Genomic DNA, 139,159 nt, shown 5'->3' with positions numbered 1-139,159 from the left:
GAATTTTACTTGCTTGTAAGTAAGCAGCAGCGAAATCGCGAATGAAAAAAAAAGGGGGGGGGGGCTAATGAGCATAATTAAATCGCTAATGATATCATTTAGTTATAAAATCCTCATGAAAAACTTTCAACAGAATGAAAGTTTTTCGTTACACGTTATTACATACAGGTGAAGACAAAAACTGTAGTTATGCTACTGGCAGAGCTCTTTATTGATTTGTATATAATTTGCTCTTCTTTTAATTTAAGCATGAATCAATCATTTCACAATGTTAACTATACTTTTGAAATAAGAAAAATGCTTTGGATAAGTGAGCCAACAGTCAGCAGACTTGTGAACAATATACTGATATTATTCACGATATACTTCTGCGTTTACTATATAAAGAATTAGTAGTCTTATTCATTCCTTCTAAATTATTTCAGAATTGAATGATATACTGTATATATGTATATATATTGTGTATGCCTTTAGGTGGTAGACGATTTTCGTCTCGCATTGTCAGAACACTCTTCCCATGCTTATTAAAGGCTTAAAGTGGCTTATAAAAAGTACCATGTTTTGTTCCCTAGAGTAGTGTTTTCACATTATTTAACTCGTAGCTACTCCTGGTACTAAATGTGCTATACATATAGCGTTACCAACGTTTTTTGGTGATCACATTAAAAAAGAAAGAAAAAAGTGTTCTCGTATTCCTTATTCAAAGTGGGAGAAGTCAAATTATGAATTTGTTTGATTTTTATTTCAGCGATAAAATGTATAAAGAAAAAAAAGATTGAATTTTTTACTCATTTTACTGAAGAATTAAATAAATGTACATTAGTATGATTATATGATTTTAACCGTTACCAAAGTTTAGATATTTTTATATTTTGCCGGTCTGCAGGAGAATACGCTATTTACAAGCCAGAACACAACAAGAGTCCTTTGCAAGCTGACCCGGGCAACAAAAGCTTATGCTTCTTGTGCAAATTAAACATTCGAGCCCATCACTGCAAAATTTTGCAGCATGATAAATTCCAAAAACTATAATAATAATAATAATAATAATAATAACTGATATTTTAAAATGTTGATTTATTGCCGAAGCCAATTAAGTTCCTTCATGCTGACAAATTGCTACTTGCAGAGCATACCATCTCCATTAGACACGAAGTCAAATTACACGCATATTACTTGACATATCACTGCTATTTTGTCAAACGTCTTAAGCACTTAATTATCACGTGTTCGTTTAGAATCTAGAAGTGCGTTCCTCGGTTCATGCAGACTGCAGCTGAGTTTTTAGCTACAAACACCCTACATTTAAAGAGTAATTCAAATATATCGAATATGTTCAGTCATATTCTCTCTGAGAAAGATATCCAAATAACAGTGAACGAAATATTAGAGTTATAACATTCAATAAACATATTTCAATTGAGTAATTAACTTTTAAAAAGATGTATGTCCTAATTAAACTTTATAATTAATTATAGACTGCATAGCATAACTCATTTCCAAAAAATATTTTAATTTCAATTTGGTTTAATTTCTACAATAGGACATGTGTAAATTAGTTTTAAATCATTAAAATTGAAAATAATAATAATAATAAAGAAGCAGTACTAAGGTAGCTTAAAAGTTATACACTCGAAAGTATCGAAGTAAATAAATGAATAAATTTGTGTGTGTGTGTGTGTGTGTGTGTGTGTGTGTGTGTGTGTGTGTGTGTGTGTGTGTGTGTGTGTGTGTGTGTGTGTGTGTGTCGGAAGTCTAATATTATGACGAATCCATTTGGGTGTCTTTCTGTTAACTTTAAGAGTTTGTGGTATACAGAAGTTGGTTGACAGGCTGAGACGAGGGGATATGATAGAAACATTCAAGTTACTAAAAGGTTTTTATAAGATTGATGCAGGAGAAATATTTCATCAGTGGGATAGTGTCGGAAGAACAAGAGGTCATCCCTGGAAATTAAGAGTGTGGTTAAGAAGGGTGTGAGGACTAGATTTTTCCTTGGAGAATGGTGAATGCATGGAATGCGTTGCCTGACTCAGTTGTGAGTGCTTCGTCTGTCAATGAGTTCAAGAAGAGGTATGATAGATATTGTTTTGATAGTTTGGGTCTCCCACGATGAGTCTTCTGACTCCATGGAGATACCAGTAATAATAATAACAATAACTTTTCTTGGATGTCGTGAACACCATGTCATATCGTACATCTTAAAAATCATTTCACATTAAAAAAAAAAGAAGAAGAAGAAGCGAGTATTTAAAAAATAGAAAACTTGCTGAAATTTTAAGTTAGTAGTACTGCTGCAAGGAGGATCCTGTTTCTGAAAAAAAAAAAGTTGGAATTTTTTGGGAAAAGTAAAAATTAAACTAAAATAATATAAAGAATCGCCATTTTTAATGATAAAATTTGAATCTACTTACATTACAACTGAACCTTTTTGTACACTTGTTATAACATCTTTAGGACTTAATTTAACTTATTCTAGAAAAGATGAAGCAAACATTTTCTGTTATCATAAGATGTTTGAGTAATATTTAAATTAAACATTTTATAATTCATAAAAGGCCAGAAGTAAAATTATGAAGACGCCAAAAATTGATTATATATAAATTTATTACATCAAGGTTCACAGCTTTTTTATATTATCTTTCCAGTAATAATAATAATAAAATAATATTTTTATTTAAACACTTTGTCTCATATAAATTACATACATATAATGTAAAATTTAAGCAATAATAATGCTGCATTTTCTTTTATGTGACTAAAGAACGGATTCTAATTAATATTATTATAATATGCGTAATGTGCAATTGATATAACAAGATAATTCATGTATAATAATAATACCACAATAATAATTTACTATTGTAGTTCACAGTGAGACAAGGAAATATGGTAGCATGTTAAAGTTGACATTTTTTTTTATCAAAGATTGACAAAATATGATCATGCAGAGTATATACAATATGTACAATTAACACATCGTATTTTCTGTTTAGTACAAACTGTAAATAATTGTTTTTATATATATATATATTTATTTTTCTCCAAAGAAATTACATGTACACAAAAATATATAAACAAAATTAACACTGTAATACAAACGTTTATTACAATAGATATAAGTGATATGTAAAAGAATAACAATACTATTTTTTAATAACGATATCAATAATAATCTTATTGGTCTTCCAAAATAGGTACACTTTTTTTAACTTCATGATACAACGTTTCAATGCTGAGTACTTTTTTGTTACAGTAAATAGAATTAATACATGTAATTAATAATAATAATATTTACAATGACAAGGTTTATTAATAATAATTTATATATGTATGTATATATTTATATATATACAATGAAACATGTCATTATATTTTCTGTACAGTACAAAGACTCAGAATGCAGAGTACACTATTTTTTTTATAAATATGAATATATATTTTTAACTAGCTAAATATTTATACACTATTACAATACAGTAATACACCACACAATTCACTATACAATTCAATAATATTAATAATAATAATAATGGAATAATTTTATATAATTATTCATAATTTTTTCTGCATATTGTCATTTGTATTTATATTTCAATAGTGTTTTTTATATATTAAGTATTCATAAACCATCGTAGCGCAATTGGAAGAACATCGGAATATTGCGCCTTTTAATTGGAAAAGAGCTGGGTTCGATTCTCGTAGTGATTGTGAAAGCCCATGTAAGGATTCTCCTCGTCACGAGGAGAATCCTTACATGGGCTAATATAGAAATAAAAGACACAACATAAATATGAATTTTAATTAGGGAAATTTTTCTAGCGTTTTTTTCCTTTTTCTTTTTTCGGGGACCAGGGCCCCTTGTTCCCCTGGGTGCCCCACTGGCTATATAGGCTGTATAGCACTAGTTTCAGCTCTGTGTAGGTCAATAGGTTTCTCTCATCGAATAGCACTTTGTTGATGATGTCAGGTATGTAAAAGCTTCGGATGGCTTTTCCATAGTGCTTATTATACTTATAAGTTATGTAGTTTGTTGACGATGTTGTTTTGGTTACTCTGTAGGTTGGAATGAAGTAATGTTTCAGCACAGCGATTCTCAACCTTCCTAAGCCCGAGGACCAGTAAAATGCCTAAAACAATTCTACGGACCACTAAGTTATGTAATTTTTTTTAAATGTATGTGAGGATTACCAACATTTTGGAAAAACTGTGCATTTTATAACATAACAAATCTAAAAGCATGTTTTGAATACATATGGAAACATAGGGAGGTAACCGAATCAGTTCATATATAGTGGAATTACTGAGCGAGCACTTTGCAAGAGTATATCATCCAGGTGGATGATATACTCTTGCAAAGTGCTCGCAAAGAACCAACAGCTTATACGGGAATTCTGGTGAATGAAGTGGAGGTGAACAGTCTATTACAAAACCTTAATGTCAATAGATCTGTGGGATTGGATGGTATACCAGCTCGTGTCGTACGTGAAGCGGCTAAAGAATTGTCAGTGCCCTTGACCATTTTGTTTAATTTGAGTCACGGGTCTGGGTTAGTCCCGAGGGGGTGGAAAGAGGGGAAAATAGTTCCACTGCATAAAGGAGGTTCCAAGAATGCTGTTGTAAATTACCGACCGATCAGCATATCAGGAATCGCTGTCAAGGTCTTGGAGAAATTAGTCAAGAGAAAAATACAGGATTGGATAGATGAAAATGGGATACTGTATAGGGTACAGCATAGTTTTGTGAAGGGTAGATCATGCCTCAGTAACTTGCTCACGTTTTATAACACAGCGGCGGCTGAACTGGATAAGGGTAATGGGTTTACAGTGATTCTACTGGACCTTGCTAAGGCCTTTGACAGGCTACCACATGGAATTCTAATCAGTAAACTGCAGCATATGGGGATGGATATAGGGTTGGTGAGTGGATAGGAAGGTGGTTGATGGAGAGATATCAGAGAGTGGTTTATTTTGGAGTAGAGTCCAAAAGATGGCCTGTGACTAGTTGTGTGCTACAGGATTCTGTTCTTGGACCACTACTTTTCAATTTGTTCATTAACGATATAGGAAAGGATCTGAGAGGAAGTGTTCATTTGTTTGCTGATGATGCAAAGTTGGGTAGAGCAATAGTGAGTGCATAGGATGTCAAAATTTTGCAAGATGATTTGGATAGTTTGGAGGACTGGACTAAAGAGAATGGATGTCAATTTAATGTGGCAAAATGTAAGGTTATGCATTTTGTGGTGAAAAGATTAGCAGCAGTATATCACATTGGTGGAACTGGACTCCAGGAGATTGACGAGGCCAGGGATTTGGGAGTGTTGGTGGATAGGGAGTTGAAGTTTAGGGAGAACATTGCAAAAGTGGCTAAATCAGCTCATCAAATCACTTTAGTTACTGAAGAATACTTTGACGAGCAGAGACAAGCAAGTTATTGTTCCTCTGTATCGAGCCTTGATAGGACCTCATCTTGACTACAATGCCCAGATATGGGCACTAGGGTTCCTTATGGATGGGGAGGAGGTGAAGAGGATCCAGAGAAGAGTGACCAAGATGATAGCAGGTCTATGGAATGAACCTTATGAGAACAAGTTGAAGATTTGTGGGTTGCAGAAATTGGTTGTTAGGCGGAGAAGGGGTGATATGATTGAAGCATTCAAATTACTGAAGGGTTTCTATAAGATTAATTCAGAAGATATTTTTGAGAATAGGACTGGTGGTGGGAGGACTAGGGGCCATACATGGAAGCTGGGCAAGAGCAAGGTTAGCAGGGGTTTTAGAGCTAGGTTTTTTACTTGGAAAGTGGTGAATGAGTGGAATAAGCTGCCAGAGTCTGTTTTGGGTGCCATGACTGTAAATGAGTTCAAGGCGAGGTATGATAGATACTGTGTGAATGTCGAGTAGTTGTTCTTGACATGATGTTAGGGCCTTCCTCGATGAGTCTGTCGACTCCTTGGAGTTGCTAGTAATAATAATAATAATAATAATAATAATAATTAAATTGGAAGTAAACGATTAAAAGTGTATCATCGCTGAACAAAGTTTTAATTTTTATTAAAGAAATAAAGGTATCAGTTTCCGATTTGCTGTGAGCAAACGAATGCGTATATCAGCGCCATCCCGCTGATATCCCCATTTATCTGCCCATAGCAACTTTTATATTTTATATGTTATCCCCATTCATCTGCCCACACTCATTAAGGTCGCCCCACAACACCGTTTATAGCGCTATTGGTACCATGGGGAAATGAATGGGGAATGTCAGCACCGTCCCGCTGATACCTTCATTCAACTGCCCACAACTACGTTTATTTTTAATCCCCATTCATCTGCTCATACTTTTGAAGCTAGCCTAGCAACAACTTTTATCTTCAGACACACTCTCTGATTCGACCTGCGACATGTAAACTGTTCCATTCGCTAAGTGCGTTGTGAGATGAGGGGGAAAATGTTGTTCTTATGTTACTCCATTCATAATAATACTGAATACGAACTTGACATCCATGGATTCCATCATGGATGACATCCCTTGTCCTGTCCAAACCATCCCCTGCATATACCCAAACATTTCACTCAGAACATCCCAAAGCCATTAATGCCTTCCCACCATCCATCTACACACACACTTCCGACGATATGAATCGCTTATTTCCCTGATGAGTTTTCCATGACCAGCCAAAAAAATTTAAGACATCCTGTTATGCAAGGGCCTTCACGATATCTATAAACAGTCCAACCCACGATGTCAGTTGCAAAGTGCCATCCACGTGGTCGGGCACATTTTCCCACCAGCGACCGTATGCCGTATATACCGTATGCATGTGATTTGTACTAATCGTGTTATGATGGTGATTTTAATATCTGTCCTGGTTTATCATCGTAAATCTGGCGTATTCATTAATCGTGTGGTGGTTTGATTTATATCCGTCCTGTGTGCTGCTTGTATTTGTTACATTGTGATGTGTGTTTCTGTACAATCCATGACCGTACGGATGTTGTTGTCTGCATCGTTTCATCCCCGATTTTGTCCGATTCTGGAAATGGATTAATTCCAAACCAGTAACGATAATAATCGGAAACTGTAGTCCAAATAAATAATATGATATAATTATGTTGCTACTTACTTTTAATCAGATAGTTGAGCTTCTCGGCTCTTGCAGAGTTGCTGGATATCTGGCTCAATATTAGTCAACTTCAGTCGAAGATCGGCACACACACCAAGCGATTTCTGTATTTTGTTTTTATTTGAAGGAGCGATGAAAATCCTTTCTCACAAAGATAGGTTGTAGAAAACGATTTTCAGTGCTTCTTCAGATAATTCTGGAAATTCACTTCTCACTGAAAGCGAAATCCAGAATCGAGCCAAACCAAGATCACGGATTGCATTTTAAGCCCACTGGCACTTGAAAGCTCAATTAATTGTTATTTTTTTCGATAACGAAAGGTCGTTCTCGTGACTATTAGCCTGAAATAGATCTCGAACCCACAGAAATTTCTTATAAAAGTTATTCGGAAAATATGTTGCAAAATTCCGTTTCAGGGTTTTGAGGTGGTCACAAACCCTTTCCAGAAACACAGAATCAACAAAAAAATCATTTTCCACTAAAAAGGATTCCAATGTTGGAAAATGTGCAAATTTTCTGTCTTTTACATAACTAATGCACAACACCAGTTTTTTTTTTTTTTTCGAATGCCTTTATTTTGTCGTAGGCATCAAGAACAGTTAAAGAATTTCCCTGAAGGGAGAGGATTTAGTTCATTTAATTTCGAAAAAATGTCTGAAAGATAGGATAGTGTTGATAATCATGCTTTGTCAACAAGGAGTGATGCAAAATTAGAATTATGTTCATTTACAAACAATAAAACTTCGTGCCTTAATTGAAATGACCTTGTTAGTACTTTTCCCCTGGAAAGCCAGCAAATTTCAGAATGAAGCAAAAGTTGTATATATTCGCTGCCCATTTCATCGCAGAGTACTGAAAATAACTTATTTAACGGTCGAGCCTTAATAAAATGAACTAGCTTTACAGCGTTGTATAGCACGGTTGCATTCCTTTGGAGGCCAATCTTTCCCTTATGTATGAAACAATATACTCGATTCATATCCGGAGTCACTTCCTTGACCATAGAAACAAACCCCAACTATGCCTGTAAGGGCGCGAGCTCCATCCGAACAGAAGCCCATGCATTTTTCCCACTGGATCCCTTTGTGTATTATTTAATTATTGAGAGTGTGAAATATTTTTTCTCCAGTTGTTTGGGATGACAAAATTCTACAAAACAGAATATCTTTATAAATGTTGTTATCATGCGCATATCTTACGTAGCATATTAACTGCACATCATCTGTAACATTTGTAACGCATAATAAGGGCTCTTAACTCTTTCGTTTAACTGAGATTCTACGTCACCTGCCATATCATTCATTCTGCGAGGTACAGTGTCATTGCAAGAGGAGTCAAATCAACATATTTTAGTAACTTGTTGCCAAAAGTAGTTTTTACCACATCTTTTATAGCTGGAAGTAGTAAATTTTCCCGATAGAATGAGGTTTCCTTGTTTTCACCATGCGCAAACTTAAGAGATAGATGTTTCCAGTGCCTTGCTATTAATAGAACCCATGGCCAAAACTACATCTTTCCCATGATTTAATGTCGCTAAGAGTCGCTGAAATTGGCTTTTTTTTTCTTTTTTTTTTTCACATCACAATGTTTAGTTTCTAAATGTCGGAGTTTCGCAGGTTTCATGCACTCGTTTGACAACACTTCATAATACAAAACACATTTTGGTTTCTGTTCACTTTCATCTCCACCAAGTAAACCCGAATTCCAAATACGAACTGTTATATTTCTTACTGTATTTTGCTTTGAACTACTTTAATATTATCAGATTTACTCCCTGTTACAACAGGTGTATCACAATTAAGGTTAGCATCACCTGTTTCACTTGCTTTGCTTTTCAAAGTCTTAGTTCTAAGCCACTTTTCCATTATTAAAAAATGTTTCCGAAAAATGATATAAATACTGGGGTTAACTCACGACACACTTTGTCCAAGTATCATTTAGCACTTCTGAAGGTATACTGAGCCTTGGTTGAAGGAGGAAAACCTCCAGTAATAAAAATCAATAAACAACAAGCAATTAGTTGAAATGTGGATAACACATGTTCACTTAAAATCTGAGAAAACAGCAAGGGAAGACGAAAGCAATAAAACTATATTGTTTTTCATTTCACCCCTCTTATTATTCGTCATTCTGCACTACAAATTATTGTACTGCCAGAATGACGAGTAATAAAAGAGGGGTGAGGTGAACAACGATATAGTTTTTTCGCTTCCGCCTTTGAACATTCTGACCCTATTTCTTGTTGTTTTTTTAAGTCTCCATTTGATTTCAATAATTTTTATTTACTTATTCAATTTTAATTTGTTTGGATAACTAAAAAATATATATTTATTTAATTAATTTAAGTCTACCTGCAGACTACCTGTGGTCTGCGGACCACAGGTAGTCTGCAGATTCCAACCAGATTCCAACTAGAAATCTGGTTGGAAATCAACCACTGTTTCTCAACCACTTAAAACAGTGGTTGAGAAACACTGTTTTAGCATACCTGTTTAGAGGCATAAGTATTTTACCTTAAATATTTTGTGCTCTGCCATTGCTGCCCATATGAGTCTGAGCTCGTTTCTTTGTTCCCAGAGATGATAATAATAATATATAACATATATTAATATTATTATTATTTTTATCCATATCAATATCATAATTTTTTATCATTTTTATTACTACAAAAACTCAGTATACAAATTATTGAGTGCATTCATTTTTGATAAATAATAGGATGAGTCCTTTGACTCCTTAGAGGTTTGATAATAATAATAGTATTAATCGTGTAATGTTCGTGCATATGTACTATTTGCAATGTATACATGCGCACTACGCTAATAATAGGGTAATGTGACGTAAGGAAAGGAAATGATATATTTATGAAAATGAATTAGGTGCTAACATTTGCAGTAAAATGATAATGAGGCTGAGTAATCCACTGACTTCGGAGCTAGCATTAGCTTTTCTGAAGCCAGTGGGATTACCGATTAATTAAACTTTTTTCCTGTTTTTTGTTGGCGTTTGTTGCTGTGGTTATTATGTTTAATGTGAAAAGTATGGCAACTGTTGCAGTTCTAAGTGTGCTGATACAAATTCCATAGTTCTGCTTTTAATGTTCTGTAACTCTTCAGATGTTTTACATTATGTGGCAAGTTGTTGAGTAATGCAGGTATAAGATGCTCCTCACGGTGGCTCCAAACAAATTGTTGTAACACCTGGTTGTATAGAGGATTGTGTTGGTCTGGTTATGCGATATGTTTCTCTGTTACGGTAAGGGTTTTTGAAATAGTGTCTTAGATTCTTTATACTGAAGATTATGAGTTTGTCATTAGAAGTTTCGGTTATTTCCTAGTGCGTTATTGGGTCTCCAAAGCACCTTTAAAACGATTCTTCGGCGAAATTTTTCTAAATTTGATAAGCGGCCGTTTGCTGTGTTTGCGTAGACAATTATATCGTAGCTTAGTATTGTGTCACAAATTCCATGATGTATGAGTTTTTTTACGTTGGTTGGTATCATATCTTTTGCTTGGAAGAGTTTTACAGTGGTAGTGCATAGTTTGTTATGAAGGTATTCTCAGTGCCGTCGACAGGGTATAGCATACAGGCAGTCTACCTCACAGCGCGGCTTAATAAGGGCGCTCGTTCAGCCATATTTCGGTAGGCGCCGTCACTACGCTAACAATTCCTGTTAGCTACGCTACGCTAACAATTCGCTACGCTAACAATTCCTGTTAGCGTAGCAAGTGCGGAAAGAGGTTCTTCCAAGATTAAACTGATTAAAAATTATTTGCGAACAGCAATGACTCAAGAAAGATTGGTGGTCTAGCAACTATATCGATAGAGGCTGACATAGCTTATAATTTAAATTTAGAAGAGCTTATAAACAGTTTCATTGTGCGACATCCCCGTAGAGCAAACATCTAATTAATATTATTATGTAATCGTTTTGCATTAATGTTTCTCTTGTAATAAGAACAAAAGAGCAATTGGAGATTTTCTTATATTTTTGTCTTATAATCCATCAGAGGTGATATTTAATTGTTTGCCTCAAGGCGCGATCTAATCTGGCGACGGCCCTGGGTATTCTATGTGGTTAGTTCATTTAAGATGGCTTCCAATGTATAAACCGAGGTATTTAGCGTATGTTACGGATGTAATTTCGGAACAGTAGCAGCTGCCATGATTAATGCAATGGTATGTGTGACTACAGTATATATTGTTACTGGTGCAGGGTGCATAATTCTTGAGTTCTTTAAGACTAGCATTTCAGTTTTAGTATTGTTTACTATAATTGAATTGTGGTAGAAGTAGGCAGTTATTTTGTTTAGGTCATGTTGTGCTTTGGAAAGTGCTGTGTTTTTATGTCTGTGTGGACTGTTAATAGTGCTGTGTCATCTGCGTATTGATATATTTGACTTTGTAAAGCCAAATTTTGAATGTCATTTATGTATATGTTGAATAGTGTGGGTGATAATATTGCTCCTTGAGGGACTCCATGCTCTATTTGTATTTCCCGGGGTGTGATATGTGCCTGTTTTTGTTGCTTGCGTTCTGTCTGTGAGATAATTCTTAAACTAGGTATGCAATGTCCTTCTTATTACGGCTGAGTATAGTTTGGTTAGCAGTTTGTGGTCAAGTGTGTCAAAAGGTTTGGTAAGATCAAGAAGTATGAGGATAGCAAATTTGTTGTTATAAAGAGCATTATTTAATTCGTTTTTAATGTCTGTCCTCTAATAACATGATTGTGTTCTTCATTTTCTGGAAACCATACTGCTCTTGTGAGATGATGTTATATTTCTGTAAGTAATTTTGTAGTTCTGTGTGTATTACTCTTTCAAGACGATTACAGATATCAGGCAACTTAGCTATAGGTCTGTAGTTGTGAACGTCATTTCTTTTTCCGTGTTTTTAGATAGGTGTAACTATCGCGGTTTTTATTTGTTTGCGAATAGTGCCAGCGTCGAATATCATGTTCACAAGTTTCAGAAGTATAGGATTTAGTTGTTCTAAATGTGTTAGGAGGTCAGTGAGCCTGGATTTTGTCAATTCCTGGACTAGTCTTTCTCTTTAACCCCTTAACATACAAAGACGTCTGTGACACGTCTTTTGTTTATTGCACCAAAATTGATTTTGAATTTTGGTTTCACATATAAATACAACCGAATATAGACGCTAGACAATCTTGTGCCTATTTCCTTTCAGCCGAGAAAAGTTGCCAACGGCGTGTATCGGCTATTTCGTTTGCACACATTCACCATTATTTTTCAAATAATAATGAATTTGATCCAGCAAATCATCCTTGCCCAAAACTCGCCCAAAAAATTGGCAGAAAAACGACCGCTTTCTGATTTTTTAATTGGTACGTTAAGGGGTTAATTGCGAGAGAGCATCTTTCAGTTCCAATTTGGATACAGGAGGAAAGTACTCGTACATGGTTTGCTGTTGACCTTGGGTTAATAGTTTTGTGTTTGGCCTAATGGGGAGAGTATCTTTTTTTAAGTTGTGTAATGTTTTTTGTGAAGGCGTTGATAAATGATTCTACGAGTTCCTTCTGATTCTTCTCTTCATTGGAATTTTTGGTGATAAAATCATGTGGGAAGGTGTTTCTTTTTCGGCTTAATAGTTCATTAAGTGTAGACTGTATTTCTTTTACATCGGCACTCTATTCTGCGAATTTCTGAACGCAATAGTGTCTTTTTGCACTCCTAATTTTAGTTGTTTGTTGGTTTTTTGTGTTTTTGTCTAATGTTTGTAACGAATGTTGTTCGGTGGCTTTTTTACTCTCTTCCATAGAATGTCTTTCATTGCAGTGCTATTAAGAATATCGTCATTTATCCATGGATTATTTAGTGCATATCTGCTGTTTCTTGGGTGTTTTGTTGCCTTTCTGTATATTTCTTTAAACAGAAATTTGAGGTTGCCGTATAAAGTTATTGGATCATTTATATCAAGTAGTTTGTTCCAGTTTGTGTCTTTTATCAGGTTATCAGCGATGCTTTTTACTATGATAGTAGAGTGCGGTTTATCTGGTGGGGTTTTGTAGGGAATCTAACTGCGGTACTGTGAAATGACGTTGCGATAAAGTAGTGGTCAGCTATTTTAGTGGCGATTAGTGATGACTGTATATGCTTCTATATGTGTTAATAGGAGCTCATATGTTTATGTGGTCGATGAATGATTGTGTTAATGAGTCGTTTAGAATTTTTTCTCTTGTTGGGGAGTTTATAGTCGGGTTTATATTGTACTGGCTTAACATGTCAAGATATGTGTTAGTGGTTGGAGAGCGACAGTCAAGGCTGTTAATATTAATGTCAGCTATTAAGATAAGTCCATCTGTTGTGTGATCGCTGATGATGTCATTTAGTTATGTTCGTAATTCTTGTAGGAATCTGAGCAGGCTTCTATGTGGGGTCTGTATAATTGTGTTTATCATATATTTGTGATTTGTGGTTGTGTCTGTAATTAGTCCTGATTTCCAAAAGTAATGTTTCTGCATGTTCGAAAGTAGTTATGGTTTCGGTCATGCTGTGCTTTTCATTTACAAACGCGATCATGCCCCTCCTATTTTTTTGTGGTCTACATAACGTGTTGGACTGATGATTGCTAATGTTATGGGCAGACGCTTCTGCATCACATTATAGAAACTTCGGTCAAGATGAGAACATCGATATATGTCAGAAGGTTGTTGAACAGTCTTAATTGCGTAAGTCAGTATTTCTTTATGCTTCTTATGTTAGTGTGTAGTATGGTGAGTTAAGAATTTGTATACAAATTGTCCATCCAATTACTTAAAGATTCAAATGCAATACAGTTAACGTTTTCCTGTTGAATATGTTCGGTGGGATTTATTGCAGCCATTAGTGTGAGAAAATGGTGTAAAACTTGCTCTCTATAGTATTGCAGAGGGGATTAAGCACTACAATATAATAATAATAATAATAATAATAATAATAATAATAATAATAATAATAATAATAATAATAATAATAATAATTTTTATTTATCTACAAATATTTACATATGTATAATAATCATCCTTAGTTATGGGCAGACGTTTCTGCATCACATTATAGAAACTTCGGTCAAGATGAGAACAACGTGTCCTTTTACCAGGTTCAACTCTGAAGTGATGTATGAGATACGGTGGAGAAGTAACTTTTTTTTTCTGTTATTTAATCGTCATCGTATGGTACGCTTTCTCGCAAGCCTACACATTTTACCGCGTAGGCTTCCGTAACCGATAATCGCGCGGAATAGGCTGGTTGCTCCTTATTCCCGGTTGTATCCCATGTCTGTCAAAGTGTGTGTTCACGGGGCCGGTTTGCCTGCTTTGCGGGAGGAAAACCCCCAGGATAAACTGTGGGGATAACCCTGCTGTTCACGCCCAATACCGGCTAACTTGGTTATGGCTGAGGAAGATTCTTAAGCTCCTCACGTCACCGACAGTGAATCGCGCCTAGGACACTCCTTCCCCAGGCATATGATTGAAGCACGTAACCACTAGGCTAACCGAGCGGACTTCTGTTACATAGAAAGCAATATCTTACTATGATAGCAGAGTAAGATTCTGTGTAGACAGAAGTGCTATTTGATAACAGCAACTCTATTGCTTCAAATAGAGTTGCTTTTACTTCTGATACCCATTGCTTATTTTGCAGTGCACTTACTCCTTTCATTAAATACTATAATGCAGAACCATTGCAAAGTATTATTATTATTAGTTGGATGATTTTTTTATTCAACTCATTCAGCTAATCCTCATAAGCATAGACTGCAAATTATTGTACAGTATATGCCAATACCGTGTATAATAATAAATCATGATACTGGTGTGAAAAAAAAAATTATGTTGATTTATATTTAAAGAAAAAAATATTAAAAAGAAATAAGGTACTTTAAAATGTGTATAGAATTTTGTACAGATCAGAAAATGCAATATGTCTTAATTGTAAATACTCTGTATGATGATAATGGAAAAAATTATTATTATTACAAAAATTATTATATAGAGAAATTATATCTATTGTTATTGTGTGTGTGTCTGTGTGTGTGTGTGTATATATATATATATATATATACAGTGCATAGTGTAAAAATGCAAAAAAAAATCTCTAATAATCATCATTGTTAATATTATAATAATATAGGTTGTAAACAATTATTATTTAAAAAACATTATGTACGTGCAAGTATCTGTTATGCACAGTTGTATTCATGTATTATATATATATAAAAATTATTATTGGACATCAGCAGGATAATTCTCAGTCTCAATCTCTTATTCAGTCTCCCATTTGCTGAGGACTTGTGACTGATGTATTAGTCTTCTCTATTTGCTGAATGGGCTTCTGCACAGGTGGTTTACAAACTACCTTCAAAACAGAAAGTGCAGAATGGCCATAAAATAACTTTCCCTCTTTGGAGGCTTCTATAGCTAAAACCAATAAACGGAATCAGACCAAATTTTATATTGAGACTTTTGAAGGCATGTGAAGATGATTTCCGCAAAAAAAAAGATTTAGTACCGAAAGTCACCGACAGGGAAAATTTTGGCGCTGGCGGAGCCGAAAGCAGTCATATATTTGCAGTAAACGCAGGTAAAAGGATTATGTAACTTTTACTGTGCGTACGTGACAGCAGCGCCACCAATTCCACTTAAAAAGTGATTGGGAACGTTCAGGCAGTTCGAATTTCTGACGAATTGTGCTCAATATGCGTCCTACCTTGCCTCAGCATGCTTTACTTGTTAACTTCTTTTACTTTAAACAGTGCAATGGCGTAGCAGCTCTTCGGGAATTTAGAAGGCTTCATAACCTGCGTACAGGTCCTATGTCAGCAGTAGCACTGAGAGCTATGATTAAGAAGTTTGAAAAACCTGGATCACTAGGAGTTAAACCTGGCAGAGGACGGAAAGCAGTGTAAGAAGAGACAGTAACAGACGTTACTGGTCAGTAATCAACAGACGCTCAAGATCAGCACTTTGAAAATCGTGTATGTGGTCCAGAGGACCCTGATTCTGATTAATAAAACATTATTTCCTGTGAGTTCAATCACTACATTAATTTCTGTCTCTCACAAGTTGTTGTTTTAGTTTAATTATTATTATTATTATTATCATCATTGTAACGTGCCACATATCCAGCTGGAATGAGTGACGCGGCTGTCGCTTACACCGTCGAAATATTGTTATTCCATTTTATCTGCCTTTAAAGTAATTAGCCGCTTGTTTTCTGCTCTGCCAGTGCCAAAATTTCCCCTATCGGCGAATTTTGATACTAACTTTTTTTTTTCGAGAAAATCATCTCCCCATGCCTTCAAAAGTCGCAATATAAAATTTCGTCTCATTCCGTTTATTGGTTTTAGCTACAGATGCCTCCAAAGAGGGGAAGTTATTTTATGGCCACCCTGTATAACACACGTATCGGGTCAAACCGAAGTAGGGAGCTACAAGTAACCTGTGCAGTGCCACAGGGAGCTGTACTCTCCCCCAACTCTATTCAACATTTACACATGCACGATAATAATCAGCTACCTCTCAAAGATAAGATCTTCCAATATGCAGACGATCAGGGGCGAATGCTGATTTTGAAATCCAGGCTTGCTCTTGTTATCATTCAGGAAGTGAGAGGTGTGATTGAAGTATGATTAGCGGAACAATGAATTACCGACCATTTAAAACTATATATTTAGAAATTTATGTACATTTAATCATACAAATACAACATTTATTTTACAAACGATATTCTATCTTTTTCAATTTAGCTACTTGAATACAAATTATACCCTACGGTTCTTCTTTATGAACTGGTCAATTACATCGTCATAAAAAGTTGGTTGTAACTTACTTTTCCCAAGCAACACGCACACTTGTAAAGGTTGGCTGAAGCTCACTGGATAGAGCTACTTTGACTGCATATGGCCTGTGTTTAAGCAACACAGTGAGACGACGTCAAGAGAGCAGAAATGGCTATGCATGTGCATGAAATCACAGCGCTGCAGCGAGCACCTGGAAGCTCCCACAACCGAGCAAGCCAAGGTAGCTTTGACTAGATGAGCAAGTATCGAAGACCAATTCTTGCTCGTCTAGTCAAAGCTACCTTTGCTCAGTTATTGCCGTGCAAGCTTAAAATTAAAAGCCTAAATGGAATGCTTATAAATGCATGCATTTATTAACAAATAAATATTACTTCTTTCTCAAGTAATGAGCTTGCGCAGCAAGCATGGAGAATTCGCCCCTGCAGACGATACAGCAATAATATCCATCCATAATAACGCAAGCATAGCCCAAACAAATATGTAACATGATATAAATCTGCTCATAGACTGGCTCATCAAAAACTCCATACACCTAAACTCAGATAAGACAAAATTAACGATATTCAGAAATCAACTGACTCGACCAGTTGATAACAAATATATAACCATCCAACACCCACTCTCCAACATAAAAAACACACAGAACAGTAAAACCACTACAATCACTGAGGTTGAAACAATACCTTGGAATTTACTTCGATGCAGATATGAACTGGAATAGCCACATAAACCAACTACACAACAAACTCCAAACAATAACTGGCAAACTCTACAGGTTAAAAGATATAGTTCCTACACACCTAAAAACACTAATATACAAAGCACTATGCCAAAATATACTAAGATACGCTATAATAACATATGCTTTCTGTGCACCCTACAAACTAAATAGATTAAGGTCGTTGCAGTACAAAATGATAAAACTGATCTTTTGGGAACAAAGAAACAATTACGACTTTATATACACTGCAATGTCAGAACACAAAATACTGACAGCAAGACACTTATGTCAGTATGCAGCTTTGCTAAAACATTATTTCGATGCCAGCTACAGGACAGTCAGAAATACATACTGTATAACAAGACCTCAGACAACATTAACATTTCTGGCTAGATGGGTAAAGCAAAATTGCTTTTCATATTCCCCTTTGTCTTGTAATGAAAGAACTTCGAATGGAGTGTTAGTGAGCTATATGTTCGCCCTTTGAGGGCAGTGAAGTTAGTTGTGTTCAGCTGAACTTAAGATAGACTTTGGTCTTTTATATTTGTTAATTTCTGCTTCATTATATTCCGAGGCTTCCTTGATTAACGGGTTTGGATGGTTACTTGTCTTGATAAAGAACTTCTCAGCTAGATTTATGAGAAAGGAAGAGATATAAGGGATATTAACTTCTCTATGGATCTGGGTGTTTCTTATAAACCAAGGGGCATCCAGAATCATCCTCAGGCACTTATTCTGTAATCTCTGAAGTTGTATAATGTTTGAATTAGCGGTGTGGCTCCATGCTGGGTATGCGTAAGTGATAACCGGTCGAATTACCATCTTGTAAATTGTTAATTTTGTTTGCGTGTCCAGTTTACTTTGTCTGTTGATCATAGGGTAGAGCTGTGCTAAGACGTTGGATGTCTTTGATGTAATGTAACTAATATGTTTGCTGAATAGGAGTTTACAATCAAAAATCACTCCAAGATATTATCTTCAGTCTGCCATGGAATCTTTACTCCCAATAAATAAATATCCTCCATGGTATGGATTTTCTTTCTAGTAAACAATATAGCTGAGCTTTTCTGGGGGTTAACTTGTATCCTCCAGTCTGCCATCCACTTTAGAAAAGTGGATGGCAGACTGGATATATATAAAGTGTGTATGCTAGTTTGTAGTCTTTTAGTTGCCAGTTTTGGGCTGAGTGATCTTGCCATCAGTGCAGTATTATCTGCATATAATGCAGTGAATGTTGTTCTTGGGTTCAGAGGGATGTCTGCTACATAGATTGAAAACAGGAGAGGAGCCAGAAGAGATCCCTGAGGTACGCCTGCCGAGATCCTGCGTCTGGCCGAAACCGTTTCGCCGACCCTGACCTGCATATATCTGTCTTTCAGGTAAGAATGTATTATTTTTATTAACTTGACTGGAAAATTAAATTTTATCAGTTTGTGGTGAAGGCCTTGATGCCATACTTTGTCAAACGCCTTCTCTGCGTCGATGAAGATGGCAGCTGTATTGAGTTTCCAGTTGAAGCCCCTTTAGTAATGATTTCTACCAGCCGGTTCACTTGTTGAGCTGTACTATGGGCCTTATGGAAACCGAACTATTCATTAGGCAAAATTCCAAACTTATCGGTTTCTGCTTGGAATCTTGAGAGGATCACTTTCTCTGTCACCTTTCTGAGGCTGGACAATAGGCTTATGGGTCTGTAGCTTTCAGGAAGGTGAGCATTTTTTCCTGGCTTCTTCAGTGGTATGATTGTGGCTGTTTTCCATATAGTAGGGAAATGCCCGAATCTAAATATGCCATTTGTAATGTTGACGAGATGGTCTATGGCCTTTCTTGGAAGTAGTTTTACTATTCTGTTAGTTATGCCATCCTGTTCTGGAGCTTCTTTATTGTTTAGATGGGAGATGATATTTATCATTTCTACCGGATTTGTAGGAGTGATATGTTCGGAGTTAACAGTGTTCTGTCTTAAGGTTGTCCTAACATGACGATGAATCTTGTACATAAGGTTGATATTTAGATTTGTATAAGATGGATTGCACTGAGATTCTAGATTATCTACTAGTGCTTCGGCTTTCTCTTCATCTTTGTGAACTGTCCATTTCTTGGTTTGTATAGGGGGGGGTATGAGTTGCTTTTTGGTGCGGATTGCTCTTAAGAATTTCCATACAGAATGATCTTCAGTATTGATGTTAGCCAATTTGGTTTCCCATTGATGGTTTCTGTGCTTTTGAAGAGCTTCTCGGACTTGCCTGTTTAAATTGTTCAATACTGTTTTATCTTGTGGGGCTCTGGTATTGTGGTATCTCTTCCTGGCTCTATTTTTTGCTCTGATTAGATCCATTATTTCTTCAGGGATACGGTTGGTTGGGTGGAAGACAGTGGATTGTCTGACTGATTCTATTGCTTTCTGAATTTGTATGGTTAAGTTATTTATTGCTGTGTCAATCTCTTCCTTTTTGCTGATATTGGGCACCAGACCAATATGATCGGGAAGAACCTTGGCTAACTTGTCCCATGGTATGAATGTGTGCACAGGAGAGAATTCATCTGATGAACCTAGATTAAACACTACGGGACTGTGGTCAGAAGATAATTCATTGAGTGATTCCAATTTGAATTGGTATCTTAAATTTTTAAAGATGACAATGTCCAGCACATCCAAGCCACCCGAAGGGCTGAAGTGGGTGGGCTCGGTAGGGCCAGCCACAACAACAGAGTTGAGCATTGCATAGTTGAAAAGTGTGTGGCGTTTGGTGTTAGTTGATGAGTTGTACCAAGCTGTGTGTTTTGAGTTGAAATCTCGTGCTATTATTATGGAGTCATTTGGACCAAGTATGGAGTCCAGATCTGTTGTCAGTAGAGGAATGCTTGGAGGGTTATAAGCAGCATAGATCTTAAGACTCCCAGCATTGAAGGTATGTACCTCCACACTGGTCACCTCCAGTTTTACTGTTTACTGTTTTGTTTATTGTATTATGATTCAAATAACTCTTAATATATATGGCTGTGCCTCCACCTCTTGTGGAGGTAGAGGCACAGCCATATATATATTAAGCACAGCCGATTCTGTACATAGTGTATCCACGGATTTGTGGGTTATTAGCTGGTCTTATATGTGTTTCACCAATCAAGATGATATGAGCACTGAGACGACTTGAAAATTCTTGAAGTTCCAAAATCTTGTTCATCAATCCATTTGCATTCAATGCGATTATCTTAAGAGCTTTTGGTTTGAATTTATTACTCATGACAGATGGCTGTTATAATGTTTTGATTGCCTTGCAGGAATCTCTTTCTAGAAGATGTTGAGGGGCATGTCTTGCTGAATTCCTGCAGCATAGTGGCAAGTGAGGCTGTTAAAACGGATGTTATGTTGAAGCTTTCTAGCTCGAGAGATGTAGGCGGCATAGTTCTTGCAGCCTCAGCATATGTTTTGGTCATGGTTGTTCCTTCCTGTGAGGTAGAAGGCAAGGAGTTTCGGACTGGAGGACGATTTGTTTGGTTGCATAAAACGTTGTTACGTGGAGGAGCAAGATTGACTTTTGTTGATCCTCGATTTTTTGGATTGGAAAGGCATCCTTTGTAGTTGGCAGGGTGAGGTCTGCAGTTTGCACAGCATGCTGGAGTTGTGCGTAGTTTGGTGCATGTGATGGTCTTGTCCCTCGCCGCACTTCAAGCACCTGTGGGCTGCCTTACATAATTTTTGGGCATGTACAAACCTTTGGCATCTATGACACTGATCTGCAGATGCTCTTTTCCTAAGAGGCTCAGTTGAAATCTTGAGACCGCATACTACAGTCAGTTCATAGATCTGCTTTTGTTGTTTATTTCCACCAGCACCAAAGGCATTGGTCTTTTATCTGATCTGAGTATTCTGCTCACTTTAACTGGGGACAGGCCCTTTCTGGAGAGATCAGTGGTCACATCTTCAGGAGTGATACCTTCAGCTGTCCCACGTAGAACTACCTTCAGGTTCTTTTCGCTGGGTAAAGTGAAGGTGTGAACACGGGACGTTAGTATTGTCCATAAATATGGTCATCTGTCTGTAATCCGAGACAGTAGTGGGTTGTATTTTAACTCCCTCATCTGAATTTTTAGCCCATGAGAATGAGATGTTTTGTTCTCTGAGGGCTGATGAGATAGGGATCCATTTTTCCTTATCCATTAATATGACTGGTGGTATCTTTTCTTTAGGACCATTGAGTGCTTCCATCCCTGTTGTTTTGGGTTCTTCCACATTAGTGCAGAATTTCCTCTTCTTTTTGACCAATTGGAACTCTGTATCTGTTTCCAAGTTATGATAACTGCTGTCTTGGGATGTAGCATCTTCCATACTTGGGGAGTGTGCAAAATCTGATTGCGTCATGGTTATGGGCTCTTCACTTATGTCATCAATATTGTCCTCTTTGACTGCTGTGTGTGGGGGGGGGGGGATGTGTCAAAGAGATTGACTTTTCCTGGCCAATTATCACTGAGCAGCTTTCCTGGTCTGAGGAATTCCATGTATACTTCCTCGAATTTGGCCTCATTCAGAAGTTTTACCATGACAATAATTTAGAAATGTGTTAAGATGGAGAAAGAGTAGAGTGTTCCGAGCAGGTAAAGATAATCCTGTGGCCTTTTGAGGGTCCACTAGCAAATCCCGTAGACACACTAAGGTGTCTACCAGCAATAAGATGTCACGATATAAAAAAAAAACAATGGCGATACTAGCGGCAGTAGGCCTAGCGTATCGCCCTTGTAAATTCAATTGACTTACCTGGATAAACCAGTATGGAAAATAAAGTGTCTGTTTATGGCAGCAAGCAATTAACTACTATTACTAATGAATAAGCATAAATCTCTAAAAACATATCAGTCAAATTCACAATTCACCATCAATAATACACGACACGAAACACTAACATGCGAGCCGCCATACTTCATCATAATCCTATCGACCTCAGTCACGAAACTTCTACATCCCAGACATGATAAACAAATTTCCTTTTGAATATAGAAACCTTACAAACTACAATAGACTGAAAAGAGCTCTAAGGACATACTATGAACAAGAAACACTCACCAAAATACCATACAAACTTAATGAAACACAATATATTCGTTCAGCGACGCATGTAAACTTTCCAAGTTATCGTGTGTGGCGTGCGCGAATTTCTCAATCAACGGCCGAAATCAAAATACGAAATCAAACCTATTAAACATAGATTTGATTTCGTAACTTCCCAACACAGCAAAGCAATAAATAATAACTAACTGGTGTCATCCTCAGATAAGCTTACAAATAAGCTCCGAGGATGAAAGCTGAGAAATTACATCTCATCCAAGATTTTAAAAAAATATATCCAAATCCATATATCACATTTCGGTGCTGTAGTTACAGTGCTTAAATATACTAAAAAAATCAAAATTGTAAATATATATAACTCATTATTAAATTAATAAATGCTGTATTATTATTATTATTATTATTATTATTATTATTATTATTATTATTATTATTATTATTATTATTATTATTATTATTATTATTATTATTATTATTATTATTATTATTGCCACCCTTCCAACAACACAAACACTGCAGACAAACAAAACGAGGCGGTGGTATAATAATATTTACCAAACATAAACTAGAAGTAACTGAAATAAACTATAAATTAGAATACGCAGAAAACATATGCATCGAAATTAAAAACATCAAACAAGAAAACTCCCTGATATTAAACGCAATATACAGACCACCCAACTTAAGCACCACAAAATTCCTAGAAGAACTAAACAGATGGCTTTCAGCCACGAAAGTAGGCACCTCAAAATACTTGATAAGAATAGGAGACATTAATATAAACATTAGGAACATAAATAACAACACAGAACAATACCTAGACCTATTATCGGCATATAACATAACCCCATCCATACAGTCGTATACACGAGAAGAGATAGTCGGAAACACAACAATCTCAACCTGCATTGATCATATAAATATAAGGGCCCCTCCAAACAGCTACATAGCAGCCATCATAACATGCAAACTGGCAGACCATTATTTCACCGCATTACAGTTACACACTGAACCAGAACCCATAAAAATCACTGAGACTACAAAACAGTATTATAGCATTCTAAACGAAACAATAGTAAACGATGCAATCAGAAAAACAGACTGGATGCAGATAGCACCTTTAGATGCTGCTGAAGCTGTATATAATAATCTTAAACTTGCATTTAACAAAATATATAACAAAGCATTAACAAAAATAAAAATACGCCCCCAAACGAAACAAAATCCATGGATAACAGACAACATACTAACAGACATACAAAGAAAAGATGCCCTATGGAAACAACTTAAGAAATCGCCGAACAATATCGCTTTAAAAGCTGAATACAAAAGAAAACGAAATCTCCTAACAACACAGATTAGAATGGCAAAAAGAAACTATTACAGCAACACATTAACAACAGCTCAGAATGACATAAAGGAAACCTGGCACCTGATTAATGAAATGCTGGACAATATACACAGAACCACTGCCTCAGAAACAATAAAATAGAGCTTTGCCTGCGACCACAAATCCCTCAAACAACTGGCAAACAAATTTAATCAGCACTTCGTGAACTCTGTCCAAAAGCTACAAGAAACAACCTTTCCTCACACAAACGAACATTCTCCACTAGGTCCATGAGCAACCCCGTCGATGTGGTTCTCCACAGTAACAAAAGAAGAACTATCACTGGCAATTCAACAAATTAACCCTAACAAAAGACCGGGGATAGACGGAATCAGACCAAAAGACATCAAGAACCACTCAACCAACCTACTTCCAGTTATACAAAAACTGTTAAATAAAATCTTCGAAACGGGATATATAGCTGAAACACTGAAGACTGCATTAATTACACCCATACACAAACAGGGAAAAAAGAAACATAAGTAATTACAGACCCATCGCCAAGCTGTTTGTAATCAACCAAATCATGGAGCGAATCGTGAATCAGAAACTCTCCACATACGTTGAAAAATTTCAAATCATACCGAAAACACAGTATGGCTTTCAAAAAAATAAAGGAACAGCAACACTCCTGGAAGATTTCACAGATCTAATAAATGCTGCATTGGATAAAAACAGAATAACATTAGTGGTATTCATTGACCTAACAAAATCATTTGACACACTAACACACAAAACCTTGTTAACGAAACTAACCCATATCGGAATTGGAGGTCGTCTACTCCAGTGGTTTAAAGTATACACGAAAAACAGAAAGCACATCACACGTATAGGATCAGCGTGCAGCAAAGAGTTACATGTAACCTGTGGAGTACCACAAGGAGCTGTCCTATCTCCCATCCTATTTAACATATACACACACGACATAAGCCAACTCCCCCTAAAAAGTAAAATCTTCCAGTACGCAGACGACACGGCCATAGTATCCATTCACAACAATGCAAATATCTCTTACACAAATATGCAACACGACATCAATCAAATCACTAACTGGTTAACCGAAAACGGCATATATATAAACCCTGGAAAAACAAAGCTAATGGTATTCAAAAACCCCCAAACCCTGCTCACTATCCAACATTCATCCTCCTATACACAAAGCGCAGAACCTAAAATTACAACCATCACACAGGTGAAAACAACATGCTATCTCGGACTTCACTTCGAGCTGATCAAAGTTGGAATAGTCATACAAATTACCTACATAAAAAGCTTAGGATAATAGCAAGCAAACTACACAGATTAAAAGACATTGCCCCAACCCACATAAAAATACTAATCTATAAAGCATTATATGAAAACATTTTAAGATATGCAATCACATCATACGCATTCTGCGCAGACTACAGACTTAGCAGGCTACAATGGTTGCAAGATAAAATGGTAAAACTGATATTCTGGGAACAACCCACTCTTATGCAGGAAGCATGGACAAAACACAAAAGATTTAAGGTGAAACACTTATGCCACTACACAGTCATGTTAAAACATTACTACAGCCCAACATATAGAGTAACCAGAACAACATATCAAATAGCAAGACCACAGTCAACAAACTACATAACATATAAGTACAACAATCACAACGGCAAAGCCACCCGAAGCTTCTATGTACCTGACATGATAAACAAACTGCCGTTTGACAACAGAAACCTAGGAACATACAGAGAACTGAAACAGGCGCTATATAAACATTATAGCGAGAATGAAAGTTAGAGCAATTCCTGTTTCTCTCTCACCCACACACACGCACACACACACAAACCTATGACAAAGCCCCTCTCAAAAAACCATCACTACAAGAACACAAAGAAACAAATATGCTATGTCTAAATCCAACCCTATCTGCACAAAAAAAAAAGTAAAACTACAATAGCAGTTGGAGTCTTCCAAGCATGTACCAACTAACAGTAAAATCAACACCTGGCTTGTGACCAGTATAGGAACATAACCAAGAAACCACCACCATCTATCTTCCTCAGATAAGCTCCGCTAAGCTTCGAGGAAGAAAATTATTAACTTGCAAGTATCTGTTATTCACAATTGTAATGTGTTATAAATATAATATATATATATATAATTATTACAGCATCTATGTATGCAATTTATCTGACACATAAAAAAAATAAATAAATAAAATAAATTATTATTATAAAAAAAAAAAAAAATCAGCTAACGCCTTTTTATTCCCGTATATACGGGAGTAGGCGAGGCCATTTAGCCCTATCTAACTTTTGGAGACTGAGTGGGCAGTTCAATCTCCGCTGGTACCCAATCAGAGACAGATGGCCCAAGCCTATCACTAATTAAGCGGTACGCAGTGAAGAGAGACGGCTCAAATGTGCCGCCATCTCGTGGTGACTAACCCTAACACAATATATTTAATGTCTGAAATAATGTGGGTTCTACGGTCGATTTTCTTGAGTTTACAGGACGAAAAACCCGAGTTTCCGGGAGGAAAAACCTGCTTGCCCGTGCCAGAGATCGACTATCTCGGGAACCGGTCGAAAAAAGGCTTAGAAAAATTTCCTCTAGTCGCCGACTAGACTCGAAACCAAGACTTCCTTCGTGCGGCCTAGCGCGATGGTGTGCAAACGCCACATCCACTGAGCTACACAGGCTGTTATTATTATTATTATTATTATTATTATTATTATTATTATTATTATTATTATTATTATTATTATTATTATTATTATTATTATTATTATTATTATTATTATTATTATTATTATTATTATTATTATTATTATTATTATTATTATGTATATTCTATATTCAAAAATTCTGTATAATCTTTATTGTAAATATTAGAAGAACATGTGTTGTAAATACATAATACAGAGGCAAAAAGTATTTTTAAAAATTTTAATTGAAATCCAATGTAGAAAATGTAGCACTTTGTGCTGAATTCTGTAAAACTATAAGTTGCAATGTCATTCAAGATGTTTATTGTACGTGTAAATTGAAAAAAATTGGAAAAAATATATATATATATATATATTTTAACAGATCAATAAAAAAATTATTATTATTATTATTATTATTATTATTATTATTATTATTATTATTATTATTATTACATTATACAGGTAAAAAAAAAGAAAAGAAAAGAAAAAAAAATCTGTACGAATTTCATTGTTATAAAAAAAACAGAATTAAACCTGTTGTAAATAGGTAATGTTATGTGTTGTAAATATGTAATCACAATATTAATCATAACTGTAATAATAAAAAAAGGGATTGATTTTTTTTAAAAGAAAAATATGTAATCAAGTATGTATCATATGTAATCAAATGCATGTAATGTATGTATCATATGTAATAAAAAATGCATGTATGCAATTTATCTGAGATAATAAAATGTTTAAAAAACTATTATTATTATTTATCTATTTATTATTTATTTATTAAATATATATTTATTTATTTATATAAACATTTATTATGTTTATATAATAAATGTTTATATAAATAAAAAGAAAAGCTGAGACATGTTGGGATAGATGGGTCTCTCTGTACAGGTAGTTTATAAACTACCTTCAAAATAGAAAGCATATCACACGTATTGGTTCAAACCGAAGTAGAGAGCCACCAGTAACGTGTGGAGTGCCACAGGGAGCTGTTCTCTCTCCAACTCTATTCAACACTCTCCAATAAAAAACACACAGAACAGTAAAACCATTACCATCACACAGGATGAAATAGTACGATACCTTGGAATTTACTTCGGTGCAGATATGAACTGGAATAGCCACATGAACCATCTACAAAAACAAACTCCGAAATAAAAAAAAAACTGGCAAACTCTACAGGTTAAAAAACTGTTCCCAAATGCCTAAAATCACAAATATAGACAGCACTATGCCACAATATACTAATATACGCTATAACATAGGTTGTTATAGCTTAATAGGTTAGTGACATTACATTTCAAAATAATCTTTTGCGAATAAAGAGACAATACTGGCTTTATATACACTGCGATGTCAGAACACAAAATACTAACAACAAAACACTTATGTCACTATGCAGCTATGCTGAAACATTATTTCGATGACAACTACAGGACTGCCAAAATACCTACCGTATAACAAGACTTCAGACAACTAATTATATCACTTATAAATACAATAATCACTAAGAAAAGGCCACTTGAAGCTTCTATATCCCAGATATGCTAAATAAACTACCTTTTGAATACAGGAACCTTACAAACTCAATAGCCTGAAAAGAGCCCTGTGGACATGTGAATGAATTTCTAAACCTAAGGCTGTAGTGGATATCAGGAAGCATATGTTGGAAGCAGGCTGATGCAAACATCAGCCTGCTTCCAACACAGCAATCAAACCAATAAACAATAACTAACTGGTGTCGTCTTCAGATAAGCTTAACAAAAAACCTTCGAGGATGCAAGCCGAGAAATTACATCTCAACCGAGATATCAACAAAAAAGAAAAAAGGGAAAAAATCCATAGTTTATATTTAAGTGCTGTAGTTACAGCGCTTAAATACATTAAATCGAAAAATGTAAATATATATAACTCATTGTTATTGTATAAATGCTCTAAAAATGAAATGTTATCCAGCCGTAACTATAAATTACCAACTACAATTACTATTATTAATACATTATACAAGAAGAAAAAAAAAACTTCATTATTACAAAAAAAAAAAAAAAACAGAACTATGTGTTGTAAATATGTAATCACAATATGTAATCATAATTTTAATAATAAAAAAATGATTGAATTTAAAAAAATATTATTATTATTAGTAGTAGTAGTAGTATTACATGAACCCTTTAAGTGTGATAGTCGAATATGGTCTCAGATTGAGATTTATAGAAAAATTTCCTAGTATACTGCAGTGATATGTCTTTGTGAGTAATACAGGTTATTTTATATAGGAATAATACGAATACTCGCCGTATATTGTATTCAAAGCGCAGATCGAAATACTTGAGGTTGGTTACTTCCTGGACTGTCGGTCACGAGTATATTTTTGTTTTCAAAAATACTCGTGACCGACAATATGGGGTTATGACATTTAACTGAAATACGTGACAGAGCTGTTATCACCCAGTAGTTTCTAAAGATGATGAGTTGAGATTTACTACTGTTTCATGTAAATAGAGTTATTCAAGAGAATATTTGTAAATAAGGTTAAAGTATGTCTGTAAATGATCTCAGGCTGTTGATGGTTAATAGATATTGAGCAGTGTGTCATCTTCGTATACTGATATTTTCATACTGATATATTTACTAATCATATAATGCAAATACTTTAGGCTGTTTATGAAAATGTTGAATAAGCTCGGTGATAACACTGTGGAATGCTGCAAATCTTATATTTGTTGCCATATGTGCCATTTATTTTTATAACGTGAGTTTTGTTTTTTCACGAAGTCTGTGATTCAACAAGCTGGACAGTTTTCTACTTTACGTCAACTGTTTCAAAGTTTGTATGTTCTTTGGTATCAAAGCTTTCGAAAAGTCATTAATTCAAATACTAAGTAGTTTTATACCGAACTGATTATGCCACAGAGAGCATCCAACAAGTTGGGGTTCCTTCAGTTTTACGAAATCGGTATTTTGTGCGTGTATTACAATGAATTTTTCTAGATATGTGATATTTGATGATTAAAACTTTTCTCCATAATTTTTATTGTTATCAACAGTGTAGTTTGTTTTAATATTTACTGATTTTATAGAGCAGCGATTCTCAACCTATGGGGATCCTCCCCTTTGGGGGGGGGGGAGGAAATACCTAAAGGAGACCCAAAGAAAGTGGAAATCAAAGGAAAAACTGAAAAACTACTTTATTGAAACAGAGGCATTTAATGAAACTATTTATTGACACAAAAACAATATAAAAACAAAAAACACTCTGAAAATGCAATAAAAAATGTATAAAATCTACTGTATTGAATAAACTAGTTACGTTTAGGAGAACATATCAATATTGCAAAATATACCGACAACTAATTAAAACTAAACAATAACAATGAATCTAAAAAATAATGGCTTCCTTGGGCCTCTGTTGCGAGCAAAGCTTTTCATATGACCGTGATACATTGAAACTGACACTCTTAATTCTCTTTCTATATTTAACTGAGATCTATATTTTGTCTTTAAGGCAGCCACTGCAGAAAACCAGATTTCACAAAGATAAGATGTTGGAAATCGCAAAAGTGCACGAAAAGCTCGTGACTATAGTGCAGAAAATTCATCATCAACCCCAGCCCAAAATTATATTTAGATTTAGTCTTTTGATTTCGCCGCTTGACGTCTATAAATTGTTCCTCTTCTTCCATTGAGAAACCTTCAGGGTAATTTGAAATTGGTTTCTAACCGATTCGTTTGCCATTATGTTGTCGTCGGTTAGAAAATAGTTTCTGAAATTATTCGTCGACATTTTTAAATGATTTTCAATAGTTGCAAATAAAACTTTGATGTGTTGCTCTTCTGCCTTGTAGGTTTTGATAAATTCATCCACATTTGCAAACATTTCTAATTTTTGTTGCTTCATCTTATTCCATAACTAGGTTTTTTTTTTTTCGCATTATCTTTGTCACTCATCTTTAAGATCTATGTATTTTTTCCTTGGAGTTGCAGGTTTAATATATTTAGTTTCTCGAATATGTCCACCAAGTAGCTCAATTTCATCACAAATAAGTAATCTCTAAACTTCTCTGCTTCTTCGTGATTTTCCTCTTCCAAGAAGATTGCTATTTCGCCTCTTAGTTCGTTAAACGTTGTAAACATTTTCCCTGTGATAACCATCTTGTCTTGTAGTAAAATAGTAACGCTGAATGTTCCGCTCTAGCCATGTCTGCAAAGTTCAGAAAACAGTCTTGATTTTAAGGGTCTCATTTTTACATAATTCACCAATTTTAACTGTTGCACAATTTTTAAACCAAGACTCGTTTCCTTTACAGCAAGAACTTCTCTGTTAATCATGTAATGTGTCCAAATACATTGTGGAGATTTTTCCCTTACAAGGGTTTGTAAACTTTTAAACCCTCCAGACATTTGCTTTTTGCTTGGCGGCATGATCTATGTTGTTGGAAACCTGGAATTTGGAAAGCAGTCGCTTCGTCATTAGTTATGGATACTTCTGTAAGAATCAATATATCAATAATATCAGTGTAATTCCTCAGATAAGCCTGTAACAATAACCAATGTTTTCGGATGCTTCCGATGTTAATATGCATCAAGCGATTCGAAAGTACAATTACTGATGTCTTCTGGTGTAATTACATCTATCTGATAGTTCACATTCATTTTTGTTGTGTTGAGATCTTATTGAACTAAGTTGGAGTCTTTTGTTTCACTCTCTGGCAACCTATCTATATCTTCCGAGCTTTTTATTTGTATATACTTTGAAGTCTGTGACTTTCTCAAGAATATTTTGCCGTCTTCGATCCATAAAAATTGATACTTTTTTTATGTTTTTTTCTTTTCTTGCTTGGTTCAAAAGATTCTGATTGAAAGGTGTTAAATACTCAGATAGAAAGATTGGCGTATTGTCTTGCGATGCCTTTAAATCCTTGACTACTGGTTTTTTCAGTCTGCTGGCTTTTATGAGATTGTCTCTTGTAGTGCTTGTCAGACGAACTATGACTGGTGCGGGTCGTGGCGAGCCTTGTTTTTTTGTTCTTCCTGAGAAACCCATTTATGGTCTGAATATCATTATGCTCTAGGGGGATGTCAATTACATGGCCTAACTTTAAAACTACGTCTCTGAGATTTTCTGTGGATTCGGTTTCTGGAAGACCGTTTATGACAAGGTCTTCTTTATGTTGTTGTTTGTTTAAAACTTCGTATTATAGTTTCAGGGAATTAAATTCTTGACGGAGTTCCAATGTGTCTTTTATCAATTTGTGCTGCCTGTCAGTTAATGCGTTAATGCTGGTTTTAATGCCTTTTACCGTTTGTAAGACTTCTTCGACTTTTGAATTATTAAATTGAACAAACTCTTCATATTCGTTCATTCTTTTTTGTTATTTCTTTATTCTGTTTATCAAATAGTTCTTGGACAAAATCTACCAAGCTGGCTTTTATATTTTCTAAACCTTTTTCTAGTAATAAATTTACGGAACTCAAATTATAAGACTCACCAGTATTTTTTTGTCTGTTCAGTTCATCGTCCGCTTCTGCCTCCGGCGTAATGAGTTGCGTCGTGGGTGGCGGCGTTTCTTTGTCCTCTCTGCAGTATAGGCATTTCCATTCCTCTCGCTTGGCATTGGATTTGAGTTGGCATGTTGTTTTTGAGATTCCAGAACATGTAAAGTGAAGATTCCTAAGGCATTTCCTGCAGATTATATGACTTCCGTCGGACGATAATTCCTTCAGGCACTTGTTGCACTTCATGGCTCACCTTTCTTCCCTTGGACAAATGTAAAGATGGCGACGTCCTTTGTTCTATGCTAGTTAGTGACCACGGTGAACTCTGCTCAATTTTCAGCACACTCAAAATTTGGGTTTCACTTGGCCGATTTCAATGAATTATATATCACTGTCTTCAGCGTGACACAGCAACTGCACAGAATAAGTTATTATAGTATTTGGTTGTGTAAAGCGGCGTTTCTTAAACTTTGACACTGCAGAACCCTATCTGAAAATGTTTCTTATAATTAAGAATATATCATCGACGTACCGTTTCCATAATTTTTGATAGTATTCTTCTATGGCCTTGTTTTCAAATGTTTCCATATAAAAATTTGCTAAAACTGGCGAAAGAGGACTGCCCATGGCTAGACCAGAGTTCTATTTGTATACTGTATTTTATTATTTGAAGTCTCCAGATGAAATGAAGTGTTTGAGGGGTACCATAACCTTCTTAGAGAATTTATCTTGTAGCAGTGCAAGTAGATCATCAGTAGGAACATTCGTAAACAAACTGACTACATTAAAGCTTGCTACAATGCCATGTTCATCAGGAATAATATTAGTGATGCTTGAAACAAAATACTTGGAGTTTTTAACAAAGGGTGGTGATTGTTTTGTAAGGCCCGTTAGTAGTTTGGCTATTGGCAAGAAGATGTCGGAGATTCTATCCCTTCTACTATTGGACGTAGAGGTGTGTCTACTTTATGAATTTTGGATGTCCCATATAGACGGGGAGGAAGAGGATGAGGACAACCAACGCAGAGAGCTAGTCTGGTTTATATATATATATATATATATATATATATATATATATATATATATATATATATATATATATATATATATATATATATATATATATAAAGAAGTACAACATCAGGACGTTATTCACTACACTTCCAAAAATCCGATCTCTTATAAGCCATCCTAAGCCTAAGCATCACAATCTGAAATATCCTGGCGTATATAAACTATGGTGTGACTGTAATGTTCCTTATTATGGTCAGACTAATAAGTCTATTGAACTTCTTATGGAGGAGCATAAAGAGACATCTCCTATAAAAGATCACATGCCAGTGCCTTATCCAGCCATATTCTCTTCTCTAACAATCCTCATGATGATTTTCAAGGTCACTCAATTTCCTGGGATAGATCTGAAAACATTTTCCGCAGTCATGATGAATTTGAAAGAAAGATAGTGGAATCCAGGGAGATCGTCCTTAAACCTGAACATTTAAACAACAATTTAAGCTATAACTTCCCTGATAGCCAGACTGCTGTTATTCGGTACTGGTGTTCTCGAGATTCTGCTACCACACATACAACAAACAATGGCACGTAAAATAGAACAACTTGAATGTTAATACAACGTTTTTTATTTCAATTATGTACTGCAATTTATCTGTGCTTCTCAGTTTTTTTTAGAATCTTCAGTTTTTATAATCGTTTCCTCTTCCTAAAAAGATACCTGATGATGGCTATAAAAAGCCGAACTAGTTGTGTTTTTTATCATTAAAGCTTTTAATTAATTGTCCGTTTTTTTTAGCAATTAAATATCTTTCTACATATATGTTCAAGATACTAAGTAATTTTATATAAACTTGGTTTTTAATCCTATTTCCAAAGTGAGCAAACAGCCAAGTAAATCAAGTTTTTGCCTGCACCTAGTGCAAGTCTGAGGCAACTCATGGTAGAAAGAGAAAGAAAATGGCACTACCACTCTAGGTGGTGCCACTCTTAGTTGAAGTAATGCAGAGCTTATATTAATTTTACCTAATCTTGCTACAATGCCATGTTCATCAAGGATAATATTATTATTATTATTATTATTATTATTATTATTATTATTATTATTATTATTATTATTATTATTATTATAGTATTTGTGTTAGCATTCTCTGATCTGGCTCCCACTGACGAGACCTCAATAAAGGTCGAAACTGGTATGGATAATGACCATAGCCTTTAATGCATAGCATCATACATCTCCGCAAGGGGATGTGCTTTACATTAAGGGAAAAATACCAAGGAAAGTGATCAGAGCTTAAACCACCTTTACCACGAGTTTCCTAGAGCTAGAGTTGCCTCAGACTTGCACTATCTGTAGGCGCAAACTTGACTTATTTGTCTGGTTGCTCACTTGGGAAATAGGATTAAAAACAAAGTTTATATAAAATTCCTTGGTATCTTGAATACATAATATACCCGAGTTAAAAAACTTTTGTGTAGCTCAGTGGATATGACGTTTGCACACCACGGCGCTTAACCGCATGAAGGAAGACTTTGTTTCGAATCTAGTCGGCTACTAGAGGAAATTTTTCTAAGCCTTTTTTCCGACCGGTTCCCGAGTTAGTCGATCTCTGGCACGGGCAAGCGGGTTTTTTCTACCGGAAACTAGGTTTTTCGTTCCGTAAATTCAAGAAAATCGACTGTAGAACCCACATTATTTCAGACATTAAATATATTGTGTTAGGGACCACGAGATGGCGGTACTTGTTGAGCCGTCTCACTTCACTGTATGCTGCTTAATTAGTGATAGCCTTGGGCCAGCTATCTCTGATTGGCTGCCAGGGGAGACTGAACTTCCAGTTTCTCCCCATCTGCTTCAAAATCATTAAGTTCACGTGTTGCTATCACTTTTGTCTTTTTGAGGTTAAGTTTAAAACCATATTTAGCACTTTCTTCTTTAACTTTCTTAATAAGTTTCTTCAAATCTTCTTTGCATTGTGCTAGCAAGGTGGTATGATCTGCATACCTCAAATTATTAATATTTTTTCCTCTCATTTTAATTCCAACTGAAGACTCCTCCAGCCTTGCCATTCTTAAAATGTATTCTCTGTACAAGTTAAACAGGTACGGAGATAAAATACATACTTGTCGTACCCCTTTACCTATTGTGAAATACTCAATTTCTCCAAGATCTGTTCGGACAGTAGCTTTTTGTTAATAATAACGATTCCTCTGAAGGATAATGAAATGCTCTGGGACTCCCATTGTTCTTAACACATTCCACAGTTTCACATGATCTACAGATTCAAAAGCCTTTCTATAGTCAAGGAAACAACGGTAGACATTCTTGTGATATTCCTGTGTTCTTTCTATTATCCATCTCACATTGCCGATCTGATCTCTTGTTCTTCTGCCTTTTCGAAATCCTGCCTGTTCATCTGGCATTTCTCTTCATGAATTGTTCCAGTATTTTCTGAATAATCTTAAGTAAGACTTTACTTGCATGAGAAATCAATTCTATAGTTCTGTAATTTTTACACTCTCTTGCATCACCTTTCTTCAATAAAGGTATATAAACTGATTTTTTCCATTCCCTAAGCCATGTAGTTGTGATCCAAATTCGCTGACATAGAGCTGTTAAAATTTTAACTGCCTATTCTCCCAGGGCTTTGAGCATCTCAATGGGTTTTCCATCTCCTCCTGCTGCTTTCTTACAGGATAGCTGTTGCAGTTCCCACCTCACTTCACTCTCCAGTGGTACTGGCTCAGTAATTTTGGAGTCCTTTCTGTAAAGGACTTCTGTATACTCTTTCCATCTTTCTTTGATGTCTGCAGCTTCTGTAAGATATCCTTTGTGTTTATTTTTCAGTATTGTCACCTTAGCACTAAACTTGCCTGTTAGTTATTATTATTATTACTATTATTATTATTATTATTATTATTATTATTATTATTATTATTATTATTTTACACCTCCAGGGAGTACAAAGACTCATCGAGGGAGAGTGTGCCAACAGCATCGAACGATTGGTTCCCTTCCAACTACTAACCGCGCTCAAACTTACTTAACTGAGCCATTAGTAGCAGAGGCTCTACCAATCGACCAACCTTTGCCGGCACTGATCGTTTTGGAAAGATCTCTCGTTTTTTCTTTCTTGTTTTGGTCTTCTATTTGTTGGCATTCCTGGTTAAAGTATTTTTCCTTGTCTCTTCTGGCTTGTCGTTGAAACTCTGCATTCGAATGCTGTACTTCCTGCAAATTTCCTGTGGCCTTCATTTTCCTCATTTCCTGAGCAGTTTTGATGGCATCTTCTGACAGCCATTTGGACTTCTTCTTACAAACTGTTGGAATATTCCTCTTTGCTTCTGTTTTAGTTATATCTTTAATCTCTTCCCATAGTTCATCTGGTTCTTTTTCACACAAATTAAATGTGTTGAATTTGTTCTGTATGCTAATATTGTGTTCAGCTGGTATGGTTTGTTTCAAGATCATATCCGATAGACATTTGTGTTGTTTTCAGTTTTCGTAGTTTCGCATGTATCGTAGCAACTAATAACTCATGGTCTGTTCCACAGTCTGCACCTGGAAAAGTCTTGACAGACTGAATTGCACTTCTCCATCTTCTTTGTCCAAGTATATAGTCAATTTGATTTCTGTGTTGTCCATCAGGTGATGCCCATGTGTACAATCTTCTTTTGTGCTGTTTAAAGCAGGTGTTAGCAACAAACAAAGAATTCTCTGCACAAAGAACTAGTCTCTTCCCTGCAGTGTTACGAATACCTAAACCAAAACGACCTGTTATTCCTTGTTCCTCAGTCTCTTCCACTTCTGCATTCCAATCTCCAATAAGTTGCCATAAATCTCGCTTTAGTGCTGCATCTATCACTTCTTTTAACTTGCCATAAAATTCTTAATGTCTCCTTCTGATGCCTCTGTAGTAGGTGCATAAACCTGAATGATGGTCATATTCATTGGGATGTCCACTCACTCTAAGAGAAATGATTCTGTCACTCACTGGATTATAACCCAATACATACCTAGCCATCTTTTTTCTGAGTAAGAAAGATACACCATTTTTTCGACTTGTCTCATGTCCTGAGTAATACACTATAGTCCCGTGACTGAAAATAACCCATTCCTGTCCATTTAAGTTCACTTATTCCCAATATATCCAGCTTTCTTGCGCTCCATTTCCATCTTTATTATTTCCAGCTTACCTTGGTTCATACTTCTGGCATTCCAACTTCCAATCCTGTGTTTTTTTGTGAAACAGGGAGCCTCCCTTTTCCATCCAGCAACATCCGTGACCAAGCTTCCTTCCGGGTTTAACCTGGACACATCATAAAAACTAGTTCTACTTGTGGAAGCCCTCTGTTCTTCCCCAGTTGCACGTTGGATGCCTTCTGGCCCGGGGGGGGGGGGTCTTACCATCCAGCACCATATCGTACTTTCTCATTTTTGGCATGTTCATGGAATGTTCTTGGCAAGGTACAGAGGTGGTTTGCAATTGCCTTCCTCGGGAATATTTTTCGAATTTCCAGTTTAGATCCGCACTGTTCTGTGAAAACGGAAGATATTATATACTGTGAAGAAATTATGTTCTGTGAAGAAATTATATACTTGGTTTTAATCCTTTTCCCAAGGAAACAAAGCAATGTTTTGTGCATCAAACATATTCACGTCTGAGCTAATTATCGAAAAAGGCTAATGACTTCATATCACTTGCCTTGGTATGTATCCAATAGCAGCGGCGCACTCAGGATTTAATCCTATGTGTGTGTGTGGGGGGGGGGGGGGGACCGTGCACTCAAGATTTAATCTTGGGGGACCGAGTTGAGTAGACGATTTGAGAATAGACACTACGCATTGCATACAACCTATGACTAAGCATCTGCAGTGATCGCAATACATGAAACCCGTGATCTCCTCTGGTCCGGCTCGGGAAAACGAAGTAGTGCTCGGTTCTTCCTTGTTCACCTTGAGTTCACAGCGGCCACGATTCCCGAGAGTTATAGGGTATTCCCGCCTTATCTGACCGCTAATTCATAAGTAGTATAGAAAGAGAAGACACGACACAACATAAATTAAAAAAAATTAATTTTAATTAAGAAAAGATTTTTGGAAAATTTTCTAGTGTTTTTTTTTTTTTAAGGGGGGTCCCTTGTCTTCCATGGGTGCGCCACTGTCCCATACCATAATGCAAAGCACATCTCCTTTCGGACGTGTATGATGCTAATCATAATGGGAAGGACCACTACCCACTACCCAGACTGGTTTCGACCTTTCATTGAGGTCTCGTCACTGGGAGCCAGACCTGGGAGAGATACCAAGTTTCAAGTAATGTAAAAGTCATATATATATATATATATATATATATATATATATATATATATATATATATATATATATATATATATATATATATATATATTTAACGTTATAACGTTAGTTGGCATTACTTTTCTACTTTTCCTTGGAAAAATTTTTTGCAGCAATGGTATGCAGAGGTTGGTATTTTGATATTCTAAATGTCTAGTCCATTTAAGGTAGCAGTCTCAGCAAGGCATTTAGCATGGTAATGGGTGTGATTTTTATTCATTAACAGCCTATGTTTGTATTGTGACTGTAGCTGTATTCTTTATAATAAGCATCTTGGGCTTTAGTATTGTTTATTATGATTGAATAGCAGTAGATGTAGATTGTTATTTGTTTTAGGCCCTATTGAACCTAGGAGAGAGTGGTGTTGGCGTCTGTATGGATTGTTATGTTTGTATCACTAAGCTGGGAATGCCATTTATGTATGTGTTGAACAGAATAGGCGATGATATTGCGCCTTTAGCGACTCCAATAGTGTATTATTATTATTATTATTATTATTTACGTGACACTTCCAAGTAGTTCAAAGACTCACCGCAGAAGGGTACTCTGCTCCACTCCGCCACCCACACACACCTCACCGTCTCCTCTACCACTTAATTCTTCTACTATATACAACTACCACAACGCCATCTACCGCCCCTCATCATCACCACCACCACCACAAGTATTTATTGTCTGTAAATTGTGTGTGTTCTGATGACCGATTTGCCTGTACGCGGATGAAAATCCCGTGTTTCCGGGATAAAAAACACCCTACTACCTCGACTTAATTTTGTTTCGTGAAAGTATGATTAAATCTATCTGCCAATTACTTGTTCCTAAAACCATGTTTCACGAAATATGAAAGTATTGTTGATGCAGGAAAGGTGGTGTTTTATCAAGTGCTTCATTTATTATTATTATTAGACAATTATCTTCAATTTCTTCTTTATATGTATTTTACTTTAGTGTTGTAATAACAATTATATTTATTTCTGCGATTTTCTTTTTCGTTCTTTCTTTGTGTGTGTGTGTGTGTGTGTGATTGAAGTTTGTTCGTATGCCGTGTTCCGTATTTATTTTACGGTTTCGTTACATGGTGTATAATTTTGAGCAACCATTACAGTTGGCACAAAAAATAAAATAAAATAAATAAAAATAAAATAAATAAATAAATAAAAAGAAAAAGAAACAGCCCTTGAATGCTTGACTAGAAGATATATTTTATAACTGAGTAGGCCCACAAAAATTCGATCTTCGGAAAACTGACTCTGTTTTTTAAACGAATATAATGTAGCTAAGCTTAATGTTTAAACCGTTATTTAAAAAAATAATAAATAAGCGAGAAAGTCAAAAGGATAGCGAATACATCTCTTTGAGAGAAGGAGGATTCAGAAACGTTCTGCCAGATATATGCAGAATCCGTTGCAGTAACAGATATTTCAATCTGAGGTAGGTAGCGGAAGGTTCTGGTTTTTTTCTCACAAAAACTTCAGTTTTACCTTTCTCAGGGGCATTAAATCACTGGCTTCATCTCTGCAGTCGTAATTCTAAACCTAATACCAGTCTAACAGTATATTATTATTATTATTATTATTATTATTATTATTATTATTATCTACCAAATAAAATCCGTCGAAGACCTCAACAGGCTGCCACATTAAAAGGAATATTGACTGCTCGTAAAGAAGGGAACAGCACACCAATCTACATGAATAAAGACCATCAAGCAGATGTAATCACTGTACTTTAATCTTCCAATAATCAGGGTAAACATTTTGCAGGGAAGGTAATAAAAATCGTCTGCTACTTAAATGCATTTAGAAACATTTAGGAGAAAGCTAGTTTTTATTTTATTTTTTGTGTGACTCCCACTCACGAAAAGTTTTCATGAACCTATAGCATATCTTACTAAAAGTTTATATATATATATATATATATATATATATATATATATATATATATATATTTTTTTTTTTTAAATAGATTTAATGACTTAAAAACCAAGATTACTTATAAAGATTTAATAAGATTAATACAACTAGTTTCGGCTTATAATAGCCTTCATCAGGTATTCTTAAAGGAAGAGAATAGTAATAAACATTGAAGTATCTAAAAACTTGAAAATACAGGTAAAATATCGCCACACATAATTGATACATAAAAAACGTTGTATTTTTTCAAGTTATTCTAACAGACGTGCCATTGTTTATTGCAAGTATGCATGCAGATTCACGTGAACGCCAATATTGAATAACTGCAGCATGGCTATCTGGGATGTTATAACTCAAATTGTTGTTTAAGTGGACAGGATTCAGAAGGATTTCCCTTGATTCTATAATTTTTCTCTCAAACTCATCATCAGAGCGAAAAATATTTTCTGATCTATCCCAGCAAACGGAGTGGCTTTGTTGATCATCATTAGGATTATTTGAAAAAAGAACATGACTGGATAACGCAGTTGCATGTGACCTTTTGTAAGAGATGTCTCTTTTATGCTCTTCTATACGTTGCTCAACAGATTTGTTAGTTTTTCCGAAATAAGGGATATTGCAATCGCACCATAATTTATATACACTTGGATATTTTAGGTTGTGATGAGGAGGCTTTGGATGACTGATTAGAGAACGGATTTTTGGAAGGGTGGTGAAGAACGTCTTGATGTTATATAAGGACTTTTGCTAATTTGTTAGAGACTAATATATATATATATATATATATATATGTGTGTGTGTGTGTGTGTGTGTGTGTGTGTGTGTGTGTGTGTGTGTGGGCGGGGGGGTTTCCGGACGCCCTGCTTTAGACACAAGGAAAATTTTAAAGTCACTCGTTATTTTCAATAAGGAGAGGCTTTAATCTCATAGTGGTCAATAAAATTCATCTCTCACCAAAAGATGTTCACGAACATCCACGCCTACGTTGGATCCGAACCCAAAGCCCCATGGAGAGAGAGAGAGAAGAAAGCTAAATGTTGGAAATATAACAAATAGAAACATGCATTTTGTTTAGGAGTTGAAACGTTTGGTCTTAGACCAAATGCCTTACTATTAGAAAAACAATCTCATACAGCTTTCGGCAAGATTATTTTCACCCTAGCTTTTGGTGCAGGATATTTTGTTCGGGTCATTAATGATCAATAAGTTGATATATATAAGTTGTGGTATAAGTTGATAAAAAAAATTAATAAATTGATTGAAATAAAAATGTAACTCTAATTTAAAACTGTAGCGGCTATGAAAGTACGATGAATCTGCACCTCCAAGTCCTGTCGCCTCAGGTGCTACGTGAGCTTATGACCACACTTCCTAGCAGCAGGTGCGCCACCTCATGGAAATGAATTCCCATTTTCAATTGCAAGTATAAAAATGTATCGTCTGTTTATCCATGTCTGAATTTTTTTTAATTCCGTATTTCCTGAATGGGCCCCATTTCCTGACAGTGGGAAGGAATAACTGTTGCCTTGAAAGCTGTATTCAACAATTTTTAAATTACAAAGCTTTGACTGGCAATAATAACTATTTAGCGGAATCCAGTCAGGACATCTATAAAACAATACAATTTCCTGAAGATTTTACAACATCTATCTGCATACAAATTCCAAAGAAAATAATGCACAAAATTGCGAGGATTACAGAATTGTGAGCCTAATATTCCATGAATCTAAAATTATTTTAACCACTGTTAACAAACAAATTGAAAGAGCCATAAGCGGTGAATTGAGTGAACAACAGAAAGGTTTCAGAATAGGAATGGAACCATTAATGCTATCCTGGAACTAAAAATACTAATAGAAAGATTACTTGAAACAAATAGGAACATTTACATATGCTTCATAGACTTTCAGAAGACTTTTGACCGGGTAAAACATAATAAAATGTTCAATATATTAGATAAATTAGACATAGAATATCAAGTACTTAAGATTATAAAAATGATTTACACCAAATAGAAAATGCAGCCCTTTAATGATGAGACTTCTGTAGTGAAAATAAAAAAAGGAGTCAGACAAGATTGTATCCTTTCACCAAATCTATTTAATATCTATAGTAAGACAGTGATGAAAAAGATTGAAAAACAAAAAATAGGAATTAGTATCAATAGTATAAAATACAACAATCTTAGATATGCTGATGATACCATTCTAATAGCAGAAAACAAACAAAATAATCAAATTACTGCAGCTACTAATTGAAGAACGTAAAGAATTTGGTTAGATATAAATGCAAAAAAAAAAAGACCAAATTTATGAAAATCTCAAAAGAAAGCAGATCCGAGCCAGAAATATTCATAAACAATATGAAAATTGAACATACAACAGAATACAAATATTTAGGCACCTACTTTACTGCAGATGGAAAGCAAGATAAAGAAATAAAAATAAGAACAGCCATAGCTCAAGATGTATTCTGGAAAAATAAAGATCTGCTCAGAAGTTCTGTGAGTATCGAGACAAAGAAAAGAATGATAAAAACATTAGTGTGGCCAATTTTCACATATGGAAGTGAGACCTAGATATTCAAGTAGAGAGTAAGACAACATATACTGGCCTTTGAATTGTGGTGCTATAGGAGAGCTTTGAAAATCCCATGGACAGAACATGTGACAAATACAGATGTCATACAGAGAATGAGAACACAGAGATCTTTATTACAGGAAATTATGCAGAGAAAGATGAGATTGGCAGTACATGTACTGCGAGGTTCAGCAGGACAGAGGATACTAATATTTTTAGAAGAAAAAATTATGGGAAAAGGATTAAGAAGCAAAAAACGAAGGACATGGCTTGAAGATATAAGATCATGGATAGGATTAGATGGCTATGTAGAAACAAAAATGAAAGCTACCAACAGAGAGAACTGCAGCAAAGACATGGTGCTGCACCCTCTCACTGAGGAAGCTACATGAAGAAGAAGAAGAAGAACTTACAAAGCAGTATAACTTAATGTTCGATGAAAATCCTTCTGTAAAATCATAGTCAGAAACTCTGTGAAACGTTCCCTGCCATCTGTTGATTAGAAAATGATTATTTCGAAATGTTTGTAATCGGGTTTTTCGGAAAGCAGTATATGAAAGCGAATAGATTTCCATTTTTAAAAGGAAGTTTTTTTTTCTCACTACGTTTGTGTTTCTCAATACCCGCATACTCCTTTTAAAATTTTAGTAATGCCAATGTACTCTCCTCTCTGGAAAAGACAATTTTGCAGAAGTTATAATATTTTATTCAAACAGGAATAATTATAAAGCTATTTTTTTAGTATTTGCGTTATAATGAATTAGAAACATGTGAGATAATGTTTTAATGATATTAAATACAATACTTCCTCCAATATACATACAGTGCTTATAAGTATTTCCTCTCCTTTTATGAGTGCCTTCACTGTAACCTCTTTGAAGAAACCAAAAGTAGTCCCTCTAATCAATCTGGAGCTAGCCTTCTATTTTCCCTGTACAGCATCGATGTTTCATTACGATGATGTTCTGACGGATGTATTCACCTTGCTCGCCACTTATTCTGCCAATATTGTCAAGAAATTACTCTTTAGTGACATTCTAGCCAGTAGTACTGTCTTGTGGTATTTTGTTGTAAGTTGATCAAAATTACTTCCTTGTAAGTTTAAGCTGTATTACCGTCCCAAAATTCTTCAGCAGTCTCTGAGTGATTTCTATACTTCTAGTCTCTTTTAGTGAGAATATTTTTTAAATCTTCCTCATTTAATACTTTCTGTTTGATTACCATTAAATATGCCTTCTTAAGTTTGGCTTCTGAAATTTTTTTAAAATCCTGAGGCTAGATTTTGGCAATGCACGTAGAATTTTTTATTAATTTCTTGGACAAATGTTTCGTGAAAGCCAGTATGATATGCAGTAATAGCAGAAATCGGTTGACGATGAAATTGCATTTTATGTTCTCTTTCATTATTGCGAAAATTCTTCTCAGAAATATCATATTTTCTCGGCATAATATTCTGTCGTGGTTCTCCCTTTCATAAGCCCAAAAAGACAGAAATATTTCATTAGTCTTCCTTGCATTCTAAGCAGTAATGCAATTCATTTTCGATCATGATATATTCCACTGTAGTCCTTGTGTCTAATCATATCCATCAATAGCCACATTTTCATATCAACTGTACATATGTATGTGTGCACGCAAGATATGCAATGCTTTTTGTTAGTATGCAACAAAACAGCTTTTTAACTTGTTTTGAAGTGTCCATGAATAAGCTAATCTTTTGGTCAAACATCATTCCTTTCTCTACAAACAAATCATCTACTTCACGGCAATAAAAAAAATTCCATTCTCGAAATGTGTAAGTAGGATTTTGTGTCTTTTTTAAACTCAAGAAAAATGTCCGTGGAACTTACACTATTTCAGGCAATAATATACTGATTTAGGGTTGTGGCATTTGTCTACACCGCGAGATTGTGGCATTTATCTACACCTCTTCACCCTGATGCCGCTTATGAGTAGTGATAGTCTTAGACTAGCAATCTCTAGCTACCATTAGAGATTAAACTGATCCTCAGTCTCTAAAAACTAGACAGAGCTAAAATGTCCTCACCTATTCTTCTGAAAACATGAATTTTATGGTTCAAGATAATAAGCTCCACTACTCAAACGAGATTCAGTTACTTCAGACTATCATATAACTAAAATTTCTAACAAGCTTTCTTATTTCCTTCTGTTTAATCACATAGCATTGTTGAAAATAAAATAAAATAAATCCTCTAATGCTTTTTGATTTTCTGAATAAAGTAGAAAGAAATATTTAATCCTCATAAAAAATAAATCCTGTTACCTTTTCATCTTCGAAAAGGAGTAAAGAGACCTCTTTTAGCCTTTACATTTGAAAAATCAGTACCCTTAGTGATCTTCGATTAGGCAAGTTGACCTCTAGAGACAATTTATACACTTAAACAGGTTATGAGAGTGCAGAAACAACTGCCATCTCATATGTACTTCTAACTAGTGTTATTTTCTGAAATAGCCTGAGTCAGTGGTAGCAGTTTTATGATTTGTAGTGTTAAAATCCAAATTTCTGGGAGGGAAAAAAACTTACCTTTTCCAAAAACTGACTAACTCAGGAAAATGCTGAAAAACAAATGCCTCAAATTCGTGCCGATAATCTGACCTACCTTCTCCAAAAACTGACTAACTCAGGAAAATTCTGAAAAACAAATGCCTCAAATTCGTGCTGATAATCTGACCTGTGCCTTTTTAATGAAAGTTAACATGAGTCTATGACTGTATAGGCATCTTGAGTTATGTTGGCAACTTCGTGAACGCTTTCATATGTAAAAAGCTAATATTCACAGTAGAAACCAAAGCATCATCTGTCCGTACTGCAGTAACTTGTAATGATGCTGAAGCAGATACTGAAAGATCTCAAAGAGTATAGCTCTAGTCATAGTTCAGATTCTAAGTCTGAATATCAATATCAAGAATTTGATTTTTATAGAAAATCCATATAAAATAATGAGATATTCGTGACTAATAATTAATCAAACAGTAGTTAGCCAACATGGTTGATGGAGTGGATAAAGTTTCTACTCTTCAACAAAAGTCTATTGTTTCCAAAACGCACTATAGCATGGAGCTTTGTAAATTTCTTTTAAGTGATAGACAATTATCGTTGCCTGATATGATATCCCCCCTCGTCCTCACTGAATATTGGAAGCTGAAGTGACTTAAAAAAATACCAAGTTTGAATTCCAGAGTAGGATAACTAGATTATCAGTTTTTAAGTTCGCCCACACGATCACATACAATGGTAGGGTTAGAAACCACGAGATTGCAGCACTTGTTTGCCAGTTTCTTCATCGGTTTCCGCTTATAATTAGTGATAATCTTTGCACAACTACTGTGATTGGCTACTGGTGAAGATTGAATTGCACACTCAGTCTCCAATAGGGCTAAAAGCTTCTTCAAACTACTCTCTATAAGGGAGTAAAATGCATTAGCTGATTTTTTTTTTTTTTTTTTTTTTTTTGAGATCTTGAAACCTTTCTTGTGGAAGAAAGCAGGGGGAAATTCACATGCAGTGCTGGTTACATTCTACTTGAAACTTCTCCTATTTGAGATTACAACCAGCAAAACGGTTCCACAAATCCTCCAGTAGGAGGCCTCGTGAGTAGCAAGCAAATAATTCAGCAACTACTATAGAGTTTTCTTATATTTTGTTTGGAGGGATCAGAGAGTTTTCTTTGTAGGAGTAATTTATCATCATCATCATCATCATGAACCACGGGCTCACTGCCCGTTGGTGCCCGATTCCACCTTTACTATCTTCTTCCACCTTTCTTTGTCCAGTGCACAGTGTCGTAGTTTCTGTACACCCATTCCACACCAGTCCTTTATGTCGTCTATCCATTCTCTGTATGGTCTACCACTTCTGTTTACACCATCCATAATACCAAACATGAATGTTTTTATCTTCCAGTCCTCACTCATTCTGAAAATGTGTACAAATAATTGCACCGTCCGTTTTATAATCTGCTGCATTAGATTCTCCTTTGGTTGTATCATCCGATTGGGCTCTTTTTGTTGCTTCCTTATTTATTAACCACGTTTCAGCTCCATACAGTACACCGCTCAAGATGCACGTTTCCAGTACTCTTAGTTTTGTTTGCAGGCTGATCACTTTACTTTTCCAGATGTCATCCATAGCATTCAGATTTGTTCCTCCCTTGCAATCCTGATCTTTATTTCTTTTTTACAGTCCAAATCATGTCATTTTACTTCCTAAATATGTGAATTATTCTACATTTTCTATATCAGTTTCATCCACTTGTATCATTTGTTTCATATTCTTCTCACCAAATACCATTGTCTATCATAATGAATGATTATTTTCTTGATCACCTCTAACTAGAGTAATTATTTGGACAATAGATCAAGTGTTAACTAATAAATATTTATTAAACCTACTAGTCTCACCAAACTTTAGTTGTTGGCATCTTCAGGGTACAAGCACTTAGGATAAAAAACATTACACAAATATGAATAACTGTAAAATTCTAACGATTATAGTTAGAAACTAAAATAGCATTGAATGTGAATGATACACATATCGCGAGTACATGATTAACTAGTTGTTGCTAAGGAACGTTTTGTAGTTTGCATTGAAGTTCATTTCCTGTGTGTTAAGAGATCTAATTAGGGTTTTCCATTTCTCTGGGAGTATTAAACCCTGGTTCCTGTTAAGGTTATTAACAGAGCGAGTGACTGTAGCTGCTTCTTTAAACATTCAGGAGTGGTAGTCTTCTTCTATGTAAGGGGAACAGCTTTTATCCCACTCAATGACATGGGTAGTTATAGAAAAAGGAAATGACAGGCCTGATATGTCTTGTCTGTTGTTTTGACGTAACCAATGTGCTCCTTCTGTCTAATTTCGAGGCTTCTTGGTGTCTGCCCGATTAACTTGAACCACATGAGCATGGAATATTGTAAACTCCAGCATATTTATAGAAATGATGGTTAACTTTTGGAGATCTTAGTAGTTTACGAATTGTTTCTATAGGTTTGAATGTCATTCTTATTTTGTGTGGTTTGAGGAGACTAGCAAGCTTGTTGGAGATGCCACTCACATACAGAATTGCAATAGTTTTGATATATTGAGTATCCTCTCGCTCTCTTTGTGATGGTTCACAGAAAAGGATTTTGTTGAGACGGGCCAGAAATATTTATTTCAAGACATTGATGTTACTCCTTCGTGAAAGGGTACAACATACAAGACTCTTGATTACTTACTTAAATAGACTCAGAATGTTACGATTACTTCATGGATCTCTCCAGCTCGCTAGATAAGGAAGTTTGGCAAGTCTTAGACAGAATGATCAACACTAGCTACGCAAAAGTTTTAATAAAAGCAAACAGACCCAGATCAAGAAATTCAACTACCTTTATATAACTCATAATAGGTCTAAACTTTCTCTATCAAATAACCAAGTTATTTTTAATTTCTCAGTTCACATCTTAAAGAAACCTGAAATCGCTATTCTTAAGAAAGGTTTCAACTATGTTATAACTCCTCAACAGATACCTAAAGTGGAATTCACCTGCAGTTTAGACAAAGCAATCTCATTATTACCACTACACATAGCAAATGATCTCAGACTAAAAAGTTGCATAATACTCTCCTCTCCTAGAACCACAAAACAAAACTTCACCTCTTCAGATAGAAGAACTATTCATAATCTAAAAAGGAATAAAGACATCATAAGACTTAAGGCAGATAAACGCAACAGTACTGTAACACTGAACAGCAAGGACTACGAGGATAAAGTAACCAATCTATTATCGGACTTCTCTGTTTACGGTATTTTAACGAAAGATCCTACATTAAAAAAACCACCATGAAAATCGGGTTTTTCATCCCGCATACAGACAAATCGGCCCTTCAGAACACACGCAATTTACATACAAAAAATACTAGTTGTGATGGTGGAGGTGGGCGGTAGATGGCGTTGATGAAGATGATTCGTAGTAGAGGTTCGGTGTAGTGGTTGAGACAGTTGTAGGTGTCCTCCCACGATGAGTCTTTGGACTCCTTGGAGGTATCAGGAATAATAATAATAATAATAATAATAATAATAATAATAATAATAATAATAATAACAACAGGTCCATATCTTTTCCTTTCCTCATTTAACAGTTTCAATGATTTTTGTAGTTCTCTTTCGCCTTCTTCAATGATAATAATGTCATCTGCAAATCTCAGATTGTTAATTATCATCCCATGCACTGATATTCCTCTTGCATCTTCCTTCATGTTTCCATTGCTCTTTCTAAATGTGCGATGAAAATGCTTGGTGATATTGGGTGGCCCTGTCTAGTACCTCTGCTTGTTTTAAACCATTTTCCCAAATAATCACCTATTCTAACTGCTGCAACTGCATTCTTATAAGCATCTTTTAATACATCTATTAGTTTTTTGTCAATTCGATAGGATTCTAGCACTGCTAATGTCACTTTCTGATCGATATTTTCAAATGCCTTCTGAAAATCAACAAAGCAAGCATATATGTTTTTGTTTTTTCTCATAGCTTTCTCTGCTATTAACCGCATTGTCAAAATCTGTTGAATTGTAGTTCTATCTTTCCTAAAGAAAATTTATACTAGGTTTACGTCCACACTGTATGACCCCTAATCTTTAATTAATCCCTCACCAACACTGATCGATGCAAGTTATTATTATTAATATTATTATTATTATGAAACATCTCCAGTGATTCCAAAGACTCATCGAGGGAGCAGAGTACCAACAGCATCCAACGATTGAATTCCTTCCAACTACTAACCGCGCTCAAACTTGCTTAACTTTTTGCCTGAGCCGTTAGTAGCAGAGGCTCTACCAATCGACCTACCTTTGCTGGCATGCAAGTTATATTAATTTATTTCAGTAAGATTGAAGATCAAAATCTCCTTAAGAAAAAATTCAATAAATATCTAATTCCCCTCCCAAAAAAAACAAGTATAAAACACTTCCCTTCCACTTCATCAGCATCTGTGTTCTTCATTCTAACATAAATGATGTGCACTACCATATCTTGACATTGAAACACGCTCTATTATTTCTAACAGAACCTGAACTATGACCATCACTATAGCGCGCTTGCCAAACGACACTTTGCATAACTACGTCTGTCACAAGGGTAGAACATGTGCATGTGTCATTAAGGCATCCATGAGTCTCTGAGATGAAGGATATGTCGGATATAAAGTTTTATATATGTTGAACCAATACTGATGAACCGGTTTCACCATTTTCATTATTTACCTTTCAAGTACATTTTTGTTCTGTCCAAACACTCCAAAATAGTGAGATCGCATTCCTTTGGAACTACAATGTTTACAATGTTCATAAAGTTAAGGTTACAGTAAACTTGCTTCCCTTCATCGTTTTCGCTGATTAAGCCAAAAGAAATGACGAGGTGATTGCAGCCAACAGTCACAAATTGTCCAGCTATCAGAATACGAGATCTCCTGTGTACTAGGAAGCTGCATATTATTATTATTATTATTATTATTATTATTATTACGCGACACCTCCAAGGAGTCCAAAGACTCATCGAGGGAGGGCACGATGGGATTACCTGGAGCTCTCGATGGGATTACCAACGTGATTTCCATTTGCATTTATTATCTTTTTTGTTCTTCTTTTCCAAATGCTTGCTCCAACACAATAACTGAAATAATTCTTAAAAGAATAAAGGCCTTTATCTCCACTCCACTCCACTTTGCTCAAAACCTCAGGTCCACCATCCAAGCCTTGATTTTACCAAAAATTTAAGAAAGAAATCCAAAAACAACATTCCCCTTTCAAGCGACTTGAAATCAAAATTTCATCTTTCGCTCGGCCTGCACAACAGGCAACCGATGCAGAAAAGACCATCACTCAATTCAAATCTGAATAAAAATGACAAAGCATGGAAAACTCATATCCTACTCAAATATAAGTAAAAGAATTTAAGCTTGAAAGTGCGAGAAACCTTACAAATTAGAGCGCCGTAAAAAGGACTCTATGGGTATGTTACTAAAGCGAAAGACGATTTGGTAATACGAAAGACGCATCATCGGCGAAAGCTATGACATTTGTGTCACTACTGAAACGAAGTTTTAATAGCGAGTCGTATCTGATGTTTCAGACACCTGGTCAATAGCAGGAACATTGCCGACAGCCTCGTTTAACTTCTTTTGTTACAACTGTGGTTTTTAATGTCATGGTTGTTCTTCTATCTGTAAAATATTTTTTGTAAGGTGTAGGTTTTTTTGGACATTTAATATTTAATTGATTAATTGTGGCTGCTGCGTGGTGGCCAGCCACAATTAATCAATTAAATATGAAACAAAGGATCCTTGTTCATCTAGTGAGACCAGTAGTTCTTATTTTGCTGTAGACTGTCTTCTGTGAACTATTTAACCTTCACAATTGTGTCTGCTGTGCTTGACTGAGGTCTAAATGCATATTGATTGCTGCTTAATAACTCTCTTGAGTGGACAATGTGTATTATTCGGTTTATCGGAAGTTTTTCTAGTACCTAACCAGTAACATTTATGAGACTGATTGGCATGTATTTGTTAATTTCGTCGAATATTTCTTTTCCTGGTTTGATTATGAGTATAATTTTAGAGCGTTTCCATAATAAAGGAAATCGCCCTCTTTTTCGGCATTCGTTGTTAACATTCGGGTTAACAACGGCAATTCGTTGTTAACCCGAATTCGTTAACAACGGCATTCCTTGTTAACGAATTCGGGTCCTGTAATAATAAATAATTACAGCACCCGAATTATTTATTTTTTTTATTATTATTATCCCATGGTATTATTACACCAGATCATAGAGATCAAGTTCATGTATTTTATACAGCACCTTTTCTGGGTTGTTATAGAGTTCACATTTGGAAATATTCATACAGTTTAGCAAATGCATTGGTGATGCTTCCTGGATGTTACAGATTTTGCAGGTGGGGAAGACTTTTATGCCATTGATAAACTTGATTGGTCTTGTGTGGCCGGTCTTGAGGCGGGAGATCATGGTAGTGGCACTGCGATTAAACTTGGAGTTGATGGTAGCTCTTGGATTTTCTGCTAAGTACCAGTGGTGAGTCATGTCCTGAAGAATTGTTCTTTTTATGTTTTCTTTTTGGGTGGTTTTAAAAAGATCGAAATCTGTGGTATCATGTGATGTTGCGGCCATTTTTGCTACTTTATCTGCAGTTTCGTTTCCCTTTAATCCCACGTGGAATGGGATCCATTGGAAGATTATTTCGGAATCCTTATGTAGTTTGTTTGTTTTTTACTATGTCTCTAAGTATTTCTTGATGGCTAGTGTAGCAGTTCTTAATAGCTTGAAGGGCTACTAAGGAATATGTGAAAAACATAAACTCCTTTGGGTTTTGTTTGTGCTGTGATTGCAGTGCTGTGATTCTGCATGGTATGAGTTGCATCCAATACTGTTACTTGTTTTTAGTTCTATATTATGAGAGCCATTGATGAGTGTGCCACTCCCAGAATTGCCATTTGGATTTTTGGAGCCATCTGTGTAGTTCTTTATTGAGTCAGGTCCATATTCCATTATTTTTGAAAGGGCTAATGATCTCAAGATTTCAGGGTTTTCTAGGCTTTTTTTCATGTCTCCTTATTACAGAGTTGATAACTATATTTTTCCTGTCTTGATTTGAGGAAATACTGGGTAGTCGGCTATTTTATTTGGACATTCCAAGGGAATTTTATTTTCTATGATTTCAAGCATTGTTGATTTTTTCTTTATTCTATTTGTTGGTTTCCAGTTTTTAAAAAGTTCACTTGTCTATGATGTGCAAGGTTGGCTCTTTTTTCTACAAATTTGGTAAGATTTTCTTGCCACCTAATTTTTAAAGGAACAAGGTTGGATTCGAATTCAGCTATTTTTCTAGGAATTGTATTCCTTAGTCCACATATGATTTTAGCTGAATTTTTCTGAATTTTTATAAGCTTGTCTAAACTGGTTTGTTATGTTAGCATCCAGATAGGTGAAGCATATTCCATTATGGAACGTATAATGGAGGTATATGTGACTTTTAAGGTTTTCACATCGGCTCCCCACTCTTTACCTGAGATACATTTCATGATATTTAGTCTTCTTTTTGCTTTGACTGCAACATTGTTGATATGTTTATTGAAGCTTAGCAATGGATCAGAGTAACTCCAAGGTATTTGGGGTTTTCATTAAATGTAATTAGTTAACTGTTTAGCTTAATCTTTGGTCTCCACTTTCTGAGGTGGTTATTAATAGCAAAAACACAGCTTTCTGAATTAGTAGGTTAATTTTGATTTTTTGGTTTTCACAGTATGTAGCTAAACTTTCAATGGCTTTGTTTAAGTGATCTTCTGCTGTTTCTAGGTTGTTGTGAGCTGAGAATAGAACCAAATCATCAGCAAACATAGCTATCTTTGTATCGTTATTTATATCTTTATCTAAGTCATTTAAGTAGATAGAAAAAAGGAGTGAACTCAAAATGCTACCTTGAGGAAGTCCCTGTCTTATTTTCACTTTCTTTGAAAAAGTATTATTTATTTTAACTCGAATTGTTCTATTTCTTAGAAAGTCAAAGATCTAGTTAAGAACTTTCCCTTCTATTCCAATCTGACAAAGTTTGGAAAAGAGTTTTTGCCTCCACACCTTGTCAAAGGCATTGCTAAAATCTATAAAAGCTGCAATGCTGGTTTTGGTAGGTTTGGTCTAGAGGATATCTTGAATTGTCTGGGTTAAGTAGAAAAGTTGATAAGTTGTTGAGTGATTTCTTCTAAAGGCAGCCTGAAAATGTGGTAGTATACTATTTTTGTTTAGATAGTAATTCGAACATTGGTGTATAATTTTTTTCCATTAATTTGCCTGGAATTGAAGTCAGTGAAATTGGTCTATAACTTCCTGGTTGGTCTTGCGGTTTGTTAGGCTTTAAGATTGGTATGATTGTGGCTGTCTTCCAGTCTTTTTGGAACTTTTCCTTGTTTTAGGCTATTGCTGTAGAGGCGAAGTAGCAAATCTAGGGCTAGGGAAGGAAGATGTTTGATCATAATTCATTATATGTTATCTGATCTACATGATTTATTTATATCTAGTCTCTCCAAGTCGTCTCCCAATTCAGAGATTGTATATGGATCCCAAAATAGTTTGTTTTGATATTTTGGGGAGTTTGCAGCATTTTTCTGCTGTCGAGCCTTTCGATATTTGATGGTCTTTCCTAGTATTCATCTCTAGTTTGCTTATATTTTGAAAATGAAAGGCCAAGGTATTTGCAGTCTCCCTATCTCCAATTTTGATATTTCCATCTGGATCTTTTAGCATGTTAGTCTCACTTGCCTTTGGTAGGTCTCTTTGTAAATTAGCAGTCAGTTTCCAAATTTTGGTATCTGACGTGTTTGGATTTAAGTTGTGGCAAAATTCTTGCGACCTAGTTCTTTGTAATATATTATATTTTTGTTTTTAATTTCAGCATTTATCTTGTTGAACTCGATCCTGGTTTCTGGAGAGCTTCCAATTTTTAAGATGTTAAATAATTCATTTCGTTTAGTTATTTTACTAGCAAGTTCCTGGTGAACCTTTGTGTAGTTTGAAATAACTTTTTTCCTGTAGCCCCTTTGGGATACTTTTCTTTGCTGCATTTAGGATAGTATTCTTTCAAGTTATATAGTCTTTGTCTAAGCCATCATGGTATGTGTGATCTTTCAGCATTTTACTTACTTCATCCTTGTATTTCTCCCAATTTGCCTTCTGGAAGTTCCAATGATATTTTCTTTTTTGGGTGGATCTGGTCATTTTTGGGTTCAGATTGATTAAAATTGGAGTATGGTCGCTTCCTACTGGTTCCAAACAGACCAAATAGCTTTGTCGTGAAGATCAGGAGACACCTCACTGATATCTAGGGCATCTTTTGTACTATAAGAATGAGACAGATAAGTAGGTTCTCCACTGTTGAAAGTTATTAGTCCTGTTTCATCTAAGAAATTACTCAAGTTTTCTCCTCTTGGCTTTTTTTTCCTCAGAACCCCATAACAGGTGTTTGCTATTCATGTCTCCTAAGATAATGGAGTTTTCTTCAATAAGATGGAATAGGTTGAAAAGATTTGGTACAGGTTTGTTAGGAGGATGATAACAATTGAATATGTTTAATGACTTTTTACTTGGTTCCATAATTTGGATTCCTTGTATTTCAGTTCCTTCTGATACTATGTCTAACTCAACAACTTTATATGACGAGTTTCGGATTAGTGTCAGAAGCTGCCTCCATTTTGGTCCGTAGGCCTATCTTGTCTTATGATTTCATAGTTTTTAATGTTTAGTCTGTTGGTTTGTCGAAGTTTGGTTTCTGGATGCAGATATGTAAATGAATGTCCGCTCGGGCATTTTTTTTTCCGAAATAAGGACGTCTCATCCATATTAAATTTTTCTTCGTAATAATTTTATCAAATTTTCCCACCTCCTTGGCAGCTTTCTCAGCACATGCAGATTCCCATACATTTTTACATATGCAGCGCAAAATGCTGCTTGAATCTCATGAACCAACCGGAAGAAACGTTGAATTAGTAGTCATAATCGGGTTCTGCTTTCTCCTTCAACATGTTGAAGAGACTTTGTGCCTTAGAGGTTATAGTCACAGTGCTAAGGGAGTATGCGCTTTTGGTTCAGGTCTCCCTATCAATGATGCAAGTAGCCTTTCCATATCACCGATAGGACTTTGTCGTTGCTTCGTCACTATCGTCGATTTAATGGAAGCAGATCCTTTCACAGCGTCTACGATTTTATCCTTATTTTTCAAAATGGTCGTCACTGTGGAATGAGACCATCCGATGCCATGTGCGATCACACTGACAGGCTTACCAGCTTCATGTTGCTTTATAACTTGTGACTTCGTTTCAAGATCAATTGCTCACCTCTTTTTCTGTGATTCTTCACTAGGTTTTTTGATTGTGCGTGTAGGGCCATGTTGCACAAAACATCAAGAAATATTTAACGATAAATACACAAATAACCCATTTCTCAAACACAAAATCAACATAGGAACTGTTGAAGACACGTACCGACTGCCGAAGGAGATTGCCGCTGAAAGCGCTGTTGCCACTGTGCGTGCATTATCTTACGCTCGCTTGCGTCTTGTTCGAAAGTATAGCCGAAAATGTTATTTATTACTTATGGGATCACGGACGTATCTTCGAAAGGACATAACTCGAATAATTCGAGGGATGACTGTATATCTATTTGTGCATATCTTTCAATCTCTTTGTGTAATGAATTAGTCATTGGCAAGTACTTATTTAATGGTATCATCAATTTATCTATTACATTTTCCCATTTCCCTTCATGTACCAATATTATTATAATAGAGGTGATGTAGGGCTTACATCTCTATTATAATAATATTATATGGTTTTCCCTTTGGTTCACACGTTTTATTCTACTACTTATTGGCTCAAAATCGGCAATTCTATTTCTTATGTGTCAGACAAGCAACATTACTTTCGACGAAATGAAACTTAAATAGAATTTTAAGAAAATTTAATTCGGCAAAAGGTTTACATTGAAAAAGTTACTCTCATAAAATGTTTGCAAAAAAGTCAAGATTATCTTTACTGTGCATTCAAAAATTAAAAGAACTTACAAGACCAGCAAAAGAAGAAATGACTACGGTCGAATTTTCTTGCTAGAATAGATTGTTGAGTGGCTAAGCCACATGATATAACAGAGCTGTCTGATGAATATTTTATTAAAATATTTCATTCGGGAGAAGCTAGTGTTACTCTAAAAATAATGAAATGGTTGAAGGATTAGATGTAAGTGTATCTATTTACAATACTAAGTACTCTGGACGGTAGCAAGGCGGTAGGAATGTATGCAATTTCGCCACATGTATTAAGCGAATGTGGTAAAGAACTGATATCTTCATTAACTTGGCTGTTTAATGAAAGATTTGCAACTAGAAAAGCAGAGTGGAAGGAGGATAAGATAGTGCTGTTGAATATGGGTGATGGACGAATAGAGCCATCAAACATTAAACCACTTTGTATTGCTTTGTTTCTATGGTTGTTAAGGCATTGCAGAAATTAGTATAAGACTTAGCCAGTACAAATTTGGCCAAGTGAAAATAATATTATATGTGAAGTTTAGTACGAATTTGTTAAAGGAAAGCCATTTTTTTTAGTAATCTGGTTAACTTTTATGATAAAGTAACAAGAGTGGCTGAAGAGGGAAAAGTAAACACACTAATATTTTTTTTTAGATTTTGTAAAAGCATTACAAAATCTAAAAAAACTTACCAGTAGGGTTCCACAATACTGTGTAGAACCACTACATTTGGACCTTTATATCAATGATATTGTCACTAGAAGTTAGGAAGATATTCAGTTCTTTGTAGATGACTTAAGCTCGGGAACGTTATATAGTGCAGTTCATGTGGGGGCTGGTCAGAATATAAAATAATAAATCAGCTAACGCCTTTTATTCCCTTATAGGGAGTAGGCGAGGACTTTTAACCCTATCTAGCTTTTGGAGACTGAGTGGGCAGTTCAATCTCCACCGGTAGCCAATCAGAGATAGCTGGCCCATGTCTATCACTAATTATAGCAGCCACCGATGAAGAGGCTGGCAAACAAGTGCTGCCATCTCTTGGTACCTAACCCTAACAAGATATGTTACTGTCTGACATAATGTGGGTACTACGGTCGATTTTCTTGAGTTTACGGGATGAAAAACCCGAGTTTCCGGGAGGAAAAACCCGTTTGCCCGTGCCAGAGATCGACTAACTCGGGAATCGGTCGAAGAAAGGCTTAGATAAAGTTCCTCCAGTCGGCGACTAGACTTGAACTTAAGTCTGACTTCAAGCGACCAAGCGCAGAGGACGCAAGTGCCACTTCCACTGAGCTACACAGGCCAGCTGGTCAGAGGGATATGAAAAAAGCTAGAAATCAAGCCCATTGATCGGGATGACAGTTTAACGTTGCTAAGGTTGAATTTGGGGATATGTAAATGGGACAATGCATACTCCATATGGAAAGTATTGGAGGAAGTGAAGGAAGAACTGTCCTTAAATTTATGGTAAATCGAAATTTCAAATTTAAGTGGCATGTTGCAAAGATAGTAAAGATAACACAGGGGATTGCTGCATTATTAAGAACATTAATAAATAAAGATTAAACTCTTATCTGGTCACATCTGGACTATTATGCTCAAATCTGGTATTGAGGGTTTGGTGGGGATGAACACACTTTGGAGAAGGTGAAGAGATGGTTGACAAAAATGATTTCAGGACTGTGGAAATGCTTTAGGGATATACTGAAGTCATATAATCTGCAAAGCTTGGAAGATTGAAGGCGAAGGGGTGATATAATTGAAATTTAAGCTGTTGAGAGGTATTTATATTTATAGTCCAATATAGGTATTTATATTAACACATACAAACAACATGGATTTTTCAGATAGTCGAACAAAAGGATAGAACAAGAACTAGAGATTATGTTTGGAAATTCCACAAGTGATGGCTAAAATTAGGGTGAGAAGTATTATTTTTTACCTAGAGAATATATTAGCTGAATATGTTCTGAATGAAGAATAAAGTAAGGCAGCACAGCTCAAATTGGTTTAAAATCCTAATGATGTTTTTATTCTATAATAATTCCACTTACTCCTTTTACTCCCTGTAGTGAGTATGCAAGGCTATTTTATCCCTGTCTTACTTTTGGAGATTGCAGGGAAGTCACTATCAACCATAGTCAATCAGAGAAAGCTAGCCCAACACTATCACTAAGTTTACATGGCATCTGGAGAAGAGAGAGAGACAGACACGTGCTACTCCATCTCATGGTCCCTAACCCCAGCGGGCGAGCCGGCCATATGTGCAATGTGCGCAACGCACACAGGCGCTAGAATAGTAAAGGTGCCAAAGAGGAGGGAACAAATACTTAAAAATAAACGTTTTTTAAGTGATTTTTTATTGGAGGGGGGGATAGGGGTGCCAATTAAAGTTTTGCACACAGGCGCCGGGCACTACTGGCATGCCCCTTCCTAACCCTGATGCAATATATTACTGTCTGAAATAGTGTGGATTCTACAGTCATTTTTATAGAATCTATAGGAAGAAAAACTTCTTTTCTCTATGGGAAGAGAAAAACCTGCTTTCTTCTTCCAGAGTCCGACTAAAACAGGTAAAAGAAAGGGCTAGAAGTGGTTCCTCTGGCGGCCACTTAGAGTCGAACTTAGAGCGTCTTTCTTCGGACAGCGTGGCTCTATGGGTACAAACGTCATTTCTACAGGGCTATAAAAGCCTTGACTTTTTTATGTATGACACAAAAAATGAAGTAGGGTGAGCTGTGAGAACAGGAAAATTTTCCATAAGGGGTTGAGCCAATGGTATTTATTCAGATTAGGGCGATATAGCAAGGTTTCTAAGCTCTCTTTATATTATCACTCCATAAGAAAATTGAGGAATTTAGGCTTTTGATGTTAAAAATGTATTTACCGACTTAATCAGAAATTTTCGTCATGCAAAAAAAGCATTATGTTACCAAATCGTTACGTTAGCTTATGGATGCATTATATACAGGAGTGTTACATACGCACATAGCAAGGGAACTTACGGCGATGACATTTTTAACGCCTGTCGAGACAGAAAAATTAACTTATTAGTATATTCAAAAATAATTTTATAAAACAAAATTAAAAGATAATAAAATTTTTTTAAAAATTTAACTAAAAAACAACTACAAAAAAAAAACTGTGGTAGAGATGCTAGTTAGCAATATAAATAACGGCGTGCTGGCAGTTTGGTAGCATGAAATTCTTATGTTTAAGAATATTCTAAATATTGGTACATTCCTTTTCACTTTTGTAAAAGAGGTCGCAAAATAATTTTCCGCTATTGCGAGTTAAAAAAAAAAAACTAGTGCACAAACATAATAAGGTAATAGGGGGCAGCATTAGTTTGCGATTGAGAGGCGTGTAGTACATGTGTGATTTTGTGTTGGTTTTTGAAACTGAAATTAAATCGTTGTGATTTAAATGTGTTGAGTTTTTTTTTTTTTTTCTCTTTAGTGTTTCTACTTCATTTTATGAAAGAATGTTATTTAGTATGATAGTAACACTAAGATATTAAATGAAGATTGAAATAATTTGCGAGTTGTTTTTAATTATATTCATTACTCTTGTGGTTCCTTTTCATGGATTAGAACCAACATCAGTTCTTGCTGCACTTGGAGCTTCCGCTATTTATGCTGGCTGGAGTTTCGGGAAGTGTCTTGTTTATGAGTGCTGTGATGAAAAATGGATTTCGCTAAATGCTACAGGTAAATAATTATATATATATATATATATATATATATATATATATATATATATATATACATACACACACACACACACATACTATGTGATAAATGATTATTTTGTTAAGATGTGGATCTTTTCATTATTATTACAATTATTATTACAGTGAACTCCTTGGAGTCCTTAGACTCATCCAGGGAGGCCCTAAACGTTAGTCATGTCAAGAACTATTCAGCATTCGCACAGTATCTATCATACTATGCTTTGAACTCATTCACAGTTGTATTTGTACCATTCTCCAACTAAAAAAAACCTAGTTCTAACACCCTTGCGAACTGCACATTTGCTCAGGTTCTGGATGGATAGTTTTCCCAACACCAGATGTGTTCTGAAAAATTTCCTCTGAATTAATCTTGTAAAAACCCCTCAGTAATTTGAATGGCCTCAATTATATCACTCCTTTTCTGCCTATCAACCATTTTCTGTAACCCACAGATCTTCAACTTTTTCTCATAAGGTTCATTCCATAAACCAGCTACTATCTTGGCCATGCACCTCTGGATCCTCTCTACCTCCGCCTCATCACCAAGAAAGTTTGGCACCATAGGCGTAGCTAGGGAGGGGCGGTCCACCTTGGGCAGCAATTTGAACCTTTTTGAACTTTTGCAGTTAATTCTATAATACAGTCTGGAGAACTCATTTCCAATTATTGTAATACTACTGCGAATTTTCCTCACAATTGCTGTAGGTGTTGCTAGTTGTGAGAGGAGTTTTTCTAAATAAAATAGATTAAGAATTACCTCCATTATTTTGAAATAGACTTTGCCAATGTCATCGACGATTTTGCTAACAGAAAAGCAAGAAAAATAACATTGTAGAATGTTGGGAATGTCAGGGACTGCCCTGGGTGGCAAAAGCTCTATCTACACCACTATTTGACACCCAGATCTGCATGCAGTAGTCAAGATGGGGTTTTATCAAGGCTCGATTAAAAGGAACAATAACCTGCTCGTCAATGTATTCTTCAGTAACCAAGTGATCTGATTTAGCCACTTTTGCTATGTGCTCCCTAAACTTCAACTCCCTATCCACCAACACTCTCAAATCTCAGGCTTCGTCCTTTTCCTGGAGTACATTTCCACCAATGTGGTATACTGCTGATAATCTTTTCACCCCAAAATGCATAACCTTACACTTTGCCATATTAAACTAATACCCATTCTCCTTAGCCCAGTCTGCCAATCTATCCAAATCAGCCTGCAAAATTTGACATCATGTGTATTTACTATTGCTCTACTCAACTTTGTATCATCAGCAAATAAATGAGCAGTTCCTTTCATATCCTTTCCTATATCATTAATGAACAAATTAAATAGCAGTGGTCCAAGAACAGAACCCTGTGGCACACCACTAGTCACAGGCCTTCTTTTGGACTCTTCTACTCCTGAATAAACTACCCTCTGATATCTCTCCATCAACCATCCTCTTATCCATCTAAAAAACCCTATGTCCATCCCCCATGTGCTGCAGTTTACTGATTAGAATTCCATGCGGTATCTTGTCAAGGGCCTTAGCAAACTCCAGCAGTATCACTGTAAACCCATTACCCTTATCCGGTTCAGCCGTCACTGTATTATAAAATGTGATCAAGTTACTGAGGCATGATCTACCCTTCACAAAACCATGCTGCCCACCATACACTATCCCTTTGGGTGTTTTATTTTTATTTTCATAACACATTACCACATACACACAAACATTGTATTGCATACCTTCTGACAGAAAGACAAAGAATCTTGAACACCCTAGATCATTGGCATTGCTAGAGCTTTTGCTGCCCCTCTCAATACGCACCAAATATGCTACAAAAAGTCAAAACGACGTATAGGATAAGGTTCAAAGTGCCACCCGGGGTGGACTTCCCCCTCTGCATTCTCCCTAGCTACGCCACTGCCCTAGATAACTAAAAGACTTCTGGTCCTTATGTGCTCAAGAGAGATGTGATAATAAACTACCACCTGCTATCTTCTCTACGTCATCGTCATTCGGTAGCATCCTCTAGCAAGAGGGTTGCACCAGATGAACTGCTCTTCTCCATTTCTCTCGGTCTGTTGCTTCCGTCATTCTTAAACCAGTCCATTCCACGATGTCATTGAACCACTCTCTAGTTGGTCTTCCACATCTTCTTTTCCCCTCAACTTTCCCTTGTAATATAGTTCTTGTCACTTGTCCCAAAGAACCTCTCAGAAGATGTCCTGCAAATCTGGTCTTTCTTTGCATAATATTCTTGAGCAGTGTTCTTTCCATCCCAACTCTTCTCTACACAATATATATTTTACTTATCATCTATCCTACAGTATGGAAGCAAGGGCATAGCCAGCCATATCTGGAAGAAAAAAAAAAAAGGTGATAAATACCTATCATCAAACTAGTGGATAAAGTTGAAGGGGAATATTTTCTCTTTAGATTTTCTGTGTAATGTAGGTGCTCCTGAGGACTGTTATTTCACCCACCATCTTCCTCATATACATAAATGAATTAAACTTGGTAAGAAATTATATTCTTGTTTAATCCTTTATCCAAATGTAAGCAAAGAAATTTTGTACCTAAATGAACTTCTCAAGGTGACCTTAAATACTATCCACAGTTTTGCTGATCTACTTTTCCACTCATCCTATTCATATCACGCACCTTGCAGTGCTCAAACGTCCCAAGCTTCAAGATCATTTTCATTAGGTGTCATTTTTCGTGGAGTGATAATAACCTGGATATCTTTGGTGCTTCCAAAACATAGTTTTGTCCTTTTCTTTAAAATGACTTTAGTTCTTCTCCTCTCCCTTTTGTTAATGTTTGAATTAACAGTCAAGACCACATCTCTCTATTCAGACTGAACTCTTGCTCTCATCCTTTCCTAGCATAATCACATCATTTCTGTAGCATCCTTGTCTTCTAAAAAAAAAAAAAAAACAGCATTTTTTTATCTTTTTTTCACTTGATTTTATCTTCATCTTTCCAGCTACTTACTCAGTACAAATCCTGAATCTTGCTAACCTGGAGCACTGCTTTCACATTTATATTGGTGCACCTAAATATCTTAAAATTTGTTGATATTCAAAAATCAGTTTAGTTGATTGATGACACCTATCATAGATGGCTAGTTTCTGCATGGTGTATCTCTTCTACAGATATTTTCCGTGGGTGCTGTTCAGTAGAACTAACATTTATTCCACTTCTCATTTCTGCTAAACCTAAAGCAGCATGAAGAAAACTTTCCAGCACCTTTATAGTTGAACAGCTGACTCACCAAACCTACTATTCCCATTCATCTTTTGTTCAATCTGCCTCAGTCCTGTGGAAGTACCTTTCACATGAAGTATTTCCCAAAAATTCACCTTCAGTCCTTGAAAAAGAATATCAGCAGATTAGTTTGACTCTTGATCTCAACCCACATAGAGTACCTGCAACAGGCCTTGCAGTCTCTTGTGTGTGGGAGTTCTATATGTAAAAGATGGCTTTAAGTCTTCTGGTGGAAAGATTGGATTTGTTTAGAATTATGGCTGACTGTGAGGCCATTGTACTATGTCTGCTAGTTGCATATATTGTATCTGGTTTGCATGTTTTGATGGATTCAAAAACTGGGATTTCTGATAAGAAAAATCCTGCCATCTCTCTTTGAATCGCTTAATACACATTCATTTGAAAAGCCAAGATGAAGATTTTCACATCACAATGGGATTTTAATAAAGCACATAATTAATTTCTTAGTGGAAGGCTAATAATAATTACTCCTGCTTTCAAGAGACCATGAGTTTTATTTTCTGACTTGTTTCAAGCAGTTTTTGAAAATGAATTATCAACAACAGAAGTCCTCTATGGAATCAAAAGACTCATTGCAGGAGGCACACACTGTTATGTACAAAGCTAATTAAACCGTGCTTTAAACTCATTCAATATATCTGCATTCACCACAATGTCAGGCAGGCAGTGCATTCCACACACCAACCACACTTCATGTAAAGAATCTGCTCCATATGTCCCTGCTGACACCCTCCTTATACAACTTCCAGGTATGTCTCTCTTGTTCTTCCCCATTGTATGAAATCTTCCACCTTAACCTGATAACAACCCTTTACCAACTTAAATGTCTCAGTCTTATTCCTCCTCCTATTCACAAGGGTTTGCAAACTGCATTCCTTTAATCTGTCTTCATATTCCAAAACCAGTAACCATCTTAGTTGGTCTTCTCTGGAGCCTTTACAGTACATCCTCACCTAATTTCATCACCATGAAAACAAGGGGACCAAATCTATGCACAGTAATTCATACATGACCTGATCATGGCCTTATACAGTGGAACAAGAACCTCTTCATTTCTGCACGTAATAGTCCACCACATCACTGCCATTATCTTATATGATGACTTCACAACTTGCTTCATCTGACCTCTGAACTTCAGAGGACACATTGCACAAGTGACCTTGTCCACCACCACTCCAAGTCCCTTGTCTCTTCAACTTCAAAATTTCTCCACTAAGTGTATACACTTTGCATTCCATTGTTGCCTACCAAATTTCCATTAATCCCATTAATATACCTAGATACTGAATGAATGAAGATGGGCAGGCAATTTGGGATTATCCAGACGAATTGTAAAGTTCTGTATTGGCTTGTATCAAAACAAAATGATGGTGTAACATGATGAAATTTCATGCTGGCTGGTGCATTGCTTGGTTAATTAAGACCCCTTACTATTTTTGTTTCTGGGTGAATAGTAAAAAGTCAGTGTTCGAAAATCACACCAGAATTCAAATAGGCATCGTCATTGTAACAAACATTAGCAGAAAAAAAGTGGAACAGGCAGAAGAATTAGAAAAGTGCCATATTAACATAATTGGTGTCACAAAAACAAAGAAGACAAACAGGTGAAATTCTTCTAAATAACAATTAAGATTTTTGAATGAAATTAAAATTGACTGTTTTATTCATTAAAACTGAATGTTCCTGTGACTTTGTTTCTGGGTGAATAGTAAAAAGTCAGTGTCCAAAAATCATCAACATCACCAGAATTCAAATAGGCATCATCATTGTAACAAACATCAACAGAAAAAAAGTGGAACAGGCAGAAGAATTAGAAAAGTGCCATATTAACATAATTGGTGTCACACAAACAAAGAAGACAAAAAACAGGTGAAATTCTTCTAAATAACAACTAAGATTTTTGAATGAAATTAAAATTGACTGTTTTATTCATTAAAACTGAATGTTCCTGTGACGCGATTTGAATTTTCAGGAAAGATATTTACCACACATCACAAAGCTCAAAACATTTCTGACAGCTATTTCTGTAAACTGGAAAAATACTGGATTGATAGTTTTAATCATATGTATCATTAGCCACATCATTTGCAGTCTGTACAATGTTGTAAAAAAATTTTGCATGTGATTGTTGGCATGAGACAGGTTGTGAATGTTAAGTACCCTAATTAGTGACTTCCAGATGTAATGAAGTAAGACCTTGGTTTCTATCAACCTTGGTTTGAAGTAAGACCTTGGTTTCTATCTAGTGTGTCACACAAACTAATAATCTCGGTCTCCTTCAACAATCTAAGATAAGTATTTTGTTTTAAGTAAAGCATGGGGAAGCTTGCCATTCTTGATGTTCTGCAAGAATTTGTGCTATGATTCAGCATCTTTATTCTCTCTTGTTTTCAGCATCACCTACATGTTCTTTTTTATGGATTTTGAAGCGTCTACCAGTTTGGCCTACATACATCCTTCTGTGTGAAAAGGAATCATTTATACCTCCAGTTTGTTTGTAGGTTGAACGTTGTTTTTAGGGGAACATAGGAAACTCTTAAGTTAACTAGTTTGAAGGCCATTCAGATGTCAATTTTTATTATTATTATTATCCCAAGACCTCATGGAGTCAAAGACTCATCTGGGAGATCCTTTTATCACACACACACAGCTCATCATACCGTGCCTTGAACATATTCAAACTCCTTGTAGACACCACACTCTCAGGCAAAGCATTTCAATCATTCACAACTCTGCACGAAAAAAACCTGCCTCTCACACCCTCTTTATACAGTTTCCAGAAATGACCTCTGGTTCTCCCACTATTTTCTGTAGAACTTCTCCAGCATTGATCCTATAACAACCCCTTACCAACTTGTAGGTCTCTATCATATCTCCCCTCTTCCTGCTGTCCACCAGACTCTGCAAATTACATCATCTCAATCTTTCCTCATACTTGACATTCCAGAGGTCAGAAACTACCCTTAGTCAATCGCATTAGGACCCTTTCCTATTATGACCAAATCTGGGCATAATAGTCTGTGTGGCCTGATCAAAGCCTTATACAACGGAACAAGAATCTCCCTACTTCCACACGTCAGTGTCCTCCACATCATTCCCAGAAGCCTTTGTATTGTCTTCACAATTTTGGCTATGTGTCCCCTAAATTTCAGATTATTCACTATCATCTCCCAGATCTCTTATTTCTTCCACCTCCAACAATATATATCCTCACCAAGCATAAATTCTGCATCCCATCTTTGTTTTCCAAATTTTAAAACCTTACATTTTGCAACGTTGAACTTGCATCTCCATTTCTGTACCCAATCACTCAATTTATAATAATAATTATGCTATTTTCTTGATGTTTTGCAAACATATGGTAATGAGACAGTGTTTTTGTAATTAATTTCAAGGTTAACACTTATAGTTTATCTGAAAATAAAAGTTTCTTTAATAACTTTTAGTAGCCATTTTGGAGAAACTACCAAATAGGATTTGAACTTCTTTTCCTTACATTGCATCATTCTTGAGTATATTTAAAAGATGTGTGCTTTGCATTATGTTATACTAAGGCAATTAATGTTAAGTCATTAGCCTCTTTATACAAGTAGCCTAGTCATGAAGATACTTCACACACAGTTTGCATCTGAAGTGTCTTCATGACTATAAATTAAAGATGCCAAGAAATTATATTCTTGGTTTCATCCTTTATCCAAGTATAAGCAAACAAAGTTTGCACATCACTTCACAACTGGGCCACTTGTATAACGAAGCTAATGACTTCATCTATTGCCTTAGTGTCCCATAGTGCAATGCACATATCCTTGCAGATATGTATAATGCTAGTACATTATTGGAAGGGTCACTACCCAAACCAGTTTCAGCCTTTATTGAAGTCTCATCAGTGGGTGCCAGACCCAGAAATGATACCAAGGGTGAAATAATGCAGAAGTCATATTTCCATATACGAGTAACCAAAAGGTGTCACACCTTATTGCTGAAATACTCTGGATTAGAGTTAGATGTTGAAAGTTTTTCCACTTGGTTGTACTATAAATTAAAGTTGCCAGGAAATTATATTCTTGGTTTTATCCTTTATCCAGGTGTAAGCAAACAGAGTTTGTATGTGAAGTGACTTCACCAAAGTTGCCAAGAATATAATTTCTTGTCAACTTTAAATAAAAATCAAGTAAAATTAAAAAAAAAAAAAAAACTTTTTTTAGAATCATAAGTTATTAAAGGGTAAGATTGACACAAGATAAATTTTTCAGGACATGATGAGTTGAGAGAGAGAACCAGGGGTTACACCCGTAAGTTATGTAATTGTGTGGTTAGTACGGGTGTATGAACTATGTTTTTTTTTGCTTGGGAAGTGATGATGGATTGCTGTTATGAATTTCCTGACAGTGAGTTAATTTGAAGTAATGCATGATAGGTACTAAGGCAATAATGGTTATTGTGGGTCTTCCATGATGCCTCTGACTTCATGGGGGGATACCTGTATAATAATAATAATAAACAAAATATTGTCACTTTCAGGATTATGCCTTTTAAACAATAGAGTATGCAGAAGACCCCCCCTTTGTCAAGAGGCTGGCCTGGTTGGTTGAGTGGTTAGTGTATCTGCTCTCCAGCCAAGAGGCTACAGGTTCAAATCCCGCCAAGGGCATGAATGTTTGTGATTGTCCTACTGACTGTTTACCATATGTACTGCTTTAACTTGTGTCTTGGTGCAGTATGAGTTGCGATTTCTTTGCACCATAAAAATCAAACTAACAAACCCTTTGTCAAAGATAATGCAAGCTTTGCATTCCATACATGTGTAACTTTCAAAAGCATCATCTTTATTAACAGAAGCATATATATGTATGTGTGTGTGCATTAACTTTTGGTTTCAAAATATGGTTTTTCATCTGATTTCATTATATGTGGAGATTATTATACACTAAACTTGTGGTAGCTCAAGATATTTAATAGTAAACCAATTTAAGGGTTTCACTTTCAAGAACTAATATCACATTTTAACATCAACAGGAACAAGAAGTTCTGATGATGTTAAATTCAAAGTGTGTAGTATTTGTTCTCATGAGTAAACATTTTTACATTATGATAATGATTATTAAAAAAAAATTATTAAATTAAAAATGATTTTTCCCTTTCTTCTTTTCAGTAATATTCAGTTAATTTACATTATTTCCAAAATAAATAAATAAATAAAAATTATTAGTATCAGTTATTGTTGGCTATACATAAATTGTTATGTTTTAATACTGTGCTTAGTGAAATTTATTTTAATTTTGGAAATTAAGATTTTTTTTATTAATCATTTTAAAAAAGTATATGATTATCAATTGATAATTTAAAAACGATCAATTTTTAAAACATTCACAATATAGCAGTGGGAATTCATTATCATTGGGCTTCCATGTTGTGGTTTAAAATAATAATAATATTATTATTATTATGTGATGACCCAGGGAGTCCAAAGCCTCATCTAGGGAAGGCACCTGCTCTACAACTGTCACCAACTACCATGAACCCGCAACTACCATCATTATCTACACCAACCATCTACTGACCACCACTGCCACTGGTATTTTCACAGACAATCACAAACATCCATGCCCACGGCGAACCCGCCGCCTTTTGGCTGGAGAGTGGTGTGCTGACCACTTTGGCCAACCAGGCCGGCAGCAATGTCCTTTAACTGAAAAGATCTGGATTAGAATGCTGTTGAAAATGTGGGGAACAATTTTTTGGCCTTTTCAACTAAATTAACCATGCTAAGTTGGGAGGAGTGGTATTTTGCTTCTGAAACTTGATTTTTCTTTCTTGAAATGGATAACTTAACATATATAATATCAGTTTACAAATGAAAATAATTTGTGTGATCTTAATTGCCACTATATTAATTCTAAATATATCTATATTCCAGCTAGCTGACCTTTCTGAATATCTAGTTTCATATTTTTTGAGCTGTATTTATTGCTTACTGAGAATGCCATTTTGTGTCTAATTCCATGATAAATCAGTTTTGCTGCTCTTTGAAAATGTCAGTTTCACATTGATAGAACGTTTTTAATTAATATTAGTTTAATATGTTTGTTTTATCTATTATAAATAATGAAATTCTTGTAAAGAAAATAGTTTTTCAATTTTTTATTTATTTTTTCCTCAGGCCTTAGTAATAGCTTGAAATCTCAACTTTATGGACAGCCTTTAGTTGCTCAGATTGTCCTCCGAGTGTTACAAAGTCACCTGAAAAGCAAGAATCCTCAAAAAGCACTTGTCATGTCATTTCATGGATGGACAGGTAGTGGAAAAAATTATGTAACCAAGATAATTGCAAACCATTTATTTAAGAAAGGCATGAGCAGCAAGTATGTTCGTCTTTTCATGGCAGCAAATGACTTTCCACATTCTGCCAAAGTAGATGAATATAAGGTGAAAACTTTTTACTGTTCTATTCCCATAAAATACATTCAGTATTTTATTCTCTTTCTTTGTCTACATGTATTTATCCAGATATTTTGTTAGCAAAAACTGACACTTAATTGGCATAATTTTTATTCAATTCTCTGATTATAAATTACACCTTATATCATACTGAAATTTGCCTTTAGGTAATAGGTGACTTTAACATAATTGTCTGTGCTGAACACGAAGTTAAAATCTTGTTTTATCACCCACAATTTGCTTATGGAAATGTCTTTTGTTCAGCAGACAGTAAGTACTGTTGAGTTGCATTGAATCACTTTTAGTTGACTCAGTGTTGAGTTACGCTGTCTGTTTCAAAGTTGGCTTTCCAGAGCATGTAGTATGCAAGGATTACGTCATATCATATCATGTGACAGTTTGTAGATATGTGTTTATCAGTGGTGTCGCATGTTCATTTAGGTTGGGTATGCTGTCGTGTGGTTTATGCAACCTGCACTACAAAATTCATGTCAATTTGATCGTGTCCTAAACACATACTTCATGCACATAAAACAGATAAAACTCAGAAAACAAAAACAGCAACTCATGACAAATAACAGTGTTCAATGAACAGATATTAAACCTTTAAAAATCAGAAAATTAAACAAATTACCCTTATAGTTAATCATGCAAATACTCACAAATATAATAATGCAAAAAGAATGACTTAATTGATACTAGACTTCCAAAAAGAACTTATCTTTTGGCACCAAATTTCACCATTTCTTCTGCCCTCTTGCAGTTCTTTTTCAGCATTTCCCAAAGTTTACATAGCTAGTGACCAGTGTTTTCAGTATAACTTATTGTAATGTCACATATGTATACATGGATGGGCATAGTTTTTAAATCTAATAAGTAATCAGATTTTTAAAAAAAAAAAGTTATTTTTATTGGTATCTGAGATACCAATAAAGTAAGTGGTCTAGACTAAGTGTGTGTGTGTGTGCACCCACACGTTATCTAACATTAATAAATAATAGTAACACCCTTCTTCTCTCAGGGGACCCTGTAACCCCTAGAGAGCGCATCACCTGGGTGGCAGATAGGGGAGCCCACCATGTGTGTGTGTGTGTATACATGCGCATGCGTGTGTGTGTATATATATATATGGTGGGGTGGTCCGAATATACTGAATAAGGACTCGTGGACCAACAGGGCCATAAGGGGCAATCATCTTGGTTGTAAGGGAAGTGGCACTCCCATGGACCCCTAGCTGGATCTATCCTCTCCTTCTTCTACTTTGAGGAAGACCCACTTACTTTAATCTTTCCTATAAGGCCTTATCAGCCAACTCTTTTTACTTTATGACCCTTGTGCTATTAGAGTACTCGAGGGCCATGGGTCTTTTCATTTCTGGCCTTACAACTATGTCCTCTCTATAAACCTTACTATATTTCTGCTATAAACTACCCTTTCCCCTTCAATATACCCTATTCCTCCTATGGGTTTAAATTCGGAAGAAGGCGAGTTCAAAAGCCTTAAGGTAGCAGCCCTACCACTGAACTATTCCATCATCAGGCTAGTCCCCTGACATGGAGAACATAACCATACTTGTAAGCTGACAGAAAAAGATAATCGGATTGAATCTATGGGAAACGACCCTGGAATGGAAAAGGGAAAACGAAAATGGAAACAACAAAATATAATTCACATAGCAAACTGGAATGTAAGAGGAATAGTATATAAAGAAATAGAATTAGACCAGTTATTAAATGAAAGAAATTTTAAAATAGCAGTAATCACTGAAACAAAAAAGAAATTAAAAGGAACTATGAGAACTGAAAATTTTAATGTGATATACAGTGGAGTCGACAGAGACCAAAGAGCACAAGCAGGAGTCATGATTTGGATTCATAACTTCCTTTCAAAACAGTTAAAACATTATAAATTATGGAATGAAAGAATAATAGAAGCTAGAATAAAAATAGATAGAGGCTATTTAACAATAATTGGTTTATATGCCCCAGAAGAAGGAAGAGAACAGGATAATATTGATTTTTATAATCAGCTACAAAACATAAAAAAAAAAAAAAAAATCAGCTAACGCCTTTTTATTCCCATATATACGGGAGTAGGCGAGGCCATATAGCCCTATCTAACTTTTGGAGACTGAGTGGGCAGTTCAATCTCCACTGGTACCCAATCAGAGACAGATGGCCCAAGGCTATCACTAATTAAGCGGTACGCAGTGAAGAGAGACGGCTCAAATGTGCCGCCATCTCGTGGTCTCTAACCCTAACACAATATATTTTAATGTCTGAAATAATGTGGGTTCTACGGTCGATTTTCTTGAGTTTACAGGACGAAAAACCCGAGTTTCCGGGAGGAAAAACCTGCTTGCCCGTGCCAGAGATCGACTAACTCGGGAACCGGTCGAAAAAAGGCTTAGAAAAATTTCCTCTAGTCGCCGACTAGACTCGAAACCAAGACTTCCTTCGTGCGGCCTAGCGCGATGGTGTGCAAACGCCACATCCACTGAGCTACACAGGCTCGAAGGAATCATGTTATATGCTACAAAACATATATAATAAAATAAATAAAAATGGTTACATAATTTTAGCAGGAGACTTAAATGCAAGAATTGGAAACACGAAAATTAATAATAATATAGGAATACACGGAGAACACACTCTAAACAGAAATGGTAAAAAATTGATTGACTTCATCATCATCATCATCATCAAATTCCTGCCATGTACCCTCAAGGGGTACATGGCAGGATATGACAGTACTACATGAAAAAATTACATCATTACTAACTTCCTATCTACAATTTTCCTCCAAATCAGTCTGTTACTTGTCAAGACTCCAACATTATCAGATCTTATATTTCTATTGTCTAAGGCACTTTGAACCGTATCAATCCACCTATATCTTGGTCTTCCTCTGGGTCGTTTTCCTGCCAACCTGGCAGAGAACACTTGTTTTGCTAATCTTTCCTCTCCCATTCTATTTAAGTGACCATACCATCTGAGATTAGCTCTGCTAACGCATTCCTGGATGCTGACAATGTCAAGTTCTTTCCTAATATCCTCATTTTTAATATGATATTGCCATTGATGCCATCTGTTCACCCCTCTAATCTTTTTCAGGACTCTCATATCTGCAGTCTCTAGTCTTTGGTCAAGTGTTTTACTTCTGACCCAGCTCTCAGATCCATAAGTTAAAATTGGTTTGAACACAGTCTTGTATACAGCTAATTTAGTGTTCCGACTAATTTCTTTCTTATTCCATATGAATTTATTCAATTGACTTCCCACGATACCAGCTTTGCTGATTCTGTTGTCTATTTCTATATTTAGTTTACCATCTTCAGTAAAAATTGTGCCTAAGTAGCTGAAATGTTTTACTTGTTCCACAGGTTCTCCATTCACAACACAGTTGACATTTTCAATGATTCTGCCTATTTTCATTGTCTTTGTCTTTTTATTGCTGACCTTCATACCATATCTATTACAACAGCTATTCAATTTAGTCAGAGAATCTTGCAGACTTGTAGCGGATTTATTTAGAAGTATAACATCATCCGCATAAAGCAAAGAGCTGACATTAACATCTCCAATTTTGATATCAGGTTTAATAGCACATTCCTTCATAATGTGATCCATATAGATAATGAATAACAGAGGGGATAATGTACATCCTTGTCTCACACCAGATTTAACATTAAACCATCTTCCTGTACTTCCTTCAATTCTAACTGCTGACTCACAACTCAAATAAAGACTAAGTATTGCTTGATATAATGCCCCATTGACACCATATAACTGCAGCGTATTGAATAGCTTCTCTCTTGGCACCTTGTCATATGCCTTTTCAAAATCGACAAAACTTAAATACAGATCTTTGTTATATTCCCATGCTTTCTCGACTATTTGTCGTAAAGTGAAGATCTGATCCTGACAGCCTCTATTTGGCCTGAATCCCGCTTGTTCTTCACCAAGCTTTTCTTCCACAATTCTTCTCAACCGTTTCTCAAGTATACTTGCATAGATCTTGCCAGGAACACTCAGTAGGGAAATACCTCTGTAATTCTCACATTCAGTTTTATTTCCCTTTTTATATATGGGTACTATGAGAGATCTACTCCAATCATCGGGAATTCGTCCCTCTGTCCAGGCTTTCTGAACTATGCAGTGCAGCCACTGTAAGACTCTTATACCACCATACTTTAGCATTTCTGGTCGAATATCATCTACTCCTGCTGCCTTTCCACATTTCAAGCCTTTGATGGCTTTTTCTACTTCAAGTATGGATATGTATTCCTGACTGCATGCCTGGTCAGTGTTTTTTATCACTGTGCTGTCATCACTGCTTGTTTCATTTAGCAGTTTTTCAAAGTAATTACTCCATACTTCAAGGATATCTTTTTTTCCTGTTTTCATTTCACCTTTATCATCTCTAATTCCTTTTACAGCACTCTTTCCTCCATTCCTAAGCTTCTTCAACAACCTCCAGAATATTTTGCCACCTTCTTGATATTTATTTTCTATATTCTTGCCAAAGTCCTCCCATGACTTTTGTTTAGCTAGTTTTACACACTGTTTAGCTTTCTTACATTTGTCTCTGTATTCTGTAAGAGTAAAAGCTGACTTATTTGCCAGGAACTTTTGATATGCTTTCTTCTTTTCCTTCACTGCCTCTTTAACTTCCTGTGTCCACCAGGGAGTTCTGATTTTTTTATCTTTGCACACAACCTCACCACATGCCTCTCTGGCAGAATCAATCAATGTTTCCTTCAGAGTTTGCCACTGAATCTCCAAGGTTTGATTCCTGTTCCCAAACTCTTTCATTTTCTTTTCAATAATATTTCTGTATTTTAGTCTACAGTTCACATCTGAGAGCTGCTCAACTTTTATTCGCTTTAAAACTTTCTTACATGTTATTCTTTTCAATATGAAATTCAATTTTATCCTGCTCAAGACTAAATAGTGATCACTTCCAATTTCAAATCCTCTGTACACTCTGGTGTCCTGCACCAGGGAGAAAACATCACTATCAACAATAACATAGTCAATGAGACTTTTCTTATTCCTAGCCTCTTCTCTCCATGTGAATTTGTGCACATTTTTATGTTGGAACATGGTGTTAGTAATAACCAGTCCATGTCCTGAGCAGAAATCTAACAGATATTTGCCATTATTATTAGCTTTGCTCTTTTCTCCAAATTTTCCCAAAATATTTTTGTATGTCTCACAATCATTTCCTACTCTACTATTTAGATCCCCAACAAGGACCAACTTTTCCTTTTTCATTGTGTCAGTTGCTTTTTCTAAAGCCTCAAAAAATTCCTCCACTTCTACCTTAGTAGAACCTTCTGTGGGACCATAGGCACAAATAAGTCTCATTGTCCAGTTCCCCATTCTCATATTTGCCCACATTACTCTACTTGAGACTGACTGCCATTCAAGAAGATTAGCCTCGTATTTTGTGTTGAATACTATGGCTACTCCTTCTTTTCCTTGATTGTTATTGCCTGAATATAACATTTTGTATTTATTGCTCAGAAAGATCTCACCAGTTTTGGTCTTTTTTGTTTCAGTCACCCCTATTATGTCGATCTGGTACTTATCTAATTCCTCAGCTAGCTCCATTTCTTTGCCATTCAGGCTTCTTGCATTGATAGTACCGATCTTTAACTCTGGTGATGTTGAGTTGGGGTTTGTTTTCAGATTTGTTCCAGTAGCTGACTTTTCGCTGTTCGCCCTGGTTCCCTGGCGAAAACAACGGGGGCCTTGTTTAACCGGGCGACGCCCCAGCCGGCATGAAATTTTGTCATGTTGTACCATCATTTTTTTATTTTGGTTTAACCAATAAGAATACAATTTGGTCGGCTAAATCCCAAATTGCCAGCCCATCCTCGTTCGTTCAGTATCAAAGTAGATACCCAACAGGGTGCACCACGAGAAGGTGAGGATTGGACATTAGGTCAGAAGCCCTGGTCGGTTCTCCGCATTCCTTTAAAGACTATGTGGAGGTCTCCTCTCAGTTATACAGCTTTGACCCTTAAGCACCCCATTGATTGACTTTGTAGTTTATAATAACCTAAAAATAATGAATTCCTTCTATAAACATAAATACATACACAAATATACTTGGGCAGCAAGAGGATGGAAATCAATATTAGATTACTTCATATTAAATGAAAAGACATCAAAATTTTCACTAGACATGTTAGAGTTCACAGAGGATATGAAATAAGCAGTGACCACTTCCTTGTTAAAATAAAATTAAGATTACCACCTAAATGGCTACAAGTAACAAGAACAGAAAGAAAAATTGAAACATTTGTTTATAAAACTAGACTATTGAATGACACAAATGTACAATGGCTGTATGAACAAAGAATTAACCAGTATCTAGATAAAATAAAACAAAATGAAGAAATAGAAATAGAATGGCTTAATATAAAAACGATACTAAATGCAGCAGCAAATGAAAGCTTAGGAAAGACCAAAAAATTCAATAAAAGAAAAAAACTGAAGATCTGGGATGATACAATTAAAGAAATAATCAAAAAGAAAAAAGAAGCCTATCACAAATGGTTAAGCAGTAAAAGATTAGAAGATGAAAAGAATATAAAAGAATAAGAGCCATAGCTAAAAGAGAAGTCAGAAAAAGACATAGAGAATCATGAAATAAATTTGTTTCTAATTTAGAACATGATTTATATAAAATAAGACCCAATGTATATAAGATTTTGAAACACCTAAATGCAGATACCAAAGAAAACATAAAATTAAACACTGAATTGAAATTAGAAGAATTTCTAAATTAGAAGAATTTGTCTGTCCACAGAACTGTGGACAGACAAATATTTTAAAAAAGACAACTGGCAAACAATTAACGAAAATGAAAAGGAAATAACTGAAGAAGAATTAGAAATCAGCCTGAAAGAAACAAGAAACGGAAAATCACCTGGAGAAGATAAGCTAGGTTCAGAACTATATAAATACGCAGGAACAAGATTCAGAGGAAGACTCTTATTATTTTTAAATAAAATTTACTCAACTGGTATCCCCCCAATAGAATGGAAAAAAGCAATTGTGATTCCTATCTTTAAGAAAGGTAATAGAGATGACCCTAAAAACTATAGAGGTATCAGTATACTAAATTCATGTTACAAAATATACAGCAGAATCTTAAATAACAAACTAATGAAATATTCCGAAAACTTTATTCTAGAGGTACAAAATGGATTTAGAAAAGGACGATCATGTATAGACCCAGCCTTCTGCCTAAAATTAATAATAGAGAAAAGAAGAGAATATAATTTAGAAACACATATTGCATTTATTGACTTTGAAAAAGCATTTGACAAAGTTAAAAGAAACATATTATTTAACATATTAAAAGAAAGACAAATACCAAATAATATCCTAAAAGCTGTCACAAGTATATATGAAAATAATCAAATACAAATAAGATTAAATCATGAGCTATCATATACAAGAGAGATAAACCAAGGGTCCGACAGGGATGTCCCCTCTCAGCAACTCTTTTTAATATCTACTTAAATGAAATAATAATAAAATGGAGTAAAAATTTACATCAAGGAATTAAACTTTCACCTACAGTTAACTTAAACACTCTCCTCTTTGCAGACGACCAAGTAATAATTACAAATTCTGAAGATAACTTACAGAAAGCTATTTTAAATCTAAATGAGATATCCAAAGATTATGGTATGATAATATCAACGGAAAAATCAAAAACTATGGCCTTTAAAGGACAAGATCCAGCAAGAACTAAAATAGTATTAGATAACAAGATCTTAGAACAGGTGAATTCATTTAACTACCTAGGATGTATGATCACTTATGAAAATGAAAAAGATATAAACATAAAAATTGCAAAATATTTAAAAATAACAGGAGTAATTAACTCTATATTTAAACCAAACCTAGTTCAAAAACAAACCAGGCTAAAAGTATACAATACATTAGCCCTACCGGTCTTAATGTATGGAAGCGAAATCTGGACAATAAAACAAAAAGACAAACAAAGATTAACAACAGCAGAAATGAAGTTTATGAGAAAAACTGCAAAGTATACCCTATTTGATCACAAAAGAAACGAAGATATTATGAAAGAATTAAACCAAGAACCAGTAATTGAAAAAATTAAAAAATATAAACATAGATGGATGGAACACGTTCAAAGAATGAAAACAGAAAAGATTACCAAAATAAGCCTTTAAGTACAAGCCATTAGGAAAAAGAAAACCAGGATGTCCTCTTAAACGATTCAACGATGACTTCTAAGGCTGGAACAGGCCATACTAGGCCTAAATCCTTGATACGTATGATGATGAACACCCTTCTTTAACTTTTATTTTCTTCTAGTTTTTTAAATCATTTATAGCATGATTTAAATCGATACCCTTCATCACAAAATTAAATTCTTTCTGGAACTTGAATCTTTTCTAGGTGTTTTTATTATATTGACAACTCGCACGCCATATTTGATTTTTTTTTATTTTCCTGAGGACTAGTATTTTTTTACCAAGAACTTGTATTGGGCTGTGGACTCATTCTTTGGATGATGCTATTGCTACTCAATTCTTTTAAACATTATCAGTCAAATTTAGCACCTTAATGATGCCAATTAAATGAGTTTTTCAGTTTATTTGTAATAAGATATTCACTTAGATGTGAATATCTACAAAAGACATACTTGTCAGGCACTCTTCTTTCTGTTGTGTGGTATGTTTCAAAATGACAGAAAAAACTGAATGACAAACTATGCTGTCAAAGTTCTTATAATTAATAAATTTGGGCAGTCAAACAATATTTAGCTGCTTTGACTGTAGCTTTACAGCAGTTGAAATCATTCTTTTATAGTGTAGATGCTAATGAAAGACATGATCAACACTCCTATACTTATTTGTTTACTTGTTATATAATAACATGAAAATAATATTTTATTATATGAACATTAAATTCTATATGTAGCATGTGTTTCATTATACCAGTAGCTGGAACTAAGTTGATACATTCTCTCTCTATCATTTCCAATTTCTTTCTTAATAACTTGGCTTCACATGTGATATCTTTTTTTTTTTTTTTTTTTTTTTTTTTTTTTTGAACAGTTGGATCTTATAATCTTTTGATAAAACAATGTGAAAATCTTTTTACAAAATCTTATGAAACTTTTTTTTGTGAACAATTTTTATAAAACTTTTTTTTGCAAATTTCCTTTAGCTAACACCCTTGAATTTTTATCTAAGTTTCCATTGGATATTTTAGACCCCTCCCTTTCAAGCTCATCATGAATTCTAGATATTTCAGCTGGAATTAAAAACTGGCTATTGACAAATTGAAAGTATTGCAATGATCTCGCTAATTTCTTCCATCTTTGCTCACTTCTGATTAGAACAGCTGGAAGAAAAAATGTCAATGTTTAATCCAAAACCTCCCCTATGTTGGATTTTTTTTCCCACTTAGTTAGACTATAATAAATTTAGTTTAATCCTTTATCCAAGTGTAAGCAAACAAAGTTTGCACCTGAAGTATCTTCAGGACTGAGGCAACTTGTGGTAAAGGTAAACCAAGCTCTCATCACTCCTTGTCTCAGTATCTCCCATAATGCAAAGAATAATGCTATGCATCAAGGGAAGGCCACTACCCAGACCGGTTTTGACCTTTATTGAATGTTCAAGTACAGGTCAAATTCCAAAAACTCAGCGTTGTTCCCCTTAGTAACAGGCTCACCCTGCCACCGAGAACTCTTAAAACCAGTTGACTACACCGTGGCAGGCTCATCCCCCACCACCGAGCAGAGCCACTCATATCTCATCCGAGGGGGTAACAGCAACAGCCGTGCCTCAGTTAACTTCACGGGCTACAACATTGCCATTCATTACCAAAGCTTCCAACCAGTTTCGACCTTTGTTGAGGTCTCGTCAGTGGGAGCCAGACCTAGTGGTGATGATACTAAGGCAAAGAGAAGTCATATTTACCTATATGAGTTGCCAAAAGGTGTACCGCCTTATTATTTAATTATTCTGGATTTAGAGAAAGATGTTGAAAGTTTTTTCCCACTTGGTTAGACTATAATAAATTAGTTTAATACTTTATCCAAGTGTAAGCAAACAAAATTTGTGCCTGACGTTTCTTCATGACTGAGGCAACTCGTGGTAAAGGTGGACCAAGCTCTCATCACTCCTTGTCTCAGTATCTCCCATAATGCAAAGCACATCTCCTTGCAGACATGTATAATGCTATGCATTATATAGTCTATTGCTATCATGCTATTATAGTCTAACCAAGTGGAAAAAAACTTCCACCATCTTTCTCTAAATCCAGAGTAATTTAATAAAAAGGTGGTACTCCTTTTGGCAACTCATATAGGTAAATATGACTTCTCCATTGCTTCTGCTGTAGTATCACCACTTCTGCATCTGACTCCCACTGACAAGACCTCAATAAAGGTCGAAACCGGTTGGAAGCTTGGGTGATGAATGGCAATGCTGTAGCCCATGAAGTTTTAACTGAGGCTCTGCTGTTGCTGTCATCCAGATCCTGGGTGGGGGGGGGGAGTAATGAATGGCAATGCTGTAGCCCATGAAGTTGACTGAAGCACAGCTGTTGCTGTTATCCCCCTCAGAAATGAGCAAATGAGTGGCTCTGCTCGATGGTGGGATGAGCCTGTTACTGAGGGGAACAACACTGAGTTTTTGGAGTTTGACCTATACTTGAACATTCAATATAGGTTGAAACTGGTCCGGGTAGTGGCCCTTCCCTTAATGCATAGCATTATACATGTCCGCAAGGAGATGTGCTTTGCATTATGGGAGATACTGGGACAAGGAGTGATGAAAGCTTGGTTTACCTTTACCACAAGTTGCCTTGGTCCTGAAGATACTTCAGGCACAAACTTTGTTTGCTTACACTTGGATAAAGGATTAAACTAAATTTATTATACCTTCTCTATGGCTTCATTATATGGACGATGTTTTTGCAGTTTGCAATAATTCACGTCATCAATTAGAAGCTTTCTTACAAAAAATTGATAATCTTCATCACAGAATTAAATTCACTCTGGAACGTGAATCAAAAGGGAATATCTTTCCTAAGTGTTTTTATTAAAAATGAATTGTTGACATTGGTTTTTCACAAACCTTCCTCCTTTGGCTGGTATATTCATCACGCTTCTGTTCACCATCCCTCAGAGAAATATCATATTATTAAATTATTCAAATGAAGTGGATATTGAATCCAACATTATTTCAAAGCCGAATAGAGAAACTACAAGAGTTTCGTGCTGCTGAATATAGAAACTATAAAAGTTTCCACAGATCCAAGCATAAGCAAACCTTTCATGACAGGGGAAACTCGTAGTAAAGGTGGAGTAAACTCTGATCACTATCCTTAGTATTTCCCATAATGTAAAACACATCTCCTAGCAGACATGTATGATGTTATACATTATGGGGAGGGGTCACTACCCAGATACTTCATGTGATCCTAATACTATTAATTTTCACTTTCTGTCTCACAACTGCATATAAGGAGAGATTCCATTCTTATGCATTTAATTTTTCATTTCCAGCTGTAATACACTGATGGATATCAGTGTATTACAGCATATGAATTTAAATATCTGTAATTTAATCAGTCTTAATTAAATAATTTTTCAACTGTGTCTGTGTGACCGATATTTACCAGTATAATAATGGTAAATAATAAAGTAATACTAATTGGTATTGAGTGCAAAGAACACAGCATTTTAGGAAGGATAGACAGGAGAGGATGGGATGTAGTGTTGATGATATTGGAGGAGTCACTTTTAACATAGTAAAAGATTAATATGAATATAATAAAAGAAATTCATAAATATTTATTGATTCAGATATTTTGATCTGAATTTAACAGATCATCACTGGTGCACTAGCATTTCAAAAGGGGAAGCAACAACAATGGATTGTTTTTGACTTGAACATGTGTTATGAGCCATGTGCTAGAGCAGTGGTTCCCAAGCTGCTTTTGCCTGGCACCTCCTTTCAACTATTTGTATGGCCTGGCACCCCCTTGCCCAATTTTACACTAGGTTAATGACTCAATAAAATAATTATAATATATTATTAGGCAAACCTAAATTACCATCAACATATTTGAACTGATAGTTAATTAAAAATTAATGACTGATACAAATTAATTTTTACTCAAAAATATGTAAACTTACTATATTTAATAAGCCAATCATTAATGGCTATGCTGAGCCTGATGAGATTCTTCTTCTTAAGGTTCTTAGCCGCAAGCACCACAGTTCTACATTTTTTCCTATCCTTAGCCAACTCCTTCCAGTTTCGCAGCTTCAGCTCTTTTATGTCCATTTCAATGTTATCCATCCATCTTCTGCAGGGTCTTCCATTTGGATGATGTGAAAAGGTTCTACTCACTAGCCTGTTATCCTCCTTTCTTTCCAGGTGACCTAACCATCTCATTCGACTAGCTCTGATTTCATTTATTATTAGTGGCATGTTATAAAGTTCATAGAGTTCTTTATTCATTTGGCTTCTCCATTCATTTGTCACAGGATCTTTAACCAGACAAAATATTTTTCTTAAGATTTTGTTTTCGAAGTGTTGTAATTAATCTTCATCAGCTTTTGTTATATTCCATGTCTCTACATGGAATATAACAAAATAACCATATAATATGACTGGTCTAATTAGCATTCTGTACGAATTTATTTTAGATTCATATGACAGATTTTTAGAAGAGAGGAGGTGCTGAAGTGAGAAATAAGATTTATTACTTGCTTGGATTCTCATCTTTATTTCTGTTTGGATCTTATTATCTTTAGTTATTATAGAGCTTAGATATTTAAATTGTATGGAGTTTTTCAATATCATGTCAGCAAATTGAATAGTTGATGGCTTATTGAGATTGTTATCTCTAGATACTTTTAAATATTCTGTTTATTTTGGTTAATATTAATACTTATTTTTTCGGAAGAGGTTTTAAGGTTTATAAAAGTTTCAGTTATATCATCTGCACTTTCTTTTATAATTATTAATATCATCTGCATACCCTAGGAATAATACAGAGCATGATATAGTACTTTTCGTTGTTTCTCGAATTACTTCTTCAAAAGCTATGTTGAAGAGTATAGGTGATATCGCATCTCCTTGTTTTAAACCTGTGGAGATGTTGAATGGCTCTGACAATATGTTGTTAGCGAAGGCTCCACATTGATTTTCCTGTACACACGTTTTGACCAATCTGATTAATTTTTCTGGTATTCCAAATTCCTTTAGGATATTCCATAGACTGTCTCGATGTACGCTCTCATATGCTTTTTGGAAGTCAATGAAAAGATTATGACTTTCTTTATTGTATTGCCAATTTTTCTCTAGAATTTGTCTCAAGGTAAAAAGGTGATCAGTGGTTGATTGATTTCTTCTGAATCCTGCCTGATATTCTCTGAGAATCTCCTCTGCATATGGAATAATTCTTTTTAGGATAATATCAGTCAGGATTTTGTAACTAGTATTTAAAAGTGAGTTGCCTCTATAGTTTCACATTTCCTTTTATTGCCTTTTTTGTGGATGAGGATTATTATTGATTCTTTCCAGTCTTCTGGCAGTTTTTCATTTTTCCATATGAGATTAATTAGTGTGAACAGTTTGTTAGTTATGTTAAAGATACCAAGCAATTTTAAACCTGGTTTTACTCCATTTTTTCCAAGTAAGCAAACAGACAAAATGTCAAGTTTTGCGCCTGCAATTTATTCAAGTCTTGCACTACCTGTGGGATCAGCTAGTCTTGCATAAATTGCAGGCGCAAAACTTGACATTTTGTCTGTTTGCTTACTTGGAAAAAATGGAGTAAAACCAGGTTTAAAATTGCTTGGTATCTTTAACATAACTATACCCAAGTTAAAAATACTTTCTACAGTTTGTTAGTTAATTCTTTTTCCTCCATATTTAATTTGTTCAGATGTGACTTATCAAATCCTGCAGCTTTATTATTTTTAAGAGTTTTAATGCTTGTTTCTATTTCACTAAATGATGCATCTTTGACTTCCTGTTCACAAGTAGAGTAAATTTTAGCTAGGAATGTTGCTGTGGAATTTTGGCAGTTTAGCAGCTGTTTGAAATATTCCCTCCACCTTTCAGCCATCTGTTTGTCATTTGCAATAATTTGTCCTTTATTATCATTAATTATTGCAGTTCTTGATTGATAGCCTGTCTTTAGTTTATTTATACCTTGAAAAAAGTTTCTTGCATTTTTATATCTATTCTCTTTATCAGTTTTATCAATTGCCGTATAAGATGCACTTTTTTTCTTTGAAAATAGGTCTGAAAAACAGGGTGCGTCTTATATGCCGATACTCTGTTTTTTTATTACTTTCATTTCTGGATATTTTCTGTGTTCTGAGTCCCGAGATTTCTTTTTTGCTTCCTTGCAGTGTGTGAGAGCATTCCAGTTAAGTAGATTTCAGTGGATCAAAAGGTGGGATGGATGGAAGAGGAATGAAGTTATGGATAGATAAAATTTGGTTTAGGCGACCTGGCAGACTGCTGAAGAAGCCTGCCCTGCTACTATGGGATCAGTTTCATTCTCACAGAACAGAAGATGTTAAAAATAAACTCAAGGAATTGAAAACTCAGCTAGCTGTAATTCCAGGAGGTCTACTAGTCAGCTTCAACCTTTAGATGTCTGTATTAATAAACCATTTAAGGGATTTATGAAGGACAAGTGGAACAGCTGTATGCAGTCTTCAGATTTTTAACGTTATGCCATCAGGAAGAAGGAAGAGGCCTAGCATTTCGCAAGTTTGTGAGTGGGGCAAAGCTTCATGGGATGCTGTGAAAACTGAGACAGTGGTTAAATGATTTAAGAAGTGTGGCATTAGTAATGCACTGGATGGTACAAAGAACAATTTGTTGCATGAGGATTTAGATTCTGATTTAGAAGAGGTTTTAAGTGTCTCTTCATTTAGCTCTGGAGATGAATTTCTGGGTTTTGACGAAGATTAAAAGATGGGACTCTTTCCTAGTTAGATTAGGTATTTGTTGAAAGTAGACCTACTGATTACTTTATATTTGAAATACTGTAAATTCATTCTAATATTCAGTGATAAAGTTTTTTCCCTAAAAATTGTGTACAAAAAAGGGGGTGTGTCTTATACGCCGGCAAATACAGTAATTCTTTTAGATATTGTCTTTTTTCTTGCCTAATAATTTTGTTTGATTCTCTGCTAGCAGAATCTATAGTTTTGATAGTTATTGTTGTCCTGTTGGTTCTGAAACCATTTAAGCGTAGCTTCTTTTTTCGTTTCTATTGCTTCTTTGCATCTGTTATTAAACCATTTATTATGTTATGAAATATTTTGGAATCCTAAAACTTTTTCAGATGCTCTGTTTATACAACCCTTAATTTCATTCCAAAGAGTATCGATATTTTCAGTTTCAATATTATTAAGTTTTAGGATTTAAGAAAGAAAAGCAATGACATTAGTAATTTTATTTATTGTCAAAGCTGAGGATACTTGCATTGCATGTTTGGCCAGAATCTTTCATACCTATGATGTTAAATTGTACTTGAACTTCAAAATAATTTTTTAAGTCAATAAATTCTTCACACAAATTTGAATGAAGAGTGGCATCAAAAAGAAATGGATATGTGACCCAATCGGGTATTTTAAGCTAATCAAAGTCTTTGAATTTGATTGTCAAGTGTTCTTTCAGTGTCAGAAGATGAGAACAATCCAAATCTGTATCTACTATTAAATCATCATCTATTATTTGTGGACTTAGCAACTGCAGAAAATCTCATCTTGCAATGCTCTGCTTGTAGTATGTTAATTTGCTGATAAAAGCATTTATAATTCCCTTTGCTTTAATAAGATTCATGTTGCTTCCCTACAATTTGATGTTAACCTAATTTAATTTGGTGAAAATATTGGAAAAATATGCAATGTCAATCTTTTCCTCTTTTTAGAACATTACACATGTTCTCATCACATGAATTAAGAAATTCTAAAACAGTATCGTAGAGATCATTAAAGCCTCACTGACAGTTTTCATTTGAGAGCCATCTAACTTCAGTGTTAAGCAAAAGACGCTCGTATTCTTCATTTTCATAGCAAAGTTCCTGAAAAATACAGGTATTCAATGACTGAGCTTTTATTTTATTCACTACTTTAATAACATCATCCAAAGTCTTATTGGATGATGTCATCTACCACTAAGATGTTTTGCAGCTAAGTGCTGTCTATGAAGAATGCAATGAATTGTAAAGATATTTGGAACTGCTTCTTTTAAATGTGCTATAAATCCACAGTGACAACCAATCATAACTGGTGCTCCATCAGTTGCACATGCAATAATATTTGTGAAAGGAATGTTTTTAACATTAAAGTCTTCAACAACCTTAAAATTGCAGAACATTTTGTGTCAATTTTCAGTTGTCAGCAAATAGAAACTCTTCAATAGTTTCTTCATTAGTATTTACATAATGCACATAAGCCATTAATAAAGCTTCCTTGTCACGTAAAGTTGTCTCATCGAGTTGCAAAGAAAATTCTATGGGTTTTAAATCATCACAAAGTTTTTTTTTCAACGTTCTTTGCCATTTTGTCAGTTCTTGTCGATACTGAACTATTGCTGAGAGGAATTCATGATGCCATATTACATTTACCTGAGCCAATTATCGTATCTAAAACTTCATTGATAGCCAGTAAGATGAGAGTTTTGCTAACAGTATGTGGCTTTCCACATTTGGGAATTAATTTTGAAAGTAACACATAAGTCCCTTCTCTTGTTGATTTCTTTGTTTTGCATCCAACCCTTTAAGTCCAGGATGATTTTTAAATTTAGTATTTAATTTGCAAAAGTACTCTGCATCCTTTTTTGCTTTATTTGGATGCTTTGGTCTTAAATGCTCAATCATTCTTGAAGGCTTCATTCCTTCGTTTGAGAAAGTTTTTTTACATATTAAACACTTTATAACTGCTCATTATTTTATAGACTGAATAACTCCATATTTTAAATATTCACTTGAATATTGACGACACTTTCTTTTTTCACTTATTTAATGGGCCACAGTGCTTCACGATACCACGGGCTAGATGTAAACTGCAAACCAGGGTTTTCAGATAGGCATTACAAAAAGTAGCAGATAAAGCTTATAAAAGTAGTGGATTCTGATTAAAAAAAAAATTTTAAAAAAGCCCAAATTAATTATTTTCAATGTAGAAAATTTGGACCAAAAAGTAACTCAATTACTTAACTTTCAACTATCAAAAATTTTAAAAAATAAGTAGCGAATAAATTTGAATAGTGTTACCAGACATACAATATCCTGAATAGTATTGCCAAATGCAATATAAATAGGGATGCTAGATTAAATATGGAATTTTTTGCTTTTATTATATTAATAGGATTATAATGCTTACCACCCATCCCCTCAATTCCTTCAACTCTTACCGCCCCTCCCCTCAGCATTCACAGTGCCCCCCCGGGGGGTGCTACTGCCCAGGTTAAGAACTACTGTGCAATATTTAATTTTTTTTTGTCATATGTTATCATTGGTAGATGATAAGGTATGATAAAAATTAAATAAAAGAAAATTAAAGTAACAATAAAAAATGTGTGTTTTTTTTGGGGGGGGGGATAGTGCTGGCTGTTGATTCAGGTGAAACTCCCAAATTTTTGCTATGCCAGTCAAAGGCAGTCATTCCAATTTAAGTTTGGGCAGTACAGAAGTGCTTCAGCACTCTCTTTGAACAATAATTCAAACTTATGACACTGATTCCTCTCTTTTAGTCCTTATAATCCTATTAAAAAAAAAAATGGTTACAGGCCAAAACACTATTAATAAAATTCTCTACAAGACCTCAATAAAAAACAAAGATAAACCGGACTACAATAAAACTATAACCATTCCTTACATTATAGGGACATCAGATAAAATAAACAGAATACTATAGAAATACAACCACAAAGCCATATTTAAACCTCCTGCAAAATTAAAAAGCTTACTCAACTCATCCAAAGCCCCACTCCCTCCACTGGCCCACCCTGGATTATACCGTATTTATTGCACCTGTAATCTACCATATATAGGAGAAACAGGATGCACAATTCCTATCAGACAAAAGGAACATAAATGACACATTAAATATGATAACTATGGTGAAGCTTGCCTTTCTGATCATGCCCTGAACACTTTAAATAGAATTGACTGGAAAAGCACCAGTTTGTTTAAATTCATACCAAAACATGGTATGAATGCAAATTTAAGGAAGCCTGTGAGATTATTATCAACCACCCCAATCTGAACAATAATGATGGTCTAAAAATCCCAAGCATATGGAGGGCACATATTCTACCCATGTAACCTTTCTCCCTAAGAGTTGACTATAAACAGGACTGTAGGTAATCAAGAATCCTAATCTAATATAACAGTTATACTTTATATGTTATCTTAAATAGAATTTAGCTTTGATGTAGTTTTTATAATTAATTAATTTGTAATTTTATCTGGATTTTTTATTTTTTTTTTCACTAGAGGTCATGCCAGTAGAATAACCAGTGATCAAATCTTTGTTTCTTTAGCTTACTGTGAGAAATGTAACTCAGCTTGTCCTTGTATATTTGTATATACTCCAGATGATGACCTTAATATGAAAGTCGAAACATCAGGAAATTAAGAGTTATTTATAACATGGTTGTAAAGTCCATAATTTCTAAAATGAATTATGACACTGATGTAACAAGTGGGCCTTGAATCAGAGGATATTGTGGTTAGTGTCTAATCTTTGTTGCACCTGGCCAATTTTTATGAATAATGTTAGAATGGTGTTCCTGCAGTTGTTTTTCTACAGAACAATTTCTTTGTCCAAAGTAAAAAAAGAAGGTAATCACAATGAAGCCAGTAAACATTAGGAAGGGGGAGGGGGCATGTTTTTCCTTTTTTTGGGAGATAACCAGGAAGAGATTTTATAAACAGGGAAAAAATATGGAATGTAAATATAGCTAATATATTCTTATATATCTTTTAAGGATCTTGGAAATTCATTAAGAGCTTCCTGTGATGTATGGGATTTGGACTCACCATGCACCTTCAGGGTTCCTAGGGACTGGCTTTTGTCATAGATGTATTGAATCTTTCTTGAGCGGAAGCCATTCTGTAGCATAGTGCTTTGGATGGTGGCAAGTTCCATTCCAAGATCTTTGAGGTTGAAGTAGACAACTGAAGTTGGGGGGGGGGATGTGAGTAGTACAGAAGAAATCATCACTTGTGAGGGGCCTACATGGTTGGTCAATATGTTAGCATATCTGCTCTTCAGCCAAGAGGCTAATGGTTCGAATCCCACCATGGGCATGTATATTTTTGATTGCCCTACTAACTATGTGGAAAGGGAGTCTGAGACCTTACCACTTCTTCCAGCAGAACACTCCCAAAACCCTGTGAAGTATGGGAGTGACCATACATATGGTGTCAAGTGGTGTCAAATGTGAATAACTGAAGAGAGGGTGAACAAATTTCACTCGATGTTGCATAGAAAATATATATGATGAATTGTTTTAGGCATTATGGCAAAATCATGTCCTTTGGCAAATACCAAAATTATATGGGAATGAGAGGATATCCAAATATGTTGACTTCCCATTTCTTTATAGTAGAATTGACTGTGGCTTGTTTTTGCTTATGTATAAGCAAAAACCAGCCACAGATAACTGCTTCCAACTTTTGGTCAAGGATTCATTTGTATTTATAAGATTGGTGAAGAGAAAATGGAGATGTATAAAACTACATTAAGCAGATCACTATTTATGATAGAGGATAGTTTCTTGTAGCTGGGAGATGCTGCAAATGTTGAGAGTGAGATCTTGTTTGGTGGCTCATAGTTGATTACACACAAGAGCATGACTAGTATTAGCATAAATACAATGATTATTAAGGGAATTGCTGGTTTCCTTAAATCTAGCAAAGGTGGGAATTAAGTCTGACTTGCAGAAATTTTTTATTAAAAATTTTTTTTTTGAGTATTACTTCTTCTTTAATATTATTTCATTTAATTTTTATCATACCTAACCATCAATCACATGGTGTTGGACTTGGCACCAATATTATTATTATTATTGCATAGATACATCCATAGCATCCTGAGACTTGTCATGGGAGACTATCAACACAATATCTGTCATACCTCTCCTTGAAACCATTAACAGACACAGCACTCACAACTGACTCTGGTAACCCATTCCATTCATTCACCATTCTCCAAGCAAAAAATCTAGTCCTTGCACCCTCACTAACCACACTCTTGTCCTGTCTGCCTCTAGTTAAGTGCTGAATATTACCTTTCTATTAATTTTATATTCATTTGAAATAGCAGGAATACTACATACCTATCTAAATATCTTAATTATGTTGCCACTTTATGCAACTAGAATACTGTTAATGCCAACTAAATGTACTTGTAATGGTATTAGTTATGATTTGCACTAAACAATATATAACAAAACATATTGTTGACTAAATTTTATAGCACACAAATGTTATTTGCGTAAAAGAAAATAAAACAGTTTGATTTGATTTTCAAAGAGGAAAAAGAAACCATACTCCGCATTCTCTTCTGAGTGTTAAAAAAAAAAAAAAAAGTAACCTGCAAAATGTAATACTGTTTATCTTGTTTAAATGTAAACTGAAAAAGTAAATTATGATTACTGTTAATAATCCCGCCGTGGGCATGGATGTTTGTCATTGTCTGTGAAAATTGTAGTGATGTTGGTAGTCGGCAGTAGATAATGTTGGTGTGGTACAGTTCATTGTAGATAAAGTTGGTGATGTAGACCGTTTTAGAGCAAGTGCCCTCCCTTGATGAGTCCATGAACTCCCTGGAGGGGTCATATAATAATAATAATGTATTAATTGTACTTTTGTCAATTACATGAAATATACCATATACAGTGATAACAAAATGATAGTGAATGGTTTAAAAAAAAGAAAACAGAAAGAGAAAAAAAAATTACAAAAATATAACCTCTCTATTTCATAACAGCTGCCACACCATTGAAACCCTTAATCAAAAGCATTAATAAAAGACAAAATACTCTCTCTCTCTCTCTCTTTGAAGACTGTGTGTTTAAGTTGTACATACCAATATAAGGAAAATACTTCAAGAATGCTATGTCATACTGATCAGTTGGTTCTACTATTAATGATTCAGGTAAAAACTGGATATATTCATAGATCTCACATTTTACCATTTGTAGTAAATTTGAAATCCCCCCCACCTCAACAAACACTGATTTTATTATTATAAATATGTCATAATTTTTCCTGCTCTGTGTTATAGAATTAACACTTAAAAAATTGTTCTAAAACAAATTTTGCTTCAGTTGATTTTCTGAATACTGGCAAATTCTAAAACCTAAGTGGAATTTGTTGGAAGTTTTTCCACTTGGTTATTCTAATTAAAGATGCCAAGAAATTATATTCTTTGTTTAATCCTTTATTCAAGTGTAAGTAAACAAAGTTTGGACCTGAAGTAATTTCAGGACTGGGCAACTTGTATATAGAAGCTAATGACCTGACATCAGTTGCATTATATCTCATAATGCAAAGCACATATCTGTACAAACATGTATAGTGCTATGCATTATGGGAAGGGTCACTACCCAGACCACTTTTGACATTTATTGAGGCTCATCAGTGGGAAGTGGACTCAGAAGTAATACTAAGGCATAACGTATAACGCATAACGGTACTGACTTGATGGGTGAAGCATAAATGCTTTTCATATTCCCCTTCATCTGAAAAAGAAAGTTCTTTGGGGTGGAGAATTATTGAGCTTTAAGCTCGCCCTGAAAGGGCAGCGAGATTAACTGTTTTCAGCCGAGCATAGAATTGACTTGGGTCTCTTGTATTTGTAGAAATCTGCTTCGTTGTAGTCTGATGCTTGTTTGATCAGTGGGTTCGGATGATTAATCGTCTTATTGAAGAACTTTTCAGCTAGGTCATGAAGAAGAGTTGTGATGTAGGGAATGTTGACTTCTCTGTGAATTTGGGAGTTTCTGATAAACCATGGAGCATCTGAACTCATTCTCAGACATTTGTTTTGCAATCTCTGCAGCTTCTGAATATTTGCCTTCGAAGTGTCATTCCACGCAGGAGATGCATAAATTATGACTGGGCGTATTACCATTTTGTATATGAGCAGTTTGTTCTGAGTATCTAATTTACTTTTTCTGTTGATCATAGGGTAGAGCTGCGCTATTGCTTTAGACATCTTTGAACTTATGTGTTCTATATGGTTGGTGAATTGTAGTTTTTTATCCAGAATTACTCCAAGATATTTGACTGTATTCTGCCATGGGACTTTAACACCTAGTAAATGTATATCTTCCTTGATTTGAGGCTTTTTTCTGGTGAACAGTATGGCTGAGCTCTGCTGTGGATTGGCTTGAATTCTCCAGTCCATTAGCCATCTTTCCAGTGTGTGATCGAGTCTCTTAATAGCCAGTTTTGGGCTGAGAGATCTGGCTAATAATGCAGTGATTGTTGAGCTGGGTTTTGAGGGATATCAGCAATATAGATAGAAAACAGCAAGGGGGCCAAGAGAGCCCTGCGGTACTCCTGCCAGAACCTTGCGCCTGGTTGATAGTTTCATTTATTTTGACTTGCATGTATCTGTCTCTGAGGTAAGAGTGAATTATTTTAACTAGCTGAATAGGTATATGGAATGCGATAAGCTTGTAGAGAAGACCTTGGTGCCACACCTTATCAAAAGCCTTTGCAGCATCTAAAAAGACTGCAGCTGTATGAAGATTCCGATTGAAGCCTTCGGAAATGTACTCGATCAACCTGTGGATCTGCTGAATGGTGGAATGGTTTTTTCTGAATCCAAATTGCTCATTTGGGATTATGTGTAGTTGGTCCGTTTGTGATTGAAGTCTAGTAAGGACTACTTTTTCTGCTATCTTTCCAAGGTTAGACAAAAGACTGATAGGTCTGTAGTTTTCAGGGAGTTGAGTGTTTTTTCCACTCTTTTTAATTGGTGTGACATCTGCTATTTTCCATGTTAAAGGGAAATACTGGAGTCTGAGGATGGCATTAATTATGTTGACTAGATGTACAATGGCTTTTCTGGGGAGTAGTTTGATTATTCTGTTCGTAATTCCATCTGGGCCTGGAGCTTTATTGTTGTTCAGGTGGGTTATAATATTTATAACTTCTGTTGGAGAAGTGGGTGTGAGAGATTCTAGATCATCTTTTTGTTCTGTTATGGCCTGCCTGACTCGGCATTGAATCTTGTAGATGAAATTGATGTTCAAATTTTCATATGAGGGGTTGCATTGACTTTCCAAGCTGTCGGCTAGAGCCTCTGCTTTTTCCCCATCATTGTGAGCTATTCCTTTCAAGGTTTGAATTGGGGGTAAAAGTTGCCTTTTGGTGCAGAAGGTTCTCATAAACTTCCATATGGAGTTGTCCTCAGGGTTTAAATTTGTTAGCTTAGATTCCCACTGTTGGTTTCGATGTGTCTGGAGGGCTTCCCGTACTTGTCTGTTTAATTTGTTCAAGTTTGCTTTATCTTGAGGGGCTCTTGTGTTATGATACCGCTTTCTGGCTTTGTTTTTCAGTCTAATTAAATCCATAATTTCTTCGGGGATCCGTCCACTAGGGTGAGAAAGTGTGGTTTGGGTAACTGCCTTTATTGCATTTTTGATTTGGATGGTAAAGTTGTTTACAGCCATTTCTATCTCCTCTTTAGTGTGAATAGTAGGAACTGGGCCAATGTGATCAGGTAAGATTCTGGTGAGTTTGTCCCAAGATATGAAAGAGTGGGGAGGGGAGAATTGTTCTTGTGTGCCAAGTTTAAGCAGAATAAGGTTGTGATCTGATGAAAGTTCATTTATTGCTTCCAGCTGGTATTGGTATCTGATGTTTTTGAGGACAACTATGTCAAGTACATCTGAACTTCCAGTTGGGCTATGATGGGTGGGCTCTGTAGGTCCGGTTACAACAATAGAATTTTGTGTTGCATAATGGTTTAGAATTCGACCTTTATCATTAATTATGGAGCTATGCCAGGCTGTATGTTTGGCATTAAAGTCACCAGCCATGATGATGGAATCGGAGAAGCCGAGAATGGGGTCCAAATCGGATACCAGCAATGGAATGCTGGGTGGATTATATACAGCGTAGATTTTGATATTTCCAGCGTTGTTGGTATTAACTTCTATGCCAGTTATCTCTAGGTTCTTGGTTTGGGGATTGGTCAGAACATTGTGGCTTAGATAGTTTTTAATGTATATAGCAGTTCCTCCTCCACTTCCAGTTAGTCTATCTGTTTTATACATGGTATAGTTCCGTAATTTGGGATTGTTAGCTGGCCTGAGATGTGTTTCGTTTACCAGTATTATGTCAGGATTATGCCTGTGAGAGAACTCTTGTAGTTCTAGGATTTTATTGCTGAGTCTGTTGGCATTCCATGCCGTGATCATGAGAGAGTTGGGATGGAATTTTCTTCTATTCATTGCTGAGGGCTGTCAGAATTGAATGGGTACCTTGTAGGAATCTTTTCGTGGAGGAAGGTGAAGGATTCGTCAAACTGAATTCTTGTAACATGGTAGCTAGTGAGGCAGTTAGTACTGAAGTAAGATTTGAGCCTACATGGTCATGAGTTGGAGTAGTCTTTGTTCGTGCTTCCTCTGCATAAGTTTTAGGCATTTGTTTCCTTTCTTGAGTTGTTGGGTTACTGATAGTTTGAGCTGGGGTATAACTAGCACGGCTGGCTTGAGCATCGCTGAATTGTGTTGGAGGAGTAGTTTTTTTGTAACCCTCGGTTATTTGGATGTGTAATGCATCCCTTGTAGTTTGCAGGGTGAGGTCCTCCACAATTTGCGCATTTAGCTGGAGCGGATCTTGGTTTTGTGCACATGACTGTCTGGTGGCCCTCGCCACATTTGAAACATCTGTAATTTGCTTTGCAGAGTTTTTGGGCATGGCCAAATCTTTGACACCTATGGCACTGCCCAGCCATCGACTTCCTCCTCAGTGGCTCAGTAGAAATTCTGAGGCCACATATCGTTGTTAATTCATATATCTCTTTCTGTGTCTTATCAATTTCTACGAGTATTAGTGGCATTGGTCTTTTATCTGCCCTGAGCATCCTGCTCACTTTCACTGGTGTTAGGTTCCGACTCATGAGATCAGTGGTGACTTCTTCACAGGTGACCCCCTCGGTCACTCCGCGAAGCACAACCTTGAGATTTTTCTCGCTGGGTAAAGCAAAAGTATGATATGGGAGACTTTTGTTATCCATTAGTCTTGTTAGCTGTCTGTAGTCAGTGACTGAGGCTGGTTGGATTTTGACACCTTCATCTTGATTTTTGGCCCAGGAATATGCAATTTTGTGTTCTCTAAGGGCTGTGGTGACAGTGGTCCATTTGTCCTTGTCCCTAAGTATTACTGGTGGTACCTTTTCGGTGTTCTTTGGGACTTCTAATGTACTTGAGTCTTCATCCATCTGGTCTTCTGTGATTCTTCTTCTTTTGTAAGTGTGCTCCCCTTGAGAGATGTTTTGACAGGGGGATTTTGGTGACAGAGCAGCAATGAGATCCTCTTGAGAGATCTCACTCTCCTCCTCCTCTCCATCATTAGAGTGAATGTACTCTTTTATGAATCCTGGCCAGTCAGTTTCTAATTTGCTTATTATAAGTTTGAGCACTTCTAGAGACTGCTCCTTGTTAAGGAACTGGATATGATCTTTCATGTTGTCCATCTCAAAGTGGCTATTTCCTGCCAGCAAAGTGTCCTGTAGACCTAAATGGACTACTAGCAATATATGATCCCGCAGGGCTTGAAGCCTGCCAGCAAATGTCCTGTAGACTGAGTTAGTCTACTAGCAATGTAGGCCTAGTGAATCGCACTAGTAATTACAAATGACTTACCTGGATAAAGCACAATGGAAAATAAAGTAACTGTTTATGGTAGCGAGCAATTAACTACTATCACTAATGAATAAGCATAACTATAAATCGCTAAAAACATAGCAAACCGATTCATAAATCATCATCAAAAATACACAACACTAAACACTAATACACGAGCCGCCATCTTTTTAAGTAATACTAAGGGTGAATTAATGCAGAAGTCATATTTCCATATACGAGTAGCCAAAAGGTGTCACACCTTATTACTACAATAGTCTGGATTAGAGATAGATATTGGAAGTTTTTCCACTTAGTTATACTATAAATTAAAGATGCCAAGAAATTATTAACATTTCACCTCCATGCAGTCAGAGGCTCATCCAACTGTGCTTTAAACTGATTCAGTGTGTCTTCACCCACAACACACTCAGGCATTGCATTCCACTCACCAACCACTCATTGCCTCTTCTTCTGTCCCTCTCTCCCATTCTATGAAGAATCTCTTCCATGTAAACTCAATAACAACCCAACTAGCTTATATGTCTCAATCATATCCCCCCCTTCCTCTTATTCACAAAGCTCTTCAACTTACATTCTCTCAATCTGTCCTCATACTCCACATGCCAAAGACCACTGACCACTTTTGTGAATCTTCTCTGTTGAGGCCTGTTCAAAGCCTTATACAATGGTATCATAACCTCTCTATTTCTGCATGTCAGGGTCTTCTGCATCTTTGCCATTATCCAATGTGATATCTTCACAACTTGTGCAGTGTGGCTCCTGAATCACAGTCCTTATCCACCATCACTCCTAGATCTCTCATCTCCTCTACTTCCATTAAAGCACCAAGTGTATACTTTGCATCCCATCGTTGCTTGCCAAATCTCACAACCATACATTTTGCAACATTGAACTGACAGTTCCACTTACTTGCCCATTCATGCAATCTATTCAAGTCCTCTTGTAAGGCCATAACATCTTCTTGACTGCATTGCTCTTCCCAGTTTTACATCATCTGCAAACAGCTGCATATCACTAGTTAAACCCATCCCTATATCATTAGCATACAAATTGAACAACAATGGCCCCAAAATTGACCCCCGTGGCACACCACTAGTGACTTTTTTCTTCCGGGATACCACACTTCCATATACAACTTTCTGATACCTATCCTACAGCCCAGTCACTGATCCAACTCAGAAGTCTGTTATCCAATCCATCTGTTTCAATTATTTAAGAGCTTGTCATGTGGCAGTCTTTAAAAAGCCTTTGCAAAATCTAAGTACACCACTGTATATGCATCTCCCCTGTCCAAGGTAGTATTTTTACTTTGTTATAGTACATAAGTAAGTTAGTAAAACACGATATCCATTTAACCCTTTCTGCCCTAGTGATTCCATTTGGAATCACTAACTTTCTTGGCCTTCATAGCCCATATTACGTGGTGAATGATTCCAATTCTGAAATGATTCATTGAAAATGAAATTTCCATGAATCATTGAAAAAAAAAAATACATTTTCATTTTCTGAAAAATGAAAATGTATTTTTCAGAAAAATACTTGATATCCTTGCTTTTTTAGACCTAAAGACAAAATAAATAGAAAGAAAAAATTTTTTCACTTGTAAAAAAAAATTCAGGTCAGAAAGGGTTAAACCCATGCTGATAACCACAGAGAATACTGCTGTTATCAATCCATTTCTGTATCCTTCTTCTCACCAATCTCTCCAATACCTTCATCACAACTCCAGATATACAGATTGGCCTATAATTTGAAGCCACAGCCTTATCACCATCTTTGTGCAATGGAAATTTTACCCTCTTTCCACTCCCTTGGAATCTGTGCCTTTGTAAGACTTTTATTAAACAGGCATGCCAATGCTACTGCTAATTTCCTGGAACATTCCCTTAAGACGTGTGGTGATATATCATCAAATTCTGTTGCCTTATTGACATCGAGGTTATTTATTTCCTCAAATACAAATTATATTCTTGTTTAAGTTAAGGGATATTACATCCCATATAGTTTCTTAGCCGAATAAGAAACTCAAAGAGTTTCATGCCGAATATAGTAGAAACTATATAAAGTTCGGCGATTCCAAGCGTAAGCAAATACCTGGATACTGCAGCACTGATCCCAAAGGGTAGTGCAAGCTGGGGCAACTCGTGGTAGAAGTGGAGCAAGCTCCGATCACTATTCTTGATATTGAAGCCTTTGGCTCTTCACATATCTAATAATTTATTAGAGCACCTGACGGCAATACTCGTAGAAGGGGTACAAGCTCTGGTCGCTACAAACTTGATATTAACTAGGTCTGGCTGCTCACTGATGAAACCTCAATAAAGGTCGAAACCGGTCTGGGTAGTGACCTTCTCTCATAATGTGAACAAAAATACAGTTCCTAGGAGCTAAGTTCACATTATGGGCAAATATCAAGAATAGTGATCGGAGCTTGCTCCACTTCTACCACGAGTTGCCCCAGCTTGCACTACCCTTTGGGATCAGTGCTGCAGCATCCAGGTATTTGCTTACGCTTGGAATTGCCGAACTTTATATAGTTTCTACTATATTCGGCATGAAACTCTTTGAGTTTCTTATTCGGCTAAGAAACTATATGGGATGTAATATCCCTTAACTTAAACAAGTTATATGTCGCCGAATTGAAGCCTTTGGCTCTTCACATATCTAATAATTATATTCTTGGTTTAATTCTTTATCCAAGTTAAGTAAACAAAGTTTGCACCTGAAGTAATTTCAGGACTGGGCAACTCATGTATAGAAGACAAGCGATGTGAAGTCTAATAACTTCACATCACTTGTCTTAGTATTCCAAAATTAGTAATAAGGTGTGACACCTTTTGGCTACTCGTATATGGAAATGTGACTTCTGCATTACTTCAACCATGCACTTCTGGGTCTGACTCCCACCGATGAGACCTTAATAAAGGTTGAAACTGGTCTGGGTAGTGACACTTCCCATAATGCATAGCATTATACATGTGCATAAGGATATGTGCTTTGCATCATGGGATACTAAGGCAAGTGATGTAAAGTCATTAGCTTTTATATATGAGTTGCCCAGTCATGAAATTACTTCAGATGGAACCTTTGTTTGCTTACATTTGGATAAAGGATTAAACCAAGAATATAATTTCTTGGCATCTTTAATTCTAAGTGAAATTTGTTCTTGTTCTGCTAGATCATCTGTTTCCAACCGGTGGTAGTACATGTACCCCTGGGGTGCATGCTGGGCCGTTCAGGGGTACACAAAAAATAATCAGTAATGGTGGGAAAAACAAGTAAAGTAAACAAAATGCAAAACGTTAATTATGGAACAATAAACGTTAAGTTTGAATCACCACTAACGGAGACACTTCAAAACCTCTTGCCATTTACTAATACTGAACTCGTGAAGAGAGCTTTTTTCTTCTTACACATTCATAAAAAATAAGTACCGCAACAAGCTTAATGCAAGTCCGAATTTAAGACTGTGTATTGCATCTTTTGAGCCTTATTTCAAGAAACTAAGTGCATCAAAGCAAGCTCAACGATCTCGCCAGCAATGTTTCAATCGGCTAGTGATTTGTATTCCAATTATTACAGACTTTTCAGATAACACAAATAAATATTATTAATAATAATAAATCAAAAATTTGTTAAATACTTGATCATCATTATCAATATTTAACATGAAGCTATACTTATTTCTGTGTTACGAATATTGTAAAATTAAACCTGTGGTTTGTACTTTTAGTGTAGTAATTTTCTTTTCCCAACCAATTACCTCATTTCCACTATTTTACATTGAGATAGGCATTAAACAAAAGTGTCAATATTTAAAAACAGTTATTTTAAAAACAAGGGGTACAATTTATAGAAATGGGTTTAAAAGGGGTACACAAGTGGAAAAAGGTTGGGAACCACTTTGTTAGAATATTGCTATTCTACTCAATATAGTATGATATAAACATTCACTATATGTTATTATGTATTAGAATGTGTATTGTCTGTAAAATTAAGATAATTTTATAATTATTTCCAAACAGTTTAACCTTCAAAGGGAAATAATTAATCATGTTAAGGAGTGTGCTCAGTCACTGTTCGTGTTTGATGAGATGGATATGATACCAGTTGGTTTAATTGATGCATTGAAACCATTTATTGATTATCATGAGCATGTTGAAGGAGTGGATTTTAGGAGAGCTATCTTTATCTTTTTGAGGTAATTTATATTTTGTTAAATTAGTTTTGCTTTATATAAAATTCTGTATAATAAAACATGATTTAACTGTAATAAGAATGCAGTTTCTAAATTATGACAATTTAGTATTTTTATACATCATTCTTAATGTAATACCGTGTAATTATAATAATGACTAGTATAGTTCATCATCACTAAATTCCTGACATGAACCTCTCAAAGTGTACAGGAGATACTCTGACAATGTCAGACAATTAAGTTTATATCGTTACTAATCTCTCATCAACAGTTTTGCTCCAAATTAGTATGTCACTTGTCAGCACTCCAATATTGGTATATATTTCTATCTTCTAGAATACTTCTGGCTACCAACCTAGTTTGTAGTCTTCCTTGGGTCATTTTCCTGCCATCAGACACCTGTTAACATTGCCAAGTTCCTTGCTAATAATCTTCATTATTCATATGATTGTCATTGATGTGATCTGTTCATATCCCCTTATTTTACTCATATCTGTAGTCTGTTTTTGATGAATTGCAAGTTGAGTTATTTCTAATTCAACTCAGATTCATAAGTTAAAATTGGTTTGAACACTGTCTTGTACTTCTAGTTTAGTGTTTTGGCTAATTGCTATCTTATTCCATATAAATTTATTCAGTTGGCTCCCTACCATACCAACTTTTCTTAGGCTGCTGTTGTCTGTTTCTATATTTAATTTGCCATCTTCACTAAAAATTCTGCCTAAATAGCTGGAATATGGCATGTTCTGGCTTATTTTCATAGTTTTGGTCTATTTATTGCTGATTTTCATTCTAAATTTGTTATAGTAATTATTCAAGGGTAAAGAATTCTGGAGACTTGCACCTGATTTGTTCAGGACTGTAACATCATTTACATAAAGTATAGAGCTAGATTTTCCAGGCATTGGAAAATTTTCCTCATTTTCCAATGCCTATCTAGAGCTAGGCATTGGAAAATGAGGAAGAATTTGCAGATGACATTTCCTTCAGGTTCAAAGAGATTCCCAAGCATACTGCAGATGTTGAGGAGGAGTGGAAGCTGTTCAGAACAGCTGTCACTGCCACTGCACTCTCATGCTGTGGGAAAGCAGCTCGCCGTGGCAACGGGCAGTGAGAAAAGGACACCTTGTTGGAACCAAGAAGTCCAAAAAACTGTCCAGGCAAAAAAGGAGTCCTACCTAATAAGGCTTAGGGTCAGGTCACCCGAGATGCATTTGCGGTATGCTGAGGCAGTAAAGACAGCAAAGCAGAAGGCTTGGGAATCCTTTGGAGAAAGATTAGACTCATCCTATGCAAATGCAAACAAAGTATTCTGGCAGACCATCCGCCGCCTTCAAGGGAGGAAATCATGCATAGCAAGGGCAATTAAGGCCTCTGATGGTGCACTTTTAACAACCGAGAAGGATATCCTCCACAGATGGAGGGGAATACTTTGAGAGTCTTCTTAACCTGGTTAAGAAGACTCTCCTGGGTTTTTTTCTTGGTTAATCTGTAAATTCATCTTCTTTGCTGCCTTTTCTAAACTGATGAAAGTTTCTTCTATCGCTTTTCGTGTCCTTCCTATAATATTGATATCGTCTGTATATGATATAATTTGTACTGACTTTCTGGAATTGTTTCATTAATCCAGATTTTGTTGATGAGTTGACACAGCTGCTTGAAGTATTCTATACCTGCACTTTTAATTAATTTTAATTCTGCTTGTATTCTATCCGTTTGTGGGGCATTATTGTTTTTTAAGTTTTTTAATAGCTGCCTCCACTTCTGCATCTGTTGGTACTGGTTCAACATCTTCTAGATCTTGGCTCTCTTCTCTATCATCTAATTGACACATATATTTGAATTCAAAGTTCATCGAAATGTTCTGCCCATCTTCCTAGTATCATTTCATTCCCACTCAAAATTATACCCTCCTTATCCCTACATAATGTTCTAGGCTGGAAATCTTTCCGACTACTATTTAACTTTTGACTTCTGAAATGTTCCAATTGCTTGAGTTTCCTCATAGTGTTTCTTCTTTCTATTCCTATGCATTCCTTTTCTAGCCAAATGATATTCCTCCACAGCTTCACGAGTATGGTTCCTTTGCTGCATTTGTTTATATGCCTCTTTTTTTAATACAGTCACACGTTCACATTCTGCATCAAACCAATAGTTATACTTAACTCTACTGACTTTTCCTAATACTATGTCTGCTGTTGTCACTATGACATCCCTAAGAATATCCCAAGCTTCATTAGCACTCTCACCAATGGTTAGACCAGACAGGTTTTCACTGATTCTCTCACCGTGTTTGGCTTTTAACTTCTAATTCCTTCAATCTTTCCTTATTAAACTTTCTAGCATGGGACCCATATATCTTCATTGCATTAGAGATTCTGCTTCTAATCTTTGATATAATAAAATATTGATCAGAATCTATATTTGCTCCTCTGTAGGTTCTAACACCCATCAAATTGGATAGGTGTCTTGCATGTATTAAAAGATGATAAATTTTGTTAAAAGTGTCTCCATCAAGAGACTTCCAGGTCATTTTATGAATATCTTTATGATTACACATTGTGCTACCAATATTTCTTGAAGAAACAAAGTTTATCAATCTAGTCTCATTTTCATTAGTCTCATTATCTAAACTATATTTCCCAATGGTTTTCCTGTGTGCATTCTCTTTGCTTATCTTGGCATTTAAATCACCTATAATAATTTTTACATCCCTCTTTGGACATTCCCCATAAATCTTATCTAATTCATCATAAAATAAACTCTTTTTGAGCATCATTGTTTTCTTCAGTTCGAGCATGTGCACAGATAAAACTGTAGTTAAAAAACTGTCCTTTAATTCCTCACCTACACATTAGAGGTGAGTTTTGCTTTGAAGTCCATGATGAGATGTTTTATCCTCTTGTTTACAATGAAACCAGTTTCAAACATGTGATCTTTCTTTTGGCAGCTATAAAAAATATGATTTTTCTTTTCCATAATCCCCTCTCCTGTCCATCTCATTTCTTGTACAGCCACAAGTATCCGGCTATTCTTATTCCCCAGCTACCACACCAGGATTTTCTCAAGTATGGTTGCATAAATATTACTTGAAACACTCAGTAGGGAATTCCTTTGTAATTCTCTGATTACTTTTATTTCCTTTTTTTTTTATAGATTTATACTATGAGCTCTACTCCACTAATCTAGAATTCAGCCTTCTGAATTATGCATTGTGGCCACTGGGCATTTCTGGTCATATATGATCTACTCCAGCTGTCTTTACACATTAGGTTTCTGAAGGCTTTTTTTTACCTCGTACTAATGTGTACTCCTATTGAAAATTTTCTGCTACTTTTCTATTCATGTTTCATTTAGCAATTTTTCAAAGTAATTATGCCAGATACCTTGATTATCATTCAGTTTTCACATCACCTTTATTTCTGATTCCATTTTTCCATTAAGCTTTTTCAAAAGATTCTAGAACATTTTGCTACCTTCCTAATTATTATTATTATTATTAGGGAGTCATACTCATTAAGGTAGCCACCTCCACCAGCTGTCATACTTTTTCTTGAATTCATTTACACTACTTGCACACAAAACATCCAATGACAGTCTATTCCAATCACACACCAGATACTTATAAGTCAGTAGTTGGATACATCAGTCTTTGCACCACCCTTGGCATTGGGATTACCATACATTATTATTATTATTATCTGAGACCTCTAGAGAGTCAAGGACTCATCAAGAGAGGCTATAAATTTCCCAAACCAGCTGTCATATCTTCCCTTAAATTCATTCACACTAGATGCACTCACTTATCCCTAAAGGCAAACTATTCCACTCACCCACCTCTGTGAGAAAACCTAGCTCTTGCCCCTTGCTTGACTGCAAACAAACTTAACTTCCATGGATGCTCCAGTGTTCTCTTCCCACCTTCCATATAACAAAAAGATTCATCAGACAAGATCGTATAACACTCATTCAAAAGTTTATAGACCGCTGTAGAGGTCTATAATTTATAGACCCCCCCCCCCCCCTATCATATCACTCTTCTTTCTCCTGTTAACCAGAGTCTATAAACCACATACTTGCAGTCTCTCTCATAAACTAAATCCCATAATCTGGATAAAATCTTTGTAACTCTTCTTTATCCCCTTGGAACCTGGGAAACCAAATCTATGCACAATAATCCAGGTGCAGTATTATCAAGGCCATATAAAGAGGTAAAATGACTTCCTTATCCTTACTTGTCAAGGTTTGCTTCAACATCGCAATTATTTTCCGAGTTGTATTTGCAACTTTTGTTATGCACTAAAGTCCTATCGACGTATATTTACGTCAATAGGACTTTAAGTCACAGTAACTCTAGGACTCAAAGTATTAAATCTGGCAGATTCACACCCACCATATACCACTTTTTCAATACCTGCCTGTCGACCATCCACTGATCCAAGTCAAGAGTTTATATTCTAATCCCATATTCTCCAGTTTATGCAACAGCCTTTCATGTGGTATCCTCTCAAATGCCTTAGCAAAATCCAATGTTATCACAGCCAACTTGGTCGCAACATCATTATAAAATATGAGCAAATTGCTAATACGCGACCTTCTTTTAGTAAATTTCTCTCCACTCCTGTTGAATCTTCCCTGTTCTGAAACTCAAATTATTTACTCAAATTCCTGGTCTAAGAAATTGCCAGTACAGCTGAACTCTTTTAGCATTTATGCTGATATCCCATTAGTCCCTATTGAGAAATTCTTATTCAGTTTGTGCAACAGTTGCAGTACCTCCTCATACACATGAATTTATTCATCCATTGAAGAGATAGCAGTGAACTCAATTTTGCATACACCAGATTGATAGCTTTAGCAAATTGGACATTCATTAGTTGAACAATCTTTTCTGCATCACCCTCACACCATCTGCATTCATTGGAGTAATTCTTCATCTTCATTCTTTCTTTTACTTGCAGCATAATGATAGAATTCTTTTGGTATATATTCTAAAGCAAGTTTCTTTTCATAATCAGATTAAGCTTTCCGAACAACAGTTACAACTATTCTGGTCTGTTCCTTATATGTTTCATAACTAACACCATCTTGCAATATCTCAATAAAAATGTTATAAAAACACTAAACACTCTAAAAACATGAAAATTTCAGTACAGTAGAGAGAGTGTGCTCAGTGTAATGTTTACCAGATTTTTGACAAGTATGATTGTGTGAAAGAACAGCAATGTAAAGTCCAGTATGGATTTTCATTCTAAAAACAGAAATGAAGACTACCTACTATCTGGTTGGCAGATCTTAAAAAGGCTTGTGGGTTACAAAGTTTAGTTCATCGAAACATATGAACTAAAACATAGACACATGTTCTATCTTGGAGAGTGGTGAATGTGTGGAATGGATTGCTGGGGCATTTGCAATTGCTCTGTCAGTGAATGCGTAATATCTTGCTCGTGATAGTCACACAATATCTCTGTGTACCTACCACAAGTCTTTGGGCTCCATGGAGGTTCCCATGTAATAATAATACTTACTCATTAATCATTTTTCACCAATAATTCCAAGATCATGAATATATAAATCTTTAAGTTATTGCCTGAGAACTGATAAACAACACAAATTTTCATTTGCAGTGGCTTTTCATTGAATAGAATAATTTAAGATAAGTTTTCATTGTAATCTTCAATACAATTAACTCTCTCACTGTGGCAAACATCATTAACCACCTCGATTATCCAACTACATCCTGCATAATGTATTCTGCAAAAAAAAAGGGATGAAAGTGTGCTTTTGTCAAATCAGATAATCATTTCCAGGCTATCCATACAACCTGGAATTCCTGCTTTTCAATTTACTTTGGCTCAAGATTTCCTTACCTCACTTTATAGCCTTTATTTGCTGCCTTTATCATTTCCCTAATTCTGACAACCATGCTGTCCTTTTTGACTATGTATCACTGAAAGTTTATTTCATACAATCTAACCACCCAAATTGTGAGATTGTCTTCCTAGGAGATCTCTCTGGTCATAACATAAACTGGCTCCCCTTCTTTAACTTCACAGATCAAGCTATAAAGTAAAACCAAATCACTTGCCATCAGTCATGATCTATCAAAAATAGTTAACCTACCAACCAAATTACTAAACAGTCCTCATTCTTCCAACACATTCTTCCCTGGACATTGTCTTCACAGCTCTCCCTCCAAATACTGTGGTTGGTTGCTTCCCTCTTGTCAGCTCTAACCATAATCTTACCCAAGTTTCCTTTTCTACATCTTTCTTCTCCCAGCCACTCTCAACCTTATACTCTATGGCACTGCAAAGATGCCAACTGGAATGACTTTCCAGTTTGCAGTGGAGTGGTTAATGAAAGCCTGCATTCTAGTGTGGATTACTTCGGTTATTAGTTCAGTGCATGTGTTTGAATCAGGAGAGTGAAAACAATAATTTTTATACCTCTTTTCCATAGTGATATTACTGTTTTTGCTTTCCCTATGTACTAAAACGCTGAACTATTAACCAAAAGAATGCACACTAGAATGCAGACTTTCATTCCCCATTTCACTGCAATCCCTCCTCCCCGAACTCTTATCCCAAGTTCTGATTATCTAAAAAAAAACAAAATAAAATAAAAAAAATGTGCGTTTGCAGTCAATAACAAAGATACAGCATATGTTCAGTGGCTCAAATCAAAAACTCCATCTTCTCATTCATCTTACACTACAGCCTGAATATAAAAAAGTTATCAGTTCATTCCAAAGCAGACATCATAAGAAGGAAATTGCAATAAACTTGTCTCCTGCTCAACTAGCGGTCGAATCTTCTAGTCCTCCCTCTAAGGCTGTTGGCATAGCTATATCCTTTCCTTGTTTCCACCTCTTAGCATCAGTCTTTTACTCCAACTTTTATTTAGACGACTAAGGTGAATCACTTACTGCACTACTAAAAACTGTCCATTACATGCCTTCTCTGATCTTCAACCAGAAGGACATCAAAAAAAATCCTAATTTTGATATTGATAAGTCTCTCAGTCCAGATGGTATTCCTCCAGTTGCACTCTACAATTAACACTTATCTTTTATCTCCTTTATTTATTCTAGAAGATAAAGGAACATTTGGTAGGTTAACTCCAAGCAAGATGTTATTCAGCCTGTACCTAAAAAGCCATACAAGTCAGCCATGAAACTATTGTGCCATTGCTCTCTCCTTGGTACTTTCAATGGCAATGGAGAAAATAATTTTCAACCAGCTTCTTCATTACATAGGGATTCATCATTTAATGAATGATCATCAATATGGATTGTACCATTCTTGTTCTACAGCAGATCTCGTTAACCTTACTCACCTTTGGACATAGGCCATTGAAAGATGTGGAGAAACCCATGTGGTTGCCCAATGTTTCAAATCTCATGTCTGTCATCACAGCTTTCTGAACCAGCTACTGTTTAATGATCTTCCTCTCTAGTCATTCATTGTGTGGCATGGTGACAGCTTCATCTCCTCAGATTTCTCCCATGCTCTCCCTCCTTTACATCAGTGATCTTCTCGAACTTCAAATTCTGTTTGTAGTTTTGCCGATGACAGTACGTTCCATTCCTCTTCTTCATTCAGGGAAGCTCTGTAGCATTCAGATAATTGAAGCTTCATTCTTAACCAATGATTTAAATACTGATCTCCTCACCATTCCCAAGTAAAGTGAAGACAGTTTAGTGAAGTTCAATACTGTTAAAACTCCTCCCTACAAAAAAAGATCCTACTTCACTCCCACTTGCTTTTGATAATGTTCTGGTATCCAGTCAAGATCAATTTTCTCCTTCTTGGGCTGACTTCTAGATTATCCTGTTACAACCATTATCACTATCCTTCTCAGCCTTTGAAAAACTTGTTGTTTTTTTTTCATTACTTAATTTTCTCCTATTCATCTCCTAATGCTTGTCTCAGATCTGACCAGCCTTGGAACATTGGTCTCACATTTTCTGTGGTGCACCCAAACCTCTCTAAGAATTCTTGATGATAGACAGAAGAGAGTGATTTGCTTAATAGATGACCTCTCTAAAATAAATTTAGTTTAATCCTTTATCCAAGTGTAAGCAAACAAAGTTTGCCCCTGAAGTAACTTCAGGACTTATGCAACTCGTGGTAAAGGTGGACCAAGCTCTCATCACTCCTTGTCTTAGTATCTCCCATAATGCAAAGCACATCTCCTTGCAGACATGTATAATGCTATGCATTAACCTTCCAAATGGCCAGGATGTCTATAGATGTCCAACTAAATCTGGATATGATTCAGCCCACCTGTTTAAAGAACCAGGATAAGAAGTGCAATTTGACCATCCTGTCCATCAGAAGGTGTGATAAACCCTCACGCTGAAGAGAACGGTTAATCGGATTATCTCACGTTCCTAGCTACCTCTCAGTTGCCTATAACAAGAAACACACATCCTTGTTCTATGCTGGTCAACTGAATTTTAGTTATATAGGATAGACTAAAAATAGAGAAATTATTTATATTTTTGTTTTCTCTTTTTATTGTACAATACAATTTTAATTTCTGGACAAAATAAAGGTCTTGCATAATTTCTTCACTTAAATATTGCCTTACCTTGGAGAACCAATTTCATTTTTAATTTTTTTGCACTAATTTTTTTCTAATCGCTTTCTAGACAAAACATTATTCTTTGTTCTCGAAGAAATTAATTCACGATAATTATTTGAAATATTCTTTTAAAAAAAGAAAAGAAAACCGGCTGCCGATGTTCCAGATTATATTATTTTTATTTTTGTACAAAACCATCGAAATCGAATAATACTTCACAGATTTCCTTTAGGACACGCTGAAGCAACTTTGCTTTATAGAGAATAACGTGAAATTCTTTAATCATATCACTAAATTTTTTCTTTATATTATATAGTAATCTACTGTTCTTTGTACTTTAACTTTCTTGGTTTCCCTGTATAATTCATTACAAAATGAAATTAACAGTTATAGATATTTACTGCATAATTCAGATATTTTATTCTCCAATTTTTAAAGTAAGCGATACATTTGCTTATTTTTATCATTCAAAATATGTATATCAAATGCATCAAATGTGAAATTTCATTTCCTTTCACAATACAAATGAACTTTATTTCGACTTTGATAGCATCACCCCCCCCCTCCCGTTGCAACATAACCAGACACCCGAAAGCTGTTGTGAAACATAGGTACAGTTTTTATTTCATTCGTGATTTTTCCTTAATAATTGTTCCACGTAACGTTTAATTTTTTCGACACAGAAACTAAGTTTTGATAATTATAAATAAGAAAATATACATATTATTTCCCTATTATTATAAATCAGAAAGTTACGTGACGTTGGCTAATAGGGGAAATTAATATTTAAAAACACTGTCATCCTACAAATGCAATATCAGAATATGCTTCGAATGTCTGCTAATCAAGAAAGATGGAAAAACAGAACAAGGAATTTCTGCCTGTAAAATATTCAGTTATTGCACAAGGTACTTTAGTGTGCTGCTTTCTGGGCATGTTCTTTTGATCTGGTCCCAGTGATGGTGGTGGTGGTGGTGGTGGGGGGGGGGGGGTTGGTAATCTCCGTTAGTCTACAACTTGTTACTGGGCAAAAAGGAATATTAGAAAGTATACCCAATATACAATTCATTTGTGAGATGGCAAGCAAAAGCAGCAACGGCAATAGCAGTAATTTTTTTCAAGATAATTATCAAATAATTTAGAATTTTTCGATAATAAAAGTGAAACTGATCACTATAAATAAAGAAATCATTTTTGACATAAATACTTCATCAGCCTGTAAAAGAAATGTCAGTTTTACTGTGTTGGATATCTGAACAACAGAAAACGAAACACATTCTTGCTTGAGGCAATTTAGTGTGACTTCTAGGAAACTTTCTGTCTTGTGTTTCTCAAAAGAGTAATCTAAGACGTTTAGCTTTTCCTCTAGGCAAGAGGATTATTGTCCAGCATTTCTAAGACGTATTTCAGAAATAGCAATCAGCAGAAATAGAAGTAGTAATATTTAGATTTTTTTTAAAAAAAAAAAGGAAACAGAAATAACACAATTGAAATTTCTTTGTGTGGGTTTTACATGTTGAAAATACAGCATAGTATTTCTAAATCTTAGAATAACTTCAGCAGACCGCTGATTTCAGATTCAAAGAAAGAGTACAGAATTAGAAGCTTCGATATACAACAATATTATTGCTTTATTTCTTTTGTCAAAACGGTAAACTGAAATAAGAGATTTTGAATACCGTCTGATAGCTTTCAAAGCTATAGAAATTTAAAGTAGTTATGCAACTCAGTTCCAGGACAGGAGAGGGGGATGTTGCAGTAAAAAATCCTAAAAATGAGCATAAATTTTTAATCATTCCATACAGGATATCCTTCCTATTATATTTTCAACATATCTACAGTGGTTAAGCACTGGATATTATAGTAATGTGCATCCTACAAAAAAAAAAAAAAAAAAAAAAAAAAAAAAAAAAATCCTCTGTTGCAATTTTCAGCAAAAGAAGAAGGCGAAGAGTCTCCGATAAAATACCATTAGGTATAAATTTTTGATACTAAAAAAGATACAATATTGGAAACCTAGTAATGCAGTTTATAATCATTTGTTGTTCATAAAAAAAAAATAAAAATAAAAAATAAAAAAAAAAATCATTCCTGAAATTGAAATGTGACAATCCATATAAAGATATTTTGCAAAGAAAGAAAGCAAAATGTTATTTAAAAATATAAATATTTGACAAAATATTTTAAACATAAACAAACATTTTCAAATTCACGAAAAATAATCTATACTGTCTGTAAAGTGGAGGAAATTAACTATTACTAAAGTATATTCATCGCAAAGGCTGATCTATGGTCATTTCAGGATTGATTATTTATTTTGGCAGTGTGAAACTTCTATTTTTGGAAAGAGAGACAAGAAATAAATTGTTCAGCAAAAAAAAAAAAAACGATCAAATATCCTAGTACAGTGAAGAAAATTCGAAGTAACAGAGTACATGTAAAGACAAGTGACACAAAAGTCGCTCGAACACAGTTAATCCGCTAATGGCTCTCAAATCGCCGTTAAGGGATTAACAGCGGAGGAGGGTAAATACTTGATAAAAGATAGAATGCCGATGAAGTTTTGATCCATGAAAAAGTCTGGAGTAGTCTTGCTATTTCATCCACCTTGACCAGTAGGAGGGTTAAGGGAAGGGCCACTTTCGGTTTCGACCTTTATTGAGGTCTCGTCAGTAGGAGAGATGGCAATACTAAGGTGGATGCAATGGAGAAGTCATATTTACCTATATGAGTTGCCAAAAGGTGTCCCACCTTATTATTAAATTACTCTGGATTTAGAGAAAGATGTTGGAAGTTTTTTTCCAACATCTTGTTTTTTTTTTAAATTACAAGGAATGATGAGAGCTTGGTTCACCTTTACCATGAGTTGTCTCAGTCCTGAAGATACTTCAGGTGCAAACTTTGTTTACTTACACTTGGATAAAGGATTAAACTAAATTTATTATAGTCTAACCAAGTGTAAAATAACTTCCAACATCTTTCTCTAAATCCAGAGTAATTTAATAATAAGGTGAGACACCTTCTGGCTGGCAACTCGTATAGGTAAATATGACTTCTCCGTTGCATCCACCTTAGTATCACAATGGAGGAGATTCTGCTTTTGGCTTTTGATGAGAACGGACGTATTATTTTAGACCGAGTCTGATTAGATTGCATACAATGTTCTCAGAAATCACATTGCACTGGTGCTGACACAGTTTGATTCCCTCTGCATGAAACATGCAAGAGGTCAAATGGGCCAGCAGGCCCCACCTGCAATGAGGACCAATGATGGATTTAAGGTTTTATAGGGCGGTAGGTTTCCAATCTGTGGCCAAGTGAGATACTGATACTCCTTTCCCCAGTTAGTAGGACACTACGAGACTAAATATTGCTAGTAGACCAACTCAGTCTACAGGACTTTTGCTGGCAGGCCCCTAACCCTGCAGGATTATATATTGCTAGTAGACCATCTTGGTCTACAAGATTCTTTTCTGGCAGGCCCCTAGCCACTGTGGGATTACATATACGACTGTTAAACAATTTCTGCCAGCAGGAGATCGCCGCTCGAATATGGAAAACATCAAGGAGCAGATCCAGATCCTTAATAAGGAGCAGCTCCTAGAGGTACTGAAACTCATAATAGGCAAGCTTGAATCTGACTGGCCGGGTTTTATAAAGCAGTACATTCAAACTAACGATCAGGATGGAGAGGAGGAGATATCACAAGAAGAATTCATTACTGCTCTGTCACCAAAATCCCCCTGTCAAAACAACTTACAGGAGGAACATTCTAACAAAAGACGTAGAACTACAGAGGACCAGATGGATGAAGACTCACCAACACCAGATGTCCCGAGGAACACTGAAAAGGTTCCACCTGTTATACTAATGGACTAGGACAAATGGGCCCCTGTCACATCAGCCCTTAGGAACATAAAATCTCATATTCCTGAAAATCAAAATGGAGTCAAAATCCATCTGGTCCTCTGTAGTTCTACGTCTTTTGTTAGAATGGCAATGACCAAACCTTATGCAGAGGCCACACAAACTAAGGCTGTTCCATCCCATATTAACAAATAAGCTCTAATCTAACATCAGTATTAACTTCCTCACTAGCTACCATGTTACAAGAATTCAGCATGACAAATCCTTTGCCATCCTCCACGAAAAGATTCCTACAAGGTACCCACTCAATTTTGACAGCCCTCAATAATGAATAAAAGAAAATTCCACCCCAACTCTCTCATGATCACTGCATGGAACGCAAATGAACTGAGTAACAAAATTCTGGAATTGTAAGAGTTCACTCACAGACATAATCCTGACATAATATTAGTAAATGAAACACATCTCAGGCCAGCTAATAAACCCAAATTATGGAACTATATTATGTACAAAACAGACAGACTCACCAGCAGTGGAGGAGGTACAGCCATATACATTAAAAACTACCTAAGCCACAATGTTCTGACAAATCTGCAAACCAAGAACTTAGAGATAACAGGCATTGTTCATACCAACAATGCTAGCAGTATCAGAATCTATGCTGTATACAATCCACTCAGCATTCCATTACTGGTATCTGACTTGGACACCATTTTTGGCTTCACAGACTCCATCATCATGGCTGGTGACTTTAATGCCAAAAATACAGCTGGTATAGCTCCACAATCAACAACAAAGGTCGAACTCTAAATCATTACTCAATACAAAATTCTATTGTTGTAGCTGGACCAACAGAGCCCACCCAGCACAGCTCAGCTGGAAGCTCAGTGTACTTGACATAGTCATCCTCAAAAACATCAGATACCAGTATCAGTTGGAAACATTAAATGAACTTTCTTCCGACCACAACCCCATTCTGCTTAAACTCTGTACACAAGAGCAATTCTTCCATCCGCACTCTTTCATATCTTGGGACAAGCTGTCCAGAATTCTCCCTGACCACATTGGCCCAGTCCCTGTTATTCACACTAAAGAGGAGATAGACTTTGCTGTAAACAACCTAACCAGTCAAATCAAAAAAGCAATAAAGTCAGTCACCCAAACTACAGTCTTTCATCCTAGTCCTAGTGGTCGCATCCCCAAGGAAATCGTGGATCTAATCAGATTGAAAAACAAACCCAGAAAGAGGTACCATAACACAAGAGCCCCACAAGATAAAACAAATCTGAATAAACTAAATAGACAAGTTCGCGAAGCTCTCCAAAAACATCGAAACCAAGATTGGGAATCCAAGCTGACAAAGCTAAACCCAGATGTCAACTCCATTTGGAAGTTCTTGAGAACCCTCTGCACGAAAAGGCAACTTTTACCCCCAATTCAGACCAAGAAGGGAATAGCCCATACTGACAAGGAAAAGGCAGAGGCTCTGGTAGACAGCTTGGAAACTCAATGTAACCCCTCGTATGAAAATTTGAACATCAATCTTTTATCTACAAGATTCACTGCAGAGTCAAGCAGGCCATAACATAACAAAAGGATGACCCAGAACCTGTCACACCCACTTCTCCAGCAGAAGTTATAAATATCATAACCACCTGAACAACAATAAGGCTCCAGGTCAAGACGGAATCACAAACAAAATAATCAAACTACTCCCCAGAAAAGCCATTGTGCATCTAGTCAACATAATCAATGCCATTCTCAGACTCAAATATTTTCCCTTAACATGGAAGATGGCAGATATCACGCCAATCAAAAAGATTGGAAAGAACACCCAGCTCCCTGAAAACTACAGACCTATCAGTCATCTGTCCAGCCTTGGAAAGATTGCGGAAAAGGTCATCCTTACAAGGCTTCAATCAGAAATGGATAAACTAGGTATTATTCCTAATGAGCAGTTCGGATTCAGAAAAAACCACACTACCGTACAACAGATTCACAGACTGGTCGAATTCATCACCAAAGGCTTCAACTGGAACCTCCACACAGCTGCAGTCTTCATAGATGCTGTGAAGGCTTTTGATAAGGTGTGGCATCAGGGTCTTCTCTACAAGCTCATCACATTCAATATACCAACTAATCTAGTAAAAATGATTCACTCATACCTCAAAGACAGATTCATGCAAGTCAAAATAAATGAAACTGTGTCAACCAGACACAAGGTCCTGGCAGGTGTGCCGTAGGGTTCACTCCTGCCCCCCCCCCCCTGCTGTTTTCTATCTACATAGCTGATATCCCTCAAAACCTAAGCTCAACAATCACTGCGTTATATGCAGATGATACTGCATTATTAGCAAGATCTCTCAGTCCCAAACTAGCCATCAAAAGACTCCAAAGCAGTATTCACACATTAGAGAAATGGTTGATGGACTGGAGGATCCAAGCAAACCCACAGAAGAGTTCAGCCATACTGTTCACTAGAAAGAAGTTTCAGACCAAGGAAGACATACATCTACTAGGAGTTAAGATCCCATGGCAGAGTGAAATCAAGTATCTCGGCGTAATGCTCGACAAAAAACTAAAACTACAATTCACCAGTCGTATAAAACACATAAGCTCGAAGACATCCAAAGTAATTGCGCAGCTCTACCCCATGATCAACAGAAAAAGCAAACTGGACACTCAGAACAAACTACTCATATACAGGATGGTAATACGTCCAGTCATCACTTACGCATCTCCTGCATGGAGCCATAGCTCGAATACAAATATTCAAAAAATCTGCGGAGAATACATAACAAATGCCTGAGAATGAGTTTAGATGCCCCATGGTTTATCAGAAACTCCCAGATTCACAAAGAAGTCAACATTCCCTACATCTCATCCCTCCTCCATGACCTAGCAGTAAAGTTCTTCATCAAGACAAATAATCATCCGAACCCGCTGATCAAGCAAGCTTCAGACTACAATGAAGCAGAATTCTGCAAATACAAAAGACCCAAGTCAATTCTATGGTCAGCTGAATACAGCTAATCTCACTGCCCTTTCAGGGCAAGCTTAAAGCTCTCCACTCAAAGAACTTTCCTTCTCAGACAAAGGGGATTATGAAAAGCATTTATGCTTCACCCATCAAACCATTATCGTTCTATGTTCTGCTTAGTATCGCCATCTCTGGGTTTGGCTCAAACTGACGAGACCTTAATAAAGGTCGAAACCGGTCTGGGTAGTGGCCCTTCCCTTAATGCATAGCATTATACATGTCTGCAAGGAGATGTGCATTGCATTATGGGAGATACTAAGACAATGAGTGATGAGAGCTTGGTCTACCTTTACCACGAGTTGCCTCAGTCCTGAAGATACTTCAGGTGTTTGCTTACACTTGGATAAAGGATTAAACCAAATTTATTATAGTCTAACCAAGTGGGGAAAAACTTCCAACAGGTGACCTCTCTCTCTCTCATAGACTCTCTCCAGTCACTTTCCTATAGGTGCTCTGTTTCAAAATTATTCCTTTTTTGCAGGTACTTTTATAGATATTACTCTGTTGAAATGGTTGCTATCATTTCTCCCCTTGCTTCTAATCTTGTAAGAACTAGAACAGCCCCTGATCAACACCCATTTACTATCCAACTCTAAACATACCAAATGAACTTCTTATCATATTCCTTCATTCCATCCACCTATTTCCCCTCTACTGTTTTTCCCATTGATTACAATCTCCAACTTTTTAAGAAATATGTAGATTACTTCTTTCTTTTTAATCACTTGTCCACAGTTGTATTGTAGGGTCATTATTAAAAAGTAAATAAAAAAATCACTGTAGAACTGTCTGTTGTATAACAGATATGAGGCCATTTGAGTTTTGAATAGAGTTAAATGAATTCCAAACTTTATGTGAATAAACTTCTTGAAGTATTCAGCCAGTTGATTTATCATTGTTATTTTTCTGGGTTAATTAAAAATATTGTGAACATTGTTTTTATTAATACTTTTGTAAATTTCATTTCATTACAGTAACACTGGTGGCCATGATATTACTAGGTTGGCATTTCAGTACTGGTTAGATGGTAAAGATAGAAATCAAATTACATTGAAAGATTTGGAACCTCTAATTAATGAAGGTGCATTCAATGAAAAAGGTATGTGTGAAAATATGCCAAGTTTTTTAAAACATTGATTGTTTTCATATATACATATATAACAACATTCTCTCTCTCTCTCATGCACACATAATGTGTACTAATGTGAAGAAAAGACATGTATACATACATAAACTATGCTTAAGTCTATTATATGAAAGTTAAATATTCACAAATATCAATTAATTGAAATATGATATTTGACAAGTGCCTAATTTATCATTTGGTTACAAAATGCATCTATTTCCTGTACAGAGCTATCATGTTGATTTCTTTAATCGTTATATATTTAACTCTCACTATAGTAAACTTGTACAAATAACAATAGTAGTTTGTTATAGTGGATAGTTTGCTGTAGAGAATTTTCTTTTGAATAGCACCATGCCTGTTTGATGCCAGTTGGAGCATATTTGGTAATTTGTTATAACAGTGCTTGCTGGATTGAGAATTGCCTGCAAGTCTAAATAATTCTTCTGTAGACATCCTCTTCCAGATTCTTATCTTCTGGCCTATAATTTAAAACCGCGATGGAGTAATGTCTATAATCATCATATTACTTAACATTAAATATTTTAATAGTTCCAAAATAAATAAAATAATGAATCTGCTAACACCTTTTTAGGCTCTGTAGGGAGTAGACAGTCATATCTAACTTTTTGGAGACTGAGGATAGTTTAATCCCCACCAGTAGCCAATCAGAGATTATTATTATTACACGACACCTCCAGGGAGTCCAAAGACTCATCGAGGGAGGGCACCTACTCTACGACTCTCCATCTCCACTGCATCATCTGCACCAACACCATCTACTGCCCACCACTAGTATTTTCACAAACATCCATGCCCACGACTGGATTCGAATCTGCAGCCTTTTGACTGGAGAGTGGATATGCTGACCACTTGGCCAACCTGGCTCAAGACTGTCACTAGTTACAAACAGCATCTGGTGAAGAGATAGTACTGCTATCCCATGGTCCCTAACACAATATATTTATTATCTGAAATTGTGTGGGTTCTATGCTCAATTTTCTTGAATTTATGGGACAAAAAAGCTGCTTGTCCTAGCTAGAGATCGACTAACATGGGAACCGGTCAAAGAAAGGGTTAAAACTAGATTTTCTAGTCATGACTAGAATTGAACTTAGATCTTTCTTTGGGTAGCTAGCACTATAAATTGCAAAGCACATCTCCTTGCAGACATGTATAATGCTATGCATTATGGGAAGGGTCACTACCCAGACCGGTTTCCCTGTTTAAGTGTAGGGTTACCTCTCCAAAAGCTCATGCGATCACTCAGATCACCCAACAATGAGCAACCTGAGTGATCATTTAACTCAGTGACAGGCTTCCCTATCACCAAGCAGAACCACTCATATCCCAGGAAAAGCATCAGCCAAAGAAGCCCTAATATAGGCCACCCCAAAGGATCCAAACCCCTAGATGCTCAAAAGTTCTCTAAGGCAAAAACCTTAAGGGAGCAAAAACTCTGCTCTCCCAGAATCAAACCACCAACCAGTTTCGACCTTTATTGAGGTCTCATCAGTGGGAGCCAAACCCAGCGGTGATACCAAGGTTGAAGTAATGCAGAAGTCATATTTTCATATACAAGTTGCCAAAAGGTGTCACACCTTTTTCAACAACTATCTATCTATCTCTAATCCAGAGTATTATAATAATAAGGTGTGACCCCCTTTTTGCAACTTGCATATGAAAATATGATTTCTGCATTACTTCAACCTTGGTATCACCTCTGGGTTTGGCTCCCACTTGATGAGACCTAAATAAAGGTCGAAACTGGTCTTGGTAGTGACCCTTCCCATAATGCATAGCATTACACATGTCCCCAAGGAGACATGCTTTGCATTATGGGATACTTTGTTTACACTTGGATAAAGGATTAAATCAAGTATATAATTTCTTCGTATCTTTAATTTATAGTATAACCAAGTGGAAAAACTTTCAACAAGGTGGCTATCACTTCCACAGAACTACACATGCCCACTTTAATTGTTCCATTATTTATTAATCTATTATAGAATGTTAACTGTTTTAATCATTACAAATATTCTCTCTCTTCTTTTCCATCCTCAAGACAGGTTGAATCTCATGTGGATAAGAGTCTTCCACCGTTCTCTCTCCAAATCAAACTCTTTCATATGCTAACAGTTTTGAAAGTCCAATGTGGTTCTATGGACTTTATGCCAGGTTAATCTTGGTCTTCTCCTGGATCTTGTAATCTCCATAGTGTCTTCAAATATCAGTGACAGTATCTCCAGTTCCATTTGCACAGTGTGACCAAACCAACAGAGTTGATGCTTTTTAACTATGTTAAGAATTGTTGAGTTAAGGATATTCAAATCTTGCAGCACTTATGCATTTGTTTTATGTTCTGTCCAATGAGTTCTGTCGAATTTCCTGAAGCATTTCATTTCAAAAGCTAAGAGTTTCTTCTACTTTTTTTTTTGAGATCCAAGTTTCTGCCCTGTAGAGAGCTGTTGGTAGTATTATATTTTTGTATAATTTTATTTTTAGAGTTGTAGGAATTTTGTTGTTTTTCCAAAGTTTATTCAATTTATTCATCATTCAAACAGATTCTCCATGCTCTCCATAGTATGGAGAACAAGCAGAGTCTGTTTTATTTTTGCTATGTCATTTAAATTTGAACTCAAATATGTTCCTAATTATAAGGATTCTATATTATTTTCGACCATCTAATGAATGCAAGAAATTAACATAAACTGGGTTGTATATTGGCCGAAGGATTTTAATAATCGACACTAAGTAAAAAACACCAACAAGTTTCACCAACTTAGCTGTCTGGCTTTGTCAGGGTGTATAAAAGAGATAAACAACTTAAATTGTTCGCGAAGGAATGAACCGAATACAATTGTATTTTTTACAAATACAGAAGAACCGTACATCAAACGCATGGAGCGTGTATGATACAACAAGTTGTATCATACACGCAATGGCAATGGTGGATTTGTATCTCAACAGAAGAAAAAGATCTCAAAAAAGATGAATTATCCCATATATCAAAAACCCTGATAGACAATGGTTATCCAAAAATACTGATCCATAAGATACTTTTCTGCGACCCCCCCCCCCACTCACACAACAACAACAATAAAGATTATCCACCACTTTTTAAGATCTCCGAAAGACAGTTATGCCTTCTTCAAATATGGCAGTGTCTATACCATCCCTTGTTCATGTGGATTAAATTACATTGGGCCGAACTCAAGAAGTTTGGAAATAAGAAAAAGAAAACACGTCGGAGATGTAAACAACAACAGAGAAGACAACTCTAGGTTAGCCTTTCATTTCTTGAGGACAAACCATACCATCGAATGGGACAAAAGCTCTATGCCCTATTTAGAAGAAGATTTCCGCTTCCGAAACATAAAGGAAGCTATGGTAGTCATCCATTCTAAACACAACCTCAATAGAAATCAAGGATTAATTCGAGCTGATATTTGGAAGACCCTCATAAAATCATTAAGCATGCTAGAGTTAAATTTTGCTGCTAGTTACAGAACGTTCCTGCATAACAACAGTTGATATCATACACGCTCCATGCACGCGTTCTTCTGTATTTGTAAAAAATACAATTGTATTCGGTTCATTCCTTCACAAATAGTTTTAAGTTGTTTTGTATTTCTTTTATACACCCTGATGAAGCCAGACAGCTAAGTTGGCGAAACTTGTTGGTGTTTTTTACTTAGTATCAATTATTAAAATCCTTCGACCAATATACAATCCGGTTTATGTTAATTTCTTGCATGTTCCTAGGTAATTAAAACCATTAACGTGTTCTGTGGTTTTCTGATTAAATGTATTATTATTATTATGTGACACCTCCAGGGAGTTCAAGGAATCATCGTGGGAAGGCACACTACTCTACTTCACTAAATCTCATCCCCTCCACTGCTACTTAATTCTCCAACTACTACCATTGATGCCATCTATCGCCCATCATCACCAACAACAGTATTTTTTGTCTAAATTGCATGTGTTCTGAAAGTCGATTTGTCTGTATGCGGGATGAATAAACGGAGTTTCTGGGAGGAAAAAACCCTGCTACCACCATATGAGATCAGCTAACTCACCTTCAACTGAAAAAGTTCATATAAGGATTCCCCTTGTCATGACGAGAATTGAACCCAGGTCTTTTCCAATCGAAGCGCGCAATGTTCTGCTATTCTTCCAATTGCACCATTATTATTATTATGTATTATGTGTGAATTAATAGTATTATGTATCATTAATTGTACAATATAAAATTTGCCTTTATACTAAAGTGGATGATTTTAACATAATTACAAGAGAACATAATCGCACTTAAGGTGAGATGTTAAAATGGATTGAAAAACTTGCATAATGTTCATTAGAGAAAATTTTAGGGAATGTGTGACATGAAGGATGAATTGGTTCTAAAATGTTTTTACCTTTGATCATAAAGATAAAAAACAGATAGATTAGGTTATTACATGCCTATTCATCTTCTTCAATAAACCCCTGTCTCTTTGAAAATTCCAATCTTTCCAGCTCTCCCAACTAGTATCCTTCTTTCTTTTTCTGTCATTCTCTGCCAAGTTGGTTTTGGCCTTCCCTTTTTCCTTCTTCCTTAGGAGATCCATGCTAGTGTTACTCTTGGAATCTCTCCTCTGTCCATTCTCTTTACATGATCAATCCATTCCATCTGCATCTCTTAAATTCACTGTTGATACTTTTTTTTAACTCTCTCTCTCTCTCTGTTTATATAATTTATCATTTGTTTTACATTGGGGATATTTTTAATATTTTCTGTGAACAGTTTGTTTGAAAATTATTTAATTTAGTTTCCTTCCTGTTTATTAATTTCTATTTCTCTGATCTGTAATAATATGTTCTTGATATTTCTTTTGAAGATCTTATTTTAGTTTTATTATAATATTTGAGTGGTTTCCATATATTATTCAGTCTTTTGAACACTGTATTTACTTTTTCAGTAATTGTATTATATCTTGTCAGTACACTTTCACTATCAACATTAGTTCCCAAGTATGTAAAATTTTGATTTCTTCTACTGCATGTTGATCAATTTTAATTTTTTACTGGCTTTTTTTTTTTTTGCTGCTGTTGTTCAGTTTAAGAACTTTTATTTTATTCATATTAAAGTCAGACTTTTTCAGTTGTTTTATAATGCTTCTGTTTTTTTTTTTTTTTTGCTTCATCATCATCATCATCATCAAATTCCTGCCATGTACCCTCAAGGGGTGTACAGGATATGACAGTACTACATGAAAAAATTACATCATTACTAACTTCCAATCTACAATTTTCCTCCAAATCAGTCTGTTACTTGTCAAGACTCCAACATTATCAGATCTTATATTTCTATCGTCTAAGGCACTTTGTACCGTATCAATCCACCTATATCTTGGTCTTCCTCTGGGTCGTTTTCCTGCCAACCTGGCAGAGAATACTTGTTTTGCTAATCTTTCCTCTCCCATTCTATTTAAGTGACCATACCATCTGAGATTAGCTCTGCTAACGCATTCCTGGATGCTGACAATGTCAAGTTCTTTCCTAATATCCTCATTTTTAATATGATATTGCCATTGATGCCATCTGTTCACGCCTCTAATCTTTCTCAGGACTCTCATATCTGCGGTCTCTAGTCTTTGGTCAAGTGTTTTACTTCTGACCCAGCTCTCAGATCCATAAGTTAAAATTGGTTTGAACACAGTCTTGTATACAGCTAATTTAGTGTTCCGACTAAGTTCTCTCTTATTCCATATGAATTTATTCAATTGACTTCCCACCATACCAGCTTTGCTGATTTTGTTGTCTATTTCTATATTTAATTTACCATCTTCAGTAAAAATCGTGCCTAAGTAGCTGAAATGTTTTACTTGTTCCACAGGTTCTCCATTCACAACACAGTTGACATTTTCAATGATTCTGCCTATTTTCATTGTCTTTGTCTTTTTATTGCTGACTTTCATACCATATTTATTACAACAGTTACTCAATTTAGTCAGAGAATATTGCAGACGTAGCAGATTTATTTAGAAGTATAACATTATCTGCATAAAGCAAAGAGCTGACATTAACATCTCCAATTTTGATATCATGTTTAATACCACTTTCCTTCATAATGTGATCCATATAGATAATGAATAACAGAGGGGATAATGTACATCCTTGTCTCACACCAGATTTAACATTAAACCATCTTCCTGTACTTCCTTCAATTCTAACTGCTAATTTACAACTCAAATAAAGACTAAGTATTGCTTTATATAATGCCCCATTGACACCATATAACTGTAGCGTATTGAATAGCTTCTCTCCTGGCACCTTGTCATATGCCTTTTCCAAATCGGCGAAATTTAAATACAGATCTTTGTTATATTCCCATGCTTTCTCGATTATTTGTCGTAAAGTGATGATCTGATCCTGACAGCCTCTATTTGGCCTGAATCCAGCTTGTTCTTCACCCAGCTTTTCTTCCACAATTCTTCTCAACCGTTTCTCAAGTATACTTGCATACATCTTGCCAGGAACACTCAGTAGGGAAATACCTCTGTAATTCTCACATTCAGTTTTATTTCCCTTTTTATATATGGGTACTATGAGAGCTCTACTCCAATCATCGGGAATTCGTCCCTCTGTCCAGGCTTTCTGAACTATGCAGTGCAGCCACTGTAAGACTCTTATACCACCATACTTCAGCATTTCTGGTCGAATATCATCTACTCCTGCTGCCTTTCCACATTTCAAGCCTTTGATGGCTTTTTCTACTTCAAGTATGGATATGTATTCCTGACTACATGCCTGGTCAGTGTTTTTTATCACTGTGTTGTCATCACTGCTTGTTTCATTTAGCAGTTTTTCAAAGTAATTACTCCATACTTCAAGGATATCTTTTTCTCCTGTTTTCATTTCACCTTTATCATCTCTAATTCCTTTTACAGCACTCTTTCCTCCATTCCTAAGCTTCTTCAACAACCTCCAGAATATTTTGCCACCTTCTTGATATTTATTTTCTATATTCTTGCCAAAGTCCTCCCATGACTTTTGTTTAGCTAGTTTTACACACTGTTTAGCTTTCTTACATTTGTCTCTGTATTCTGTAAGAGTAAAAGCTGACTTATTTGCCAGGAACTTTTGATATGCTGTCTTCTTTTCCTTCACTGCCTCTTTAACTTCCTGTGTCCACCAGGGAGTTCTGATTTTTTTATCCTTGCACACAACTTCACCACATGCCTCTCTGGCAGAATCAATCAATGTTTCCTTCAGAGTTTGCCACTGAATCTCCAAGGTTTGATTCCTGTTCTCAAACTCTTTCATTTTCTTTTCAATAATATTTCTGTATTTTAGTCTACAGTTCACATCTGAGAGCTGCTCAACTTTTATTCGCTTTAAAACTTTCTTACATGTTATTCTTTTCAATATGAAATTCAATTTTATCCTGCTCAAGACTAAATAGTGATCACTTCCAATTTCAAATCCTCTGTACACTCTGGTGTCCTGCACCAGGGAGAAAACATCACTATCAACAATAACATAGTCAATGAGACTTTTCTTATTCCTAGCCTCTTCTCTCCATGTGAATTTGTGCACATTTTTATGTTGGAACATGGTGTTAGTAATAACCAGTCCATGTCCTGAGCAGAAATCCAACAGATATTTGCCATTATTATTAGCTTTGCTCTTTTCTCCAAATTTTCCCAAAATATTTTTGTATGTCTCACAATCATTTCCTACTCTACTATTTAGATCCCCAACAAGGACCAACTTTTCCTTTTTCATTGTGTCAGTTGCTTTTTCTAAAGCCTCAAAAAATTCCTCCACTTCTACCTTAGTAGAACCTTCTGTGGGACCATAGGCACAAATAAGTCTCATTGTCCAGTTCCCCATTCTCATATTTGCCCACATTACTCTACTTGAGACTGACTGCCATTCAAGAAGATTAGCCTCGTATTTTGTGTTGAATACTATGGCTACTCCTTCTTTTCCTTGATTGTTATTGCCTGAATATAACATTTTGTATTTATTGCTCAGAAAGATCTCACCAGTTTTGGTCTTTTTTGTTTCAGTCACCCCTATTATGTCGATCTGGTACTTATCTAATTCCTCAGCTAGCTCCATTTCTTTGCCATTCAGGCTTCTTACGTTGATAGTACCGATCTTTAACTCTGGTGATGTTGAGTTGGGGTTTGTTTTCAGATTTGTTCCAGTAGCTGACTTTTCGCTGTTCGCCCTGGTTCCCTGGCGAAAACAACGGGGGCCTTGTTTAACCGGGCGACGCCCCAGCCGGCATGAAATTTTGTCATGTTGTACCATCATTTTTTATTTTGGTTTAACCAATAAGAATACAATTTGGTCGGCTAAATCCCAAATTGCCAGCCCATCCTCGTTCGTTCAGTATCAAAGTAGATACCCAACAGGGTGCACCACGAGAAGGTGAGGATTGGACATTAGGTCAGAAGCCCTGGTCGGTTCTCCGCATTCCTTTAAAGGCTATGTGGAGGTCTCCTCTCAGTTATACAGCTTTGACCCTTAAGCACCCCTTTTTTTTGCTTGTATATCAGTATTTTCTTTTTATATCAAAACTGCATTTTCTAGATCATTCACCTGTGATAGAGGATTTCAGTTTATTCTTTCCTTACACCTGTAACCTTTTATTTTTCATTATCCAATCAATGAGTATGTTAAAAAGTAGTTCAGACATTATACAACCCTTTATTGCAGACCTTTCTGATATTCTCATGCAATAATACAACTATACATTTCTCTTATTATCTCACATGTTTGTCAGAAATTCTATACCCTCTAATAATTATTCATAATGTTTCTCTATTAATATTTGAAAACCTTTTGTAAAATCTATAAAATTTAGTTATAAGAAGGTTTTAAATTCTTTACTTTGTTCAGTGATATTCCTTAAAGTAAAAATGTGGATGCTTTTAAAAGCATCCACACCATTGCTTTTAAAACCAACTTCCTCACTTTTACAACTGTTTCACTTTTAATCTATTTATCAAAATTTATAAAAATATTTTTGTTGGCTGACATTGGGCTAATATTCCAAATTTCATGTTTAGTAAGAACTCTTGCATTGTAATTTTGTTTGGCATTACTTCTTTCCATTGTCTGAGTATCTTTTCAGTCTCTAGCACATTATTAAAGATCACCTGCAGTTTATCGGTAGTAATTTCTTTATTTGTCTTAAGCATTTCTCATCCTATATTATCATTACCATATGCCTTTCCATTTTTCATCTTCTCTGTTACATTCATTATTTCATTTTTAGATATTGGTTCTAATGTAATATTTAAATCTATACGTACAGGAGGTTTCTCCATTATTGAATTGTTTTATTATGTTAGTTATATTGTTTTCTACATTTAAAATGTCGTGCAAGTTCTCCCTCCATCTTACAATCTTATCCTATTCATTTTTTATGTGACTCCTAATTACGAAAGGTTCTAAACCTATAGTATATTAGTACTGTGAAGGTTAATAATTTTTTTCTCTTAATTATATATATATCAGGGGCGAATATTCCGGGTGTGCTAGGTGTGCGGTGCTCATCCACAAAATATCAGTATCACCGATATTATATTTTTGTATTTATTCCCGTTAAAGACTCCCCCAATTGTTTGCAGACTTAAAAATGAACACAGTATACTAATGCTTCATTGTCCTCTTTAGGAGGGTAATAAAGCATTAGTGCTTCATGAAGAGGGCACTTTTCGCCACATAAACATTGCATTGCATTTGCGTTAATAGCCGGGTGTGCTTTCAAAATTCATACACCTTTGAGCCCTTCAAAAAGATGTAAAGAGGGTGCAGCAAGTCAAATTCTTAGCTGTCTAATATTTTTAAACCACTGAGAAGACAGGGCTAGGTGAGCTAACATTTTGAGCTCATCCAGCACCTAGCGTCTGTGATTGGTTATTGTGCCAACCAATCAAATTGAACGGTGTCACTTGTTGTGAGTTGAGCACTTTGTGTATCCAATGGCTGTATTACAAACAGTTGTTAGGCATGTTTTCTGGAACTGAAAATTTGAAAGTAGATGTTAGGAGAAAAATACTAATTGTTTTTTCTTTTGCTTGTGCAGTATAGCATCTGTTGAGGTTGCAGAGTTTTTTAACAGTATATAGAAACATTTTTATTCTAGTCTTCAGAAGCAACAGACAGTAAAAAATATCTATTCCTGAATAAAAATGAATATTCCATGTATTATAAGACATTGTTGATCTACAGGAAGGTAATAACAGATAATAACAGAGTTAATTGAGATCCAGGGGATGGAGGTACAAGAGCGTTTCATAGATTGATTACAAGGATATGGGAGACAAGATCATGGCCTAGAGTCTGGAAGAAGTCTGTTTTCATACCACTACATAAGAAAGGAGATATGAAAGCATGCAACAACTATAGAACTATTAGTTTAATATCTCATGCAAGTAAAATTTTATTGAAGATCATGCTAAATAGGATTGAGGCCAAAGTTGAGGCAGAGATGCCTGAGGAACAAGCAGGTTTTAGGAAAGGTAAGGGCACCAAGATCAGATCCTTTGCTTTAGACAAATCATAGAAAAATATAAAGAATTTAGACTTCCTCTGGTAATGTGTTTCTTAGACTACTCTAAAGCTTTTAACTGTGGGAAGTAATGAAAAGAAAAATCCTCAACAAACTATCTGGTTGATAGCCAACTTGTACAGGGAGCAAGAAGCCACAGTAAGAACAGGTGTTGGATTGACTGATTGGCTTCAGGTTGGAAAAGGAGTAAGGCAAGGATGTTTGCTTTCTCTCCTCACTTGTTTAGTATATATGCAGAGGACATCATGCCTGAAGCATTGGATGAGCTCAGGACAGGAATTAGGATAGGAGGTAGATTGCTCAGTAATCTGAGGTATGCTGATGATACAGTACTCCTTTGTAATGACATGGAAGAACTAGGACATAATTAACAAGATCAGTAATAACAGAGGACTTCAAGTCAGTCCTAGCAAGACAAAGATTATGGTTTTCAAAGAAAATATAAACAGGGTAGCTCTTGAGAAACAAGTTTACCTTAATGGAAAGAGAATTGAGGAAATCAGCAAGTTTGAATACCTGGGATCCATTATTAATGTGTAGAATTGCTGTTCAGAAGACATCAGAAGAAGGTTAGGAATGGTTAAAACAACAGTCTGAGACTTGTCTAAAATCTGGAGGATGGATCTATCTCCATGGGAACAAAGTTGAGGATTTTGGATGCAGTTGTTTTTCCAACAGTGACTTATAGATGTGAGACTTGGAACCTAAAGAAGTCAGATAAGAAAAGGATATCTGCTTTTGAGATGTCGTGCTACAGAAGGCTGTTGAGGATATCATATACTGAAAGGCGTACAAATGAATGGGTGTTAGAAAAGATCAGTAGAACTTTAAGACTCCTTAAGGATATTGACAGAAGAAAGTTAAAATATTTTGGACACATAGAAAGGATGGAAGGGGGACTTCTCAGAAAAGTAATAGAAGGTAAAGTTCCTGGAAAAAGAGGCAGGGATAGACCATCAATGAGATGGATGGATGGTGTGCATTGAGCAATTAATCTTCAGAGAATTGAAGTCTGTAGAAAAGCAAACAACAGGACTATATGGCAAGACCTGGTGTGGCACATCACTGAGCATCAGAGTGACCATACTGCATCTGTGGATGTCCAGTGATCATATAGATAGAGTTGATCTACAACAAAATACCAGCATATGTGAGATTGATAAGACAGAAGAACTGCTGATACTAAAAAAAAATAATAATAATAATAATGAATTTAGGATTCCTGAAAGTGTGGATAATTCCGATAATGATCCAATGTTATGTATGCTGAGTCTCAGTAAACAAAATAAAATTTTTGGAAAAATGGAGCGAAATATACACATAACGTGCAACAAATTTTACGAGATGATTTGCTGCTCCATCAAACCATATTTATTCCTGCAATACTCTCTCTCTCTTTTAAGTTTTTTTTTTTAATTATGCCATCATAAATTCACTTATTCATGTTTAGACTTTACAGGATCGTGCTATTCGCTCTACCCAGCGACTTATAGGACACACATATCACAAATGATAATTATTAATAATTCGTTTACCTTTAATGAAAGTGTTTCTACTCACACTTATTCTTTCCTATTCTCACATGTCTTATAAATAATGGTTTACATATTTTCATCTTTGAGTATTTCAAATATACCAACCAAATATAGCATTCTCCTTCATTGTTGTTTTCTAATAAATCCTAAAACAGATTGTTCCCCCACTGTATGCAGAAATATTCAAAGTTATCCTGCAATTAATTGCATTGGACCAATTAAGATGAGTGCTGATGCGCTATGCCCTCTCAAAACTTTCATACATCAATAAAATGCAATCACACGGGGGTGGGGTAAACGGAGCACTTTCCCCGGATTGATTAAAAAATTCCACAAATTATAATCGTAAAATTATCTTACACCCTCGACCCTATGACGCTTTGTCTGTCTTAAAATTTTATTATGGGTTGGCCTGTTTTGGCCCACAGCGGGGTAGCCATAGAAACGTTTTATTGCAGCAATAAAATGTGTTCCTGTTTTTGGTTCATCTTTTTCTGATTTGTGAACAGTGACCGGTTAGTTTGCCCTCTGTGTCTAATGAGTCATTGAGTGAAGTGTGAATTATAAATTTATGGTGAAACAAATTTAAACAGAAAAATACATTTTTAAAAGGTAAGTGTATATAATTTAATATTATTTTACTTGTTAGTTTTATGATTTTTTTTTTTGCTTTTAAACTGAAATAATTTAATTTAGGATTGATTAGCTGATTTTTAATAAAATATGCCAGTCAATTGTTTTATTTAAACTGAATAATTTAATTTAGGATTAATTAATTAGTTGATTTTTTATAAAATATGCCGGTCAATTTTTTATGTATGAAATTGTGCTAAAAACTATTAATTCTGAATTCCTTTATTTTTCCAAGAATTAAAGATCATTAAAATCTATGCAAAATGAAAATAATGTATTTATCGTTTACATCGACAAATAATTACATAAAAAAAGCTGAAAGACGTTTATTGATATAATTATTTAATTAAATCAATAATTATAAAATTTTATTGATGTAATTATTTGTCTCCAAGCTCCTCCCCCCCCCAAAAAAAGAAAATGGAAAAAAGACTAGAAAAATTTTCAAAATTTTCGTTATTTTTTTCCTAATTAATTTTTTTTTTTTATTTATGTTGTGTCATGTCTTTTATTTCTATACTACTTATGAATTAGCGGTCACATAAGGTGGGAATACCCTTTGGCTTTCGGGAATCATAGCCGTTGCGAACGCAAGGCGAACGAAGCAGTGCTTGGGTGATACTTTGTTTGCCCGAGCCAGGTCACGGGTATCATGTATTGGCGATCACTGCAGATGCTCAGGCATAGGTCGTATGCAATGCGTAGTGTGTATTCTAAAATCTTTTACTCAACTCGTCCCCCCCCCCCCCAGATTAAATCTTGAGTACTCAGCCCCCTCCAGGATTAAATCCTGAGTGCGATGCTGCCCCCCCCCCTTTTCCAGAAAATTTTCTGTGGATGCACGCCCATGCATTCCATTAAATTGACGTGAAATTTGTAGTGTGGGTTGCATAACCAACATGACAGCACATCCAACTGAAATGAGCACTCAATGCCATGATATATATATGTGTGTGTGTGTGTGTGTGTGTTCATATTTATATATTTATCTTTTTTACATTTGCATAATCTAGTAACTCTAGAGACCAAACATTGAACTTTTTAAGCCACTTCAGGCCTCCAGTAAGCAAGGCACTGGTTTCACACTGACTGATGAAATTCATATTCATCTTCTACTCGAATGGTAGTGCTCTGAGGTAGCATTTTAATTTTGTTTTTCTTCTGAGTTTCCAGGACTTATTTGATAACCAGTCTTTATTTTTTCCTTTCATAGTATCCAAACACTCTTGTCATCTCATTTTATGCTATCTGAAAATTTTTTCATTTCCTTTCTGTCATGTCTTTGGGACCTTCTTCTTTATTGCTTTCTAGTTTCTCATTCTCCAAAATTTTAAATAATTTCTTTATCATAATAGAAAAATGATTCTCAATTTCATTTAATATTTAACTTTGATATATCCATTTTGATTTTTCATTTGCTTATTTCTACACTGCTTTAATTTAACTCTAAACCATCACTAATTAATGATTAGATCTTACATCAACTTCTTGCCATGTCTTAACTTTCACGAGTGACCTTTTAAAGCTATCCTTAATATCAGGTCATCCCAAAAGTAATGTTTTTAGCATTATGTTTTGAAAGGATATAAAAGATAAATTACTTGCTAATTTAATCAAGTATGTATTCTCCATTTGAATCATTTATGCTCTTCCAATGTTGTGAAAGCTTCATAATGCCATTTCTATAGAATTCAGGAGGTTTGGAAGTGAAGAAGTTGCATAGGCTCAATTTCAATGTCTTTAATTCTTTGAAATAAGTGGTAATCTGCAGGTGCAAGATCAGGAGAATAGGGAGGATGTGGAAGCTTTTCCCAGCCAAGTTCCTCAATCTTGGTACAGGCGATTCTTGCACTATGAGGGCATGTATTATCATAATGAAAAAAAAAACCACCCTTTCAGTTCACCAGAGAACATTTTTTGCTTTTAGTTTTTCATTCAATTGATAGAGTTGTTCACAGTATACTTCAGCTATGGCAAAGTATACTTCAGTTGTGGCAAGAGTTCCAAGTGTATAATACCAGCCATATCCTACCAAATGCTTAACAAAACCTTCTGAGGGTGAAGCTTAGACATTATTCCAAGTCCTTGCAAGTGGCAATGGATGGTTAATGACGATGAATTAAGAACTTTTGCTAAATTTTCAACAGTTTTGCGGTAAATCTTCAACAGTTGCATTGCCATTTCTTGCAATAGCGGCTTCCAGCATATCATTATCGAGAGAGATAGAGTGCCTAGAGCAAGGGGAGTCTTTCAGGCTAAAGTCCCCTTGTTGAAATTTTTGGAACCATCGCTGGCACTTTCACACGTTCAAAACAATATCACCATACACTTCTTGTACATTTTTTTACAGCGTTAGCAGAATTGTTGCCTTTTTTTGAACTCATAAAGCTTTTGTTTCTATCATTTGGTAATATCCTGGTCATTTTATATATGTTTCTATGTTTAAATAAGCCTTCTCTTATCACAAGATTATTCATTTCACAAAATGCTTCCAGTAAATCACTCTCATTTCTTTGACCACATGATCATTACCATCTGTTCTCTATTCTCTCATCTTCATTATTTCTTTTGCTAACATTGACATTCACTGTAATTTATCATATAAAATCTCTCTGTCTCTCTCTCTCTGTTTTTTAAGAACTTTGTCTTTGTTGGTGCATAAATCTATATATGATGGTTAATTAATACATTATTAAGTGACACCTCCAAGGAGCCATAGATGGAATGCCCAACTTGCAATAGACGAAATGCTTAACTCACTTTCAATTGAAAAAGTCTATATGAAGATTCTTCTCATCACAACAAGAATTGAACTCTGGTCTTCTAATCAAAGGGCACAATGTCCAATCATTCTTTCAGTTGCATTATGGAGGTACTCAAATATATCTTGAATATAAATAGCCATTATTGTTTGATTTGTTTGATCACTTAGAGGCTTTCAGTTCATAAGCTTATATTTGTTTCTTCACCCAGTATAGGTATCATTCTTTGATGCTTTTCATCAGATCCTGATCAGTATTTAATATCCATCTGCATTTCTTGCTTTTCCAAAGCCTATCCATCTTAGTTCATTATTCATAAAATATCTGTATTGTCTAGTTTCCTTAATAACTTTTGTCTTTCCATTTGGAAGCATAGTTCTAACATTCCATACTGCAGTTAGTGTTTTTGTTTAGATGAAAGTGGCAACCTCTCTTTCAAAGGTTCCTGTAGGCTTTGCCCTTGAAGCACCATTTATTCATTATCCTCTTGCCAACTTAAATAGTGATCGTCTGGGATTCTGCAGGTTTATCACAATAACACCTGATATAAGGAGTTACTTGGACTCGCAATTTCCATAATCAGGAAATTTTTAATGGGGGAAGGGTGTTTTTTATGTGACTCCCACCCATGAAAGGTTGTAAAGCTTTAATACGATAGTGCTGTGGGTGGGCTAAGGATTATTTCTTGTATTTTTTAAAATTAATTTTTCTAATTTTTTTAAAATTATTTATTCATTTTTTATTTAGTCCAGAAAGTCTATTCTAGAGACCAATTCAAGCCATCTTAGGCTTCCAATAAATGGAGCAATGATCTTACACTGGGTGATGAAATTCATCTCTCACCCGAAGCTGACCACATACATCCACATTGGGATCCAAACTCACAACCTGTTGGAGAGAGGATATGCTAACCATGCCAGCAATTAGCCCTTTGCCCAACCTTCCTCCTTTATCCGAACTTGGACAAAGCATAGGATAGTCCATTCCAAAGTAGAACCAGATTAGGTTATTAATCTCCCTACTGGCCAAAGTGGATGAAACGGTCAAAACCACCTTAGCATTTTTTTTATGGATCAAAACGTCATCAGCATTTACCTTTCTCCTTTTATTGCATAATTTACCCTCCTCTGCCATTAATCCCTTAACAGAGATTGTAGAGCAATTAACAGATTAACTAATTTTTTAGGAATTGACAATGTAAATTAAATTATTAATCATAAAAACTTTCACTAGAACTGCCATTCTAGTGAAATTTCCAGGAACTTCAATATACAGCCATCTAGTTTCAGTGGTATCATAGTTCATTTGAGCCTCCACATTTCTGAATAACAGTTGATGTCTGACAGCATGTATCATTTTGTGCATTATCCTGTGTAACATTATTAGTGATAGTGAATTACCTAAAATTTTAATATATATAATGTTAAATGATGTTTTATTGAAGCTCTTTCATTGTGGTTATAAAGGAATGACTGTGAGAAAAAGAAATACTCGCACAGAAATGGTTGAGTCAGACTACTCTTATAATCCAGTTTGATCACTGGTGCTTTAAAAGAGTTTTATTCGTTAATTGCTGTATAACTTGATAGTAGTGACTAACTGAATTATTATAATTGAAATTTCATTTTTAAGTTTTGAAATACTGCTATTTTGTTTTAGGTGGGCTGCAAAAGAGTGACATAATTCAAAAAAATTTAATTGATGTGTATGTACCATTCCTGCCTTTGGGAAAAGAGCATGTTGAATTGTGTGTAAGAGACCAGTTAAAAGTTAAAAATCATTTGGAGAATGATAAAGTCGTGAAAGAAATAGCAGATCAATTGTTGTACTTTCCTCCAGATTTTCAGTTATATTCAACTTCAGGCTGCAAAAAAGTAGCTGCAAAAGTCGACTTATTTATGGAAGAAGACTAAACTGTAACCATTCAGTTTTCAAACTAAGGCAATGTTTATAGTGATGCACAGGTGTGCATGTGTGTTAATACATATGTGGTAATCTCACAATTATCTGACCTCAAATAGCCATATCCTTAGTTAACTGATTCTCACAGGGGTTATTGACAGTTAAGAACTGTTTCATAGAAATGCATTGATTAACCATACATTTAGTTAATTGTACCTTCAGTTAACTGACTATCAAATTGATTTTCCAGTATGACTGATTAAGAGATTGCTGTATATATAATTATATCATAACTATATAAAATAACAAAAATAAATAACTGTTAGCATTAATATCATCTAGTTATCTGCTTATAATTCCATGATCTAAAATCTGATCTAAAAATGCAAGAGGTAAAATAGTGCTCAGTGCTGAAAAAGTTTGTATATTTGTAAAATAACAATTTTAAATTAAGAAATGTCTATTTTTAAACATTAAAAAGTAATAATGTCTTGTCTTAATCGCATTCCATATAAAAGATCATAGTTTTTAAAATACAGATTTCATATATGTTTGGTATATCATAATTGTCTATAACTAATACAATAATTCATATTTTTTACTTTGACAAAGTATGGCAGCTTTTAATTTCATAGTATTCCAAAATTCTGTTTCTTTAGTAAATCACACATTTTTTTTTTTAGTTATAAAAACAACATAACATCATAGCTGTTTTTGAAAAGTATTTTATTAAAAGTTTTGTTATTATAGAATCATTAATGGATCCCATTAATGTAGTTTTCCTACTTCTTCTCCAACAAAAGAGTATCCTAGTTTGTTGAGATTAACATACTTATATTATAGAAGTTATAATGATTAAACAAAACTGAATATTTTTATTAATCCTGTTATCCATTGATGATAAGGCAGTTTTGAAAGTAATAGAAAATAGTAATATAAAAAAAATGATTTAGACAAGTTTATATAAAAGCAAAATGTAATAAAAAGACATTTCAGTTGATATAAGCAGTTTTTATTTTAGAAGTGGCTTTTGAATAAACCTCTTGTCTCATTTGGCACAATGAGACAAGAGGTTTCAAGTAGTTCTGCAAATGAAGAATGAATTCCAAGTATGTAAGAAAACTAAGATTATTTTCTTCACTCATAGAGTAGCTGTATGCTATGAGTTGATTCCCAAAACTGGTAATAATTTAGTGTATGACTTATGACTGCAAAAAAAGGGTGCATGGTAAATGGGGGGGGGGGGGGAAATCACTCTGATAAAGTTCTCTTCTTTTACTAGTCTTGTCCTTTATATTGCTGATTTTTTGTTTTAATTGCACATTCCATTCATAACCAGTCACAATGTTGCACACTTTCCTCATTTCAAAAATGATGCACTGTACTAACCAAGGCTGTAGATATTTTTCAGAGATGTTGTCATTAAGAAAAATAACATAATTGACTTTAGTAAATTCAATCATATCTCATCTTTGAGGAGGTGAGGGGATTGAACTTTGATTATACCAAGATGCTCTTTTCCTCCCTTCATAGGGAAGGAGAAAGGAAGAGAACTCTGAATATTTGGAATGTAGCATGACACTTACTGAATTGTAAATATTGTGTATTGTAAAAAATAGCTGATTAAATTACATGTGGTAATTTATAATCATGATATCTTCTCTTCTTAGTAATTATTAAGATTTTCTGACTATATAAATGAGAAAAAATGTCTAATATTCATTATTTTGATTAATATCTTCAGTGATAAAGTACTTAAAGTGTTGTGCTGTTATCCATTGTTAAAAGGCAAAACCTTGTTGCTACACACCTGATTTTTGTTCTGTTGCTGAAATAACTCAACAGTACAAAATGTGCTGAAAAGAAAACATCGAGATAAGATATTAGATTTTTAGGAACTTGGATCCATACATATCAGAAAATTTTATTTCATTTGGCCATTGATAAATTTTATATTTACAGGTTCTCTGAGATTTAGTTTTTAGAGTACTAAACAAACTTTCTCCAACCAGCAGTGTGGAGGTTCAGATGGGCATGGATGTCTATGATTGTCTCGAGTTGGGAGATGAATTTCATTGCTTGACGTGACTCCACCACACTGCTTATTGAATGCTCTAAGTGGATTGAAAAAGTTCCATGTTCGGTCTGCATAGTAGGGTTCTTTAATTAATGTTGTAAAAAAAAAAAAAATAATAATAATAATAATAATAATACAGCATTAGCCTGTTCATGTTGTTATAGATTTACAGCCTTCTATGGGCAAGTGTTACATGGGGGGGGGGGGATGCTAAGAGGTAACAAATCTGCATCTTAGGATATAACTTAAATTTATATCTATATCATAAATAATTGGATTAAGTAACTCATCTTTGTAGGCAACTAATTTGATCAATATCAAACTTACAAAACAGATTACTACTTAATAATAATTACTTGTGTGTGTGTGTGTGTGTGTGTGCGCGCACGCACGCATGCATGCATGCATGCAGGGTGGCCATAATGAAAGAAGAGGTGTTCAGAGTCCTGTAGCGAAAAATATATTGGATGAAATTCAACCAAATTGGTGTAAGTACGCTCTGGAACACAGGGTTTCTGATTTACAGAAAAAAAAAAAAATACAAAATTCTGCCACCAGTAGACAATTGGCACTAGAATTGCATAAATTTGCATAATCTCATTGTTCCTACTGATGAGGTGGATATAAGGAAGATTGAAATGGATTCATGTCATTCTGATAAGACTAAGGTGCTATTAATCTCACCTTACCGGAATGTGCGTTGCTAGTTGAGCTTTACTATCAATGCAGTAATGCTAATGCCATGCATCAAGAATTTCGGCATTTGAAGGATAGGAGTAAATGTTTGGTGACAATAATAAATCTTAGAGCATTGATTTTATGATTTTAATAGTGGATCTTTAGCAGTTAGATCAGGATGAGGGTGCAAATGGATTATTCCTCAACAAGAGTTGAAGTTGCAACTGCCATTGTGGAACACTGAATTAATAACATACAAGGGTCCACAGTGCTCAGGCAATATCAAGGCAACTGTACATGCCATATTTAACTCCGTGAAAAATCCTGCTGAAGATTTTCCCTTACCAGATCTTCCATACTCAAGCTTTGCTTCATGGTGATGCAGAAATTCGATTGCAGTTTGCCTTGACGTTCTTAGCTTGAATGGAGATGGATGATGCATGGCCATGGAAGATCTTGTGGAGTGACATGGCACATTTTTATCTGAACAGTAGTGTTAACCACACAACTGCTGCAAAGAAAACCTTTCTCTGAACCTGATACATAATCCAAAATTCCCTGCATCTTTCAACAGTGCAGATGGAAGTGACGACCCTGACCTCATATTTGTTAGCTCAAAAATATCCAACATTTGCGTTAAAAAGGTCTTAAATCCGATTCCACACACTCAACATAGACCTATAATGCTTCAATTCAACCCAGCAATTATGCCTAACACAGTTCCATACAGATGACGATTTAATTTCCAAAAAGCTAATTGGAAGGGATTCATGAAAGATCTCGACCGCTCCATAGAACATGTCCCTCCAAACCCTCAAGAGTATCCTGAATTCATAAATATACTGAGGAAAATCTCCACCAAACACATCCCCCGAGGATGCCGCACAAACTACATTCCAGGCCTTTCCTGTGACATACAAGCCCAGTATGCTGATTACTTACGACTTTATAACACGAACCCCTTCTCAGAAGAGCCTATCTAAGCATGAGAGAAATTATGCTCCAAGATGGCTGAGGAAAGGCATTCCTCATGGAAAAAAGAAATAGAAGTCCTTGATATTACCCATAGTAGCAGAAAGACATGGAACTTTATCAACAGAATCAGGAAGGATTTCACTAAGCCATATGCGCATCCGTGGGTAACAGCTAATCAAATTGCTCACCAGCTGCTGCTGAATGGAAAATTCCCTGAAAAGCACACAAAAAAAGAAGATACTTAGAACCCCAAGTGAGGAACAAAATATGATTAACTCAGATTTCACCATCACTGAACTCAACGCTGCCATAAACCTATTAAAACCTAGAAAATCTGCAGGCCTTGATGATGTCTGTAATGAACAGATTAAACATTTTGGAAATAGTACTAAAGAGTGGTTATTAAACCTATACAACACTTGCCTCAGAACCCTAAGAATACCAACTATCTGGAGGCATGCCAAAGTGGTGGCCTTTCTGAAACCAGGGAAAACTCCAACAAAAGCAAAAAATTACAGACCTATATCACTACTCAGCAAACTCTTTAAACTCTATGAATGATTAATTTTGAATAGGCTACAACCCCTAATCAAACCCCATCTTATTGCTGAGCAGGCTGGCTTTAGACCAGGCAAATCCTATCTATCTATCCTATCCCAATGGCTTTAACAGGCCTTTAAGGCCCACAACCTTCCAAGCATGCTTGGATTTCGTAACCGAAATACGAGGATAGAATGGTCACTCCTATGCCTCAAGGTATTCTTGGCTGTATCCCTGTGTGTTCAAGGGTCGGTTTGCCTGCTTGCGGGATGAAAAACACCAGATAAACTGGCGGAAAAAACCCTACTGTGGCTGAGGAAGATCCTTCAGCTCCTCACGTCTCCGACGGGAATCGAACCTAGGACACTCCTTCCCCAGGCATATGGTTGTGAAGCGCAAAGCCACTAGGCTAACCGCGCGGCAGGCAAATCCTACACATCACAAATTCTCAACCTCACTCAATATATAGAAAATGGTTATGAGCAAAAACTAGCCACAGGAGCAGTCTTTGTAGACCTAACTGCAGC

General features: G+C 35.5%; 1 protein-coding gene across 1 annotated transcript; it reads left to right on the top strand.

Annotated features, from left to right (window-relative positions):
• Positions 1–60,114: 60,114 nt before the first annotated feature.
• LOC150106304 (torsin-1A-like) lies at positions 60,115–136,010 on the top strand. Its single transcript, XM_090392337.1, has 5 exons — positions 60,115–60,456; positions 69,915–70,180; positions 100,160–100,335; positions 116,803–116,927; positions 134,120–136,010. Exons 1-5 carry the CDS (start codon positions 60,267–60,269, stop codon positions 134,371–134,373), a joined length of 1,011 nt encoding a protein of 336 aa, XP_090248463.1. The 5' UTR covers positions 60,115–60,266; the 3' UTR covers positions 134,374–136,010.
• The last annotated feature ends 3,149 nt before the right edge of the window (positions 136,011–139,159 follow it).

Source organism: Typopeltis vanoorti, chromosome 5 (assembly GCF_054136105.1).
Source record: "Typopeltis vanoorti isolate ZY-2024b chromosome 5, IOZ_Tvanoo_1.0, whole genome shotgun sequence".
Lineage (NCBI taxonomy): Eukaryota > Metazoa > Arthropoda > Arachnida > Uropygi > Thelyphonidae > Typopeltis > Typopeltis vanoorti.
Note: the sequence above shows the minus strand (reverse complement) of the source record. Positions and strands in the feature narration are given on the sequence as shown.

Bases quoted from the DNA above. Each gene is read 5' to 3' on its own strand.
- LOC150106304 (XM_090392337.1), top strand. From the start codon at position 60,267: ATGAAGATTGAAATAATTTGCGAGTTGTTTTTAATTATATTCATTACT. The intron at 100,336-116,802 runs GTAATTTATATT...ATTTCATTACAG, and splicing joins GCTATCTTTATCTTTTTGAG to TAACACTGGTGGCCATGATA. The intron at 116,928-134,119 runs GTATGTGTGAAA...ATTTTGTTTTAG, and splicing joins AGGTGCATTCAATGAAAAAG to GTGGGCTGCAAAAGAGTGAC.